Source organism: Symphodus melops (assembly GCF_947650265.1).
Source record: "Symphodus melops genome assembly, chromosome: 17".
Lineage (NCBI taxonomy): Eukaryota > Metazoa > Chordata > Actinopteri > Labriformes > Labridae > Symphodus > Symphodus melops.
This window is the reverse complement of record NC_136707.1, coordinates 8,120,641-8,259,022: the sequence shown is the minus strand read 5'-3', so window position 1 is coordinate 8,259,022 and position 138,382 is coordinate 8,120,641. Positions and strand designations below refer to the sequence as shown.

General features: G+C 41.2%; 14 protein-coding genes across 20 annotated transcripts in view; 9 read left to right on the top strand and 5 right to left on the bottom strand.

The window, feature by feature from the left end:
- Positions 1 to 15,541, top strand: part of znf385c (zinc finger protein 385C) — a 108,285-nt gene extending 92,744 nt beyond the window's left edge. For 2 of the 5 annotated variants that reach the window (XM_079365493.1, XM_079365492.1), the window contains 6 exons: positions 1,821 to 2,052; positions 6,602 to 6,997; positions 7,094 to 7,281; positions 8,538 to 8,636; positions 9,164 to 9,253; positions 10,926 to 12,589. In XM_079365493.1, coding sequence (XP_079221619.1) covers positions 1,821 to 2,052; positions 6,602 to 6,997; positions 7,094 to 7,281; positions 8,538 to 8,636; positions 9,164 to 9,253; positions 10,926 to 11,156 — 1,236 coding nt within the window. In that variant the 3' untranslated portion in view covers positions 11,157 to 12,589. Of the gene's footprint in view, positions 1 to 1,820; positions 2,053 to 6,601; positions 6,998 to 7,093; positions 7,282 to 8,537; positions 8,637 to 9,163; positions 9,367 to 10,925; positions 12,590 to 15,164 lie in introns of those variants that run through there. The other 3 variants (XM_079365495.1, XM_079365494.1, XM_079365496.1) reach the window with 3 other exon arrangements.
- A 3,655-nt stretch (positions 15,542 to 19,196) lies between these two features.
- On the bottom strand, positions 19,197 to 21,945 carry nkiras2 (NFKB inhibitor interacting Ras-like 2). Its single transcript, XM_079365782.1, has 4 exons — positions 21,886 to 21,945; positions 21,405 to 21,520; positions 20,870 to 21,111; positions 19,197 to 20,617 (listed from the first exon to the last, which is right to left on the bottom strand). Exons 2-4 carry the CDS (start codon positions 21,496 to 21,498, stop codon positions 20,375 to 20,377), a joined length of 579 nt encoding a protein of 192 aa, XP_079221908.1. The 5' UTR covers positions 21,499 to 21,520; positions 21,886 to 21,945; the 3' UTR covers positions 19,197 to 20,374.
- dnajc7 (DnaJ (Hsp40) homolog, subfamily C, member 7) lies at positions 21,926 to 28,476 on the top strand. Its single transcript, XM_079365780.1, has 14 exons — positions 21,926 to 22,035; positions 22,770 to 22,858; positions 22,964 to 23,088; positions 23,515 to 23,628; positions 23,907 to 23,981; positions 24,085 to 24,203; positions 24,950 to 25,103; positions 25,292 to 25,456; positions 25,817 to 25,908; positions 26,221 to 26,294; positions 26,396 to 26,542; positions 26,656 to 26,808; positions 26,982 to 27,044; positions 27,141 to 28,476. Exons 1-14 carry the CDS (start codon positions 21,962 to 21,964, stop codon positions 27,176 to 27,178), a joined length of 1,482 nt encoding a protein of 493 aa, XP_079221906.1. The 5' UTR covers positions 21,926 to 21,961; the 3' UTR covers positions 27,179 to 28,476.
- A 127-nt stretch (positions 28,477 to 28,603) lies between these two features.
- On the top strand, positions 28,604 to 31,320 carry odad4 (outer dynein arm docking complex subunit 4). Its single transcript, XM_079365779.1, has 11 exons — positions 28,604 to 28,825; positions 28,921 to 29,052; positions 29,167 to 29,320; positions 29,413 to 29,474; positions 29,622 to 29,769; positions 29,946 to 30,161; positions 30,240 to 30,447; positions 30,533 to 30,619; positions 30,726 to 30,922; positions 31,069 to 31,169; positions 31,264 to 31,320. Exons 1-11 carry the CDS (start codon positions 28,700 to 28,702, stop codon positions 31,297 to 31,299), a joined length of 1,467 nt encoding a protein of 488 aa, XP_079221905.1. The 5' UTR covers positions 28,604 to 28,699; the 3' UTR covers positions 31,300 to 31,320.
- Positions 31,321 to 33,215: 1,895 nt separating this feature from the next.
- cnp (2'',3''-cyclic nucleotide 3'' phosphodiesterase) lies at positions 33,216 to 39,104 on the top strand. The gene is made up of 4 exons (XM_079365489.1): positions 33,216 to 33,324; positions 35,403 to 37,526; positions 37,606 to 37,733; positions 37,825 to 39,104. Exons 2-4 carry the CDS (start codon positions 35,441 to 35,443, stop codon positions 38,281 to 38,283), a joined length of 2,673 nt encoding a protein of 890 aa, XP_079221615.1. The 5' UTR covers positions 33,216 to 33,324; positions 35,403 to 35,440; the 3' UTR covers positions 38,284 to 39,104.
- A 1,664-nt stretch (positions 39,105 to 40,768) lies between these two features.
- On the top strand, positions 40,769 to 57,312 carry aclya (ATP citrate lyase a). The gene is made up of 28 exons (XM_079366789.1): positions 40,769 to 40,945; positions 43,036 to 43,205; positions 44,236 to 44,358; positions 46,390 to 46,452; positions 46,585 to 46,775; positions 47,916 to 47,995; positions 48,585 to 48,715; positions 49,786 to 49,904; positions 50,356 to 50,492; positions 50,582 to 50,643; positions 50,734 to 50,851; positions 50,965 to 51,119; positions 51,853 to 51,946; positions 52,456 to 52,597; positions 52,725 to 52,893; positions 52,975 to 53,079; positions 53,185 to 53,381; positions 53,469 to 53,550; positions 53,639 to 53,749; positions 53,839 to 53,966; positions 54,062 to 54,155; positions 54,253 to 54,407; positions 54,495 to 54,645; positions 54,742 to 54,885; positions 55,090 to 55,203; positions 55,322 to 55,404; positions 55,767 to 55,843; positions 55,959 to 57,312. The coding sequence occupies exons 2-28, from the start codon at positions 43,047 to 43,049 to the stop codon at positions 56,051 to 56,053; spliced, it is 3,279 nt and encodes a 1,092-aa protein (XP_079222915.1). The 5' UTR covers positions 40,769 to 40,945; positions 43,036 to 43,046; the 3' UTR covers positions 56,054 to 57,312.
- Positions 57,313 to 58,319: 1,007 nt separating this feature from the next.
- On the top strand, positions 58,320 to 62,286 carry LOC306837912 (kelch-like protein 11). Its single transcript, XM_079365778.1, has 2 exons — positions 58,320 to 58,910; positions 59,162 to 62,286. The coding sequence occupies exons 1-2, from the start codon at positions 58,456 to 58,458 to the stop codon at positions 60,744 to 60,746; spliced, it is 2,040 nt and encodes a 679-aa protein (XP_079221904.1). The 5' UTR covers positions 58,320 to 58,455; the 3' UTR covers positions 60,747 to 62,286.
- A 635-nt stretch (positions 62,287 to 62,921) lies between these two features.
- Positions 62,922 to 67,268, top strand: nt5c3a (5'-nucleotidase, cytosolic IIIA). Its single transcript, XM_079365658.1, has 9 exons — positions 62,922 to 63,090; positions 63,476 to 63,574; positions 63,690 to 63,759; positions 63,845 to 63,891; positions 64,308 to 64,393; positions 64,488 to 64,577; positions 64,669 to 64,831; positions 64,919 to 65,119; positions 66,157 to 67,268. Exons 1-9 carry the CDS (start codon positions 63,013 to 63,015, stop codon positions 66,265 to 66,267), a joined length of 945 nt encoding a protein of 314 aa, XP_079221784.1. The 5' UTR covers positions 62,922 to 63,012; the 3' UTR covers positions 66,268 to 67,268.
- On the bottom strand, positions 67,267 to 71,506 carry LOC306837836 (peptidyl-prolyl cis-trans isomerase FKBP10-like). The gene is made up of 10 exons (XM_079365657.1): positions 71,115 to 71,506; positions 70,424 to 70,569; positions 70,128 to 70,317; positions 69,901 to 70,046; positions 69,280 to 69,469; positions 69,047 to 69,192; positions 68,765 to 68,954; positions 68,399 to 68,535; positions 68,139 to 68,302; positions 67,267 to 68,009 (listed from the first exon to the last, which is right to left on the bottom strand). Exons 1-10 carry the CDS (start codon positions 71,309 to 71,311, stop codon positions 67,824 to 67,826), a joined length of 1,692 nt encoding a protein of 563 aa, XP_079221783.1. The 5' UTR covers positions 71,312 to 71,506; the 3' UTR covers positions 67,267 to 67,823.
- A 1,912-nt stretch (positions 71,507 to 73,418) lies between these two features.
- Positions 73,419 to 78,989, top strand: p3h4 (prolyl 3-hydroxylase family member 4 (inactive)). Its single transcript, XM_079365497.1, has 7 exons — positions 73,419 to 73,999; positions 74,979 to 75,128; positions 75,216 to 75,387; positions 75,478 to 75,606; positions 75,704 to 75,849; positions 76,284 to 76,367; positions 77,745 to 78,989. The coding sequence occupies exons 1-7, from the start codon at positions 73,550 to 73,552 to the stop codon at positions 77,892 to 77,894; spliced, it is 1,281 nt and encodes a 426-aa protein (XP_079221623.1). The 5' UTR covers positions 73,419 to 73,549; the 3' UTR covers positions 77,895 to 78,989.
- A 1,604-nt stretch (positions 78,990 to 80,593) lies between these two features.
- LOC306837744 (disintegrin and metalloproteinase domain-containing protein 11-like) lies at positions 80,594 to 96,397 on the bottom strand. 2 transcript variants are annotated; one of them, XM_079365490.1, is made up of 26 exons: positions 96,239 to 96,397; positions 95,344 to 95,534; positions 92,829 to 92,905; positions 92,375 to 92,441; positions 90,595 to 90,677; positions 90,441 to 90,504; positions 90,273 to 90,333; positions 89,658 to 89,839; positions 88,642 to 88,713; positions 88,249 to 88,415; positions 88,058 to 88,142; positions 87,810 to 87,900; positions 87,302 to 87,353; positions 86,595 to 86,694; positions 86,255 to 86,326; positions 86,021 to 86,113; positions 85,544 to 85,624; positions 85,409 to 85,459; positions 85,255 to 85,318; positions 85,064 to 85,169; positions 84,548 to 84,667; positions 84,258 to 84,426; positions 83,369 to 83,480; positions 82,321 to 82,411; positions 81,077 to 81,094; positions 80,594 to 80,741 (listed from the first exon to the last, which is right to left on the bottom strand). In XM_079365490.1, the coding sequence occupies exons 1-26, from the start codon at positions 96,297 to 96,299 to the stop codon at positions 80,726 to 80,728; spliced, it is 2,346 nt and encodes a 781-aa protein (XP_079221616.1). In that variant the 5' UTR covers positions 96,300 to 96,397; the 3' UTR covers positions 80,594 to 80,725. The 2 variants fall into 2 exon arrangements, with proteins under 2 accessions (XP_079221616.1, XP_079221617.1); XM_079365491.1 differs by lacking the exons at positions 80,594 to 80,741; positions 81,077 to 81,094 and having other exon boundaries at positions 82,324 to 82,836.
- A 2,185-nt stretch (positions 96,398 to 98,582) lies between these two features.
- 42sp43 (P43 5S RNA-binding protein) lies at positions 98,583 to 101,449 on the top strand. The gene is made up of 9 exons (XM_079366561.1): positions 98,583 to 98,874; positions 99,064 to 99,164; positions 99,231 to 99,321; positions 99,461 to 99,549; positions 99,785 to 99,858; positions 100,051 to 100,131; positions 100,213 to 100,442; positions 100,644 to 100,697; positions 100,919 to 101,449. Exons 1-9 carry the CDS (start codon positions 98,740 to 98,742, stop codon positions 101,198 to 101,200), a joined length of 1,137 nt encoding a protein of 378 aa, XP_079222687.1. The 5' UTR covers positions 98,583 to 98,739; the 3' UTR covers positions 101,201 to 101,449.
- A 12,307-nt stretch (positions 101,450 to 113,756) lies between these two features.
- LOC306838182 (SH3 and cysteine-rich domain-containing protein 2-like) lies at positions 113,757 to 135,260 on the bottom strand. Of its 2 annotated transcripts, XM_079366205.1 has the most exons (11): positions 134,680 to 135,260; positions 127,080 to 127,428; positions 125,369 to 125,463; positions 123,188 to 123,272; positions 120,905 to 121,020; positions 120,304 to 120,373; positions 120,015 to 120,103; positions 119,816 to 119,904; positions 117,407 to 117,458; positions 115,755 to 115,892; positions 113,757 to 114,943 (listed from the first exon to the last, which is right to left on the bottom strand). In XM_079366205.1, the coding sequence occupies exons 1-11, from the start codon at positions 134,764 to 134,766 to the stop codon at positions 114,845 to 114,847; spliced, it is 1,269 nt and encodes a 422-aa protein (XP_079222331.1). In that variant the 5' UTR covers positions 134,767 to 135,260; the 3' UTR covers positions 113,757 to 114,844. The 2 variants fall into 2 exon arrangements, with proteins under 2 accessions (XP_079222331.1, XP_079222332.1); XM_079366206.1 differs by lacking the exons at positions 120,304 to 120,373; positions 120,905 to 121,020.
- A 2,254-nt stretch (positions 135,261 to 137,514) lies between these two features.
- fbxl20 (F-box and leucine-rich repeat protein 20) overlaps positions 137,515 to 138,382 on the bottom strand; it is an 11,856-nt gene continuing 10,988 nt past the window's right edge. Inside the window, exon 15 of the mRNA XM_079366204.1 lies at positions 137,515 to 138,382. This exon is cut by the window's right edge and continues 2,476 nt beyond it. The gene's annotated coding sequence lies outside the window, so the exon portion shown is untranslated.

Genomic DNA, 138,382 nt, shown 5'->3' with positions numbered 1-138,382 from the left:
ATATTTTTCTTCCACCAACCTACATTTTTAGTGACTTGAGGGCAAATTTTTCATTTCCATGCACCTCCATTTTCACTACGCACGGCTCAGCAAATGTTAAATTAAGCAGACCCACTGGCAGACCCTTTTTTTTTTTCTTTTTTTTTGATGTCTTTGTTATTTTTGGCTACCAGCAAGTTATTATAGGGACGCGAGGATTCGGCGAGTTGTTCCACACCCACCTTACATATGCACACCATGCACCAGATATAGTCCAGTGTTTTCTTTTAGACATAGGATTGCTTAATCACCGGACAACCAAGTACGCCAAGTTAGAAGTGTGCTGTATCCTGCTGGCCGTGCTGCTGATGTGAAAACCAAAGCTCATTTCACACCTTGTCTCTCTGCCTCCTCTGAGACTCAGCTGGACGGAGAGACGGCTGGTAAAGAAGGCGCTGGCTGAATTTGTCACATCACGCTAATCTCTGAAGACTTTTCACAGCAGATCAGTCACACGATGCGCTCAAGTACTCGACTTGTTTTAGCAGGTGCTTTGACAGGCGCATTATTTATAGGCCCCCTCTACATCACACCATTAGGCTCGATAATGTGAAGTGTTCATGTTTAGCTTTGTTCCCAGTGTGCTGGTGTTTACATAGAGTTTACACATGACACTATTAGTGTGTGTCTGTTCCCTTGTTGCCGTGTACACGAAACACACATTCATCTCGTTTATTATGCCTAAATGTATCGCTGATGCTCAGTTAATCAAAACGCTCCACATATTCCTCGTAATGAAAAAGACTTTAGTATTGCAAGTCACTGCATGTATTTATTATTTCTCACTTAGGACCGGCCTCTCTACTTAACTTGTTTGCTTTTTTTAGGATTTGCATCACTCTCCTCCTCAGGAAGTCAGACTGGATGAGAGCCTTGACAGTACCTGTCATCTATATGTCAAAACAATCATGGTTGTGAGGGGAAAAAAAGGCCTTTTATGCCTAATCCTCTTCCTTAATCCATCCACCCTTAATCCATTTCGCTCAAATATTGAGGACATAGAAAGTCTACGTTGCTAAGCATTTTCTTTGGGACGTTTAAGTCTTTTGTTTTGATTACATTTGCATATCTCCACATTAATGGTTATTGTAATTGTTTGTCTTATCATTTTCCATGAGGTGTCTGGTTTCTAGTTCTTCTCCTTTCTTCTATAAATATGTCCTTTCCCGAGCTAGCGCTGATGAGTGTTGATCCCTGGAGGCTGTCCTAACTTTTAATGAGTGATCTCTGTATTGATTTCTCTGCGTTTCTGATGTATCCACTCTTGCTCTGACAATAGGGGGTTTGTTCTGGGATTGAATGGGGCTGCGAGAATGATGAGAATGTAAAGGTAAATTGTGATCCACCACCCAGAGAGTAATCCGTGTGAACGTGTTTATTGCTTTTTCAGTCAGTAAGAATGTGTTTTTCATCTGATTTGTGTTTGCAAGTGCTCACACATCGGTGTGGGTGTGACATTAGTACGATTGTCACGTGTCTTGGACTTGCAGAGGCCGACTCTCGCAGTGCACATTAATAGGGTAGTTGTGGAGATGGGATCCTCTCTCTTGTTGCATATAACACATGCAATTATACCTCTGGCCTCCAAATGTGCCATCGCTGTTATCAGGTGGAAACAGACTCTTCTCCTTTCAGGCTATGTATGCCTGCAAGAGAATATTCAGGCATGAATTTAACATTTAAATCGTGTGGGCTCCAGTCTCTACAAGCAGATAATGCATAAAATCCCACACTTGTGTCTGCTTTCCCTTCCAAACTGGTTTCCTTTCATTTTCCTGCAGAACCAAGCAGAGGCCCACTACAAGGGCCACAAGCACGCCCGCAAACTCAAAGCCATGGAGGCCCAGAAGAACAGGCAGCGACGAGCAGGGGAGGCGTCAACCACGGGAAGGGAGAGAGAGCGGGACAGAGACCGGGAACGGGAACGGGATCGAGACCGAGACCGGAGCAAGACATCCACATCTGAGACAACACTTCCTGCGCTAATGGATACAAGCTCCGTGGAAGGGACAGGTACATAAACATATCTACCTCTCCATTTACACCATCTATCATTTGCACTCCTATCCTATGTTTCATTCAAACCTCATTAACCCCCAACACCTTCCCGACCAAGCCCTCTGCTGAGCTTTGAAGCTGTGGGATTGTGAACAAGGTTGGAGCAAGAAATGTTGTTAAAGTGAAGAACAAGCTTCGCTCAATTCCCAGCCTCACTGGGGTCATTTTACCTTCTCTGCCTCTTAATTTGATGTATACGGGAGTTGAAGAAGCAGAATTGGTGTATTTGTGCAGCATGAAAAGAATTTCACATCATGCTGGCTGAGTTGAGAGGGAGCAAAATAGTGGTGAGAGTTTTCATATGAGGTGCTGTCAAATAGAAAATAAAGCTTTAAGAAATCAAAGCCACTCATCTTCTTTCACAAAGTTCAAATGTTTTCACATGGATGGTTTAAATATAGATGTTCTTTTTTTTTTTTTTTTGAAGACGAAAAGAGGAGTGCATTGGTTTTCCCTCAGCAGAGAATGATTGTTGACTCTTCCACACAGCAGCTTCAGCTCAAAGAGCGTGAATCGCTCTGAAGGCATTCTCACTGTAGAGCCAGCCCATTACCTTCTCATGTTGCACTCGTCTGGGTCCACACTTTTCATTTATCCATCTGAGGTGATGGGAGTGGAAAGACGGTAGAGCACTTTCCTCTCCCCCCCCTCTCTATTCTGCTTCATCCTCCCTTCCACCTTCCCCGCTTTGGAAGGAAGATCTATATCTGAGCAGAATTTTTTTTTAAAGTATTTTGATGCTGGATGGAATATCAGAGAAGAGATATGAAGCTGCTAAGAGGAGAGGGAAACAGCTTGTACTTTTACCCTTCCATTTAAACGTGGATTCATGCACACTTTTTTTGCCTGGAGCACTAACAGAGTCTCCTTCAGAAAGGAGAAAGTGGACAAAAGCCTGAGAGTCTGATAACACTCTCATCAAATCTCATTTTAATATTCTGCCGTTGCAAAAAGGAGCGTCAAAAGAGGGAAGCAACGTTGGAGACGGAATGAGATGATGAGTGAAAAAAGCAAGATAAGATGAAATGAATGAAGGGAACAGAATGAGCGAAGGAGGAATAAAAAGGGGTGGGGGGGTAGATAAGTTATAGCTGGTTTTTATTTTGTGAATAATTTTACAGTTCTAAAGCAATTTTGTGAGAAGGAACACTCTTTAATAAGCCCAATTGTGTGATTGGCCTAATGTGAAATTGAAATGCAGCAGTGCGAGCCAGTGCTGGCATGCACCACAATGCCAACCTGTAATGGAATAGCACTCAAAATGAGCACTCTGATGTGAGTAACTCAATGAGTTATGTGTGTCACGCTGAGGGCTGCTGGGGAGCTGCCTGCGGGTAATGTCCACATTGTCTGCCATCAGTAACCATTCACACATCTGTTGGCTCGTCCTCTAAGCACCCCTGTCTGTCTCTGAATAAACAGCATTTAAACCAACAAGGTCAGCCTCTTTAGCTGCTAACGCACATGTAGACACAGGAGGTCGCTGACATTCATAGAAACAATTTCACTGTGAAGAACTGGAGGTGAAATTGTTTTTTTTGTTGTTTTTTTTTAAGTGCAAAGATCAAATGGTCAGTCACAAGTTCCAAGAAGTAAAGTAACAGTGCAAACTGTCCACATGACTCCAATTATTCGGTTGTTATGCTTCATGAAAGCTGATCTGAAAATGTGAACATTGTTTTTCAAAATAAGTCAGGTATGAAAACTTCTTATTTACGGATCACATCCTTTTATTCTCTAATAATGAAGCTGAATGCAAAAATTGTAGTCTTAAGTGCACAAATTAGCATTAAAATAGAGTATGTTTTTTTTTTGTTTTTTAAGGTACCGAAACCTTTCATAGAGAAAGGAATCATCTTACAAAGAGACTAAACAATGCTTATAAACCCTGTCACAGACCAAAAGAGGAGGGAGTGAGAATCCTGTGAGGAAGTCCGCTTAAGAGCTGCTGCCCAGTGCTTAGAGACAGAGGTCCTGCATCAGTTGTGACAAGCATCAATCCCTCTCAGCTTTGATTGACTCTGTTGTTGAAACCCTCAACATGGGGAAACCGCCTGTCACACTGTAATGATGATTTAAAGCAAGGGCTTTTCCCCCCGGGTGACGTTTTTATGTTCTGAAGCTGCCTTTGTGTCAGCACTCACTCACTCGCTTGCTTGCTCGCTTGTCTGTGTGTGTGTGTGTGTGTGTGTGTGTGTGCGCGCGTAATGAGCCTCGTATTCAGTTCACAGCGGATCAATCTGCTGAATTGAGATTTGTACTCTCAAAGTCTGTCAGATTTAATTGGGCTAATAAAGTGAGAATTAAATTATTTTCATGTATAAGAAAACTGATGATTGCCAGCATCACATTGATCCAAATATCTATAACTTGCTGATGTGTAGTTCTTTTCTAGTAAGGCGCTGCTGGCACTGCTCTGCCAATAACACTGGCCCCTGGTCTGACAGTTTGCCAATGCTGGTGCCAGTTTCTGTCCTCATGTAGATTTTCGGAGAGCAATTGAGACAACAGATAACAGATGGAGAGGCTTTCTTTAAGAGAGGAGGGCACGAGAGACTTGACGTTTTGCTTATTTTTTGTAGCTTTTACATGATTTTTAACCATAGAGTAGATTTCTGTTGTGCAAAATGCCTGAGATTCTTCTCTTTACAAGAGTTAATAATGATTACATTAAAAAGAGAATGCAGAAAGTGTTTAACATTTGAAGAAGTCTGCACTGATAAAAGGTCCTTTCTGGCAAGGTTAAAATACACTAATAACAATCCAAATGGTTACATACTGGGCACAATTATAAGTCTTTTCTTTTGCCTCTCATCTTTAGTAGAATGTAGATCATTTAAAACGTTTTAACTTTTCATTATAAAAAGTATCCTTTTAATGACCAGGTCATTTGGATTAAAGAGTATAAAAGTAACTTGTTTTATGGCTGCTTAACTCTTTATTTTTTGAAAAATAAAGAAAGCTTTAACTTCGTAGGGAGAGCTGTAAATGATTCTTTGTTGAATGAGTTCCTTCTTGATTTTATTCTTTGGATTTTTGAGGGCTTTGATTCCTCCCAGCAATCCATGTCTTCCTCTCTAAGGTTTCCGCTTAATCCAGTGATCAGTATCCGTCCCCTCCAGAGGCATCTCAGGTGGCTCTGTCTTTCACATCAGTTTAGGATCATATACACCACCAGTGCCTCTACAGGGGAGCTCAACTCCCTCAGGGGTCACTCTCATTACAGCAAGGGGGACTTTCTCATCTTGCGGCTAAACAGGTTCTTTTTCTTTTGCGGGGAATGACAGAGGAAGACCCTTATCTCCAATGATGAATCTACTCTGAGACGTTGAAGGGAAAAATCAATGGAGCGCAGTTGCATTGTGTGTGTGTGTGTGTGTGTGTGTGTGTGTGTGTGTGTGTGTGTGTGTGTGTGTGTGTGTGTGTGTGTGTGTGTGTGTGTGTGTGTGTGTGTGTGTGTGTGTGTGTGTGTGTGTGTGTGTGTGTGTGTGTGTGTGTGTGTGTGTGTGTGTGTGTGTGTGTGTGTGTGTAAATAAAATGGGGATATTCAGCGAACGTAGTGCATAGTGCTTTGGGGTGAAGTGTGTGACTCCCTCGGGAAGCAGCAAGGTTAAGGGCAGATGTGTAATGGAACTGTGTTGACTTATCGGCCGAGCCTAGGAGTCGATTGGTTTGTTTATATTGACTCCAGGTTCACTTGATATGTGAATAGTACAGGACAGGGAGGGAGAGAGAGAGAAGGGAAGAAGAAGGGAGAGGGTTAGGAGGCTGATGACGTTTACTTGCCAGCACCAGTTCTCATTTCATAATTTCACAAGGTTTAAACTAAAAAATATATAAATTAATATTTTAATGCCACAAAGCTGGCACTAGTAAAGCACTGTTAAAGTGGACTTTTGTCGGAGGTTATTTTACAGGGATTAATTCACTTGAATTTATATTTACTTTCAGGAAGTTAAGCCAGTATAAAATGTGGTTTTATGGTAAAAACTAAAGTATTAATCTTAAATATAATTTTGAAAGATTTGCCTTTGTTGGGTCTGAACAACTGAAAATAGGAAATGTGGAGAGAGAGCATGGTGGATGACATGCACAGCGTCAGGATCAGGAGTTGAACCTGCAAACAGGTTAATAAGGACTATACAGCCTCTGTTCACACCAGATTTAATCCATAAGTTTGCAGAGACTGAAAGCTGAGCTAAAAAAAGAGTGAATAAGAGTTAAGAGTTTAACATATGGTCAGATGCACAGCTCCAAACAAAAGGCCCTTTTTGCTACTAATTGTTTTTTTGCCACAAAATGTTTTACCAAGCATGTGATGCACTTTGTGACGTCTGCTCTTAAAAGGTGCTAAATTAATACACTTTTCTGACTTTATATATTAAATAACGATAAAATAGTATGGCAATGACATGCTAACAACTGGCTTCGGTGACCCACATGATCTGGTTATACATTTGACTGATCTGATGTGCTGATTGTATCCTTCATCTCATTCATTCAGGACTTCTCTATGAGCTGGACTTGGCCAACCAGGAGGTGAAGCCTGAGAAGAGTCCGAGGAGCTCAGTAATGTTGACACTGGTATCCGAGGTCTCCTCTGTGGATTTGATCACCATGTCCCCCCCTCAGATATCACCTTCCTCCCAGCTCTCAGAGACGGCCTCAGACACCAGCTCACCTGAAGCCCCAGAGGCAGCGGAGGCTTCAGAGGCCTCAGAGGCTGCCGAGGCTGCAGTCCAGACCAATGAGTCAGGCAGCCATGCAGACTCATCTAGCACGAATGAGGAGTCACGATTAGATGAGGAGAAGGACCCCAAGAAGAGTAAGGCTCACCTCCATTGTCCTGTCTGCAAAGTCACAGTGAACTCTGTCTCCCAACTTGAAGCACACAACAGCGGTAAAAGTCTTTTGAAAATAATTAACTGATTTGACCATTTTGGGGAGTAAATTAAATAAATGTCATTGTTGGAAATTCTCTTTTTGCATCTATTAGGTACAAAGCACAAACTGATGCTGGAGGGTCACAGTGTCCAGCCTCGGCGCAGAGGGAAAGTGGTGGCAGCTCGTGCCGGCTGCAAGAGTAAGCGGCTGGGCAGCAAAGGCAGCGTCGGGGTGCCCAGCAAGAACTTTCAGTGTGAAGTGTGTGAGATTTTTGTCAACTCAGAGACACAGCTGAGTCAGGTAAGGGTGAGAAGATTTATCGCACAGTTTGTCCAGCTGACCATTTCATGTAATATTGTGGATTCTGTCATTTGCATCCATAAATAGAAGCAACAAATTCCTAAATATGGAGTAAATGTTAACATAAAATCTGATCAATAAATGGACATAAATCCATAAGAATAGAATGCAGCATGTTGATCCTGTGGACCACTATGAACTTAATGAACTTTTAACACTACTGAACAAAAGTCAACCTGTGTTGTATGAAATGAAAGAATAGGAGGCAAGAGAGAGCTCGGAGGAGTCCTTGCAGATTTGTCAGGGCACTAAATCGATTGTGGAGACAACCCAGATTTTGTTCTATTGGGCATGACGGAAGTACTGGTGACCCTACAGGAAAACATACTGATATTCAGCAAAATCAAGCAGAGGAGAAAATGTTTCTTTACATTTACGTCACCTCCAAAAACAACAAAAAGTGCCTGCACATATTAACAGTTTAACCGTCAAACTGATTGTACAAATTGAACTTGGAGCACACTGAGCTCTAATGTCATGGGTTTTAAAAAAGCTCACACAAAATGAAGTATAATAATGCGATGGATAAAAATGATTTGATTCTCAACCCCGCTTGATCCAAAATACCATTTAATATAACCGTTGTTGTGGATGGTGTAAATTAAAGAAGGGGTTTATTTTAGTGCAACATGAAAGCAGATGATTTAACCGGCAGCTATTTTCCACATTAGACTGATATCATTTGTGCTGTAACCAACTGCAAAGCTCTACAGTGAGCAAGCGTGTATATGCTGCTCATTATCACGAGCTACTAATACCTCCCAAATTTAATTTAGCGGATACACTGACATCAAACCAAGTCGGGGAAGTAATTTCTACCCCCTTCTGATGTTCATTAAATGCTACATCTGAGTGAAGGGATTGTCTTGGAGGCTATGCATGTCTATGGAGTGGATTGTGGAAAGGATGCAGATATGCTGGGATGTGTGAGCATCCAGTCTGCTTGAGCTTTAGATGCATTCCACCCGTCTTATACAAACATCCCGTCTCCCAGGAGGACGTAAGCCTGTTAGGGTTGCAGCCAGAGGAGCAGATAATGCAGCAGGGAGAGAAACTAATGTGATGTAATTTCTATGCGCCTCAGTCATTCTCGATGTGTAGCTGTATTTATTTAGCAAATAACATTTGAAGTTGTTCCACTATGGTATAACGGATGCTTGTTAGCCCTCTGATGGTGTGTCTATTGGTCTCGGCAGCACATGAATAGCAGAAGGCACAAGGACAGGCTCGCCGGAAAACCACCTAAACCCAAATTTACCCCCCACAGCAAGAGCCAGCCGAGCTCCAGCTTAGCGGTAAGTTTCAGCATGAAGACACAGAAAACACTGCAATATGGACACGTGCGCACACACTCCGGGAGGACATTCAAGTCATGATTGCCTCTCTCTTACAGCAAATATGCTTGAATGTGTTTATACATGTTGGAACAAATCCGGTCTAGCTTGTAAACTAATGCATATTTAAGCACTTTTAATTTAGCTCCATTAAAGTTAAAGCGATTTGACCCCTGTCCCAGCAGACAAACGGTTACAAAACTGACACACAGATCTTGTTACATGGCTCTCAGGGGCCTCTATGTCTTGTTCTTGTGTGCCTGCACTGTCATAGAGGTTAAGCACATTGTTGTTCTCAGTGAATCCCCTACCCCTGAGACAGGTCTAAAATCGTCCTACCACCCTCACCAGCTCTGACAACAGCAGCCTGAATCAGCACTCCAGATTAATCACTTCTCTGCTCCTGTCATATACACACCTCCCCATCTCTCCCTCTCCCCACACTCCTCCTCCTCTCCTCCTCCTCCTCCTCCTCCTCCATCCTACAGAACGTGAGATGGAGTGGCTATGCAGGCGTGGCTGTGTCTGCAATGAAGAAAGCATTCAGCCAGTACAATCTCACCTCCCTCTCCTTGCAGGTCAGTGGAAGGAGAGGCCGAGTCTGGGGTTGGATTTTTTTGAGAAGGCTAAACTTTAGGCCTGGCCACGGGCAGGGGACTGAGCACAGATAATAAACAAAAAACTGTTTTAAGTCTTTATTTGTTTTTTTATTTAAAGAGGTGCTACTCAATTTACTGACCTGTGGTGATCTCGATAGAGTTGTCAATTGGGAGGAGCTGTATTGGTGCCCCTGGTTTCTGTCAAAAGATTCCTTTTTCATTTTTTTCCATTCACCATATTCACACTGCGGCCATTTGTCTCGGACATCTCATCCATTGTTGGAGGCTTAAATGTTGTTTCAGTGTTGTAGTTTGTGACTTTTATGTTGTAAGCTTTATAAACGAAGGGAATCAAACAGTGACAATGTTCACCATCACCTGATTCAAGCTATCTGTCAGACTTCTGCTATTTCCTAGCTATTATGACTTATAGCTGGGTTTGAATGATAAAGTACCCTTCATCATTCTATAGCAAAAATGTGATGCGCTTACCATAATGTTAGCAAGAAATAGATTTAATGCTAATAAAGTCATTTAAATGTGCTTTTTCAACTCTATATGGCACAATGTCCCTCTGAAAATTCAATGTCTTTTTAAGAGCGGATCAATTTTAGCAGCATTAAAGAGTTCCAGATTTCCTTTAATTATATGACCTTACTTGACTCTTAAGGTACATCCAACTGGGGAAGAAAGCACCACTCCCACTTTGCAGCTCTGTGGACAGAGATCAGCCCAGTAGAGCAACACTTTGAGCTTTTTGTAGAGGTATCTTGAGAATTCAAACAAATATGTTAAAAGATGTGTCAACATCCTAAAAATATTTCTTCCTGATTGTTTGATTCTTCTCTCAGACCTTTTTCCAGCTTGAAATAATTTACTTTTGTTATTAGTTTCATGCTATCAAGGTCTTCGTCTTTGTGAATCAAGTTCTCCACACCTGTAGGGTCGGAAAGGTTTGTGGTTTGTTCATTTGCAGAAGAAAGCAGCTGCAGTCAGTTTAATTTCACAACAGTAACATTGGATTAAACTGGCAGCTCTGACACACAGGAAGATTAGAATTAAAATGTTTTGCTGCACAGCTCATTTTCATCTGTATACGTTTTTTTTTTTTTTTCCAGTTCATCAATCTGCAACAGAGAAGCAATGGGGTTATGCTTAACTAGCTTAATGTGTGCTTGCACTACATACAGTACGTTCATGTCAACTACAGCTGCTGTTCCTTGGAAATGAACAAACTCAAGACTTTTTTTTATCTGAACTGCTTTACAAAGTGGAAAGTCAACAGAGCTGCAACTCGTTTACAATTTGGTCTGGTGAAAAATGGCGGCAGCATCCTGGAGTGCTTCCATTTTCAAATCTCATCTTATTTAGTTTCCTTGCATTTTTCTCATGACCAGAGAGTAAAGCATTACTTAGGTTTAAAAAGGATAGTTTGTCCTGTCTGTATACCTTTCATTAACCTGTATATATCGGTCTGATGAGTGTTCATGTGACATTACATCAGGAAAACAGTTGTGGAAGGTATTTAGTACAGAGTAATGTATAAACATGCATTTCTCTGTATGTTTGCAAACAAGGCCCCTGATTTTGGGAGACATGTTTGCTGTGTTCTTCTCTCACTTCTCACCGATCCCCCTCCTGTCCTCTCCAGACCAAGCTGGCCTTGCAGAAGCAGCTGACCAAGAGCTTGACAACTGGCTTCCTGCCCAGCCCCCTCACCCAACCAACTCTGTGCACAATGGCAACTAACCCACTGGCTCTGCGCCACCCAGTGGGCACCACCACCTTCATCCAGACCCCCTTTCTGGGGCCCACATTGTTCCGGCCCGCCCCTGGGCCGCTGCGAGCCACACATGCACCCATCATCTTCTCCCCTTACTAAAGACTTGGACCCCTTTCCAACTTGAGCTCCACCCTTGTTTCATTACCAAACCCCAGGCCCTCCTCAAGTGTGACCCACATGACAAAGGCCACAAGCAAACTATGCAGCCCGTCTGACTTACCGGAACAAGTGCACAAGTCCCAATGCTCCATAGAGAAATGTTCTTATCCTAAAGGCCAAGATCCCCCATCATGCCTTCTTTCTGCTCCGCCTATCATGACCTAAGGAGCAGGACCGGCCGCCAGACAGTGACTGGTGCACAGAGGCCGCTTTTATAGCCATTTTATGGGTCAATGTGGTTCAGATTATGGATATTATTGTGTAATTTATTAGAGAACAAATGTAGACAAGTCTAGATGTATGTTTAGTGTGGTTGCCACAGAATAAGGTCCCTTTACTTGATGCTCTTATAAAATGTTTTTTAACTTATTGGTGCGGGGGTTCGATCGACAGTGGGAGGATCATAGATCATTAAAGCAGCTGAACCTGCAACATACACCTGTATGTGGACGGGTTGTCTCACTCATCACGGGTTTCAACAAGCTTAATGGATCATCTAAAGTCGTATCCTGTCACATATCATCTTCATAAGGCAAATATAAGCTCTCCAAACAACTTTAACTTTATTACACACTATTATATACAATAACTACATACACACTACTCTATATTTTAATCCCCATTTGTATTGTTTTACATTATGGACTGTTTATAAAGATACATGTACATGACCCTGCATCCCCTTTCTTCCACTGTACAAAAGTGAAGCCAATATAGCCCTTGTGACAGGTGCAGACATATTGTGCCAGTCTGTTCAATGGTTATCTGCTTAATTGCATCAATGACATGCTGCAGATTTCTCTAACCCCACATTTACCTTCGCAATAAATGTAAAAGATCCCTCAGTACAGACCTTAGTAGAACATTATTCTTGTGTAGCTTTTTCAGTGTTTGTCGCTTTTCCTTTCACAGTCACTCTTCTACTCTGCTGATTTGGTGCACGTAGCGCCACAGGAGCCGCAGTTGTCAAAAAAAAAAGTGATCAATCATGGCGTTAAACTCCATGTTGAGGCATCATACAGCTTTAGAAACAATTAGAATTGGAACCAAACTTGTCAGAAAAATGCATGAAAATTAATGAGCATAAGATCTAACTAAAATACAGAAAGCAAGTTTTAAGAAAAAAATATATTTGATGTGTATTTTGATTATTTAATTTGACTCGTGTCTCATCTGGTTACTTGGAGGAGGCAGGGTTTATTACTTGTGAAGCAGCAAGTTAATAGGATGAGCTCTATATGTTTTTGGCTTCACTTTCGGGGAGCTGTCATGTCATCCATTCTCTTATACAGTCATTGTTACACCCCCTGTCCTTCCAAACACTGTTTCCTGGGGCCCTTGACTTATATAATTAAAACATTTCTTGCTCTCTTTATTTTCTGAGTCACTGCATCAGTCATATTATTTTCGCGCTCCTCTATCCTCAGGATTAAGCACTCATTTAGGTCCAGAAAAGGTCAGCTTGTCAACTCGACTTTGTTTCAATTCGCAGATCTGTCTTTCCTTTGGAATTACTTTTTTTCGTTCTTTTGCTTCAGTGCATCATCTGTGCAATGCAGCTTGAAAGTTCTGTCCCCTCCAAGCTGGCGGCATGAAAACATGTCTGCAGCTTTGGATGTCTTACATTGCAAAAATGTCTTTAATTCTTATGTCGTGTCGACAGCTCTTTTTCCTTTTTCTCCCACCTAAAGATCACTTTTAGACAAGTCTCCCTATGTTCTCACCTCATTGTTCGTCTTGATTTTTCTGTGGCATTAACTCAACGTGAGACAATGTTGAGGAGCAGGGACTATCCTTCCAAGACACAATCACACACACACAAAATCACAATGGATGACTTGAGACAAGATGGGATTTTAGAGCTCAGTTTAAGTTTGGTAGACATTGGATGAGGCCGCTGGCCAGCTGGTGCATGATTGACATCCTGTTGCAGAGTCTGTGCACAGCGTGGGAGGGTACAAAGCACAGTGCCATGGCAACCACATTAAAAGCACCTTAAAACTCATTTACTTACAAAAGCAATGAAAAATTGTGTTGATGTTCACCTTTTTTTGCCGTTGGAGTGTTTTTTTTTTTTGTTTTTTTAAATCCCATGTCAATGTTAGTGAGAAATCTGCTTTGAGAACCCAAAAAAAAACAATCAGGTGAAAAAGATCACTTTAAGACAAGTCTCACATTTAAAGCAATACATTCAATATGTTTTATTTATAATGTGTTTTCAGTGTGTCAATGGCTTTAACTATTCTATACTCAGTACACACCTGTAACAATGTATCATGTTCTTCAAAACAGCCAAGGGCCATACTGAACAGTCAGCGGGGAATCATTTGAAATGTGACGATGAGGGTGCTTCTCCTGATTGATGCGCACTGTCAGTCTCCGCATGTTGGGATTCAAAGCAGACAAGGTTTCATTCACAGCTGCTCTGGCTCTGCAGTATGACACTGCTTTTTCATGTGAAGCAGGGAAAAAACTTTTGTATGACTTCCACTGAGCAAAACATTTACGTCAGAGACAAGTGTTTGGGATGAGTGTCACAAGTGCAACATCGTCTGTCATATCGCTGTTCGTGCCGTACGCTGTCTCCCCCTGCCCACACAGGAATTCGACTGACAAGCAGCGCTCCTCCTGCCAAAACGGATTGTTGGCAAGGTCTTATAAGGACATGAAGCGTTACACATCATTCTCCCTTCATACCAAATCATGTTCTCTTAAATTACAGCAATCCTATGCATTTCTCATTGTGCAATATGTATAGTTGTTTGTGATGCAGCAGTGCCATCTGTCGTGCAAACCCTGTAATTGCCATTCAGTGCTTGTGCTTCTACAAAACATCTCAACATACCTATATTTCTGTTTAAGGACCCTCAAGTGAGTTTGGGTAATTGAAGCCACCGGGTTCCCTGCCATATCAATGTGACACCCCCCCCCCCCCCCCCCCCCAGTTGCATTACTCAGTGAACCAGCCAGCCTTTAATCTTCACTGTTTGTTTCTGTCGCTCAGTGGGAACTCTGACCTGAAGAAGTGAAACGTTCTTAAAATAAAGAATCTAGAGAAGGCAAAATTATATGTAGAACCAATAGAGTAACTATAGAGATTTTATCAGAGTTGCTATTGTTATCTGTATCATAAAGAACTGCTATCATAGAAGAGGGTAGATTATGTTATTGTAGGCTCTGTGCAGCATACAAGAAAATAAATCTTTGTTTATTTACGTGGTTTTACAAACATGTTTTTTTTAAGTACAAAACAGACATTTAAAAGCTTTGTTTCCTCTCCTTGTTGGTTAATAATATAATTCAAGGCCTTTTCTCAGACGATATCCTAAAGACACATTAGCGAGGCCTTCTCAGGGGTGACAGGTTGAGCAAATGCTTACATGACCATCCATTCAGGGTATCCCTCCACAGCTCAAGAGAGCAGGAAACACTGTACTCATGGATGGAGTGACTAAAAATCAAACATACAGTGCTGTACCATAGAGAGCAAAAGTGATGGATTTTGGAAAATAAAGCTTTTAGAACTTGTAAAAAATGGTTTCATGATTTGTGTGTGTGCGTGCGTGCGTGAGTGAGTGTGTGTGTGTGTGTGTGTGTGTGTGTGTGTGTGTGTGTGTGTTTCTCCTTCTTGAGTAAAAATGAAAAACAGCAACATCCCAGAAGGCATTGCTTTGATTCAGATTGACATTTTTTGCAGTAACAATACGTGTGTGGGTGTGTGGGAAAAAAAAAACCTCAGGCAGATGATTGGTTATGAATAAACAGTGACAACATGAATGCTCATGTGTACTTAGATGCTCCAAATTGTGCTCACACTTAGTATTTGATCAATGTTTAGTACAAAAAAATCACATGAAGAAAAGAGAGAAGAAAATTCCTTTTTGAAATGTTTCTCAAACCATCCTGGTGGAATGAAAAGCTCTAATGTAAATGCTTTTTGGTTTGCAGGTGCAGAAGTTACTGGCTCCCACACAGCTGTTTATGTGCGGCCACACACCTGCTCATTTTCAGTCATTTCAGAAAACAACATGTGACAGCAGGACTGGAGCTAAGCCAGGATGCAACAGTGAAAGCAACAGAAGTAAGATGAAACCACTGCGTCCAAGTGCTGTTTCATTTGTGGTACACTGATACAATAATACATCTGAGTGGCTGATGGGGTTTAGAGCCAGGCTAATCTCCAGTATCTGGATATGCATTGTACTCCAGATTGGATCTCTTTTTCACAGGAATATTTAGTAATTAAGAATGCATCATCCTGGATTGTCTTAAACAAGTTTGAACACTGTAATCAGCAACTGCTTATAAACTTGGCGTGCGATAAACTGTGCCTCCGAGCTTTCCTCTACCGCTTTAGATAATCATGTATTTATCTTTGTTCGCTCTGTTGTAATTTCTCTGTTTTCCTGGATTATTTATTGTCCTGTGCACTTCAGGCTATCACGCCAGCCCATCCTTTGTGGAAACGGCAGATAAGCACAGCGTCAAGCATTGAAACTTCTGTTGTGCCAATCAAAGAAAAGCAATTGGTTCCCGCAGCACTCAGGGAGTGGGCGACGTGGCAGAAGGACACGATGACCTTGCTAAACTGTGACACCAGCGTGTCAGCTGTATTGATCCATCATTTTATCTGGCTGAGAGACACCCTTATCTCTTGCTGTGATGGTCACCACCACTCCATTACTCAAGGTTGACCCCCCCAGAAATGTTGCTTCTATGTGGGTGTGCAAGAGAGAGAGAGAGAGAGAGAGTGGAGGCCTCTTATTAAAGGTAGAGCAAAACAATGGTTCACATTTGTTTTTGTTATTAAGGTCCTAATGAGGCCAAGGTGAGCCTGAACTATATATATTTGCCTATTATGTGTTATACTGTTTCAGTGCTAATACTAGCACGTTTATAGTTAGATTATATGAAATAATAGGGGCTTGATTAGGCTTAATGAGGTTTGTTTTTACACTTTAAACATTTGTAATTTATTGTAAAAGTTAGTTTTAATCTGAACAAAGCAACAGAACATTCAGCAACATTATTGACGATAGTTATTCATAAAAATGATTACTTTAAAAACACCAGGCAGTAACAGTCTATGGAACGGAGTGCCGTCAATATCTCTGCACTGATGCAACAAACTGAGGCTTGAAGCAAAAAGCCAAACAAGGATGAGAAAATAAACAGGATTAAGTTAGTTGAGCAGTAAAAACAAATCAATTTGTTTTTCAGCTTCCACAGTGTCTTTATTTAGTCCATTCACAGAGCTTAAATTGTCTTTTATTGACTTGTGGGAGACAACGCGTCACCCTGGATATCAGCATGGGTGTCAAACGCCGTTCAGCACGCTTCCTGGATACACAAAAGATCCAATTTGTGCACCTTTCAGGATGTCTTCGGCATCATTTGTAGCAACATAAATCATCCTGGGTTTTGTCATCCTGGGACAAATAATCTGAAGTCACCGGCTCTTGTGATGCAACATGATAGCTGATGTCTGACATCATTATTGGTTTGAGGGCAGCTGACATTTCACGCCTAGAGAAAACAGATGGAACCCCTTTTTTAAGACTGGATGCGTTCACTCTTGTGTTGTTAATTTGATGCTTTGTTCCAGTAAAAAGAGGGTCAGTTCAGTCAGCTTCTAGTCTACTGTAGTTTATCTTTGCTGGAAAACAACAAAGGGTGAAAAACGGTTATCTGTTTTATGGGTCTTCTGGGAGAGGTGGATGCTTGGCTGCAGTCAGGGGAACACATTGTCATGCGATCAGTAATAAAAAGCATTACAGGTTGTAACACATGGGCTTCCCCTTGTTGGCCCATGACTGTGACTTGTAATTGAGAATTCTTCTTCTGTGGTCTGTGTTGTTTGAAGGTGGAAGACAGTTCATAAATCACAGAGACAAAGTGATAAATTGCTTTCTCTCCAGAATGCTCACACTGGATTTCATATTATGTGTTGCAAATGTTCTTGTGTGGATCAATACAGAAACAGAGTATTGACAACTAGTTTCTTTTACACTGTTAGATAACTGGGACCAATGTATGCTGTCGTTGTCAAAATATATGATACAATAACTGAGTGAGGTAACATCCAGCCCTGGCTCAATTCTAGTCATTAAAAAGAACATGATTGAAATGAGATAGAACATAGCTATCTCTGGGGAAACAAAGGTTAGTATAATATCATTTCATTTATGTTCCACTTGAGGTTTTTCTCATTATCTTACATTAACCTCTCAAGTTAACGTCCCCACATGGAGCTAGAAAATCATTTCCTCTGACTAAATATCTGTGACCTTGTCTTCTCCATTAAACTGATGCCAGTCAACAACAACTGGTTAATGACCTCTCTAATGGCAGTAGAAGACTGCGTTAAAAATAACAGACTGTGTTCAACATGAGGATTCAGCACAAAAAGCATTTTAAATTAAGGTCACAATATTGACCATTAGCCTAGTTAGTCGCTTATTAGCATGGTAATTTGTAGCATTCTGGCTACCTAGTCATATTTGTGCTTATAAGTACCTTATTCTTTATGACAGTATAGTCTAAGAGTTTGCCCATTATACCCTCCTTATTTCTGCTCATTGATAGTAAGTTAGGGTGTTGTTGTTGAACATAAATTCTGTTCTTAATATGGTTTTTCTCACCACTATCATATGAGGGCCATAGGCCTACTAAGCAAATCAAATTAGGATCATAATTCATGTTAAAAAATGTCATGACCCATTAGAGAGACAGTCGTCATGTAGATTAGGTACAAATAAACAATATTGAGTAATGGGCAACCAGTATGCTACTAATAAACATAATAGGCAACTAGTTAATGGTAAATATGGTGACCTTCATCTGAAAGTGGCACTACCTTTTTTTAATCAGTAAAGGTTTCCATAAGGCTGATTTTAGGGTTACCACTATTTCAGATATTCCAGATATTTATCTTTTATTAATGAAAATTCAAGGATAGCCTATTGTTGTGGTTGGTTTTTTTCGTGGGGTATAGGGACCACTTGTTATCACATCATATAACATTTTGAATTTTAAAAAGTGTAAGTTTTTTTTAATATATTGTCATTTTGAAGTGATTTGATTGTCTTTATTTATACATTTGCAAATTGAGGTGGGCTAAGTCAGGACTCGCCGCGTTATATGATAGTTTTATTCTGATGGGTCTTGATTTAGTTGTTGTTTAGTCTGGTCGAGTGCTCTTGCGCTTCCTCGTGATGGCCACTGGATGGCAGTAAACCCAGATTTTGCAATACACTCTAGATGATGAATACGGAAACGGCTAGCATGATCAATGAGAAGAAATTGATGTTTCCTGCTGCTCATACTTTATGTACCTTTAATGACCTCATGTAGTCTTTATCAGAGTTGTTTTCTCTCCTGAATAACACTAATTACATTCGTTTTGGATTTAGTCATAAGACATGCAGGGACTTCTCTACAACTGACTTTCATCCCAGATATGACAACAAATACTTTCTCACTGAATACATATGGTACCGGTACATTAAACAAATATTTAACAATATTGAAATGTTGGAGACTATACAGTCTTTAAAGAAAGTGAACACATTTGTATCTGACATAAGACACACGTGCTCCTCCCTCAATGGTTAAATCTAATGCAGAGACACCAAGTTGTTATTTAGAAGTGGATATTTCCCTCTAAATAAACATGATAACTTCCACTGTTATTAGGGGATCAGTAACATCTTTTGGCCAGGAAACACACAACTGGGTTATATTTTTTATGTGTTTTTAACTCGGCTGGAAACCTGCTTTAAACTCTGTTTCTTGCCCTTGAAATTTAAGGGTTTAGTAGTCACAAAGACAGACCCCATGATGTTGTGCAGATCAATCAATGTTTGTGGTTTGTGCTTTTGTGATGCTTGACATTTTAAAATGTCCAACAAAACTTCCTTCTGAAACAAACATTGTTCAATATTTAATTACGTCACTAGTTTTAGTAAGAACCACTTTAGGAAGAGGAACAACACTTTTATTTGTTCACATGACACAAACGGAGTGAACACAGTGTGCTGATATCAAACAAAAAAGCTTTGTTTTCACACACAAAAAAAATGCTGCATGTATGGTACATAATTCTGATCATTCCTTGCACAAACTCATGATATTTACAATAATATCAATACATTTCCCTTTTCATAAAATACACATTGGAAGCTGCTCGAAATTTCACTCGGGCTGCATCCTGTTCAGTGACTAGATTAATAGTACATAGGTTTAATTTTACTTTTGTAAAAAAAAATCTCAGCCTTTACTTCATCTGTAACTGTGTCTAACTATATGATGAGTTTTTTTCTTCATGCCAGAACATTTAACTCAATTTGAATGCTGTGTCTTTCATGTGTCTCATGAAAAAGTAGCATCTGATCCTGCAGAAACATTGGTTCATATGAACATTTTACATAACACATGTACTTTTTTAAGCTTGTACAGAAGGCAATCTGTGTTGAAGGAATATAAGTCATTCACTCCCAATGAGGAATGTATACAGTGTAACAAATCTCTGGATCAGCAAACAGGAGAGTTATTGTACATCATCAATAATGTGTCAAAAAAAAGTCCCTTCGCATACTTGGGTCTTTTACAATTTAAAAAATTCAGCATTTGCGTGACGCAATCATCAAGTAACAGAGTGAGTTCAGCTTGTATTTAAACATAGTGCTAATGTAAATACATCTGTAGCCAGTGTACATGTGAGATAGTTTCTAATTTATCAACACAGTGAGAGCCAGGAGTCTGACAACTTTATATTCTGACCCTGAAAGTATCAACTGAGATTGAAATGGGAATTGTCAGTAGCTCAAGAACTTCAGTATCACAAAAACCTTACCTTACAGATGATGACTAGTTTGACAATAACACAATTTGTTAAAATGAAAACACCTGTATTCTTCCATTTCTCAGCTGACGTGCCAAACGTAGACATAATAGTCTTTTTTTTCCCACACACATCAAATTTAGATAGCACTCACTGTCAAAAAAAATCCCTACAATCAACCTCTCCACATTCCCCCAAAGAGCGTCTGCTCCCTCAGTACTTCAGTGTTTCTGAATAGATACTAAGGCTTGGTTCCCTTCTGCACCCCTCCTCTGTCTCCATCCTCACTCTTAACATTGCACCAGTGCCTTCTCATTTAGCTATCTGTTGAACCACTTCCCTTGTTCTTATTGCGACTGAGAGGGAAGGTGGACTTGCTCTGTGGCTGGGTCATTTTGCTGGCTAGGTAGACAAAAGGTTCAATCAGCGTGCGCCGATCCACCACCGACACCTCCCACAGACGCACCTTCTCATTCTTCGCCCAATTCTGGGCCATGTTAGCATCGACTCGCCTCTCGTCCTGCCTGTCCAACTTGTTCCCCAACACAACAATGGTCACCTGTGGAGCGTGGATTAAGATCATCAAGTAAGTGTTATTTCAGTTCTGTCCAATTCGGAGCACTACAGTTAACTGAGAGTTAAAGACAGTCAGAAGGAAATAAGGAGTAGTAATTTTAGAATCTCATCTAAAACAAAGAACTGAGGAAGAAGAGACATTTGTTTTTGGTTTATAAGGACTGATCCCCTCTAAATTACCCCAGCTACATTGAACGAAAAACCTCCCCAATATATGAACAGTTTCAGCCCTCACCTCCTTCTTGTCTCTGTGCCGGTCAATTTCCTTTTTTAGGGCCTCCATCCTCTTAAAAGACTCTTTACTTTCAACGCTGTAGACAAGCACGAAGCCATCAGCAAAAGTGAAGTAATGTCGAGGAAACTCCATCCCATCCCGGAGCCCTCGGGTGTCATAGAAGCGCACCTGCTCTCGTGTGCCGCGGTCAGTTTCTATGGAGCCGATGTAGATATCTTCCAGGGTCTCCATGGGCTCTGAACCTAACCGTGGGCATAAAAATACATTCAAGTGTGTGCAATCTATTAGCTCAAATCTACACAAGAGTCTTGTTTGAAAACTTGACGTATTTAAAATCAAACAAAAAGACAGATATAGGATGTAATAAGGTGCATATATATAGTTAATATTCAATGGTAATAAACTGTATGAATTATTATTGTATGTATGTTTGACACTCATGTTTATTGACAATTAATTACTTATATTCTGAATCCTATTGTTTTGAGAATCGTGAGACAAACATTTCCAGATTATGACACAAGATGAGGTTTACCTGCAACATGGTTAGCATACAGTAGTTGTTCCAGTACAGCTGTTTTACCAACTGCAGCTTGGCCACATACAACCACCTTACAGCTCTTGCCCATGACTCACTCTGTCCTCTGAAACCTGTAATCCAGATGCACAGGTGGGAAAGAGTCAAACAGCAAGCATAGCATGTTACCACAGTGACATGTGATGGTCAGCAACCTTGAATAACTGATTAATTTATTTACTCGTCTTTAAAAAAAAATAAGTTTGCTAAGCTGGCAGTAAACATATGTAGCTTAATGGGTATCCACTGTCATCGATCATAGCGTTAGCTTTCCGTGAGAAACAGATGTCGTTATCACAAACTAAGAAGCAGCATTGAAACGAAAGTAATGGTGTCATGTGAATCAGTGTCTTAAAAACTAAACACACTGATGTCAGCTACATGTGGATAAAGGTTTATTTTCTCTTTTTTGGCATGTTAGCGAACAAGCTTCACTTACCTTGCGGACTACTTCCTGTTTACAGTGTGCGTCACTACTGCAGTATGAGGCTCCGCCCCTCCCCGTTCAGGGCAAAATGGCGACGGGGAACAGTGATGCTGTGAACATGGACCCTGATATGGACCTGCTGAGTGACGAAGAATTAGAGAGGTACGACACATTCAGGCTCTGTTGTCAGCGACTTGAATGAACCTTTAACAGTGTCATGTACTTACATGTTTGCCCAGAGGTGCTTGTTATGTCAACATTTTCGTCGCACTCTGAAAGCTAGCGTTTGGCATGGTTGTTTTCCATCTAGCTAGCTCATGTGCTGTGTTTATCCATTGATGTCAGCTGTAATGTATAAATGAATGTGTCATTCGGTGTGAAATAATCATCTTGCTAAGAGTAGTGCTTTCACGTTTTATGAAATTCCAATTATGGTATCTTAGTGTCTGACAGCACTCACCCACTGAGTGGTCGTGATGTATGAAAGGCTTCCAAAAAAAGTCATGGCAGTAGCCCCACAGCATGGTGTCATATGTTCCAGGGTCTGCCCCCCCCCCCCGCTTCACAAAATAGCTTCGTGTCTGTGTAGACACTTCTGCCCTGCTGGTTTGACTCTTTCTATGTTTAGCAAACTCAGGCCAGCAAAGCTCTCTGTCATTTGAAGTCCTGAACATGGCTTCTTTACGCATCATTACGCATCATGTGAAGCTCAGATTTATCTGTCGAACACAGAATTGCATTTGTTCTTTTAATGTCAAACAACATCAGCAAGTTGAGCCTGATCATAATCCAAGTAAAAATCATATATAGTGCCTTTATGTGTACACTCATCTAATTCTTGTTTTCTAAGTTGCATTTAACTTTTGCTCCCCCCCCCCCCCCCCCATGTTACACAGGGAAGCGGAGGGCTTCAAAGAGCAAGGCAATGCCTTTTACATCAAGAAGGATTATGCAGAAGCATTTAATTATTACACCAAGGCCATAGGTATTTATCCCTCAAGAATTTGAGTCATTCTTGTTCGTTGATGGGATGCTGATAGCAGGTGAAAGTTGGAATGATGCCTTTTCCCTAAACTTGTGTTTTCTACAGACATGTGTCCGAAGAACGCAAGTTACTATGGAAACCGGGCAGCCACACTTATGATGTTGTGTCGGCACAGAGAGGCTCTGGAAGATTCCCAACAAGCAGTCCGGCTAGATAACTCCTTCACGAAGGCAGGTCATGGGATCAAAACAGTATTTTAGAGGGGGAAAGTCCGGCATTGGTTTCAGTCATTTTTACACCTTCAGCTGTAAAACTTTATTTATGGATTAATTTAACGGATAATCTAAAGTTCTGTTTCTATGCATATCTCATATTAGTCTCGGATGTTTGTTGTTTTGGATAAAAGCATCTACTAAATCAGTTGTAACCCGCTTTGTAAAAGTTAAATGTAGTGCTACAGTTGTTCAGAAAGAATCATTTACATTGGGATCATAAACCCTGAGTATTTGTCTTTACATAGTTAAGATAAGTGTACCTGTCCTGCACATGCCTATACTTCTTTGTGATTTAGCTGACCTTAGTGTTGTGATTTTACAGAGGAGTATATTAATGCACATTATCACTTCAGGAAGTGAACTTCAGTCTTTCATACACAGGGCCATCTGCGGGAGGGCAAGTGCCACCTGTCTCTTGGTAATGCTATGGCTGCCAGCCGCTGTTTCCAGAGGGTTCTCGAGCTGGAGCCCGACAGCAGCCAAGCCCAGCAGGAGGTGAGAGGTCCTGACAACCTGGCAAGATTATCTGCTATCAGATTAGATTTGGTTCAAATAAAGTGAAAAGATCTGCCATTGAGCTGTTTAAGAGGGAATGAACTGAAGTCACTGTTTATTCTTAATGGGCTTACTCAGAGGTTGACTGTTGTCTGCAGTTTGAAAGTTATTTAAGCGGTACACATGGCACAGATGAGGGACCAGTGGTCGCAGCAAAGGAGTTAAAAGACCACTTCATGTGTTTCACTGACACTGAGCACCTCCAATGTCTTTATCAGCTGAAGACTGCAGACTCAATCCTTGAATACGAGAGAATGGCAGAGATTGGATTTGAGAAGAGAGACTTCAGGATGGTAAGCTACTCCGTGGTTATGATGTTAGTTTGTCTTGTCACTCGTGTGTTATTTACGTCACGTCAGTCAGCACAGACTGAAAGTGTGCTGTGTTTGTCTCCAGGTTGTTTTCTGCATGGATCGTGCCTTGGAGTCAGCCGTAGCCTGTCACAGGTTCAAGATACTGAAGGCAGAGTGTTTAGCCCTGCTGGGACGCTACCCTGAGGCTCAGTCTGTAGCCAGGTAAGCAGGCAAATAAAAAAAAAATAAAAAAAAGATTACATTAGTGAAGTGTGTCAAAATAGGTGCAAGTTAAAGCAAAATGAAACATTTTACTACACTGGATAGTCTCTCTCTTTTATTTTATCCTAGTTTATTTTTCTCGACTATCTTTGAATGTTTTATCACCTTAATGTTTTCATTCACCTTCATCCTCATTACAAAAGTCTCGTAGTGTTTCCTTAGTTTGCCACTTCCTGTTTTATTGAGTCTTTTATTTATGACATATTTGTTTTAACCTTGGGCTCTGTATGTAAAGCTTTCTGTGCAACGTTTTCTTTTCTAGTACGAAAAGTGCTATGTAAATAAAGTGGGATTGATTGACGTGCCATAATAAACAGTACTGACTCAACAGCTCCTGTCACGATCGATCAGGAATACCATGATCTGTTATTTGAAAAAACTGAGTGTACTGGGTGGTTTTGTTTGTAAGTTTAGGTCTGGACCTGACTAAAGTGTAGGCTTTGAACACTCATAGTTGTTATCAGCATCTTGTTAACCTGTGTGTGTGTGCAGGAGAGAGAGGGTGCTGAAGTCTTTGATGGCCGCAACTATCGTCACATCTTTTTTTTTTTTTTTTGTCTGATTCTTTTGAGGATCTAATTGTTCTGTGCACATTCTTATAAGTTGTTTGTTTGTTTTTGTCTTTAATTAGTTTGCTTTCCTGAAGTTAATTCTTTGGCTTTAACACAAAACGTGCTCCTGTTTAGTGATATTCTGCGAATGGACTCCACTAATGCAGACGCACTGTATGTGCGTGGTCTCTGCCTGTATTATGAGGACTGCATTGACAAGGCTGTCCAGTTCTTCGTCCAGGCCTTGCGTATGGCTCCTGACCACGACAAGGCTCGGCTCGCATGCAGAGTGAGTAACTCCGATCACATTTGTGTCTGAATGGATGCTTCCCCTCTAAAAGTGGCTGTCTCCCCCGATGGTAGAAGAAGAAAAAACACAACATTGAGGTGTTCTGTCATCCATGTGAAGCCTCGCTGAGCTTGCTGTGAAGGCAGGGAAGAGTAACTCTGGTGTGCTTTTATGCCTTGTCTTTTCAGAATGCTAAAGCACTAAAAGCAAAGAAGGAGGAGGGGAACAAGGCGTTCAAGGAAGGTAGCTTTGATGCCGCCTATGAACTCTACTCGGAGGCACTGACAATAGACCCCAACAACATCAAGACCAATGCCAAGCTGTACTGTAACAGGGCTACTGTTGGGTCGAAGGTGAGCAACATCAGTTGAAAAAACGAACATGCTCTGGTACTGCTTGCTAAATCTGCTGCATCATGAGTTACCATGCTGATACGCATATGCATCATTTGCACATTTTGACAGAAGAGATGTTAACACTCCGACAAATGACAGACGAAACTGGCTTTACACAACACGTCTCTCCCCACCATTCCGCATCTTGTGCATCACATTTTGCATGCGAGAAGTAGCATGCAACTTTGCAGGGGATGTAAGTGCACGGTCACTCTGGTAATCAGTACCGTGCTGTACTCAAGTATGATTGCTAAGCATTTTCTTGCTAAGTAAACCTTAAACCTTCTTTTTTTTCTCCTTTTTTTTCTTCTTATAAAGCTGAAGAAACTAGAACAGGCCATTGAAGACTGCACCAAGGCCATTAAACTGGATGAGACCTACATCAAGGCCTATTTACGAAGAGCACAGTGGTATGTTAATGCTAATATGAATTGGTTGTTAAAATAGAGCGTTGGTTACTTTGTTTTTTAATTGACTGATAAAAGATGTTACCAGGAGCATCATTGGCCTACTGGTTAACACGTGTGCTCCATGTACGGAGTCTTTAAAGCATGCAGCCTGGGGTCAATCTGACCCGTGACTCCTGTGACTCCACTCTCTTTCTCCCTGATGCATAAGAAGCCCCAAAATAAATCTCAAAATATGTTAATATTATCTGCTCTCATGTAAACTGGTAAAAGAGACTATCATAGACTTATACTGTGTGTGTGTATTCCATACAGCTACATGGACACAGAGCTGTATGAAGAGGCAGTGCGAGACTATGAGAAGGTTTACCAGACAGAGAAGACAAAAGGTGAAAATGAGATTTTTCTGCAGTGGCTGAGCAAACTCGGCCTTTAGCAAATATATTCTGTTTTGGGTTGTGGTTTAATTTATGTCTTTGTCTTGTTGTAGAGCACAAGCACCTTCTAAAGAATGCTCAGCTCGAGCTGAAGAAAAGCAAGCGGAAAGATTACTACAAAGTGCTCGGTGTGGATAAAAATGCCACAGAAGAGGAGATTAAGAAAGCCTATCGCAAACGTGCACTTTTACATCATCCAGGTGATCAATTAGTTATTGTGCGATTGGACATAGTTACATAATCTAAAGGTTTCACTCAGTCAAAAAGACTCTGGTGGTTTTCTGTGTTTTTATTTTGCTCTTCCTCCCTTCAGACCGTCACAGCGGAGCTAGTCCCGAGATGCAGAAAGAGGAGGAGAAGAAGTTCAAGGAGGTGGGCGAGGCTTTCAGCGTGCTCTCAGACCCAAAGAAGAAGTCTCGCTATGATAGCGGTCAGGATCTGGAGGATGATGGCATGAACGTGGGAGGTCAGCACAAGGGCAATCTGTGGGGTGGGAGGTCTCAAGGGTGAAATTACGCATCATGTCTGAACTGAACTCATTATGCTACAGAACAGTTTTGGGTTTTTTTTGTTTTTTTGTGGCAAGGATCTGGCTGTGAACTTCTCTGTTTGTTCTTCTTTGTTTTGGTTTCTCACCAGATTTTGATGCCAACAACATTTTCAAGGCCTTCTTTGGAGGCCCAGGAGGTTTCAGTTTTGAAGGTAAACCATAGCTGTACACTTTTCAAGTGTCAACTAGGGGGAGTGACATCTTCATCCATCAGTGATTGATTGTTATTGTTTGTTTGTTTGTTTCAGCGTCTGGACCAGGAAATTTCTTCTTCCAGTTTGGTTAATACGAAGATTCTTCCACCTAAAAGTTACTACATCAGGACTTTTCAACAATGTCAACCCCCTGACCCACCATCCATATTTAATGACTGACTTATCGCAAGTCAGGTTTTTGTCTATGCCATTGACTTAATGAATGCAACCAAATGACCACACGCAGCAAGTCCCGTATAGCAATGATACCAAGACAGCTCTGGCTGAGTTGATAGTGTTACTGGTTTTGGATTTGGTTTTCTTCTTTGCAGGATAAAACAAACTTGAAAGTCAGTAATGGCTAGTGACTGGTCCAAATGGTCTCTTCTGTTTGACAAAGGAGAGATTGTGCAGCTATTGTATCAGAGCTTATAGGGATCCATGCAGGAAGTGACACCCTGGGGAAACTCTTGAGATGCAACTTAGCAAGCTATTACCCAGCTCGTCTCAACTTACTGCTGAAGAAGTTTTCCCTGCATGAAAGTTTGTCACTTGCTTCATGATTTCTGAAGGAAATCACTGAGCAAGCAGCATCTCCCTCTTGTTGAAGAATTGTTCAGACAAAAAAAGTTGGCTGCTATGACTCCACACTGACAGCTGCATCTTTGTCATAAGCAAATAGGAGTCGTTTTGTTATTTTACAGCTGGAGCCCACAGCTGAAGCACAGCAGAAAGACGGCAGTGGAGACCACTGCTGGCTTCATAACCTGAAAAGTCCACGTCACAACTTTATGTTTGATGTTGCCATTCACAGATTGCTGCATTGTACATTTTACTGGAATGTAAAGTGTTGATTTGTGATGATAGTTAAATATGTTTTCCATTTTTTTATTTTGATATGTATATTTATTGTAAGTTTGCTGTCTTATAGAACCATTGGTTTAAGATGAGGGCACTTTTCTTCTATACAAAAAAAAAAAGTTTCAAAGGAGGCAACAAGGATGACCATCCTTTGACACAAATTAAGGAAGAATATTGTTTTTCTTGGTCTGCATATACTTTTGCACAGGAAAAGATCTGCTTTATGTATGTGATTGTAACACATGCTGGCTTATTTTACTCACTGCAGCAGGGGAACATGTGAATAGAAGAAGTAGGACATTTAATATGTGTTTGCTGTTATCTGAGGGGGAGGCACTGTGGGATGATGGACAAGTGAAATGTTAAGTTAACTCCTCATGAGTGTGTTGTTCTTCTGGTGCACTTTATGAAGTGAAGTGTCCTCATCTTTGCTCATCGTTTTTGCCCTTCTGGTGAAACCATCCTCTCTTTACCCTTGAAAAGTACCAGCCATGTCAATAAAGTTGGCCTCCTTTTGGTTTCCCCTTAATGGTATGTTTTCTTTGTTTTTAGTATTCTAAAATGAGCACGAAAACAATGAGCATGGGGGCGTCATGCTATGTTTAATCAATCAAATTGTGTTACGAACAGAAGATGGCGCTGTTGCACCCCAAGGTTTGTTATTGTGGTTGCTATGATACCAGTTGACTGAACGCTAATCCATAAAGTGTCTGTCGGGAGGGAGCCTATTGTAGCATAAAGTTTGCTTAAACATGTCGGACACAGACGCAGATCATGAAGGTCAAAAGCAAAAGGATGTGTTCTCCACTCTGCTTGCTGTTGGAGATTGTTTGTTCCTTAAAGGAGTGTATAACAAAGCCATAGACAGCTACACAACGGTAGGTTGATTGCTAATGAGCTTGCTGACAATGAAACTTTGGAATAACCGCTTTTAAAAGTTTGTTGAAATGGGCTCTTTTCTGGTCTTTTTTAGGCACTGTCCATAAGGCCTGATGATAAGACGTGCTTTGTCGGCCGGTCCAAATGTTTCATGAAGATGGGGCAGTTTGAAAACGCATTGAAAGATGCCGAGGCTTCACTCAAAGAAGACAAGACGTATTTCAAGGTAGGACAGCAGCTTACAAAAACGTCTGCTCGTCTTTGTTTTTTAACAATTACACACTTTCACGTCAGTTCTCAGTGAGAAGCCCACAATCGTTATTCAATTGTGATTCTTCAGGGGTTGTACCAGAAAGCAGAGGCATTGTACTACATGGGGAAATTTGAATTTGCTCTGGTGTTTTACCACAGAGGACAAAAGCTTCGTCCTCTAATGCAGGAGTTCAAACTGGGTATTCAAAAGGCAGAAGGGGCCATAGAGAATTCTGTTGGCAGTAAGTAATTCAGGTCTATTTTTTGTTGGACCCTTTACTGTTTTCACAGTAAGTACAAATCAAACAATGTGTTGCTCTTTGGTCTCCTCTAGGCCCTTCTTCTGTAAAACTTGAGATTAAGGGAGGCCTAACATTGCTCCGTGAGGAAGAGAAGGTGAGTCTTTTGTCGTTTTTGACTTAAAAAATACATTTTTTTTTCTTGTAACAGTACCTAAAGAGACATTAATCATCCCTGGTATTACAAACTCCTGTATTGCTATTACTTCCCACTTCATATTGTGTTTCTGACTGGCTGGCAAAGAGGGAACAGCCCATCCACGTCACTCAGCATCCAACCACAAAACAGCAGAACCAGAAGAACCCAAAGTGTGAGAAGACAACAAAACAACTGCTTGGAGAGTTTTACAGTGATAAGAAATTTCTCGAAAACCTGCTTAATCATGAATGTGGTATGCTATAATTCACTATGTTTCTCTGCATCTTTTATTTATTGTCTGGTTGAGTACACGTGTGAACTGTAAGCTTTATCAAGATCTTTCTTTCTGTTCATTATATACATTTCAACCAATCAAAACTGATCTGTCTCCTTTTATAAAAAGCATTCATGTTTTTCCATGATCCCCAGACTTGGCAAAAGGTAAGACAAAGGGTGGGGAACGATTGCAGGATGTTATTCAAAGCTGCCTCTCATCCCTTGACACTTGCACAAAGTTTTTGAGTCAGAAGAAACCAATCAGTGCCCCCGAAGGGCAGCATAAACAAAAATGTTGCAAGCCCCACCGTAGACCACCCAGTGAGCCTGCTCTGTTTCTGTTGAAGAGCCTGGAAGAGATTGATAAAGGTAAGCTTTAGTGCTTCTGGCAGAACTTGTAAGTTTGTGTTTGCATATAAGATGCCCACTTTGTGTTTGCTGTCACAGAGTTGACATCTGGAAATGCAGAGGGTAGCCTCAAGAAGGCGGAAGAAGTGATGAAGACCTTGCAGGGATGGTCAGAGACAGATTTGCCAAATAAGAAAGAGGTTTTGGGCAGTCTGCACAGTTGTGTTGGCAAAGCCTTGATGGACTTGGGAGATTGGGACAAGGCATTAGAGCATCATAAAAAAGACTTGGAGTTGGCTTCACATTGGTGAGAATTTAAAGAGACACAACAGGAGTTAGTGTACCTTACAGTTATAGATTTAAATGTTCAGTGATCTTTTTTTTGTCATCAGCAAACTGACACAGGCAATGTCGAGGGCACTGGACAACATTGGGCAGATTTATGCCCAGACTGGACAGTACACACAGGCCATTGATGTGTACGTATCGCCACACTTCTCATTGTTTCATATTAAGGTGTGACGGATGAAGATTCGCTTAATTTTTGTGTTTTCCTTTCTCTGTTGTTTTTCATTTAAACTTCAGATGGGAGAAGAAGGTTCCTTTAGTATTTGATGTTCTGGAGAAGACCTGGTTGTTCCATAACATTGGTTGGTGTTATCTGGAGCTGAAAAGGCACCACGAGGCCAGAGACTACGGCATCCGTTCATTCGCTGCAGCTGAGGAAATTGCTGATGTCAAATGGCAAATAAATGCTAATGTGTTGGTGGCACAAGCAGAATGTAATTATATATCTTACTTTACTTAGATTTATGGGAAAGGGTCAATTTTTTCTTACCTATGTGACGTTTAGGTGAATTATTTATTGCTGCACTACTGTTGTTGTAGTTAAAATTTTAGAAGATACTTCCCTTCTTTTTTTTCTCAGTGAAACTGAAAAACTTTGAATCCTGTATCTCGTACTTTGAGAGAGCCTTGTCCAAGGCCAGACTGCAAGATGACCACTGTGCAGTGAATGCCATTCAGAAGGTTATATCGTTTTGCCTATGTTTTTTCATCTCTTATCCGTTTGGTACTATATACGCACATTTTTCGTTGTTGACATTTTTCATTTTGCTTTCAGGCTCTTGATGAAGCGAAGCAACACCTCCACCACTGAGAGTGGTTCACACAAAACAATCCACCATTGAAATTTGAGATTTCAATGGTTGCATGATGTAGGATGGACTGTGGTTCACTGGAAGCAAATCACTACCACTTCTTTTTAAGTATACACTTCTTTGTGTGCGATCACAAAGAATTAACAAATCTTTGGGACAAATGATACTTTCAAATGGGTCACTGGAATCTTACAATCACTACAAATGTCTAAACTGCACACTTATTTTGACTAAAGAGCATAGCTGTCAGCAATTACAGGAAGCTGGTAGGCCTATGATATACAGGGAACTCATAAAATCTTTACATTGGAATGCTCTTTGAGGCTTTAGAAAACCAATAGAGAGGTTCTAGAAAAAAATCTGTATTTCCCAGATACAAGATTCTTTAGTTCCCATCATGTCATGTTCATTATAAACTCATGCACGTACATGTGTAGCTCCTTTTGCTTTCCTTTTTGAATGGAATACACCCTGTTTTCTTTGTTTTCTATATTGTAATCAAAAAAAGGTAGGATAATCGATCTGAGAGTTGTCTTAGCAATGATGGTTGTATTATTATTATGTGTAATTCAGTGTGATTTTAAATAAAGAGGAACAGAGTCATAGTATGTATGATGTATATAAGGGCTTTATGAACAAGTATAAAACTGTATTTCCTTTTGTGAGTTGGTGTAAAACACCATTATAGTTGTGTTAGTGTACAGATCTTGGTACGTGTTTCTAGTAGTCATTTCCAGTTATGAGCCACGAACAAGATCTTCAAGTGAGCCATTATGAGATCATGCCATGACTTTCACATCAGTGGCATTAGTCTCACAGTGTTGCAGACAAAGGTGAATTGTTCCAAAAAGTCATCTTTTCCCTGAACAGTGAAAGATATGTATGAAGGGATGCATTTAAGAGCCCCAAATGCAGCTTACATCATTTACAGAACAACCTTTGAACAACAGATGATACTATTTTGATTCTAATATTATTAGTTGCACTCTTGGGTTTCATTGCAGAATTCTCTGAAAAGGCAAGAAAATGAGTCACTAAGCATACAAAATACCGAGGAATGTTATCTATCATTAATTACAAACTGCATCCTGCCAACAAAAAACTCATTTTGCCTTTTGATAACAAAATACCCTCAAAAGACCTTCTTGATGCAGGGAATTTCTCCTTTTTCATCTTTAAACTTGTGATCAGTATGCACTCATTAACTCACTCACGAATGACATTAACATGCTGGGTATCATCAGTTTTTTATGTATTGTTTACGTTGTCTCCATAAATACAAACAAAATACACCTGATCTATTTCCATGTATACATGTCAACACTTGTAGTTTGCATGTGACATATTTTGAATCAGTGGCAATGATAAAGCTTAAAGGGTTTTTTTTTTTGGTTTTGTTTTGTTGTTGTTGTTGTTGTTTTGGTTTTTTTTGGGGGGGGGGCAGCAAAGGAGACCTAATGCTACGATGGTTGACAAAATACAACAAGTGTTAGATGAAGCTTTATTGGCCAGGTATGATGACACAAACAAATATTTTGACCTTGGTGAACTGTGCTCTCTATGTACAAAAGAATAACATTAGATAGCAACAATAAAGACAAAATAGGCAAAGGCTGCAGTGGTGGGTAGTGCAAAAAGGTTGAAAAAAACCCCATCAAAGTGTACTATACAATGACACAATGGTGAGGAGCAGTGATGAGGACTCATATAGGGTGCGTCAAGTTGAGAAAAAAAAGTGCAGTGCTGGAATGGTTGCCCTAAAATGGATCAAATTGGTCTCCTTTTTAAATTCATCGAGCTTTTTTTTTTTTAAGGATCAAAAGTCGCAAGGCCAATGTCTCATCGTCTCATCCGAAACCCGGGACAGCAGGTGGCAGTAATGCACCACTAAGATAGATGCCACCTACTTTAGAAAGAAAAAGAAGAAGATGGCGCTTTTGAAGCGGGTGTGTATCTGTGGAGAGGATTGCCTTGTCACTGTATTCAGAGAGAAACGCGTGGTCAGCTCCTCTGCAGCCTCACTGGTAAGATGGCATTTTTTGCTTGACAAAAGCCATGAAATATGCTTCATCTCGGACTTGTTTGATTTGTCACAAACTGCCTTTTTTTTAATTGCTTTAATACATTTTGAGAGTTAAGAAAAAATACCCTAAACTCATAGACGTTTCACATATTCTCATATTTTAGGGACCGCTTTCTTAATTGTTTTTTTTTTTTTGTCTGGCGTGCTAGCGTGAGGTGCACGCGCCACTCCCCGCCGTGCCACATTGTGTTGTTAAACTCAAATAGTACAAGCTATGACTTTCTTGTGTTTAAAACCCGTATCAGACTAAATGTATGGCAGCTTTGGAGTCTTTTAAAATTAATAATACTCCTTGTTAAGTTCATACTTCATATTGAAAGTATTATACTAGCACTAAACAAAGATTTAAAAAAAAAAAAAAAAAAAAAAACCTGCCTATCAACGCGTCACTTATGCTACTTTCCTTGTTCCTGAAAAGGGGACGTGTTTAAAATATCTGAGAAGTTTTTACATTTTAAAAATTATTATTATTCTTGCAGTGGTAGCCTACTATTATTGCTGTAAAAAATAACCCAGTGTGATTTTACTGTACACCCGTGTCTTTGTTGCCCCAGTCGGTCGGGTTGTTAGAGCTTCTTCACTTTAACACATCTGTATTATCATAGATTTACTTTAAATCTCTCGCTGGCATTTAAACATTTAAAACTTGACACGCGTTTATAGTTATATGAAGTAAGACTCCGAGACGCCTCCTTTTTTAACAACCCTTTGTCTGTGTTTACTGGCGAGGTTTGACGCAGTTACTTTTGCTGGTGGGGAGACTGTAGCCTGACTATTTGTGGGTCCTGTTTTGTGTCTTTGTTGTTTCAACGAATGGAAACTGAAATACTGCTCATCAGTAGTGTCATTTAGTGCCACCAGTCCTGCTACCTGAGCTGAATGGACACTACAGCTCCAGATTGTCGCTTGCTATCATGATTGTATTGCTTCTAAAATTATATCGTATCCACTTCCCTAAAATCAGTTTTGTGTTGATGAATCGAAACAGATCTGCCCCCCCCTTTAAAATCTCCCTTTAAACTCTCCCTTTAAAATCTCTCTTTCATGCATATTGAGTAACTTCCTGTTAGAGCCATCACGACAACAATCCTCGTAAAACAGTTTGATTTTTGCCCTGCAGCAAAGTGTGGAATGAAAAAGGAAAATAAAAAACTTCATTCAAGGCTCTTAAAATGCAAACTATTTTTTTTCACACAAAAAATAATAAAACATTCAGTGAACTATTAGCACGTTGATCTGTGCAGTCTAATGTGATCCTATGTAACAACTGCTCCATAATGTCCTTCCTTACTATATGACTATACTTTGTATTGGTATTACAAGAGAAGTGTTAAGTTAATGAAACATGTAGACTGCTATTGAAGCAAATGTTAAATGTATTGGATAGCCGCTTCTGTACACTGGTTGCAGAACTAACTGATATTACTGTTGCTGGCTCTTTTATGGCTTGCTACAGCAAACAAAACCATCAGTGACTAGATGACGTGTCTTTATTGTTGTAGAATGCCTCAACCATCTGCCACAGGGTAGGTGGCAGATAAGGAGATGCATGGTATGCTGCAGAAACCGCTTTTTTCTTCAACACAGATCCAAGTTGGTCTTACGTTATTCTTAAAATTAATGCTTAGACATGTTCAGGACAAAATCAGGGTAGAGATGAGATGTATTGCTTTGTCCACACGGGGGCGCTAAAATTGACTCGAAATGAAAGTTCCTCACAGGAGCTTTAATACAGATTGGTGGTCCTACTGAGTATTTCTAAAATAAACTTCTTTTTTCAAACAATATACACATACTAGAGGGCAGATTGTTAATATCACATTACAATTCCATGCACCCCAGTTAAACCCCCCCACACTAAGCATAAACAAACAAAGTCATTCTTTATACCTATGAGAGATCTGGTTTAGACAGCAGCACACTATTTTATTAAATGGTTGTGAATACCTTTGCTTGTGTTCAGAGGTTTTAGCACATAAGGTCCTCGTTGGTCTAAATAAATCCTTTTCTTCTATTTAGGTACTTGATGGTGTGTAAAGTCAGACTTTGAACCAGACATGGCTTTAGAAAACAGTGGCGTTGTTTTAGATGTGTCAGAGCCTCCACAGCAAGAGAAAAGTGTCATGGAAATAGAGGTCGAGTCAAAATCTGAGATACCAGAGGAATCCACAGAGCCTGAGACGCCACCAGCTGCTGATGGAGAAACTGAGCAGCTGCCAGTGAACGGCCATGATACTGAAGTTGATAACTCGGACGAAACAGAGGAGTTGATTGTTACAGAAACGGTTACTCTGTCCGAGGAAAACACTGAAATGGAAATCGAGAATATGCTCATAGAAAAACCTGTGGAATCATTGCCCCTTGCGGTTGCTCCACCAGAACCAGATGAGTCATCTGAAAAGATCTCTGACCCATTGGCAGTTTTGGACACAGAACCAGAAAACACCATGCCTCAACAGCAGCAAGTGTCAGAGAATGACCCCGAACCTTTGCTTGTGCAAACGCCTCTGGCAGACATGAGCACTGAATCTGAGCCAGAGAAATTGTCAGAATCCATCTCTGAAAAAGAATTGCAAAAGCAAACCTCTCCTGAAACAGCAGACCTACAGCAGCTGATGGACCCAGAACCACCCAGTCAGGAACAGACGGAGTCGGAACAAGAGGAAACTGAAACAAAGCTGCAGACTTTAATGGATACTCGGGCGGAAGATGTTGCCAAAGAGAGTGTGGAAGAAGATGACGTGGCAGCCGAAAATGACATGGCAGCCGAACCTACAGAGGAGGCAGAAAAAGAAAAACCTGCAGAAACTGAGACATTAGCGGAGACTGTGATGGTGACAGAATCTTTCTCTGAGAATACAGCAGAATCTGAAAAATTGGTTCAGACTGTCTTGGTGACGGAAGTTCCGGCAGAAACAATGAAAACCATGGCAACTGAATTGGTGGCTGACGCCACACTGGAAAAACCAGCAGAAATAGAGAAAGTAATGGAAACTGAATTGGTGGCTGACACCACGCCAGAAAAGCCAGCAGAAATGGAGAAAGTAATGGAGACTGAATTGGTGGCTGACACCACACCAGAAAAGCCAGCAGAAATAGAGACAGTAATGGAGACTGAATTGGAAAAGTCAGCAGAAAAAGAGACAGTAATGGAGACTGAATTGGAAAAGCCAGCAGAAATAGAGAAAGTAATGGAGACTGAATTGGTGGCAGACTCCACACCAGAAAAGCCAGCAGAAAAAGAGCCAATTGTGCCGACTGAATTAGTGGCCGACGTTATGCCAGAAAAGCCAGCAGACGCGGAGAAAATAGTGGAGACTGTGCTGGTATCTGAAAATCCAGCCGAAGTTGCGACTCTAAAAGAAGAGACACCGGCCGAAATTGAAAATGTCAAACCTGCAGAGGAGAACAAGGAAGTCGAAGCAGAAAAATCCATTGAACCTGATGCTCTGAAGGGAGTGGAGGCGGCAACAACAGAGGGCGAAAGTGTTGCACCTGAGGCGAAACATGACGAACTTGAAAACGAAGAGGTAACTGTCCCTGCATCTGGCTCTTTACTGTTTGCACTCCTGCAACAAGAGCAGACGAAAGACGCACTGCGAGCCTCTCGTACCCTGGTCGTCCTTAGAGGCCTTCCGGGAAGTGGTAAAAGCTTCTTGGCGCGTGCCATAGCTGACGCATACAAAGACCACTGCTCTATTTTCAGTGCCGACGATCACGGTGTGAAGCCAGAGAGTCCCGAAACATCGGCTGATGGATACAAGGCTCTGGACGAGGCTGTGGTGGGATGCTGCAGCGCGGCAGCAGCCTCTTCTGTGCTGGTGGTGGTGGATGACACCAACCACACCCAGGAACGGCTGGCCCACCTCGGGGAGATTGCTGACCAGCACCATCTTGTTGCACTCTTCTTGGAGCCACGTACTGAATGGAGCAGAGATCCAGCACAGTTGACCAAGAAGACCAGGCGTGGACTGGATGAGGTCCAGCTGGAGGCCATGAAGGGTCAACTGGCTGACGTGTCCCTTCCTCTTTACTTCGGCTGGTTCCTTCTCTCCTCCGTCCAGGACAAGATCAGGTGCACATCCATGGACTTCCTGAAGACACTGGACACCTTAGATGCCTTCAAGAAACACTTAATTGACTGTGAGTACTTTTATGCAGCTTTTAACTAAAATTCTTCGCAAGAATGCAATGTAACACTGATCTCATCTTGTATCTACAGTCACTGGGAAAGCTGAAAAAGAGGTGGATTTGGAGCAATACTTTCAAGCCAAAGGAACCCTCCATTGCACTACAAAATTCTGTGACTATGGGAAAGCACCGTATGCCAAAGAGTATGCAGAGAATCAAGTAGGAAAACCTTTTATTTAATGTTAAATAAACATGTAAATGCTTAAAATGTAAGCACTGATTTAATGATGTATTTTTTTGTTTTCTGCAGGCAGTTCAGGATCTCTATGGGTCTGTGTCCGAGCTCTCACTGAGTGCTCTTTTTGTCACTCCGCGTACTGTTGGTGCCAGAGTGTCCCTCACCGAGGAGCAGCTTGTGCTGTGGCCAGCTGATGCTGAGAAGGAGGCAGATGCCCCTGCAGCTGCCTCCCTCCCTCGGGGCAGCCGCGCCCACATCACCCTGGGCTGCTCGGAGGGTGTGGAACCGGTTCAAACGGGTCTGGATCTGCTGGAAATCCTGGCCCTGCAACAGGAAGGCCAGCAGGGGGAGCTGGTGGAGGAGATGGAGCTCGGCACGCTGACCTACTACGGCAGTGGTAGGTGGCTGCTCAGTCTAAGAGAGCCCATCTGTGCCCCTGCCTGTTTCTCCAGCTACTACGCGCACAAAGAGCCTGAACCAACCAAAAAGGAACCAGAGAGGAGGAGGAAGCCGAAGTGCACCATACTGTAGATGGCAAACATGGGGGTGTGTGGTTGGGATAACTAGTTGGTTAAAACTTCGGATTACTCTGTGAATGGTTTGTGCAGCATTAAGGGTCCAAATGTAGCCACCCTAAATCCACATGCTGTGTGCCTTTTTTTAGTATTGATTTGCACCACAACCCAAGATGCCTTCAATCCAGTTAGGCTTGCTGTTCAGTGTCATGTTTCACATATCGGCGCCAGAGTTTCAAGACCTGGCTATTTGCTTCGGTGTTATTAGCTTCAGTCTTAGACAATGGTAGTGTATCCTCCCACAGCAGTTACAGTCAACTCACATTTACTCTTCTATACAATTCAGTGTTTCTAAGTATACAGGTAAAATACTAGGTACTTTCATTGCATGCATTATAGGAAAGTTTCAACAGTCACATTGTTGACCTGATAAAAGTTCCTCTGATACTTCTACACTCTTCGTCTGGTGTCTCCTCTGTCATTTTTCATTTAAGTATGTTTGTGCAGCCTAGAAAATGAGGTCATAGAGGTCTTTCCATTTTAAAATCTTTGCACTCTGTATCGTTTGTAGCAAGAATTCTGATGCATGTTTCAGCGCTTGCACATACAAATTTATCAAAGGCTGTGAATCCATGTTTTGCAGTCTTTTCTGCTGCGCTAGACTGCACCACTTATCCCTTTTATTCTCTTTGAGCAGCACTTCATGTTATTGCATTTCTCTTTGTATCCTCTGTAATCTTTGAAGGAAAACCCTGACTTTGTGTAGCTCTTATGAACTCCTATTTTTGCACTTGTTTTGTACACTTAATAAAAAAGAACATGCTTTGCTCCAGGAAAGCATCTTACTGCCTATTTTCTTCTATGATTGCAGTTTGGTGTCACTGTCTACGTCTAGTATGCAAAAAGTCAAATGGATACACATGGTAGAATGCATTTGTAGTGTGTGGTGTTAACCAGGAGAGGGCACTGTGCCCTCTGCTCTGCTGGTAGGCCCGTCAGAATTGGACTACGGGAAAATCCACTGTCCACACTGTTTATTTTAAATAAAGTAAAAATTGCATCTTATTGATTGGCTATGAAATGGTACAGTGGTAACAAAGTATCCAGGTTATAGCCTGTGACAAAGCCTTAAATAAAGCCTGAAATACCTTCACTCTACTGACACCACAGCCCTCTACAATCTTTCTCTTATCCTGTATTACATGAAAGTTATCAAACCCGAATTGCATTTTAACACTTTATATCATTCACTACTTAAATTAAATATTGCTCTCGTATGGCAATACAAGTGCCACAATATCTAACAAAAACTGTGTCTAGAATGACTTAGGCTATATATTATACTTGACCGTCTATATACAGATACATTTCAAATTCAAACTAAGATTTATTTAAATAAATGAACTTATTGACCAGGTTTAAAACTGACATTGTTCTCAAGTACACCACATGTCTATATCAGTTATGTGACATGTGACATAGTGTTATGAATTACAAATTTGCGTTTCACTTGATAGTTCTCCACATCATCGTTCAAACTACAAATATGAATCCTCTGTGTAGGCCAAGGACAAGTTAAAGACCATGACCTGTTGACACACGTGAACAATGCTGAACCTTATTACAGTGCTCACCTATATGAGTAGGATGTCCGCTGTGAGTTATATGCAAACCAACTCCTTTTCTTATTGGCTGTTGTGTAAAAAAAAAAAAAAGAACAATGTCAACCAATCACCACCCCAGGTTCATAATTGACCTGCTTTCCCATGAGTGGTGTGTGTGAGGGGACTGGGAAAAAACTGACTCCTTCAAGTAATAGCATGACTGGAGTATACGAGGCCAACTCCAATAATATCAGCCTACCAAAGTTTGATGTGGGTCCTATTTTAAAGCGTTACTCATTTAAAGTAGCTTTTACAAAGAGCCGTGGTGGAAGATCATACAGGCTGCTTTAGGCAACGTCTTAATAACACACAACCTGCAAGTTAAAATTCGCAAAGTTAAAGTAGGCTGTAAATGTGTGCAATGTTCGATGTTTTTGTTATTATACAGACAATCATCCTTTCTATGTTTTATTTGTGCTTTTTTATATGCTATCTTGATGTAATTATGTAAGCATTACAGTAATTACATTATTATACTTATTTAAACTTTTATTACAACTTAACACATAAGCTACTTACTTTTTAATTACAGAAATGCATTAATCACTAGCTGTTCCGTACATTAAGAAAAATAAGTTTGCTTAATTGTAACTGTTGCAATGAACTGCTTGTAGATGACGCTGCTAATTACATGTTAAATACAGCATCCAAAATAATTGAACAATATAGTATCCCAATGTCTTATTTTACCATTTTAAAATAAACTGTTCTACTCTCTTCTTTTGCGTTGCATCTTTTGGTGCCGATATTTCCTAAATGTACCTGAAGGCAGCAATAGAGCATGGTGTAGAGTGAACCAATCAGATGCTTTGAAACATCAGCCAAGCCTATCGGCAGATGGACGATGGAGACAAAACTCCCAGGAAGCGCTTTGCTCCACTCCGGTGCCTCGATTCATTCAACACGGACGGCGAAATAGAAGCTGCACTGCCGAGGAAAAAAACCCCACAAACATCCAACATCTCATATCTTATATTTCTTGAATCGACAAAGGAAGAAAATAATCTAAAAAAGGTAAATAACTCATTTGAAATATGTGTATCGTCTCTTGACAAGTCCTCTTGTCTCTGTGTCTTTATTCCTGAAAAAAATTAAAAAATAATAAAAAAAAGTTAAACTGCTTAGGATAGTCCACAAATGTCAATTATGATCACACTTATTATTGCATCATAATTACTGTCTAGTTTAAAGTAATTTCTGTATTTCCTCTTTGAATGGATGTTTATATTTGGCAAGAATGACGTTGCTGTCTGACCGGTTTGTAATGAATGAGACATTTGGTTATATCCTTATGTGGAACTAACCCATTCAGTTAGGCAGGTTTGGTTGTTTGAAGTAGGTCAAACTTTTCCTTGTTAACAATATGATATACAAAAAAAAAAAAAAAGAAAAAAAGAAATTAGGGAAGCCTAATAATTTGGAAAACTTTAATAAATTGATGAGGTCTGGGCTGTTTAGTTTCTATGCTAGTCATCCATCATCCCCCGTGTTCAAATGTTACTGTGCATCAACTGAACCAGTGCTATTGTGAATCAATAATATTTAATGCTTCTGACAGGAAGGTGGATGATATGGTACGGAGATAGCTCCTGATATTCTCCTGGCCTGGAACCAGCACTGTGGTGACTCAGTGACTTGGACAATCAATAGTTAGAAAGGTCTGCGACAGTCCCATTAATCCAGTAAAGAAATGGCTGGCTGGTCTGCAGTTCAGAGCGAGGAGCCCTGTCCGAGTCCACATCAGGGCTTTTAGCTTAATGAAGCACATAGAAGAAACACACAGAGCAGGTACACAATCACTGCAGGGTTACAAGAAGAGACTGAGTGGGCTTAGACTCTGGAGAGAACAGACTTTATGAGCCACAATTCATAATATTGATCAGAGATAGATGCTGAGGGATCTTTTGGATTAACCTTTTAAAAAAATAAAATTAAAATAAAAGAGGAAGCCATTTAAAAAGGGACTTTGGCAGGAGAAACAATTCTGGGATATGATGACATTTGTATTTTTTGTCCTGATCTTGAGGATGTCTTCTGTGTCACATCGACAATAAGAGACCTCAGCGCAGTAAATAAGTGGGTTTTATGTTTTTTTGGGGGGGGTTTTGTACAAGAGTTGTCATGATTTATACCTGTACAAAGCGTTGGTCTGATAGTGGTATTTTCGAAATGATTGAATGTCAGTGTTTTTAAATACCGTAATGTTGAGTCTGTTTCTCCTGTTGTAGTTGACCTCATTTAGTAATGCTTCCTGCCAAAGTGTAAAGGTCACACCTCGTCCATTTAGCTATAAAATTTATTGATGCGAGTTTCTTACTTTATTTCCTTAACAATGTTCTTCTTACGGAGAGGAATTAAAGCCACTTAAAAATATCAATATATCCCTTTACATGTCTGAGCTACTTTAAAATTGTGAGAATGTGATCACATTAATTCAGTCTCATGTAGATTGTGTTTTTCTGTGGCTGAAGGCTCGTTGTGACAGTCCCATTAGTCCACTTTACTCTCACTGTGCTGTAGCTACCGTAAGAATCTGATTATTGGAGTGGGAAATAAGTGCCAATTACCCCATTAGTGTACTGGTCAGACAAACAGAGATGAATCATTTTATATTGCAAAGCTCCATGAGGCAAACAAACACATTTGCCTTGGAGAAAAGAAAAGGTCTGAATCTGATACAAAAATCAAATTCCCCATGTGAGTTGCACATTGTAAGAAAATAAATCACGATGATCTTTTGGACAAATAAATTAACTGATATGATTCATGTTCAGTGGAAATGACCATTTCATCACAAAAAAAGAAAACATGACGATGTTACTTTTGTTGAAGTCCGAACAAGTCAAAAAGGTGTCTTTTAATTCGCTGGATTACTAGACTATATCTTGACTCTGACAGCAGAACAAGGTGATTTTTTTTGTTGTTGTTTCATAAATTCAGGTTTCTTTCAAACAATCTGTCTGCTTTTCTGTATTCATCCATCTCTCCTTATCCGGATATATCTGCTCTTCATTCATCGGTTTCTCTCTCGTTTGTCTATCTCTACATCCATCCATCTCCATCTCCATCTCTCTCTCCATCTCTCTCTCTCTCTCTCTCTCCAGCCGAAGCAGTCATGTCGGCAAAAGCCATCTCCGAGCAGACGGGAAAGGATTTCCTCTACAAGTACATCTGCACATCTGCGGCTGTGCAGAACAGATTCCGCTACGCCAACGTGACGCCTGAGACCGATTTTGATCGCCTGGCAAAAGAGCATCCATGGCTGCTCACAGAGGTGAGGCAGAAGAACCAAAATTATATTTGGATATTTCTCAAACACAGTTTGACCACATAACAAAGTTTAGCCTATAAATGCCTGAGACACATTTCCCTTTAGATTCTGTATTATATTGTATAATATTAATATCTTTAATGACAAAACTTTGGTGTCCGCCTGACTTAGGCAGGCTGCACAATGGGTGACACAGATGGTAAAATGATCCTGCAGATTGGGGATACTCCTTGTGGAAATTTGATAGAAATGCAAAAGACCATATGAGAAGGAAGTGTTTTCCTCTTTGATTCTTCACTAGTAACAGGTAGATTAAAGTTCAGCTATTGGAGGACAATTTAAACAAATAGTTCCCCAGGTAAATGGCAGGCTTCCAGCTCTGACTCAACAAAACGCTAAGATTATAGATTGGCTGTTTAAAGTGCAGCAGAAGCAGATACTCAGACTTATATAGCAGTTAATTAAGTTAGTCTGTGAGTCATCTTGTGGGATAAAATGTCATTCCTCTCTGTGTCTCCCTCTCATCTGAAGCTTTTAATCTGGAAGGTACGAGGAGGATGTAGAGGGCGGATCACAGAGATATGTGCTCCAGTAGAATTGATTAAGAAATTGCATTAACTTTCACCCTTTCCCCTCTCTTTCTTTGCTCACTGGCGAGAACCCAGATTCTAATGGCTTCACTGTCATAAGTCATTCTCTTTTATCGGATGTGTAAGAGAGAGGGAGCGGGCTGTCTCAGGGAGGCTGAAGCAATATGCTTATGCATCAGAATGTGTTTTGAAGAGCAGTTTGGGTAAATCGTGTCTAGACAGATTATGTTGAGTAAGCTTTAAAATTATTTAGCTGTTAAACCTTTAAAATATGTATTTCAGGGAAAATGTAAGTGATCTGCTGTGCTTGGATTAAATCAGATCCTCCTACTCTGCCCTGCTCTTTAAAAGGAATATGATCAATTTTATTAATTATCTTGAAAGCTTGTTGTGGATGAATTTCTTTTGTACTTAAAAGGCCATATTGCATCTTCCTCCTCCAGAGGCTGGTGGTGAAACCAGACCAGCTGATCAAGAGGCGAGGAAAGCTGGGCCTGGTGGGCGTCAACCTGGACCTGAATGGCGTCAGAGAGTGGCTTAAGTCTCGCCTCATGAGAGAGACGACAGTACGTCATTCACCCTTGCTTTCTCTGCTGTGTTTCTTGCTTTTGCCTCAACCCACTCCTCTGTTTGAGCATGTGCACATTTCTCCATAACCCTTCAATCAATATCCCAGAGTTTAATTTGGTCACTCCTCCTGCCCGGTTGTGCACTCATGCATTTGGTTTGTGTGTTGATGTATGTATGTTTGCCTAAACAGTCTGCTGAGGCGTAGTATGCTAGATAGTCGACTGGTTGTTAATCAGTCTATTCAGCTATAGCGCTCGATGCTGGAGAATAAACTGTAAGTCTATCAATTGAGTCAGCATAAGCAGAGCACAAGATCTATCACTGCACAGCTGAGAGACTGCTCTGCCTCATAAACCAAAAGCAAGTTATGGAGAGAGTAGGAATGGGTCATAAAGCACTGAAGAAGTGTCAGTGTGTGCGTGTTGCAGCACTTAGACTGCGTAGATGTATCTCTATATAAATAAGATGAAACTGTCTGCAGCTGCCAGTGGCAAGATATAAGAATATAACACAGCTGTGTTATTGTGCAACTGTTCAGGGTTTTAGCTTGGTCATTACAAAAACAGTATGACAAACATTGTTTAAATATTACTTAAAAAGTTATGGATATTATAGCTATAGCTCTGATTCCTAACTAACTCTGTGTTACACTCGTGGAATAACGTTAGTTAATTATAAAATACGTTTTTAACGTTTCATTTTTATAAATGTTTGCCATGCTAGTAGATCTGAGTCTGCTTACTGTAGGCCTACACTGTTTTAGGTGTGCTAATGGCTAACTGGTGTAGAAGCCTCAGATACACTCTTTGGTTGGTACTAATAAGAAATTGTAAACACATTGCTTACACCCTAAACTAACATTATATGGAAAAAAGTATACCTGCTTACCAGAAAATGTTGCTAATGTGAGCTTGTCAGTATGCTAACACCCTCAATGCAAATGTGCGCAAATACAGCCTCATGTAGCTGCTTCAGTTAAAAATCTTTAACTTAATTTTCAGTTTGGTCTCATTACAGGTCAGAAAACTGTGTCGTCATATAAAAGTGCTTAAAAAGTGACTTTATTGGGAGTCATCCCAAAGGATCAATAAAGTTTAGTCTTATTGCTGCAGTCCTTGTTTTGGCGAGTTAACCTTTGAGCAGATCTTAGAGAAACAGTAGAATAACTGTTTAGAGGAACAAGTGATATTATAAACCTATGGCTCTGAATAGCTATTACACTGGACATATCTAGTAACTTCCTTCCTTTTTTATGTCACTCACACATTTCTCTGTGTTTTTCTATGCTGCCGTGAACCACTGTCTCACTTAGTTAAATTAGTTATTCATAGTGTGCGTTCCTCTGTTTCTTTAAGTGGTTGAAATGAATCCTTCCCGTACAAATTGAATTCACTATGTTATACTCTATGATACCGTGACAGAGGAGTCGGTTACTTTATCTGGAGCCCCTTGTGGTTTTGTGATAGAGATTCTGTTTTTATTTTTATTTCTCTTCAACCTCCTTTTCACTCTTCAAAATGGCACCTCCCTCGCTCCCTCTTTTTGTTCTGTTCTCTCTCCGCCTGGCTGCGCTCAGCCAGTCTCCTGTTACTTTGTGCCTGTTGGCCTTTAACAGAGGAATGATGACAGCTCCTCTAAATGAGCTGTGGCTGTGCAGGGCTTCACATGGAGTTATACATGATGACATTTTCTTTTGCCCTTCTCTCAACCCTTTTCCTGGCTTTTGTTCTGAAACGTCAGCTCAATTGTGGCAAGTTGTCTTCCTTTTGTTATTTTATTTAGCCTTTTTGTAATTAATATACTTCTGGTCCCCTCCCCCCAAGTAGGCATGTCTTTTAAAATGAAGTGTGACGAATGTTCCATTTCTATAGAAACACTTGCACTATAACGACATCTTGTACCTGTGTGTTTTTACTTACCCTGGTACTTACTCATGAGAAGCTTTTACATTCATGCTAATGTATTTTTGGGCTTTTAACTGTTTAGGCTAACATTTCATCATCTGTTATTTTCTTGATGATCCTTAGGTGGGGAAAGCCAAGGGTATCCTCAAGAACTTCCTCATCGAGCCATTTGTACCTCATAAGCAGGTAAAGCACTCCAGACTCATTGATATCTTTTCTGTTCTACTACTACTGGACACATGTAGTGACCATACTTCATATCTGTTTAATAAACTCGTATCATTGATCTCTGTGACATTTTATCCGTCCAATGTTCAGGAGGAGGAGTTCTATGTGTGTATCTACGCCACCCGGGAGGGCGACTATGTGCTGTTTCACCATGAAGGCGGTGTGGATGTGGGAGATGTGGATGCCAAGGCAAAGAAGCTGCTAATTGGGGTGGATGAGAAGATCAGCGAAGACTCAGTGAAGAAAATGCTGCTGACTCATGTCCCCAACGACCAGAAATTGTGAGTTGGATGGAAAAACTGTTCTACAGACAGCAGCTTAACTTCAGGGATTAAATCAAACGCATATATATATATTTTAATACAATTTTTGTTTTGTATTTAAACACTAAAATCTTCCAAAACACAGAAATTGGGGTATTTTTTTTATTTTATTTTTTATTTTTTTATTCCTATAACTACAGTCTTGGCTAACAAAGGAAAGGAAAGTGTCCCACTAATGATGGAAGAGATGCACTTTGATATTGGCAGTAAATGTGGGGGGAGCAGTAGAAGGTGGGCGGAGGGTTTCCATTACACAAATGACAAACTCCTTCCTCTGCCTTTCTTCAATCATCCTCCCCCAGCCTTGTTACAGTCCAGCCACATTCACAGCACGTCCATTTATTTTGATGGGTATGATGCAGCGGCTCACCCTCTCCACCCTCCCATCCATCTCTCGAAGCTCTGGCCTGACTCACTGTCTTGGCTGACATTGAGGACGCTTTACTTCTCAACCCTTTCACTCGTTTCTCCACCTCTCTTATGATTTGGATTCAAAACGAAAACCACACTTGGCCAGTTTTTTCTGCCCTCCCGTCAGAATCAGACACGGGAAGCTGAGTCACTCGAGGGTTTCGCTCACAGATTCTTTTCCCAAAGGGTGTGCTGGAGTCTTGACGTGGGTACAAAGGGCCCGAGCTGCCTGCTCAACTGACAGGCAGGAGAGAAAACAATACAGCCCCCCCACCCCTCCCCTTAAACCCTCCCCCCATGTTTTGACATGTGAAGGAGGACATTAATTAGATGTTTCCTTCTCACAGCCAATTTACAGGTGGGCTGTTTCCTGTCCAGCTCATCCTTAACAATCAATTTAAACAGAACCCTGTTCTTTGTCATGATTTCAATTATCATTGAACCATTGAATTGAAGAAATCATAAAAGCCATGCCTTTTTGTTTGGTGTTTTATTTTCATTAACAGACAAGACAAAATAAATTCAAAAGTAAATTAGACCTTTTTAGGGATTTATCATTGAAATGCTGTACATGATATAGTGTATAATGAAACTGCATTTGTGAAATGAGTATTTCTTTTAATCTTGTTTTCATATTCAACACGATGGGGAGAAAAAGGGATTGTGATGAAGTGTTTCTCTCTGCAGGGTGCTGGCCAGCTTCATAGTTGGACTCTTCAACCTGTATGAGGAGCTGTTCTTCACATACCTCGAGATCAACCCATTAGGTAGGTTTGCAGCTTTTTGCTTTTTTGCTTCTTTTTTTTTTCTCTCCCAAATCCCGGAAACTTTGGTCTGCTATGTCTGAGCAAGCATTCATGATAACATTTAAACTTTAATGGAACACAGATTCATAAATACGTTAGCAGATTAGGTCATTTGATGGGAGACATCAAAAGGAAAATATCAATGCGTAATGAAACATCCTCTTGCATCCTAGAAGTAGATTTATTTTTTTAACACTGAGAGGAAAAGGTTTAATAATTTATGCTCTGGCTGTTTGATGAAAGCAATGTGTGTTTATTATGAAGTCATTAGGCAGAACATGCCCTCTGGCAGCTGTTCCTGTGGATGTAACATGGCTGCTGAGAGGGCTTTGATGTCCCTCCTCCTCCACATCTTTACTTTCCTTCCACCTCCTGCAGCGATAGCAAGACAGCCGTGGTCACCTTTGCACAAATATTGTCTAACTATACTATTTTAAACCCAGGGTCTTTGCTCACATGTTGATTCTCAGTAGGAGGCTGTTTGTAAACCGTGTCGTAGTGTAGATCACAGTGCTTTTTTTCTCTCTCTCTCTCTCTCTCTCTCTCTCAGTGGTTACAAAGGATGGGGTTTACGTGCTGGACATGGCAGCCAAGATTGATGCCACGGCTGACTACATCTGTAAGGCCAAGTGGGGTGATGTGGAGTTCCCTCCGCCCTTCGGCAGAGAGGCCTATCCTGAGGTGAGGGAGGACTGGAGAGAAAGATCTAGCAGATCATCGGACATGAATTCATCAGCCAAAAATATGGGCTGTTTCTTTCTAGAAAGTAAAAAAAAAAAAACTAATGTCGGGAGTTGAGAAACAACTTTCTAATATTAGAGAGAATCAAAGACTGTTTACCACGTGTAGTGTAGAAAAGGTCTGTTTAAAAGCCTAAATGTATGTCTACCATAGATAAAAGAACTTGGATTTGATTAAAGAGTTAACTGTAACCTGGCCTATAAGCAGCTCCCTGCATTAGATAATAAAATCAATCTCAAGAAGACGGCTGCTTTTGATTGGTAGTAACCCGTACATGGAGTTAATATGTGAGCCTTTGTGGTTTGTAGATTTAGAGACAGAGAGGCATATTCAAGTGAAGGCTTTTTAGAAAATGGATGTAGTTGTTAGTGTCTGTACTTAAAGTAGCAAAAAACACATTGAACACAACCTTCCACGTCTATCTTAAAACATGAAATCAGTTGCAAGATGTAGCTAAATAATAATCATAATGAAGGTGCTAATAAAGAAGTATTTCCATGAAGTCTTTGTGTATTTAGGACTGTTAGAATCACCAGGTAGAGCATGTATCAGACAGATTTTCAGTGCACCAGCCGGGTTGCTCTAATTGGGCTGCTGCTAGTCTGGAGTGTGCTGAGGGACAGCAGGTGCCTTTGATTGGGAGTTTATTTTTTATTTATTTATTTTTTTACTCCCTGCCACCAGCTGTGGCCCTGACTGTCAAACACAACCGCCGATGCACATCACTTTCATAATCACTATTGACTATTGTACAATATCTTAAATTACTATCTTTAAAAAGAAAATCAACGCACGTACAAGGAATGAGATGTGGCCAAATGAAGAGGTGCTTGTGAAAGTCGTTTTCCTGATTAAGGAGACAATCACACACATACACCCCCCCCCCCCCCCCCCCTCCACACACACACACAGACACACACAGACACACACACACACACTACCACCACCTTTTTGTAGCAATCATCTAACCTCTCTCACCACTTCATTGACCTCTTGTTTGACTTTCGCAGGAGGCCTACATTGCAGACCTTGATGCCAAAAGTGGTGCCAGTCTAAAATTGACCCTGCTCAACCCAAGAGGCAGGATCTGGACCATGGTAGCAGGAGGAGGAGCCTCAGTGGTGTACAGGTACCTACGGTGGCGGCAGCAAAACCTAAATAAATAAGTCATCGGTAGACATCCATGTGATCCCTAAAACACCCCTCTCTTTTTCTGTGTTACATTGCTCGCACTTGACATTATCGAGTATAAAACTAGGAGAGTATACCAGTGATGCAGTTGTGAGACTGATGGTGAAGCACATCCGACTCTGTCTGTTTAGCTGCCTATTAAATAAGATTTTAAGATGCTGCCGTTCCAGAAGTGGAGTGGTGCCCATCTCCCACAAGCCTCAGTGTGTTGAGGTGTAAAGCATGACATAGAGACACATCAGCCGTGACTAATTATTCCCTCTGTGCTCTCTTAAGTAGTCTGTTTACGGTGCACTAAGATCAGAACAGATGGAACCGTACGTCATCCTTTCATTTTCTAAACCGTGAGTTGCTTTTCCAGTGTGGTGACTCTTGTTAAACTCTTCCAGTGATACAATCTGCGACCTGGGCGGCGTCAGTGAGTTGGCCAACTATGGGGAGTATTCAGGAGCACCGAGTGAGCAGCAGACCTATGACTACGCAAAGACCATCCTGTCTCTGATGACCAGAGAGAAGCACCCTGACGGTAGGATAACTCCCTCCTTATTTGATTTGTGTGTTAAGAGATGCATTGTTTCTCTTCTTACATGATTTTTACGATGTATTGTTTTGCAGGGAAAGTGTTGATCATTGGTGGAAGCATTGCAAACTTCACAAATGTTGCAGCAACATTTAAGGTATAGAATCATGTGCTTATTTGTGATTGTGGAGTCTCTAATATTACTTACTTTTTATTAATCGGCTGAAAATGTTCTTCTCTTTACAAGGGGATTGTGCGAGCTATCCGAGACTATCAGGGTCCAATTAAGGAACATGAGATCTCCATATTTGTCCGCCGTGGGGGGCCAAACTACCAAGAAGGTCTCAGAGTGATGGGAGAAGTTGGTATGTTCTCACTTTATACTGATTCCTACCTTAATCTGTTAAGTATGAAAGCATTTTTTTAGTCTGAAACACCTCACAGACTGTCGCACTTTGGTTCTGTCTGCTGTCCTCAGGAAAGACCACTGGGATCCCTATCCACGTCTTCGGCACAGAAACTCACATGACTGCCATTGTTGGCATGGCGCTGGGCCACCGGCCAATCCCCAACCAGCCTCCTGTTGCTGCTCACACTGCCAACTTCCTCCTCAACTCCAGCGGCAGCACATCGGTATGACACTTACTGACTCCACCGAGATAGATTTGCTACCATGATGTCGTGTTGGTTCTCTGTGCGATGACGTTACATCATCAGCTCCACCAGTGCGGCAGAAGACTTGCATGCCACAGCCTCTGTTTTAGTTTTCACTGTCTTGTCCTTTTGTTGAACCTTATATCAGAAGCCTGATGGCTCTTTTGTAAAAGAGCATTGAAAGGCTTTGTGGGCTGCTCTCACCCAAATAGTTGGGAAGCTTCAGTTGACAGTGCACTGCAACTGCCTGCAGGCGTCCATTAAGACTGCACTTTGAAAAAGTGAATGTGCGTGCCTGCACATGTGTGTCTGTACATGTGTGACTGCACATGTAAGCATGTATTTGCCTGTGTAGTGGTAGGTACATTGGTAGAGCTGGTACATTATGTATACCTTTTTGTGGTGGTTCACTGCATCACATTACAGATAAAGATATCGTATGAGCAACTCAGAGTTCAAAGATGAGAGGAACAATTTGTTTATGAAATTATTTGTCAGAGCTCTTTTTTAATAGTGAATCAAAAAATGTTCCTTAATTTTTAAGCACCAAAGACCTGTTCTGAAAATTTGAACACGGTTTATAACACAAGTAGAGCTTTGTGATGACCGAGGTTTATGATCTAAAGCAGTCCTCACTGTCACACACACACACACACACTTTTCAAATATACACGTCAGATTTATAAAATGGAAGACTCCTCTTTCTTTTCAGACCCCAGTGTCCAGCAGGACTGCTTCTTTTTCTGATAACAGGCCCAATGTTAAGAGCTCACCAGCCAAGAAGGCCAAAACAGGAGGTCCTATGGGTGAGAACACACACACACACACACACACACACACACACTTAAATACAAACCATTCCTTCCTATTTGACATTATAATTAGACGGCAGCGTCATATATTTGAATACAGTTTTGTACATATTTTTGTAGCAATTTGTGATTATCAATGGCTGAATTCAGGTGTTATAGCTCCCCCTTTGGGTAGCAGGAGGACACTACATTAGTAGGTAGTTGAGTGGGTTGTGAAGGGTTATTTAAAGGGTTATTTCATTTCCACTAAATTCCCTAATATCTGAAACAGAGCCCTGATCAGAAGCATTTTAAATCTAAAACATCTTTAAGATCAGCATTTCTTAGATAATGAAATCTAAAAATGTTGGCAACTGAACTGTTTGCTTACCCATGCCTCTGAAGCATCAAAGACCATTTATATAGTTATCCATTTATAGAAGTAAAGCATGTTTTTTGTATTAATAAAGCAAAAGTTGTATAACTTTGTTTAAATGACTATAACACATTTAATTTCCTTGTAGCCAAGGGAACTACCCTTTTCAGCAAACAAACCAAGTCCATAGTGTGGGGTATGCAGACTCGAGCAGTTCAGGGTATGATGGACTTTGACTATGTGTGCTCCAGAGATGAGCCATCTGTTGCAGCCATGGTCTACCCGTTCACGTAAGTGCAGTTTGTGTGAAATGTGTTCTGCTGCTGTGAGGTGTAGAGTCTGTCAAATGTACATTTTATATAATAAAAAATTTAGAAAAAATTTGAATTTTTCTTTTTTTCAATTGCTGCCTTTCAGTGGAGACCACAAACAGAAGTTTTATTGGGGCCATAAAGAGATCCTTGTCCCTGTGTATAAGAACATGGCTGATGCCATGAAGAAGCACCCAGATGTGGATGTGCTCATCAGCTTCGCCTCTTTGCGTTCAGCCTTTGATAGCACCATGGAGACCATGCAGTACCCACAGGTAAATGAACCATCTGTGAGGCTTTTAGCAGCAGGAAAAAAATGCATCTTAAGTTGAGCCTTTATTTGAAATTGGTTTCAGATTCATACCATTGCCATCATTGCTGAAGGAATCCCTGAAGCTCACACGAGGAAGATTATCAAGGCTGCAGATGAGAAGGGTGTTACAATCATTGGACCAGCGACCGTCAGTCTTTCTTCACTTCTTTATGGATTTATCATAGTGTCTATCTGTTTCTGAAAACGACAGAAAAGCTTGAAGTGTGTGCGTGTGTGTTTGTTTCATGCCCAGGTTGGAGGAATCAAACCCGGCTGTTTCAAGATCGGGAACACGGGAGGCATGCTGGATAACATCCTCGCCTCCAAGCTCTACCGTCCAGGAAGTGTTGCCTATGTGTCCCGCTCAGGAGGCATGTCCAACGAACTCAACAACATAATTTCACGCTCCACCGATGGTGTTTTTGAAGGTGTGGCCATTGGCGGAGACAGGTATGTAACTTTTTGTTTTCTGCTCCATGCACACTAAGGGGTTAGTGACTGAAATGACTGGTGTGTAACTTTGGATGTTTCCTGCAGATACCCTGGCTCTGTGTTCACTGACCATGTGCTGCGCTACCAAGACACTCCTGGAGTGAAGATGATTGTTGTGCTGGGAGAGGTGAGGGATAAATGCACAGACACTGATGCCTGCACTTTTGAAAAGCTATTGTTTTTCCTACACCCTGGATCTGTTTACGCTTTCACAGATAGGAGGCACGGAGGAGTACAAGATCTGCGAGGCTATCAAACAGGGCCGCATCACAAAGCCAGTGGTGTGCTGGTGCATCGGCACCTGTGCCACCATGTTCTCTTCAGAGGTGAGAGGCCAGAACCTGGTTTATCACTAGGCTGCTGCATAATCCAAGATTCTTTCACCCATGCTGCATCTTCTGTTCGACATCTTCAGGTTCAGTTCGGCCACGCGGGCGCTTGTGCCAACCAGGCTTCAGAGACGGCAGTAGCTAAGAACACAGCTCTGAAGGAGGCTGGTGCCTTTGTCCCGAGGAGCTTTGATGAGCTGGGAGACATCATCAAGTCTGTGCCTTACTATCATTAGTTTTAAGTATTCTTTTATGAAGATTGGTGAGCTCATCTTACAGTCTTGTCTTTTTTTTTTTTCATCCTTGCAGATCTGTTTATGATGACCTTGTTGCTAAAGGAGTTATTCAACCAGCTGCGGAGATGCCTCCTCCCACTGTGCCGATGGATTACTCTTGGGCAAGGGTGAGTATTCTTCTGGTCTGTAGCTTTATGATAAAAGCCAAATTAATAGATGGAAAATTCATGGATTGAAATCTTTTCTTCTGTCTTTGGCCTGCAGGAGCTGGGTCTGATCCGGAAGCCTGCTTCCTTCATGACCAGTATCTGTGACGAGAGAGGTCAAGAGCTCATCTACGCAGGCATGCCAATCACTGAGGTGTTCAAGTCAGAAATTGGCCTTGGAGGAACTCTGGGTCTGCTCTGGTTCCAGAGGAGGTCAGCACTTTGAACAATGTTTCTGTGGGGAACAAACTTCTTTGAGAAATCTTTGAGGAAAAACAAGTATTGTCATTTCCTTCTCAGGTTGCCAAGGTACGCCTGTCAGTTCATCGAGATGTGTCTGATGGTGACTGCTGATCACGGCCCGGCTGTTTCCGGTGCCCACAACACCATTGTCTGCGCACGAGCAGGCAAAGACCTCATCTCCAGCCTCACCTCTGGCCTTCTCACCATCGTAAGACATTTAAACCTGAGAGTCAAACGAATGAATTGGTTGCCAGCAAAAGTTCCCCGTAAGCATGTCTTAGTTGATTTGTTTTTCTTGCTTTAGGGTGACCGCTTTGGAGGCGCTCTTGATGCTGCAGCAAAGCAATTCAGCAAGGCCTTTGACAGCGGCATGTTGCCCATGGAGTTTGTCAACAAGATGAAGAAGGATGGCAAGCTGATCATGGGCATTGGACACAGAGTGAAGTCGGTGAGTGCAATAGCTTTCTATTGTAATCGAGAACGATCTTTAAATCAGAGTTGAGCTGTTTTGTAAAATCCTAAACAATGGGAACTACATCTGCACTGTACTGCCAATAAAGCTATTGTAAGGACAATTACTTGAATTACGGAAACAGAGATTGATCGGAGAAAGACAATTTTAATAAGAAGTTAAATTTCCGTGCTTCTCCAGATTAACAATCCAGACATGAGAGTCCAGATCTTGAAAGACTTTGTGAAGCAGCATTTCCCCTCCAGCCAGCTGCTGGACTATGCTCTGGATGTCGAGAAGATAACAACATCCAAGGTAAGCTATATCACTGCATCGTGTCAATCACAGCTTTTTAACTAATTTAACTAATCCCTCCTTTTATAAAAGAAATAAAATCAATATTATGCATGATCATCATCTCCTTCTGTGTCAGAAACCCAACCTGATCCTGAATGTGGATGGCTTCATCGGTGTGGCCTTTGTTGACTTGCTCAGGACTTGTGGGGGTTTTACACGGTAAGAGAATGAATCCCTATAAAATATTTTTACAGCTGAAAACAGGCCAGTGTTTCCCCTGATTTAGGATTGTAGAAATGTAGCCTAGTGGTTTGTGTGTGCGCCTCATGTGAGGAGGCTGCAGTACTCCAGGTGGGCGGACCGGGTTTGAATCCAACCTGTGGCTCCCTTCCTGCTTCACATTCCTCACTCTCTCTTTATCGCTCTCCTTGATTCCCCACTATATCCTATTTCTCCAATAAAGACACAAAAAGCCTAAAAAAATAAATAGTGAAAAAAGGGTTTTAATGCCTTCATTGTGTGCAGTCATTTATTCAATTTAATCAACTCTTTGTGCTTATTGTTCATCTTCTCCACAACAGGGATGAAGCTGATGAGTTTGTGGAAATTGGAGCACTGAATGGTATCTTTGTCCTGGGTCGAAGCATGGGATTTATTGGTGAGTAATCTCAGTGGGGAGACAAACACAGTGTGCCAAGTCAGGACTCGGTAAGCTCAATTTACAAATACTTCAACCTTTTTTCTAACTCCACTTCCTTTTGGTATCGCCACAGGACACTACCTGGACCAGAAGCGGCTGAAGCAGGGTCTGTATCGCCACCCCTGGGATGACATCTCCTATGTGCTCCCAGAACACATGTCCATGTAATCGAAGGGAAAAAAAAGAATGTCAACTCCTGTCCTCACATTCCTTTAACCCAGCCATTGTTTCTGCACCCCTACTGTGATCTGTCACCTCAAAGCTGTGGCATAATATAGAGAAGATGTTACTGGTAATATAGCTGCAAATTGCAAATATTGATGAGAAGAGTACGTTTGTTGTTTTGGAAAACCTGTAAGTGCTGCAGTTCAGTGTGAATTAGTAAAGCCTGCTAAACTGTGAAGCTCCTGTCGGAAGAATTCAGTGCGATTTGAAGATGAAACGGTTAAACAGTCAAAGGATTACAGCTTGGCTTTTCAGCTATTTGATCCCAAAGTTCACAGCTTGTTCAAGTTCTGTGGTTTCACCTAAAATAATACTTTGGTGTTGTATTAACCAAGCATGTGGGTCTTAATAACAGACTGTTGTGTCTTTGTGCAGCTCTCAACATTGTGCCAATAAGAAGTACGACTTTGCAGGGGGATGAACATGTAGTGCAATAATGCTAATAATATAAGAACATACTGTAGATCAGAGCTTTATTTAGGTATAGTTGTGTTAAAAGTAAAAGAAAAAAGGTACTAAATGTTTTATTTTTCAAAACATCAGTCTGCTCACTGTGGCAACCATTTTTATAAGTCATTCCCAGCAGGTGCTGCTGCCCTCGCAGTTTCCCGTTTCCTTACTATTTGAATGAATGAGGGGCTTTAGGCCATCTACACAAGGATGCAGTGACGGTTCTGTTTTCTGCTCCACTCTGTCCTGATTATGTAAACATACACAACAACTGCAACAAACAACATTATTATGAGAACATTTCTGCATCAATCCTCCCACAGATCACTCTGTTTACTGTTGAATCCATCATAAATTCAACATGTTCTCGTTTATTTTCACAACACTGACACGTTACATACTCATAATAAACAACACCAATTACATGACACCATGAAGGTCTCTACATGATATTTGCCACACGTTTGTGTGACATGGAGAGAGCCCTTTTGTAAAGTCAACAGAACAAAATTCCTTCCTCGCATCTCTCATTAAATGGAAATAAAAATCCCACAAGAAAACTGTAAAGAAGTTATCGTCAATGCAATCTTTTATTTGGATGTTGTATAGAAACGGGACCAGAAACCTCACCAGTATTGTCACCGTTTTATGTTTTTAACTGTTTCAATGTGAACTGAAGGTGCCTCTATATGGATTTGTTGTATGTTGACAACTGTGATCAAATAAAGTAAAATGTAATTCATGTTATAACATGTTAAGTGTAATCTTCTTCTTTAATTATTCTTTATTGACGATTGATGATTTAGGGTTACTCCCTACATTTATGGACTTTGACACACACACATTTATCCCCTAAGAGATTTACAACATAACACAGCTTATACCTCTACACTGACAGCTATTTAAAGTAAATGTAAACACACTTGCTTCACACACAGTTTAGACTTTTTTTTAATAGGTTAGATCTGCATTGATGCATAGATGTTAATGTCTTTTGATATTTTAACTTTGCATACACTTGTAACTAATGACAAAATGGTGTTTGAATGTCATTTAGTGTCTATGGCAGCTGACCTCAATTCCATATAACTGGAAAACCTGAAAACACAGTCGATGTTAGTAAATGTCTAAATACTGTCTGTACGAGTTGCAATTTTTTTGCTATGATTAAAATAAGCATTAGCAAATGTTTAGAGACTTTTATACCCACCGTTACAATACTCAGTCTCTAAGAAAGAGTGCATCTACTTCTGAATTGCATGCAGGGCAACAAGTGTACCTCACCGGTTCAGGATCTTCTACATGTGCAGAGATCATCAGTGGGAGCTGCAACCGAGTCGACGTCAACGACGCGGTTACGCCTTTAATCCACTGCGCAGGTCAGTCATTACGTCTGTTTACCAAACTGAAGTGAGTTTCTCATTCGTAGTTTATACCTTTTTCCTTTTTTTCTTCCCCTCAATTCGGCACACGAAATACACAAAACAATTACACGTTTTATTTGACCAAGAATGGTAGTCCATATACTATGATAATGCAGTTAATCAGCAAGAATATTACGTTTTCATCATGCACAAGTTGGTATCCATACGATAGGTATGATACTTCTCATTATCTAACACATGATATAAGCATTATGAAACATATTTGGAGTAAACAGCAACCATCAATTGGAATTCACTTATTAAATGTTGCGTTTAAAACATGTATGAGCTACGTCTTAAACTGACGTGTTGCCCCTTTAAGACCCGGGTATTACGTTACGATTACGAAACGCGCTTCATTGTACTGCTCTGTTTTGACTCCATGTATGTGTGCCTGCGTATGTCGCCTTCTCTCCTCTAGTTTACTTCATTTTATCCAGCACTGCGCACCTCTCTAGCGCTGGCAGCAGAATGGCAGCGGCGGCTCCTAACCCGGAGGACTCCGCCAGGAGCAGCGGCACCAGCACACCCAGCGCCCTTGCGGGAGACGGGGACGCCGAGGAGACCGAGGACTTCACCTCCTCCTCCCACTGCTCGGAGCTGTCTCGGCGGCAGAACGAGCAGAGGAAGCAGGGCTTGTTCTGCGACGTGACGCTGGCCTTCAGCAGCGGAGTGGCTGCCGGTAGCGTCCAGAGCTGTGAGTTTTCAGCCCACAGGTCTGTCCTAGCTGCGGCTACCGATTATTTTACCCCCTTGCTAGGAGGACAGTTTTCTGAATCCTTGTCCGGAAGGGTAGAAATGAAGGAATGGAGCTCAGAACTTGGACCAGACCCGGATACCGTGGAAAGCGTTATCCAGTACATGTACACTGGAGAAATACGTGTTAGCACCTGCAATGTACATGAAGTGCTGGAGCTTGCTGACAGGTAGGATCTGTTACTGATCACCTTTTTGTGTGTGTGTGTGTGTGTGTGTGTGTGTGTGTGTGTGTGTGATTTTGACAGTCAAAGCGTGAGGCCTTCAGTAGCTGCTTTGAGATTGTTTTTATGCTCTGCTTGCAGAAAACAAGCTGACTTTGCTTTACCAATCCAAAAAAACAATAGTAATATGTACTTAATATGAACTGGTCATTCATTCTGTTATTTACTTTATTTTCTCTGTTTGCTTTAAATCTTAGATTTCTCCTGGTGCAGCTTAAGGAGTTTTGTGGTGAGTTCCTAAAGAAGAAGCTGAGTCTGACTAACTGTGTGGCGGTGCACAGTCTTGCCCACATGTACACTTTGGATCAACTGGCTCTACGTGCTGCAGACATGATCCGCCGCAACTTCCACAAGGTTATCCAGGATGAGGAGTTCTACACCCTGCCCTTTCACCTGGTCCGTGACTGGCTGTCTGATGCCGAGATCACAGTGGATTCCGAGGAGGTGCTTTTTGAGGCCGTGGTGAAGTGGGTGCAGAAGAACCCAGAGGAGCGAGGCCGCTACTTTGAGGAGCTGTTCCGCCTCCTGAGGCTACCCCAAATCAAGCCCACCTACCTGACCAGGGTGGTGAAAAATGAGCGTCTGGTGGCCGCCAACGAGGCCTGTCTCCGGCTGGTGTCAGAGGCAGTGGAAGGTCACGCTATTCGCTTTGAGAACCTTAAATCAGCTGATATGGAGTTCTGGTCTTCCCACATGGCCTCCTTTCAGCCCCGCTTTGGCCAAAACATGGACGTCATCATGGTGGTTGGCGGTGTGTCAGAGGGAGGGGACTACCTGAGCGAGTGCGTTGGCTATTTTATATATGAAGACCGATGGGTCAACCTGCCTCACATCCATAACCACCTGGATGGCCACGCTATTGCTGCCACAGAGTCCCACGTCTACGTAGCTGGTTCAATGGAACCAGGCTTTGCTAAGACAGTTGAACGTTACAATCCTAACCGCAACACCTGGGAGCAGGTGAGCAACCTGACCACGCGCAAGCACTCCTTTGGCCTCACCTGCATTAAGGATATACTGTACAGTATTGGTGGCCATGGAAACTTCAGTCCAGGTTTCAAAGATGTCAGTGTATATGAGCCTGAGCAGGACAAGTGGCATAACCTGGAATCTGCCCCAAAGATTCTGCGGGACGTGAAGGCAGTGAGTGTGGAGGACCGTTATGTGTACGTCACAGCCCGCACACCTGTCGATACAGACAATGAGGATGGACTAAAGACAGTGACCACACGCTATGACACAGAGAGCCGTCAATGGCAAGATGTTGACTCCCTGCCTCTTATCGACAACTATTGCATCTTTCAGATGGCCGTGGCCTCCACTAACTTCTACCACACGGCCTCCTGCTGCCCAAAGAGCTACACAGTAAGGGATGAGGTGGCTAAACAGAAGATCAGTGTGCGCATCTCAGACGAGATCCTGGAGAGTCTGCCACCAGAGGTAACTAGCATTGAGGGCGCTGCCATCTGCCACTTTGATGAGGATGTCTTCATCATCGGCGGTTGGAAGAACAGTGATGACGTAGACAAGCAGTACCGTAAAGAGGCCTACCGCTACTGCGCTGAGAGGAAGCGCTGGATGCTGCTGCCGCCTATGCCTCAGCCTCGTTGCCGAGCCACGGCATGCCACGTCCGTATCCCTTACCGTTTCCTGTACGGCTGCCAACGCTATCCCATGCCCCAGAATCTGGCCCGCCAGCGAGACCGCATGCAGCAAATGCAGCAGCTTCACCGGCGCACACTCACCCTGCGCCGGCAGCTCCAGTCACAGATAGAGTGCTGAGCAAGTTCGGGTCTACTATATGAACAATGCTAATCAGTCTGAGGACATTCCATTGCTGCCATATTCATCAACCTCTCCACTCCTACGGCACATGCTGCAGCAGGTCTTGTGTTGCCCTCATTGTGGATTTCATCAAACTGAATTCTTTGCCGTTGGCTCTCGTGCATGTTAATGGACAATTTGTTGAAGCCCATGAAATGTGTTGGCAGGTCCAGTCTGGTTGGAGGAATATGGTGAATGTAAACATGGGAATAAAAAGGGTATAGAGCAGCCAACAACAAAATATCCTCCTGTCAGCCATGTTGTGTAGATACTGTTTATCTGCTTGTAAATAAATAGTTAAAGCTGTATATTTAAACATTTATATGGATATTTTACATTCCTTAGTTTTGCCTGTCCTGCAGAGGCAACATGACATTACTAATAGCTGCATTCCTAAATTCTTTCCAGCTCGCTTAATGAAGTCTTAATCCATTGTAACACTGTGACAATCTCTTCATCCAAGTCAATTATCTGTACAAAATAACACACTCACACAGAACTAAACATTACACATGATATATTAAAATTGCTGTGTTTGTGCAGCCTCAACAAGTAAATAGTTCATTCAGTAAAGCTGTTGATCTTAAAACCCTGTAGGCACGTTTGCTTTTAGATTGTAGTTTTCCTTTCAACGGTTGTGCTTAACATTTTACAAAAACTAGTGTCATTTCTGGAGGATTTGAAGATGTGAAACAATGAGATAACTGTGATGTAGAAAAGATGTGATAAGATGTCATAAAATCATTCCTTTGTTTTATCTTAAGAAACATTCTATTTAACCAGTGCATTAAGCCCCAATCACAAGCAAAGACTCAATCATTCCTTTCTTTTGCACTTTAGCTGTCTATTGCTTCGTGTATTGCTGTTCAAGCAAGAAAAGTGAATAGAACCGTGAGTGCAGGGGTGTGTATGATTGGTGTTTAGCAGACCTTCTCCCTATCTGCACTTTTTGACACCCAATTGTTTGTAAAACATAGGGATTTAATTTGCCACTGCACTTTGTTTTTGTTTTTGTTTAATATCGGACAAGGTGATTGTATTTTGGAATTTGTTTGTGTTAGCCAACTGACAGCGAGATATAAGATGTTTTCATGATTGATTTATTTCCTTAACTAAATGTCTTGTAAAATCTTGGGCTACTATTGCACTTCCCTTCAGTCTGGGAGTATATTACAAATTGTCTTTGTTGTTCTGTTCCCTCCTTTTACCATTCTGCAAGACCTGGACTTAAAATGCAAAGGATTGTCATATGAATGTGTTGTGACTGAATACAGATATTCCCACTGTCCTTGCAGTGTCTTTCACAGAGTAAGATTACAGAGCGCCCTGAAATGATATTCATTTCCACTTTGTGACCAATATCATAAACAGTGCAAATATTATGTGGAATAAGCTATGTAAATTGCTTCGCATGTGATAGTCTTACATTGTGTCCAATATTGGATGTAAGAAATACTAATGTCATCATCACTTGCAATTAAAGTTGTTTTGTAAGACAGCTGGTTGTGTGCAGTGTATTTTTGATTTGTGGACTGTTGTGAAGTACTGATGTAATATGCATTTAATACAAAAAAACCCAATGGTTATATACCTCAGTGGTTGTAATAAAGCTTTAAAGTTAAAGATAATGCTCCATTGGTTACTTGTACCAAAAGTAGGTGACTTTAATGATTGCGGTTGTATCAATTAAAAAAAAGAGAGAGAAAAAAAAAGGTTTGAAATCATTATCTTGTTGAGTTTTTGGTTAAGTAATAAAACGTGTTCTACATTTATTTTTATTTTTTTCTGATCTCTTAAGATGAGTAATTTTAAGGAGGAGAGGCAGACACGGTGGGAACCTTTTACCTGTGCCTTTTCCCGGGGAAGAGTACATACTGTTGTACAGTCCCACACTGGTCCCAGGTGAATGTGTTGCCTTCAAGTATTTCTGAAAGGTTCGCAGGTCTGACCAAAAACATTTGTTTAGTTGCTGGCTGTAAACCATGTAACACTTAATACCGTCACTTATTTTTATCATGTCTAGGCCTCGTTTTATGTGGCATGTTCACTCCAGTCATTTGAAAATCTTCAAAATTAAATCATTTCCACTTTGTCATCAGTTCACTTTCGCTGCAGTGCAGTTTAGAAAAAACGACACTTTTGACAGTACCCGGAAGGCAGCGGAAACACTCGAGCTAACACATACTGTATGACTCGGTCGCTAACCTAGCTACAGTAACGCTACATGTCAACGGAGACAACTGTTAATACAGCTTTAGTTCAAAATAAACCCATCTGTCCAGCAGCGACATTCAGGAAAATGGTAATCTTTTTCTTCACGTTTTTATACGAGAGAGTGAGCAAAACTCCACACCAGCTACCCAAACACAGCATAGCGTAGTTATATATGTAACCACTGTAGTGTGGCTAACGTTTGCTAACGTGATCTTACGTGATTACATATAAACTGTCTATGTCTCTGAAATAATTGTTATAATGACTATTGGTTATTTTTCTTTTGGGAAATAATACGCCGAGAACATCAGCTAGCTGCAGTGTAGCATTCAACCAAGTGCTAACAGCAAAATAACATCCACTATTTAATGCCTTTGTATTGGATGGATTTTGCAAAGTCAACTCGACATATGTTGTTCAATACTGTTGTTACACCGCCATGTTTGCATATTCATATTTATTAAAATGTTAAGATTCCAGAGTTATCCAACCCGTCCGTATGTATGAAGGACCCCCAGAGGGTCCAGGAGATCCTTGAGTCCATGGAGAAAGCTGGCTCCAACACCGTGCAGGTTTAATAGATTATCTCAATATCTTCAGCAAATAGAGATTTCAATGTCCGTATCTTAAACAGAAACCCTGCATAAACAACATAAAGAAGATGCTTTTTTTTCTTCTTTCAACCAGGTAATCTCGGATTTCGACATGACCCTGACACGATTTGCATTCAACGGAAAGAGGTGTCCTACCTGTCACAGTGAGTTTACTGACACATGAGTTGAGGTTGCATGAAGCTGGCTTCAGGTGGATCTGTCATTGTGTCCCGTGTGTTGCGTTTGCAGATATTCTTGACAACAGCAAACTTATCTCCAACGAGTGCAGGGAGAAGGTAAGGATTCAAAATCAGATTTTCTATTTGAAGGACTAGAGCCATCAAGCACATTTCAAAAGGAACAGTATTCACATTAAGTCCTTAAACTGTCTGTGTATTATTTGCCAGCCCTCCAGTTGGAGAAATATTATTAAGGATATAATCAGACAGATGTGGAGCCTACTTGAAACGGTTCTTCTGCTGTTAAATTATGCAGCTGTTTAATTTATATGTGATTGTCTGTTTGATTTGTAGCTCTCTGACCTTAGAATGAAATCTTTTAACTCAGATGTGTGCCCTTGTTGATCTTCTCTGAATCCCTGTATCCTGACAAAACAGTGTAACACTGAATGAAGTCTTAATAGTGTAACATGCTGCACGTTTTCTACATGCTTACGTTATCGGTTATTTATCTGTCGTTCTGTGTCTGTCAGCTGAAGGAGCTGCTCAACACATACTACCCAATAGAAATTGACTCTTCACGTTCAATAGACGAAAAGCTGCCCCTTATGGTGGAGTGGTGAGTATGTAACACAGCTTTGATTTTTTTTTTCTGTACACACATGACATTCTGCACTCTGTTTTCATAACATTGCCGTACATTCACCTTACAGGTGGACTAAAGCCCATGAACTTCTGGTTCAGCAGGAGATTAGGAAGGACCTGCTGGCCGTGGTAGTGCGCGAGTCTGATGCCATGCTGAGGTCCGAAAACCTGCTCCAGAGGAATACCTGATAATGTTTCTGATAGTTTGTAAGAGTTCTTTCACTTTAATACTGATGTGATTTTTGACAGGGAGGGATACCAACTCTTCTTTAACCACCTGCATGAGCACAGCATCCCTCTGCTCATCTTCTCTGCGGGAATAGGCGACATTTTAGAAGAGGTTATTCGCCAGGCCGACGTCTTCCACTCCAATGTCAAAGTGTTCTCCAACTACATGGACTTTGATGACACTGTGAGTAGCTGCGCCACAAACTTGAATTTGATTCCCAAACCAGGGACTGGAATAATGTTGTTTTTTTTACTCTATGTGTTGTTATAGGGAGTATTGAAGGCTTTTAAGGGAGAGCTGATTCACATCTACAACAAAAGGGAAGGAGCACTGCTCAACACGGGTCACTTCCAGGAGCTGCGGACGCGGCCTAACGTACTGCTATTAGGAGACTCTCTGGGAGATCTGACCATGGCTGATGGTGTGCAGGACATGGAAAACATCCTAAAGATTGGCTTCCTCAATGACAAGGTAAATAACACACTTTTATGTTCATCATGATGTTCACAAGCAGGGTCTGAAATTCACTTTTTGACTCACCGGCCAAACATGTTTTATACTGGCCGAAATAACAAACTGTGTTTATGTGTCACATACACAAATGTTGCAGTACATAGAATTATTTCATTGAGAAAGCAATATGTTATGTTGAATCAATCACAGACTAAAGTCACAGATTCAGTAATTTTATCAGATCAGGAAATTGAGGAATAAAGAAATACATTCGCTGGTCTTTATTTATTAAATAAAGACCAGCATGTATTTGCAATGTATTCACAACATTGTAGATTAAAAACAAAAATCCATTAGAGAATAATACTTTATTATTCCACTAAAGTTCTCTCTTGATTTATCTTTGACAACATTAGACCCCTAATATAATCAGCCTGCTCATTATTAAACATTCAGCATGCACTATACCTGCAGTGTTTATAACTCAGCGCTGTTTCAGTCTGAGTGGAAACGTTCAGAGACTACAGAGTGAGAGGAGGTTGCTATCGTTACGTTAGCTGCAGACACGGTGAGAGTGAACGGAGGGAAGTTGAACCGACCGTTCTGTACGGATCACAGATCGACTGTGTGCTGATGCGCTGAACGTTCAAAGGTGCCGCTCCAGTGTGTCTTTGCACGAGCTTGTGTTTTGCGCTTAAATATATATGTTGGTGATTCAGCGTCCTCCACGACGCTTACCGTCATGACAGCAGAGAGAGGAGCAGGAAAAAGTAGATGCAGGCAGCTCACATAAAACGTGCTTAATACTCATAGCGTAGTTGTGATGACTTTTGGGTAAAAAACGTAACCGCCATGTTTCGCATAGCCCTTTGAACTCTACTCGCCAAACAGAAAATCCACCACCATTTGGTGCTTTGCAGGTGTTAATTTTGGACCCTGTTTACACATCAATATTTAGGACCTGCTACCCTTATATACATCTCACCATTCTAATCTATTGACAGCTTTAAAACACTTCTCAATCTTTCTTCCCCTCCCTTTTTTTTCTCTGTCAGGTGGAGGAGAGGAAGCAGTCTTACCTGGACTCGTACGATATTGTGTTAGTTAAAGATGAGACTTTAGAAGTCCCTAATGCCGTACTGCACTACCTCACTGGGAATAAGTGAACTGGGAACATCACTGGCCAGTTGGTTTTTGACGCTCCAGCGCTGTCAGCTGGAGAGGCCCTCACACAGAAATAACAGTCAAAGGCTAATCTTTATTGTCACATCTATTTTTACAAAACTAAACACAAGTCCAGATGAAAGTGACCTCCCACGTTCACCACGTCACCCTTTAACCCTCTGGTTACCTTTTGGACAGTGGGTCGTCAGTGCTTCATTTCTTTTTGGGGTATGTGAGGGTTAAAATCTTTGTCCATTGGCCTTCCTCGTGGTTGTATGGTGAAACTGATTTAGTACCATACTGTGTGTGTGACAGAGGCCAGATTTAGTGTGCAGCATGTAAGGTTTTTTTTCTTTTTTTTTTTTGTCAGGTCGTGGTTGTTTTTATTGAGTTTTGGGGAGAAAGCTGCTGTTATTTCATAAAAGTTTCGGTCTTCATAGAAGAAGTCAAGATAAAGGGAACAAAAAAACGCACAACATGAACGGCAGCACTTTGCTCCACTTTTAGGATAAAACAGATTTCCAGCCTCGAAAGGATACAAATTATTTTACGGTTCATTTTCATCCAGTGTTTGAAATAAGTGTTTTACTGCGTCAAGTCTTCCTGTTATTGGCCACATTTTCTAACATGCTGTACTGGCTGTGTTTTTAAGGAAACAAAGTAACTTGATGAGAAAACTTCATAATACAAAGTTGTTTTTTTTAAGGGTTGCAGAATTCAGATGACTTGTATCAACGGAAATCTACCTCAGAAGTGTCACCGTATTACTATTTTAAATGAGATCATCTTTCTGCATGTTGCTTGGGAGAAGGATCGGGTCTTTAAATATAGTTTCTTTCTGCACGTCATCACACAAAGTCTCCAGAAGCACGTTCAATCCCAGAACGTTGTCCGTCGTGTCTCAGCATTGTGCCATGTAGGAATTCAATTTCTTTTTGTCATCCTTCAAACTCATCGCCTCTTCATATGTTCCAACTTTTCTGAAATAAAATGTAGCTCCAGATGTCTCGATGTTTTAATGGATAAAAAGTCATTCAAGTTAAGACCACGGGATAAGTCAGTGAAGCTAATTTACAGCTACATGTTTCACAGAGTACACAGTGTTTGCGTTGATGTTAAAAAACATCTTCAATTAAGTTGTTTAATTTGATTTTCTGATGTTTTAAAAACGTGTAATTCCCCAAAACACTAAACAAATCAGTGTTTTTTCTGGATTTCTCCAGGCACTTGGTTGAATACCGTTTTTTTTTTAAGTTACATTTTGAAAGCAGGGCCCAGACCAGATGCTTTCTGAATGTAGTTTAATGTCCATGTTGGAGTCAAATGTGCTTTTTTTCGACAGAGCACATTTCACTATGAACCTCCTGTCGCGTTTTGTGTTCCCCTGTTCTCAACACACTGATCGCCCAAACAGGTTCTCTCTGTGCTGTCTGTGTTTCTCAGCTCCTTTCACAGTCTTTATTTTAACAGACAACAAACGTTTATATCAGGAACCACAGTAAAACCACAGTCACACGTTCCTCGTCCCCACCGTCACTGACTTGGTGAGTTTGTCCCTTTACAGCTCATCTCGTCTCACTTGTTCAGGTTCCTTATCTGAAAGTTCCAGCTCTTCTTTCACAATCTTCCCATCTTTGTTTGAGTCCATGTTATTGAACATGTCCTCAATGATGCTGTCGTTGTTGAACCCCGGCCGAAGACGACCTTTGCCTTCCTTAACTTGGAGCATGATGAAGGCTGAAAACTAGAGGAAGAAACAGGATTGGGTATGGTTGCACTTTTAAAACCCATTTTCATTAACAACATGGGGACGGTTTGTCTCGCTTTTTCAGAAACTTTAAGCATTTCCGCAGGACTTAGTTTGTCTGCTTACCTCCTCTAAAGGGACCTCTTTATCACCGTTGAGGTCCATGGCTGGAAAGATGGGATCAGGGCCGTCGCCCAGCCACACAAACATGAAGCCCTCAGGCACCCCCTTCTGCAGCTCCACCAGCTCCAACTCAAAGAAAAGCACGGCACTCCCGGGAACTCCTCCAGCTGGAGACACGAAGACGGAGGAGAGACATGAGCCGTAATAATAAAGGTCGAAGTAATATTGCACTGAGGGTGATCACATCAGAATCAAACACTCACCTCCACTTTCCCCATGTCCCCAGTGCGGTGGAACTATTACTTCCCTCCTCTCGCCTACGCACATACCACTCAAACCTTCCTCCAGACCTGAGATCACCATATTTGCTCCCAAAGTCGTGGTGGAGGGGGAGTTGTTCCTGGAAAAATACAAACAACCTGTCACCCATCCAAAAATAAACGAGGGCAAAAAGCACCGTTTCTGTATCACAACCCTCAAGCCATGCTGACGTGTGCTGTTGTCGTACATAAACGGTACGGCACGTGCGGTTTTATAGCTTCAGAGAAGGAGCCAGCCATGATTACATGCATGAACCAGGAGCGGGAGGAGGATGCAGTGTGGCAGAGTGGACAGCAGAGGGCGCTCACGAGGAGTACAGCAGGGTGCCGTCCATCAGGGAGCAATTATAGTGATACTGGATCAAATCGTCAGCTTCGCTGGTGGCACTGCATTCCTGAGGCTTGTGGCTAACTGTGATCTTGACAGGGTCTTTGGGGTTGTGGAAATCAATGACGTGGATGTCAAAGACCAGCACAGCAGAGCCAGGAATGAGGTCTCCTACAGCAGGACAGAAGAAGGTACAATGCATCGTGACATCCAGGAATCTACTGGTCAGCTGATCCATTTTCAAGTTGTCTTATTATTCGTACCAACTCCTTCTTCCCCGTAGGCCAGGTGAGGCGGTACGGTAATCCTCCTCTTCTCGCCTATACACAGCCCCTGCAGAGCTCTGTCCATCCCCTTGATCACATATCCCATCCCAATGTACGTGTTATAGGTGCTGTTCCGCTGGTAGCTGCAAGGAGAGGTGGCGTAGCTCAGAGTTCTGCAAACATCTGACTGTTTTCTGGGAACGTGGAGGTATAAGAGGATCTATGTTTACCTCGAGTCGAAGGCTGTGCCGTCCTGGAAGGTGCCATTGTAGTGGTAGCGGATATAATCTCCAGTCACCGTCCTGCGAGTGCAGCCTTTAGGCACCTTCTTCTTCTCCACGATCAGATCATCGTTAGGGTTGAACATATCGATCATCAGCACCTCAAACACCAGCGTGGCCTGAGGAGGGACCTGAGTTCCTGAGAAGAGAGTTGCAGTGTGTCTGTATAAGTTTTAGATCCAGAGGGCATGCTGTTGGTCATTCCTCCGCACTGAAGCAACGATAAAGTAACTGTATGAAAAAAATCCCACTGCAATAAATGACCTCACTCATGCCCCCTTTGAGACTTCACAAAGTTTTCTTGCAGTTTGTCGCCAACACATCCACCAAGTGTGAAATACTGCCTGACTTCTATCAACAGATTTTTTTTTTTTTTAACTTTTTTTTTATACACAGTCTTCATCCTGTACTGTTCTCCAATGATTCAAGTCTAACACTGCACAGGATGAATTCAAGTCCATGCTGGTCCATCAGAATGTAAATGATTCCAAACAGTATTAAGTGCATGTGTTGTTGACTCGTGTAACGCATTTAAATAATCCTAGTTATTCTACTAGTCCCCATTATTACCATAGCCGGTCTCTCCATAAGCCAGGAAGGGTGGGATGATGATGACCCGCCTCTCCCCGACACACATTCCTACCAGACCCTCGTCCATGCCTTTGATGAGGTCCCCGTGTCCCAGGTAAGTGTCATAGGTCGCATTCCTCGAGTAACTAAATCAACCAAAATTCAAAGATCGTTAGAAAGAACCACTGTTAAATTGTGACCTCTCACCCTTAGAGCAGCAGCCTCACCTGGAGTCAAAGGCTTCACCCGACAGCAAGGTGCCGTTATAATGGTAACGCACAAAATCTGATGCCACAGAGGTGCGGTTGCAGCTTGCAGGTTTGTTGAGCATGCGAATCTGGACCTTGTCCTCTTCATTCCAAATGTCCAGCAACAGAACATCAAACACTAAGACAGCATCAGGAGGGATTACTCCACCTGTCACAGAAAGGAAGGAAACAGAGAGAGGAATGAAATGAATGAATGAATTCAACACAATGCCTGCGATATTATGTTCCACATAGTGTGATGTGACACGTGTAACCTGTTCCGATGCTTCCATAGGCCAGGTGTGGGGGGATTATGATCCGCCGATGTTCATTGACGCACATGCTCTGCAGACCGCGGTCCATCCCTGTGATGAGTCTGCCCAGACCCACCTGACTGATGAAGGCCTTTCCTCGGTCATGACTTCAGACAGTGAGGGACAGGTTTACAAGAGGTTGTCTTTAGTTTAATAGTATTTAGAAAACAAAGGACTTTTCAATACATGAAAATGAACATTCACCACTCTTACAATACAGAAAAACATGTTTCTAAATAGAAATAACTTTTTAATACTAAATCACTTCACTCCATGAAGCCTGAACATTATAAATTAAATCAGACGGAGTGCATGAGATGGACACGTCAGTAGTTATTAACTGTGAGAGAGAATCCATCAGGACAGTGTTTGCAGGATTCCATTCTTTCTGTGGCTGTAACCACCATAGGACTACATCATGCAACTTTAAGGAGACGTGCTACTCAGGACATTTTGCACCATTTCAACCAGCATCAGTAGGCGTACATGTTGATCCTCTGAGAGACATTATGACCTCTGTGCAGCAGTTAAAGTTATTTTACGGAGTTATACTGTTATAAGCAAATTCTTAAAAGCTAAATATCCTGTAGATGTACTTTTCATAACAAGTACAACTTCATTGTCATTCAATTGTGTATTTTGCTTTTTTTACCTTGAGTCAAACTTTTTCCCGTCAGCTTGGAAGGTGCCGTTAAAGTGATATCGGATGAAATCTCCTGTTTGCACTTCTCGAGGACAAACTCTCGGTATGTCGTAGCGGTCGACAACAACATCCAGCAAAGGTCCGGGGCTGCAACCCACACTGACTGCACAAAGAATAAATAAGAGCGAGGACACGGACAGATCCATTTGGGAAAGAGGACTACTATAGCGGAAGCTCGCTGCGCAGAGAGCTGAATGATGAGGCTGAAGTTTGAGGAGAGTGAAACCACAAGACGCCTGGGACAGACATCTGTGCGAAATGTGCAAAAGTAAGACAATGTACTTCCGCTTTCGAATACAAAATAAATGTCATATTATAGAACAACAATTCAGTTTGATTATGCTACTAAGTTTTACTTACTGAAGCTTGAAAGACCAACTTAGCTTACGGGAATGTTGAATTAGCATGCATTTCATAAAATAAGAAAAACAAGCTTTTAAAACTGATCTCCGTTTTACTTTTTCACATTAGGTTTGTTAAAATGAAAAAAAAAATACAGGTGTAAATGTTGCATACGTGATGGAGGTTTGCTACCTGTGGAAAATAGGCTACAGCAGGATTTGTATTCCAAAATGAGTGTCAGGGTCATGAATGGTTTAACAGCCTTTTTAATAATACATACAATATATTAAATAATAGAATTGTGTACGCCAACAATTAATAAATTCCAAAGGGGGAAGTGCTTTAGAAAACCTGACCCTGAAAGAAACTCTAAATTGTCCATCAATAAATCAATAAATTGTAATCAAATTACGGATTAAGAATAGTCCAAATTAAGAACTAAGAAATCAATCTTTATTTGTATAGTGTCAATTCATTGATTCAATTAATTCTCAATCAGAATTCTCGTCTTGATGCATGAAATGCCTATCTTTATTTTGCAACATACCTGATCTTTTATTCTTTTATCCGTTTTTATTTTATTTTATTTTGTAGCCTATATAAAACTGACCACACTTCCGGTCTTTGCCGTCTCCGTGTGTCCCGCTTGATGCATGTTTTGGGTCATGCAATGAGCACAGCTGGAGGAGTGGCCCCTAGGCCCCCTCCTACTTTTAAATGGATTTGGATTTCTGCAAACGTGTAATTCCTGGCCCAGAGGCAGGCCCTCAGATTTCACTCACGTATGAGATGAGCCGAAATTAACACAGTCTGCCCCAAGTCTGCAATTAAGATTTATCATTCCTATCATGGAGAAATATGGAGCTTTTTGCTCCATGCGTTAAATGGACAGCATTTTACATTTTCGAAAGTTACACACATACACATCTGTTTATTTCATTATGGGGCTCAGGGTACTAAAACCATCCGAATCAGATATCCAAGAGCTTTGAGTGATTATTGGTGAATGGTTACAGTCAGATATATCTCAGGCTGAAATGTTAGATTTAGAATTTGGAGCTTACCATTCATGCCTCAGCTTGTCACTTTTCTTGGAATGTGCATATTGATAACACGTTTAGAAAAATACTGCACAGCTGTGCAGACAAAACAGTTATTGATATCTGTCTAATTAAGAGCATGAGAGAAAATGTGATTAAATGTTGTCATAGTGAAAACAAGATCCATTTTAACATTATAACATTATACGTTATAACTGTCTTATCATATGTCGGGTTTCGTGATCCTGGAAAATACAGAAGAAAGTTGGACCCTTTCGCCTGTCTTCAGGTCCAGAAGGTGTGACGTCTGTGTTAAGTGACAAGGAGTTACCAACATTCATACCGGAAGTTAAAAAAATACTTTATTCAAGGCAATTGCCAAGAATGCAATTTGCAAAGGATGAATTATTCTTATCTTGGGCTATATTGAAATAATAAAACATGGTTTGCCTTCAGAACAACTTAGCATCTCTGAAATATCAAACAGTCTACTCCATTAACTCTTTAAATACACAATTAATGCTGAATTTGGCATGATTTGCACTTTAGTGTATTACATGCATATACACGTGATAGCAATGTTTTCTAGCTTGGAAGAAAATCTGATCAGGCTCAGCACAAATAAACGTTTTTGTCACATTAAAATGTCTGCACGAGAAGAAACAGTATGCCTACGGGAAGGAAGCATACAGTGGCATGGTTATAACGCAAAAAGACTAACATACTCTATATTTCTTACATTACATCACACGGCTTTGAATTATGGCTGGGCATAGGCTACATTGAAAAAAATAATATTTAATTTGGGGGGGGAGCATTTTGAAAATCAGTGATACTTTTAACTTGAAAGTTCTTACCGGATGTTCTTGAGTCTTGCTTGTGGTAGGACGAAACTTTGTTCGCCTACGTGCAGATAAACATGAGCGATCCCCTGGTAAAGTAGAGGAAATTTCCAAATTCATTCAAAATAAGAACAGTGTTCATCTGGAGGCGGTGGAAGTGATGGCGCTCCTGAAAAGCTTGGTCCTGATCTGTCTGCTCCCGGTCCTGGTCCAGGTGGAGGCTCAGTATGAGAAGTACAGTTTTAAAAGTTTCCCACAGAAGGACATCATGCCGCTGGACTCTGCGTACAACTACGCGCTGGAGCAGTACGGGACGCAGAACTGGGGAGAGAGCATCAAGTTCCTGGAGCTCAGCCTGCGGCTCCACCGGCTGCTGCGGGACAGCGAGGCTTTCTGCACCCGCAACTGCAGCTCCGTGAGCCGGGACAACGACAGTCTGTTCCCAGACAGCACACTCCGAGTCGTGCGCCATATCCTGCTGAGGGCTGCGTGTCTCAAAAAGTGCAAGGCGGATTTTCCAGTCTTTCAAATCTCATACCCACGCAGGGATTTACTGGAAACGTTTGAGAAAAGGACTCCGTATCGGTACATACAGTATGCGCACTACCAGGTGAGGCCATGGGCTTGATGCGCTTCAGTGTTTCACCTGAGACACCGGTGCAACATACAAGTAGGCCTTTACCAATAAATTATGACATCACCAAATCAAAACAACACAGTAAACTGAACAAGTGTGACTGTAAGCTGAAGTGAGTTTCAGCGTAAAAAAAAGATAAAGTCATGGAATTGTGATATGAAGTTACTACAGGGCATTTAGGAGAGGATGATTTACAATGTAGATTTATCACTATAAATCACATCATATCATATAAATACGCGTAGCGGATGCAGTAACTGAACAAACGTGTCTGAAGTTGGTTCCTTGTTGTCTCTACTCTGCTCCGACATCTTTACGCATTAAACGTGCAGGATAATATCTGAGCTACTTTGTTGCGCCCTCCCGCCGACAGAGCAGGAGTTGAGTATGTGCCACGTCTCTTCAGTGTTCCCCTCAAACAATCCCACTATTCTTCTCTGAATGAGGGACCACGTTTGTTCCTCTCGAGGCAGAATTGACGAGGGTAAAACGACCTCCAGGTAGTCTCCACGTTATGGTGTAAACTCCTCCTGTAGATGAACAGAAATGCATTCAGCAGCTACATTATTGACCCTCACCTCACATCACAAGACTTTGTCTGAAACCCTTCCTGTGGACTCGTTGAATCAAAGGTCATCTACATCTCTCAATCTCTTAATCAAACAATCCCCATGTCCACAAATGTGCTTTGATTTTTACCTACAGTATTTGTTTTATGATACTGGACCATGAATGTATGCACTCGTCATCATCATAAAGTGGCTCTGTGAGAAGTGTTTTTTTTCATATTATACACAACTCTATTTATGTAGAGCAAAGTTTTCCATTCAGTAACGCATTACAAATTTAACAGGGCTAATGACACTTCCAAGAGTAGGCCTAACCTGTAATGAGTTCTTTGAAATCAAACTCTGGTATCATATTCCTTTATACTGTATTGTATCTTCTACAGCTGAACAACGTGGAGAAGGCTATTGCAGCGGCCCACACCTTCCTCAAGAAGAATCCCACTGACCCCTATCTGTCCAAGAATATGGACTACTACAAGACGCTTTTCGACGTGGACGAATATCTCATCGACCACGAGGAGCAGCCGTATGAAGTTTGTAGATCAACAGTCGTCTAAAGCAAAACGTTCACTGAGCTGTTCAGACTTCTCAAAAACCTCTTCCCCCCTTTATTGTTGCAGAGTTTATTCCTGAAGAGTGTGACGCTTTACAACAGCGGAGACTTCAGCAGCAGCGCCCGAAATATGGAGCAGGCCGTCACACAGTACTTTGAAATCTACAGTATGTGCTTGGCAGGCTGCGAGGGCTCGTATGAGATCGTGGAGTTCAAAGACTTCTATCCCACGCTGGCAGGTGAGACGAGAGCCGCGTAACGACGCGACACGACAAGAGTTCTTCGAAGAGATAACAATAATGTGTTGTCCTTTCTTCCCCCCCCCTCAGATCTCTACACTGATGCGCTGAACTGCAAAGTGAAATGTGAAGAGAACCTGACTCCAAGTGTGGGAGGCTTCTTTGTGGAGAAGTTTGTAGCCACCATGTATCACTACCTCCAGTTTTCCTACTATAAATGTAAGCACTATGACACGGATTAATGCTCTGAATTCAGGCTTTTCATAGAAATCTGCGTAACGCTGTCTAAAGTGTATTTTCGTGTGATCCTTCGCAGTAAACGACGTGAAGAACGCTGCTCCGTGTGCAGCCAGTTACATGCTGTTTGACAGTAAAGACCAGGTGATGCAGCAGAACATAGTTTACTACCGCTTCTACAGGGAGCAGTGGGGACTCGAGGAAAAAGACTTCCAGCCTCGGCCTGTGAGTGCACCAGAGACTTCGCAGCGTGTACTTTGGGTTGTTCAGAGGCAGCCGAGATTTCTGCAAAGTTCACACTGGCCATATCAACCGAAGCAGGAAAAACTGTAGGATGAAGCGGTTTTGGCGTGAACATTAACACAATCTAAGGGTGGTAATTAGAGACCCGGATAGTCTTGTAAAGACAGAGCAGCAGCTGCAGTTGTACCAGCTCTGTTGGTTTCTGGCCTGGCTCATAAACCTCTCTGCCATCTGAAGTTGCCCGGGTTTTTAAAATAAATGTTGGTGCTGCTTTACTTTGAGGCGTTCAAACTAAGATGCACACACACAAAAAAAAAGCAACAAAAGAACAACAGGCTGAAAGCTATAAAAGTCACACGTTGTTTGCTTGAGTTTCTCGAGTCAACAGAACAGCTGATGTCTTTTTTGTTTTGCAGGAGGCGCTGAAGTATTTTAACGAGACAACCAAGCAGAAAGAGATGCTGGAGTTTGCACTGAACTACCTACAAACAGACGACGAGGTATGTTGCTACTGCAGATTATGGTAGGAGGCTTTGTTTTAGGGCAGCAGAGGGACAGAGTCCAGTTAAAATCCCAGTCAGTTATTTATCCCTGCTGCACATTAAGATGAACACGTTGTTAGTGGAATGTATTTTCTGAGATTAAAAAGATAAAGAAATGAGATGCTCGAGGGAGTACGAATGCTTCTTTATATTTGAGCTGTTTCAGGGTAAAGTTTGTGTTTCACAGACAGCAGCTGGAATTTGATTTGCTGTGTGTCAGTATTTTGGCAAATTGATGCAAAAAGGCACAAAGTACTTCAACTCAACCATCTGTTTCTAAGAGATAAACAGAGGAGACTTAGCTGCAGCAGAAATGAAACTTGATGCCATTTCTGTTGGACTTGAAAGCAAACCAAAGAATTTTGCTTTTTGATCAGTACAGGTGGAAAAAAACAATCTCCTATCATGCAAAAACTGCACCGCTGCTGTTAGAGCAGCTAACGTGCTTTAACTGAGCAACAGGTGTTATTTTGAGCTTGATAGTTTGGTATTATTAAAGATATTTTCAAGAGAGATTTAAGGACCAGTTCATCCACATTATAGACATGTTGTTGTTTTTTTACCTAGTTGTGTTATCTCGATTTGCTGTTTTGATCTTACAGTGTTTTTTTTAAAGATATTCATCGTTGGGATGTTTTCATGAAAGTGCACGCAAAATTCCACCTTTGTGCTGGGGAGGAGGCCGAGGTTTCAGAGACAAACATCTCAAAACCTCAGCAGATAAAACCCAAACCGCCGGCATTACCATGACAACCCTGGGGATATGAAAGAAGGGAAACATGTCGGTACTGAACTGACACTTAAACTCGCTTCAACAACAATTAACCCAGCCAAATGTTTTTTACTTCTTTCTTTTTTTACAAAGTGTTCTGAAGCACATTTGGGTGTATAGACTTTACATTTTGAGGAGTAAACCAGCAGACTGAGAGCAAGCTGTTGGAGGTGACAGAAAAGGGAGAAGAAGGGTGAAAACAGTCTGAGGATGAAAGGGCAGAGAAAGTGAGAGCTGATGAAGGCCGCGGAAGAGAGAGGGGGGGGGGCTGTGTTTTCCGCCAGCAGCGTGTGGTATGTGGCTGGGAGGTGTTGGCCACTGAGATTGTGCCACATCCATTTAACTCAGGTCAGCCCCTCCCACCTCCACACGCTGCCTGAACCTGAGCGGAGGGGGGAAGGAGGACTAAGACATTCTAGGCTGAATTACAGGGAGCACCAGTGACAGATTTATAGACAAGAGAAGGAAAAAGGGTCACATTTGCCAAATTGCATGGAAGTAAGATAGTAAAAAAGTGAAAAACCTACTTTCTATTGACTGTGAGTGTTTCGTGTTCACTTTAGGATGTGGTGAGTCCAGAAGAAATGGCCACCTCTCACTTAGAGCATCCTGACACAGAGTTTGAGGGGATGGGAGACTACGAGGAGTCCTTCCTGGCTGAGTGGTGGCAAGAACCCAAAACTAAGTGGGACACTGGAGAGGTGGCAGACTGATGCCGTCCTTGTCTCCAGTGCAGAACATATCCTTGCAACAAATCAGCAGAAAGGAGAAAAAGAAAGCACAACCTATGCACATAATGTGTTCTTTTCCCCAACTGGACAATCAAAGGGCCAACTCATTCATAATGTTGATCAAGAGCAGAGATTGACATATTCTGTCTTGGCTGTCATCAGCCGTTTAAAACTCTCAGTCGTATTTTTATTGGAAGACGTTGGACTGTATGCCAATGCTTGTTACTGACTTTTTTTTATTTTTTACATGTTTTATTTAATTAAAGCTGAATGCCTGTGTGTCAGGGCGAGAGTAAGGTGACGTCGAGTTTTCTTCCACTGAGAATGTCAGCCACTAACCAGGCTGTTGTTGTTTTAATGAATGTCTTATAATTACACTTTACAAACGTTATACACGTTTTTAAGTTACGTAATTTTTTTCCCCACCAAAATGCAGGAGGGTGGTATTCAGTCCTGAGATTTGATAATGATTTAAGTCAAATAAAAAAGGTCAAAGGCCAAAAGGCTTCCAAACCCTCAAGCTCTCAGGCTGAAGAGGTCGATCCTTTTCTGCTCATGTCATCCGTTGAATAACAGATTTGACACCTTTTTGTTGTGCTTGTTATTAAGACAAAGCAAGAAATATTGAAAACAAACATACTGGCTGAGATAAACTGGAGGAAGACCTTTGCTGCAATTGGAATTAATAGACTTTTCAATTTAAAGTAACAAATGCCTTTATTAGAAATAAATGTTTCCTTGCGTAATTTTAGGGAATATTGAAGTGTAGTCTTAAATATTTAAACCCTAATCTTTCTCTTTCCATACTCAATCTATGTTACATTGAAGATGATAGATATTATTCAGCAGCCTAAAACTCCCAGGTCTATCAGTCTATAAAAGCAAACAAAAACAAGAATACCCCAAACAGGAAAGGGAGCACCATGTGACAGTGTGAGCTGTGGTTTCATTTTTTGATATTTTATTTTCGATTGAATTACAAGCTTCTGTTCTTCTCATCTCATTTCAAAAGCGAGTGTCTAAAAATATGGGATAGGGATGTATCTTCATTCATCTTTTTAAAACTTAAAAATCAAACTTTGTATTTGATACCAACTCTGTACATGTTGTTAATAATAACAATAGTGCATCTGCTGTCGTTCAAAGCTCAAATGAACCAAACGGACCTCATACACACATCAGACAAGCTGCCTCCTGTACCCAAGACCAGATCTCTTTAATCTCACTTACAGAGTGGGGATCATCACAAAGCCTCCAGGCTGAGGCGTTCACCCGGGGCTCAGGGCTATCAAGAAATGTACAAAAGATTCCGAACATTTCATTGATAGCTGGGATGATGAAAGAGATGCAATGTGGCCGGCGTAGCTGCTGAGCCACATTTAAAGATGCATGAGGAGTGTTGAGTACAGGAGAGATATGCAGATGTAGGCTGTCAAGAGACTGCCAGCTGAACGTTTGCTGAAAGACATAGAACTCATTATTTTAACATAGCTTTTAAATAAATCTTCATACAGTGTATTTAACATTCAGTGTAACTTGCACATATTTACAAATACTGTAGGTGTGCATACAGTTGGCTAGTGCTCATTTTCATGACATAAAAACTGTTGAATTCTTTATTAATGTGCCGCCTAAACAGTGCCATGGCTGCAGCACACAACAGTTTATAGAAAGAGACAACAATCTAGAGGTAAAAACTGCCCTCTCTACCTGTGATAGGAGTGTCAAGGTGTACACAAACCTAACTGCCCCTAACACTTATGTAAACACGCATACATTCTCTTTTTAAAAATCTGTTTCACTTGTACATTCATTCATGGCAGACACGGATTTGAACTCCTATGTGTACAAGCTTTTGGCCTGAAAAAAGTGATCACGCACACAGACACTGATTGTGGAATGTAATGTAGTTGAAAACACTAAGTTACGGTCTCTGCTGCTTCAAAGTTCAGTGGTTCAAAAATGATCCCGAAACCATTTTCCTTTTTTTGTACCTGAAAACGTGTGTGGGAGGAGGAAAGGGTGGGCAGGGAAGGTGGGACACCTCCGGTTTAAAGTACGAATAACGTTGAACATAAAGTCAGTTACCAGTCTGGGCTCTGGCCAACGGGAGAACAGATTTGAGTCATTTCGTTTTAATAATCTCTCTTTACGCTCTCTTTGAAAAACATGCTAACCATCCCTTGTATCATCTCGTTCGGTTGTATTTTCATGTTGCCAAACTTGATTTTAAAACAGATAGTTGTCCTCTCTAACCAAGGCTTGGCCTTGGAGCAGCTGTTCCTTAGCTTCTCTAAAAAAAAAGAGCTCCTTTTTGATTCAGTCTTAAATCAGACGGCCGGTCTGTGCTAGTCCAACATGTAGCAGTTTTTTAGGCCGGTAGAGATTGGAAAGACAAGCCTCATATTAAATTGGTCCATTGTTGATATGTTCTTTATCAGACTGTCCAAGTTGTGAGAAAAGCACATTTACAGACACCAAAGCACATTCTCGAAGCCACCGTAATGGTGGAATATCCTGGTGCCTCCGTCAGGAAGAGCCACCCGCTCGCTCTACTTGTGGCCAGGACACAATCCTCAGCGGCCCCCTGGCAGCAGCCACACAGGAACGATTGGTATGGTTAGAGGAGCTCCACAAGGGAGGGTGGGGGGGCTGACAAGAGGAGCAGAGCGGAAGAAACAACAAACGGAGGAGATTTGGAGAGATTGTGGGACAGGAGTGGAAGACTTTTTGTTCCTGTCTTCTCCAATGTGGAAACAACACAGTGCATGGAGGAAGACAGGAGTAGACAGGACACATAAAAGACAGACATCTTATCCTCCGCCAGATCTGAAAGAGAAGTGAACACAAATATGGTCATTAGACAGAAAACCAAAGGAGCGTCTGATGACGAGATATGAATGCTGATGAATTGGAAGAAGCTATTCTGCTTTACAGCCATTCATTTAATGGGACGGGGAAGGATATGAGGTTTTCATTGAGAATTGAAACAGGATCAAGCATTCGAGCGAAGGTGGCGCTGGTCTGTGGGGATGACTTGGATGAATTTTGGATGGTGGAGTTAGCAAGCATGCTGAGGGAAATTGGGGAGAGATGGGATGATTTGAGTTGAGCTGAACCAACATCGGCATATCGCATGGACAAAAGTCCTGCATGGTTTTTACCTTCCTCTTCGAATGTTCCTGCATCCCATGAGCACACATTGAGAAAAAAAAGAAAAACTGTTAACACGTGTAAGGAGAAACACTGACGACTAACGAGCTAACATTGGTTAAAAACACCATGCAAAGCAGATCATCCTGCATGACAATAAGCATGAGACTGTAAGGATGAATATGCAATAACAGCATTATAAATAAGTTACAGTTAGAACTCTTAAAAGCTATCTTGAACAGGCCTGAGTGCTACATTAGGACAAAATATCGGAATCAATACTTGAATCAATTATTTCATGCTGGACTGACGACACTGTTAGATTTTAGACCAACAATATGAATCAAATAAATACTCAGTCATTGAATCAGTTATTCAGCCAACAGTCCTCCGAAACCCCTCTTGCCATTTTATTTTGATGACATAACATGCAGCATGTCTACAGTAGCCATGGCAATGACCCTCAGCCCCACTGATCTAAACGAGGTGTGACACCAGAAACTGTTGCACCCGACCTCTGAGTCAGAGGCCTGAGTGGGAACAGAAAACTCCCTGCTTGCTGCTCATGCACACATCCACAGACATTGACCTCTGGCCCTAAAAAGACTGACTGCATGCTAACTGCTACAAGGTGTCCCCAATGTCTTTGCCAACCCTGTTTATTCTTTGAATTGAACTGTGAGCACAGTGGGATCAGTCCTTCCAGGCCAGAGTATGAGAAGTGAAAAAATAGCAAGCATGCACAGATGGGACGGTTCAGCGAGGGCATTTGGGGTTAGGATGTTGTCACGAGGAGACCAACAGAATATTGCAGGCTAAAAAGAGCACCAATGTTCAACGCATCAAAAACATGTTGATGTTTTTCATCGGCTGTTACCACGACACGTTTTAAAGGCTAATGCATCTAGTAGAAGTGCAGATTCCTGGCAAGTAAACGTTTCATTTCTGCCCTATCCTTTAAATAAAGGTGGGTTTTTTGAGGAGGGAGGGGGAGGAAAGGTGCAGAATAGAGCTTAAGGGTTGTTCATTGATTCAATGAAAGAAAAAAAAATGTGTGTGACGTTTGTCAGAGAGCGGAATGAGTGTACAAAAAAACCCCATTATCATGGTGGAGCTGTAAATTGGACTCCCCATTTCCCCTTGTTGTTCAATGAGTCGCTCCCACGTCACTATATCAGAGAGGTGAAAGAGGAAGGGGCGGGGTTTCCTTAAGGTAGAAGCAGACAGGTACACAAAGGCATGCCAGAACTCTTACTTAAATCCCCATCCTGTTCCCCCTAGGACTATAGCTGCCAGGAGAATAGCACCTGCGATGGACCCTATTATGATATTGGTGCCACTGGGACCTGCGCAGAGGAAGGGGGGGGGGGGGAAGAGGAGGAAGGGGAGGAAGGGAGGGGGCAGAAACAAAACAACACCACTAAAAAACACACGTCAGAGGACAGCATCAACACAGTACATGAACAACATCAACTACAGAGAGAGAGGCAGATGAAAAGATACCTGCAGACAGACAGAGAGAGAGAGAGAGAGAGGTGAGGAGACCAGCACGTGGGGGTGGAGGTGGGAGTACAGGCGGGTGAGCGAGGAAGGTCAGGAAGACAACGAGTACAAAAAAAACAAAACAAAGAAACATAGGAGAGAGAGATTTATTACTTTGTTGTCATCCCCCTCTCCTGCTCTTTCAGCTGGACACCCTCCTGCACGGGGTGGATTTGGCTTTTTTGGCCCTATGAGAGCAGCTGCTCAATTTCTCTGTGTCATTGGCAGACTGCAAGAAAGTAAGGAAGACACTTGAGTGTCTGCAACATATACAGTAAACGTAGCAGTCGCGCACATCCAGTGAGGTGCCTGTCTCAAAGGTCAGCATTCAAAGAATAAAGGAAGGAGACCGCACACTTGCTCCCTTTTTTTGTGCATTTAGTATGAGCACATGATGTGCTCATATTCTTTGAATGCAACATATACAGTACCACATACACACACACACACACACACACACTAAAAACATGAATACACTAACAATATGAAGACAAAAAATAATCCCATGGATGATGTTTCTAAACACACACCCACACTCATCAAGCATTGATACAAGACTCAGCAGGAAGGAAAATTCAATATTGATGTTGACTTCCTTAAAATAATAAGGTAAACTACTCTTTGTGTTTGACAACAAGATACGGTATTGCACTCCATGTCAGTACACAGAGAAGCTACAGTGATGACAGATGGAGACTATGAAGGGGATATGAGGGGCAGACAGAAAGAGAGACGTGGCTAGGCTGACAGATGCTATGGACCTTTCTTCTCCGGGCCAGTCGGCACTGTTGGCTCAGGGATGGGATCAAAGACACTGCAGTCCTTCCCCGTGTAGTCCCTGTCGCAGATACACTTCACCTCGTTACTGCAGGTCTACAAGAGAGACAGAGAAATGCAAATCAATCACTTTAGCTGTTCACAAAAAAAGAGAAACGCAGAAGATTCAGAAAGAAAATGGTTTAGTCATGAGCCACCTATGATTCCACATTAAACCTGTCCGAGTAAAAAAAGTTGTTTTTTGAGCATCTTAGAGACCATTTTCAAATGTCTTTAAATTCACAGTTTTTTAATTTGATTCTTGACTCGAGGTAAGAAGTTGATGTAGCCTCTTGTTCATGAAAGTTAAGCCAATGCAGAAGTGCATTCTTTCTAATGACCAGCAGGGGGGGTCTATTTGTGTTTCATACAGTATGTAAATGAGTTTGAGTCTGCAATGTTAGTTAGAAGTCACAGAGGAACAAAATATTAAAGACAGGGTAAGTCAAAGGGGGAAAAAATCATCTATATTTTGTTGTGAAAATTAAATGTGTCTAAAACAACATGGCGATGCTTTGCTACAAGTCTCTGCATGCACCAAAAGAAATTACATGTTTCTAAAACGCTCCAGAAACAAGGTTCATATACTCTATGCACTGGTACATCAGATGTAATATGTAATGCAACACTGATTTTATGATTTCTGAACGTCTACTGTCATTATCTGTAGCAATACTGCTAGTATTTCTACATTTCACATACATTATTACTACTTGGTATCAGTGTTGGTAACACTGTAACACCTTGTCTTTGAATCTTATGACGTTTCACTCTCTATATGTATTTGATAAGCAAAACAACAATCCAAAGCTTGCTAAGACGTGAGTTTTTTACCCCGTGGTCAGAACAGACGTGCCCTAAGTTGGATCCTGAACAGGAGCTGAGGTTGAATGCGGCCACAGGGAGGCAGCGTCGTTCCAAACACATCATGTTGGGGCCACAGGGAGTGCCATCCTCCACATAGCCCAGGTCTGAGCCGTCCTCAAGCAGAGCATGGCCCCCTCTGAGTGAAGCAACCGAGTAAATCAGACAGGCAGGATAAGATAGGATAGGAGGGGTCAAACTAGAAACTTAAGCAGATTTTATTGTTCATACATTGTTATAGATTGACCTGTTTCTCTTACCTGCAGTCCAGGTATTTGTTCTGGTGGTAGATGGTGAAGCTGATCACTTCACCATGCAGGTCTCCAAACTTGGGCTTCATCGTCACATTTGCACAGAAGAGGAAGCCGCATAATACGTCCCTAAAGAGGAACAACTTTTTAAGTAAGGCACACAATTTTGGACCAGTTTTGGGTGATTCAGTTCTGACAAAGGATTTCAGGATTTTAATTATATTTTAACAAAATATCTTCACAGCAACGTGACCTCAGTCGTCGTGTTTTCTGTCAGAAGATTAGCAATACGCCAACTTCCCTCTTCTCACACAAATATCATGGAAAGGAAAATGAACTGCAATGCAACTGGATATCAACATTTGCCGTTTTTGCTTAACACTACAAGTTAGCTGAATTTAGTTTTTTTATTTTTACTTTTGTTATTATATATTTTTGAAGAATAACAGAAAAGAAAAAAAAAACAACATTGTATTTTTTCAGCGCACAGAAGAATGATGACGATGGTGTGACTATGAGACTCACGGCTTGTTGCACTGTAGCCAGCCTTGTCCGTCAGGACCCGGACCACAGTTGCCTTTCTCTGTCCCCTCAGCGTTCAGCTTCTCATAACAAAACCTGTCTGCAGAATCTGAAAGGGCAAAAAAAAAAAATGTGTGTGTCCAAGCACAGATACCCAGTATTCAAGCTTGGAGGTGCATGTGTTCTGTACTCACTGTAGCCCCAGAGTCCAGTACACTGTCCATCACGAGTCCTGCATCGCCCACCGTAACAGCGCCCCTGAAGGAATAAGACACAGAGCTTTAATGTACTAAAAGACACAAAAATAATTGCAGACAAAAATTACACTTGCCATAAACCAGCCCCTACCTGACTGTTGTCACACATGTAGCCATCCAGCTTGTGGACTTTATGAGGACACTGAAAAGAGGAAAAGTACATCACTTTCTGGAGGCTCTTACTGATCTCACAGTTTTGTTCGTCATTTTTTCAAGTCATCCCCACCTGGCTGGAGTCCCCAGTGCAGGTTTCTGGGATATCACAGTCGTTCACTGCGTCTCGACAAACCACTCCTCTTTGTTCATACTGGGGCACAGCAAAAACAAGCTCTAGGTACATGGTACAGAGGTCATAGCAGCAATCATAGTGGACTATTTTAATGCACTTCAATGAACAACACAACCTGTGTGACACATCTGGAATTGTAGAAATAAACAGCGTGAAATGGAACTATTTCTGCATTTTATTGCATTTAGTATAGGCCTCTTAGAAAACGTTCTACAAGATATCATTTTGGGGAGAATGTTGTAGAGATTTTGAAAAGTCTTTTAAGAATTTTTTGAATTCTGAATCATTTACAGGAAATCGAAACAAATCATTTTGAACAGCATTTTCTTTCATCTCACTTCTTTGTTGCATAAAAAAACAATTATGCAGGAATCGGTTTAACTTGTTGTCATATTGTCATGTCAGTGGTCTCACCTTGCAGGCACTGCAGCAGAGACCATCACTGCACATGGCATCATGGGTAAGGGTGCATTTTTTACAACAGGCGCCTCCACTGCGGGCGCACTCCTGCAGCCACAGACATGAAAACAAACCTTCAGCCCTGTTCCAACAAACGGCACATGCTCCTGTACTCATAAGGAGACAGACGGTGACACACGTCTTATATAGTGCTTTATAGTGCTGCATAATGTCCAACTGGATTCTCACCACATGGGAGCCACAGTCGCACTCTTCTCCTTGCTCCACAAATCCATTCCCACACTCTGGAGGGTCTAACAGCTGAGGGAGGCAGAGAGGGACATACATGAACATACACGTGTGGAAGACAGATGGAAGAAGGCTCACACAAGTCTGTCTTACAGTAAATTGTTGGCTGGAAGAAGAGATACAAAGCCTCACTTAAAGGAAGAAATGTGAGAGAACTGTGAGTATATATGCTCTACAATGGAAATTGCGACTATATAAAGTATTAATCAAGCAATAAATAATGATGCTGTTCATATATGCTGCTCCTTTTGCAACATTCCTATGTCTACGTGTCCCTCACCTTGTTGGGCTTATTGAAGAGGCAGCTTCCTCCCCCCTGACGCAAGAACTGGACGTACTCATCAACACTGCAGCGAGAAAACTTTCTAGGCAGGTAGTAACTGTTTACACACACACGCACACACACGCACACGCACACACACACACAGACCAAACCATGATCAAAAAAATTAAATACAATCAACAGTACAATTTATTGTGCCAGTAAGAAATGCCAGATCCACTGTGGGTGTCTGTGCCACCAATTTGCAATCTGACAGAAATGTTACCATCTGTAGATATGAGTCAAATGAATAATGAAAGGCTGTACTGTTCCATCTGGTGAGGAAAAACAAATCTAAATCACTCATACTGTAAACTAAATACCCATAATTGAATTTTTCATTTCAACAATATGATTATGCGCACACTGACAACTGATTATTGGACTTTTTAAAAAAACCCATTTAAAGCATCAAATAGAAGCTAGGATTGTCAACAGCTCACAGAAAACTTAGTAAAAGTCAAAGCCTCCAGGTGTTTAATTGTTTAATCGAGTGAAATGAAAGTGACAAATTGCAGCTTGGAGGGAGTGCAACATGAAAACAGTCCAGCTGTTTTCTGTTGAATTTTGTCAACAAACAGCAAGTTTTGTTTTACAGTTGTGTTGTGGTAAATGGTTGTTGTTCACTGTGGTGTGCTGTGGTGTGCTGTGGTGTAGACATTTACCCAGTGTCTTCCATAATGCAGCCCAGCCAGGCATCTGGGCACCTGCAGTCTCCTGTGAAAAAAGACAAGAGAGGTAGAATAACTCAGATTAGATAAGTCAAGTAAATTGAATAAAAGTATTGAGTGAACAGCATTCACAACCAAAGTTTGATGATTCAGACGCTGCTAAAAGTGTGGAGAGAAAGATTTGTGATCGACAAGCAAGAAAAGACTTTAAAGCCAACTGATAGAGACAAAAGTAAGGAGCCTATAGTGACGCACTGAGCCCCTGTCCTGACATTGAATAATAGACCTGATGGCTTTTCAACATTAATCACTGAGTCCTTTGTTCAGTGGCAGCAATGCTCTACCCACCACCCCCTCCTTCTCAGTCACCTAATGGAGAAGTCTAATTAAAGAGAAGAACTGCTGGACAGGGATAACCATCAACCAGCACTCTCCCTAACACCCCAACACATACACACCACACACTCTCCATACTTTATCAGGCCTTTTCTTTATCTTTTACCTGCAGCGTTACGTGCATTGTTCCACCTCATGCCGATGTTCTGGCCAAGACTCTGGCACAAAGTGATGGCCATTGCACCCACGTTCCCATACTAAAAAGGAAACGCACACAAACCACAGAGGAAAGCTTTGTTGTAAACTGGGGACATCGCTGGTGTAAAGCCCTAAAGGTAGTGGCCCCAAATGTGCTTAAAACAAGAGATGAGTATCAGTTTGATATAATCAACAGAAAATCTGAGATTTGCTCACCTCATTGATACCTCCTCCCCTTGTCAGAGTGCATACCCCTCCTGTGTAAGCCGTCCCACTTCGGCTACTGTGAAATGTGCGGCCTCTGAGGCAACGAGAGAAGAAAAGCCCAGTTTAGAATGACATCTTCACTGGGATTCAAACATAAAATCAGATGTTGTTCTCAGAGTTTGACGATGCAGTCCTCTTACGAGAAAAGATGGACGACATCACTCTGCTCTCTGATGTTGTCCTTTCTGTATTTCATGAAGTTCTGCAGTGTTATCAATGGATCTTCCACTACTGGCATCATATTTTTAGAGGTCCAGGTCTCCATGGCAACCAGAACAATCCTTGTGTTCAGCTGTTCCTTATAGATCTGGGGACCAAAAACGCCCATCAATCTACTGCCTTGTTGTCATGACACATGTGCTGTGACTCCTCTGCGGATAGAGAACTGTGGGCTAAAATATTTCCTCATTCTGAAATAGCCACACACACACACACACACACACACACACACACACACACACAACCAAACTACTTGGCAAGTGGTGGTGTGTGTAAGAAGAGTAGGAGTAGGAGTAGGAGGACGAAGCTCTTACCGCATCTGCCATGTTGACCACTGCTTTGGCAAAGTTCTTGGTTTGGCTGCTTGAGCGACGCAGCTGTACAAACTGCGGAAACACAGAGGTACAACGATGGTGTAAAGGACGGGTCATATCTTACTCTGAGAGACAAAAATATACCCAAATACGTTTGAACTTCTATACTTGTAAAGCAAAAAAGGAATATTAAAAGGAATTTAAAAGGAATATTTAACTGACAGTGTTCCTAAAAAAACAGTTTCCTTTCGCGTCCCATAATCATGAAAATGATGGCTCCCAATGCAACTTTATTCTTCTGTCTGAAATAGAACCTTTTCAGTAAGAAGTGAATCACTTAAGCATTAAACAGTAACACACTTATTCAGTGTGATTACACAATTTGCAGAGTTAAAACCAGTTTTCGGGTTCAGAGGGGAGTGCATGTATATTTTGAGGACATTTTGCCTGTTTGATGATTTCCTCTGTATTCTAACATTTGCCTCTGTGAGCTATATTTGGTCTTTAGTTCTTTAAAGCAACAATATGTACCAATTTGCTTTTAGTGTGCTCCGGCGCCAACCAAAGGTTGTAAGACACACAAAGGGGCGCTAAACCTTTTATATACACTGTATTTGTTTATTTGTTTCAGTAGATGTTGTGAAGCCGGGAAAGATGTAGGGAGAAACTGAACAACCATAACAACTTACAAGACAGTAATATTAGCAGATTGTAGCTTTAAGAAATCTTTGAATCAACACACTTTGATTCATACCTCTGAGGGTATTTATAACAGGCTGATGTCAGTGGACGCAAAGGGATATTTTCAGTCTGTCTTTGTCGCCTCTGTCTGCTTTGAAGCCAGATAAAAACAGAGGCTTTGTAGCTTTTTCATGTTGACATTTGTGCATCACTCACGCATGCAAAAACAACCTCCTGGCTTTTGGACTGTATGGTTCTCGCAAACCACAGAGGTAGATATTTTCTTTCTAAATGAAAGATCATTGCAGAAGCAGCAAATTGTAATTGTGACTCACCATTTCATTGTCGTTAACCACCATCAACTCAATATATTTGGTCTCAGTCTGCACAGAGGGCTTGCGAACGAATCTCTTAGACCTTCTCAGCCCCCCAGACTCCTGCTGCTCCCTCATTAGGTCCGGTCCGTCGTCATCACCATCACCTCCTCTGCTCTCCCACTCACTGTCCTCTGTACAGTCTGGACACACAGAAGAGCTCAAATGCAAGCAGTCAGAGCTGTATGACTTGTTTTGGTTCTGTGATGCACAGCGCAAATACTTTCCTAATACTAACCTGTGACTGTGATAATTACTCTTTCTGAAATAACTTATAATATAGCCTATTAAATCATCAGATTTGTTTTGAACCTTCCCCTCATAAGTGTACAAACTGGGGGAGTATTGGACAGTGACATAGCAGTAGTCTTGGAATAATAAGCAACATTTATTTTGATACCATTTGAATACTGGATAAGAGATTGAATTGTGTTATTTTTCTTACTTTTTCAGAAAAGAAAGTGTGATTATATCAATATGTGTTCATAATTAAGAAAGTAATGAAATGCTTAAATGCAATATTGTTAGAATGTAAAATGAGTGTCGATAGTTTTTGCTTTCAGTGCACTTATGTACCTGGGCAATGGGGGGAAAGCCTCAAATCAGGCATCCTGCGAATCAAGTGAGCACCATCGACCTTGAACAGAATACAATCAGGAGGTATTAGACACGACAGAAACCTAAAAACACAAATGCAAATGTCACTCAATCATAATCACTTGTGCCAAATCCCAGACAATGTACCCGGTTGCTAAGATTGTAAACAGGCTCAAGTCCGTAGGAGAAGAAGCCGTCAGAAAACATGCCGCTAAAAAAAGACAGATGGAAAAAATGAGTACAACCTAACCAGTAATCACAGGTCATTCGTGTGTGAGTAAAGGTTTGACGTCTTGCTCACCACAGGCCATGGCAGGTAGATAGAGCTGCCCAGGACTCTGGTAAACCTCGTAACCTTCCCTGGTAGTAGCAGTGCTCCCCTCCCTGTGGGCACAGTGTTTTCATGAAATAACCTCTACTGACACACTTGAGGCTTAACAGGCACACAGCTCTGAGGAAAACCCTCTCACAACCTCTGCAAATGCACCCCACCCTCCCCCCCCCCCCACACTTCCCCATGACAGCATTTATGGCACACTTTGTGACCTACTTGTGTCCTAGGTTTCCTCCACACTATTCTTCTTCTCCGACAATAGCAGTGCAGGTAAACCTTCAACAATCTCTTTAATTAATAAACACTCACGTTGCCTACATGTGCAACAGAATGCACAATAGGAAGGCTGCAAATACAGATAAGAGCCTTTTGTCCTTTTTTTGCCCTTAAACCAACCTTGACTACTACAACATAGCGCTAACCTTCTTCTCTAGCTAAAATTGGTTTCAATGCTTTACAAGGCCACATACGATAGATAGCCTGGGGAATTTGGGAAAAAAAAAAACAGAAAAAAACTGAGAAGCTGGATTCAGTTGGATCGGATTGAGTTCAGCAGGGTGTCTTGGTCTTACTGCTTATAAAATAAAACCATGTTGATGACACAGCTCCCTTTGGTGACGTGCTGCCTTGATGCCTCACACCTGTCATGTCCAAAAGCAGCATCACAGGCTTCATGTGGGGCCTCCATCCAGCTAAGCAGCAATCTGCTCCGACTACAGGTCGTCATCCCTGACCCTGCATGCATCCTCTCCCTCCCACCCCTTTAGGAACACTTGTCTATGAACGCACACACTTCCTGCCAAAATGATTCCTCCCACAACATGCCTTTAAATTTACAGGCAGTTTACTCTTCTAACCCTAATTCCTCCTCCTCCTTCTCTTTCGCCTGCTCTTCTCTTCCCTCCCTCTTGCTCTTTTTTTTTCCCATTCTCGTTGCTGCCAAGAACTTAATGACAATGCTGAGCTAACTTGTTGCTATGGAAACAGCCTCGTGATTGGCCAGGGGGACCAAGGGAGAGTTTGAAGCAGTTGTGGGCGGGGACATTGAGCGCTGGATGGGTGGGTGGGTGTTGGTGATGGTCGGGGAGCTTGTAGTGAGTGCCACAACAGTACAGAAAAAAAAAAACCCACTAGTCATCCCTCGTGGTGAGCAGAACAACATTGCTCTGGTCTGACCTAAAAAAGCAAACACTAGAGTAGATGTCAAGGCCTCCCTTTACGATCTCCTGGTCCTTTTTCTGAGTTTGTTCTACACCAAAAAACAGGAATGCATTTTTGCAGAGCACGGTAACATACAAATATCAGCAGTTACTTGGCAGCCTGCTATTGAAGCAGTGAGCAAACAAAGCACTTTTTATAAACAGATTAAAATAGGTTCTGTTCAAAGTGTAAAAACTTGAAAGCGAAAAACATCAAAAAGAAGAAGAAAGTCAATGATATCTTTAATTTGACTACAACCAAGAAGATCTTGCTTCAAACATTTGACATAAATGATGTTACATGATGAACTCTAGACCATGTAAGGCAATACACCTGACAAACAAACTTAATAAATGTTCTGAAATTCACTGGCAATAGCACCAGTGTAAAATGTGATTACGTCTCAATTTCTGTGGCCAGAACACTGAATGCTGCACAGATGTACTGGTTATCGCATTAACAGGCTGCCTTCGGTGTTGCCAAAACCCCAAGTTTACTCAGTCGAATCCTGTCAGTACATATCTTCACCCCACGCAAACAGTCTTACCACTGACTGAGAGGGTCTGCCGTCTTTCTTAAAGTGCCGTTCCACATATTCTGAAGACAGGAGGTGACTGCAAGTAGAGGAGAGAGATCATGACTATCTCATTAGATATAATTAATACAATTCATAACATAGCTATAATTAAGTCTATCTCTATGTCATCAAAACTGGTTTCACCCATCTCATGCTTCTGCCTCAAATGTACTCCGCAAAGAATAAGTGAACATTTAATGTGGTTTATTTAATACAATCAGTGGAGTCTCATAAAAAGCTGTGGTGTGTGTGTTTCACTTTGGTATTCCCCATCTTGTCAAGTAACACAATAGAGGTGCTAAGTGCATTAGCTTAAGTGCGGGGGAAATGCTAATGAGAACAGCTGCAATAAATTAAGAGAACCTACTGATAGCAGCAAGTACAGAGAGGCAGAGTGTTCATGGTGCTGGATTGTAATACTAACTGATTCAGCTCCAGATCCAGAGTGAAGGTTTGTCCAAAGGCTTCCACCTGGAAACAGATCTGTGCCAAGTGGACAGGCTGTAAAATAAAATCAGTGACAGAGACAGAGACAGAGACAGATTAGATGGTCATAAATTAAAGTGTAACAAAACGTTTGTGGTTCAGTTTCCCGCTCTGTAAAAGCCACAAGAGTGATTTTGAAAAAAGTGCCATGAATAATTCATCTCAATCGATAGTCTGCACGCTCTCAAAGAAAACCAGCAGCTGAATATTGTGATTGATAAAGTCTCCATTGATCGACATTGGCAGCCAGCAGTCAGGTATGAGGTGACAGCAGAGAGTTATAGCTGTTTAAGAGCTAAGCTGCAATTCGGTGATGGAGATTGAGAGTAGCGGAGGAGAAAAAAAACTTGACTGATGTCTTCTATATCCATCCACAGGGCCAATGTCCTCTCAATGGACAGCTGCCAGAGGAGGTGAGGTGACAGCAGGACGAGGAGAGGAAGATGGAGAGAGAGAGGAGGAAAGAGAGAGAGCGATTTACAGCAGACTAAACGGTGCGTCTCCTCAGCAGCTCGGCTTTTGTGGCTCTGATCTCAGTCCGGAGGAACCAGGTTTGAGTGATTCACTGTGCTTTTACAATAAATACATCAGCAGCCAGAAATCATTCCCTCACATGACTAGGAGACAACACATGTTTTACTACTGTGTTGGAGAGGCTGAGGTTTGCTCCATCCACCAGGGCTCTGACTGTGTGAAGTAACGCTGCTCCACAGCGTAATCTGTGGTTTGCTCATTGCTCAGTAACTGCTCTGTTTCTTTTACGTGTTTCATGATATGATATTTTTTTGCAAAAGGGAATTCAAAATGTTAATGTATAAAAACTTTAAGGAGACCTAGTCACAAATGTTTCAATAGCATTCAGTTTTAACGAGAGTTGTCTTAGCTACATAATCAGGACTGCTTTCCATGACAAAATCTCCAAAGCTTTGAGAATGCAAGACAAAAGTTTAAACTCAAATCAGGAAATCCAAACTCAGTGTCAACCTCGGTCTGAAATCCTTAAATAGCTGCAACCTATCTGTGTTCAAAACAATTGTCTTTATGTAAAAAGTTACAAAACGTTCATCTTGTGTTTTGTGTGTCAGCACAACAACATTGAGGACAGCAGATGAAACACAGTGACAGACTCGAAGCAGCACGATGTGACAGAAGAGAAAGGAAAAGTTTAGCTCATTCCATGCTGCTTCAGAATTGAGGATGTCCATCAGTCCTCGCATCTGCAGTCGCTTAAATCACAAAACACAGCTGGTCTAGAGAAGTACAGAGCAGGAGGAGGGGGGGTTTGAAACATCGTCGGTAACTCTTGTGTTTGTTATTCATAAAGTATGAGTGTGGTTAATACAGCCTCCCCAACAACATTTACATCAACTGTAGTCTCCAAACATGTGACTGTGTGTGTGTGTAGGTGGATTAATGTACTCTCTGTTATATGAAACACATCATATCTACATGACTGAAAAAAAAGGGTGGGGGGCAGGGATTATAGGAGTCTCTTGGACCACGCTGCACTTCTCACACAGGCCTGTTCAAAAATTGATGGGGACACACTCCAACACACCACTGAATAATGAAGAAGTCGGGGGCTCATTTTGACAACCGGATGACGATGACTGAATATTTCAGGAGGGGCTTAGCTTTAAATGTGAATAAGAGGGCCACCACGAACACGCACACAAACACTTTTACTGCTCTTTGACAAACGATGCGTTTACTACGATGCTTACACAGCACAAGAAGCAGGTCACAAAGTTTGAGTCCCTGAACTTGTTGATAGGAGATACACAACTTGAATTTAGGCAGGAGTAAAAGGCTGGGAGACAAAAATGTGCCCGTGTTGGAGACATTGTGCTGAAATTACTCTCTACGGACATTGGAAGGGATTTTCAGAGACTAACTGGGTCAGAATCACAAGAAGAGGAGAGTCTGCTGCAAAGTGCACAGACCAGGTACTGTCATGTAGCAGGAGCAGCGTGACAGGAGAAAGCTAAGTTCTGCAGCTACTAACGCTGGAACAATCAGCAGAATAGAAGTCTTTCTTGTTACAGTCATGCCGCTATATATTTCTACCCAGACCTCATACAATGACACCAATGTTCCTTTGTCAGAATCATGATTAGATCTAGACTTAAAATTCCAAAGGATCCTCCAAATGATAACCACCATTTCATATATTTGGACCAGAAAACTGTAGTATTTGAGATAATAATTACATTATTTGAATAATGCATTCTGATATATTTTTTCAACTGGGATACTTTCTTTTTAATCAAATGCTAGAAAGATTCCTTATAATGCTGGGAAAATCCATAAACATTTAAAAGCACTTATGTGCGTCTCTACCCAAACTCGGTTGGCAATCATAAATAAGAAATGAATGAATGAGAATTAATCACGAGTGAAAGCGTGTTAAATAAATTGTTGTACATTGGACTTAAAATGTTTGTACAACTTACCAAGTTGTCCCCAGTGCTGTTCTTCACCCTGGTATCCAAGTGCTCATGAGCCATTTCCTCCTCTGACTCGATCTGCTGCACCATTCGCTTCGGATAGATGATTTCAGATGCAGTCTCCCTGCTGTTTGACCACCCTGCCGGGGTAAACCAGTCCCACACACCTGCATCGTGCACCGGACTGTTGTCCAAACCTAAACACAGAACAAGAGCAACACTCTATAAAAGCACATAACGTATGCAGAGGAAATGTGCAAGTAGGGACACACCTAAACCTGAGTAAGGCTTCTGTTTGTTGGTAAAGTAAATAGCAGAAGTTGTTTTTAAGTCCAGCATTTACATCTCTTTGTTTCTGTAAACAATTTGTGAACATATTCATAAAACTAACAATACAATTGTATCAGTGTCTTATCATTTAAAAAAAGAGAAAATAATTGTAATTTATTTTGATGGAAAATAATGATCATGTCAGGGCTTATAGACTGTATAGGACACTGACACCCATGGAAACAGGGCCTTTGTTAAAATATATATCAGCAATCACCAATAAGGCTGTAAAACAAACAGGTCGCTTTAGTGATTGACAGGTTAGATCAGTGCTTTTGGTGTCCACTGGATAAAACGCTACTGCAAGTGGTTATGGAAACCTTGGATATAGGCAGTTGGGTTGCGATGGAAATGTGTTGATGCAGCAAATCTCTACCGCAGCAGAGAGTGCTGTCAGGCCAGTGGGCTGTTGGCACTGAGATACCGCTACAATAAAATCACAGCCTTCACCGGGTATACAAAAGTGCTGGTGCAAGGGGAAAAAATGTGAATGCACAGAAAACAGAAAGGGTGCTCCCCACTCTATCCAAAAAAAACCCCACTCTCCTCTCTCTCTCTCTCTCCCTCTTACCTGAGACTGCAAGCCTCTCGCCCACTGCAGCAAAGACCATGAAGCACCACACCGCCAGCATGATCTTCACATATTCCCCCGGATTACAGCATCGAGAGCCGCAAATGTCACGGGCCCGGCCGACGGAGGGAGAGGGAAATGAGCAAAAAGCGAGCAGCAGTAACGATGGCGAGGATGGAGAATCTGCTAAACATCTGACGCTGTGCGTCCTCTCATTTCTCCTCCTCTCTGTCTCTCTCTCTCTCTCACTATACCGCCCTCCTCTCAGCTCTGGACAACACCGCCGCTGCAAATCATCATTTGCTTATTTGAAGAAAAAAAATAATCATAACCTGCGCATATGATAATTATCAATGCAGGCCGGGTGAATCGTGAGCGTAGAAATGGGATAGAGCACGGCGGACGCGAAGCTCCGTATAGGGCTGCGCTAGTGTGTATGGATCAGCGCGCGCGCGCGCGTGTGTGTGTGTGTGCGTGTTTGCGAATCTGCGGTATGCGGAAACGGAGGGATGGGAAAGCGAAGAGAAATGCGTTGGGTCTGCGGTGAGGAGGACACGTGGGGCCGTGGTACCCTCCCTCATCACGGGCAGCCTTCTTCTCTGGTTGCCATGCAGCTCTGCTCAAGGAGAGGCTGCGACAGACCCACTGCTGCTAAACTGCAGGACCAGAACAAAAGTCAAGAAAAAGGGGGTTGTATCAGTGTCGTTGTTTTGTCAATGTAGCCCAAGTTGTGAATGGGAGTAACTCGGATCTCCGCGACATGACGTGGGCAGGTAGAGGATTAAGGTGTATCATCATTCCGAGGGGGGCTGCTGAAGTATAGGCCCATACTGCATTGTGCTCTTAACTGAATTAAAAATACAAGAAGGGAAGTGCTGTAACGAAGCACTTGAGAAGCTGATGAAGGCATAGCAATGTATTCATTCACTGTTAAAATAGATCAAACGCTTCGCGAGGTCAAATTTAACTTTGCAGATCTACACTGGCAACACATTTACAAGACAGGTTAATCTGTCATCTGAAAGGTTTCTGAACAGTCTGAACAGTTCTCCAGCACGCAAACCTTTGGTTTCTTTCATGAAACATAAATAGAGAGCAATCAAACAATTAGACAATGCAGATCAGCAGCACTCCACCTGTCCCTCTCTGCCCTGTGACCTGCAGTCAAGTCCTCCAGCTGCAGTCCTACAGCAAAAAAAAACAACCCAAAAAAACCTGATGGTCGTACATCATGCATCCTCTCAATATTTCATCTGACCACCAGGAAAAAAGAAGGAAGTTGGAGAGCGACAGCGACAGCATTAAATATGTGTCCCTTTCCGCTTAAAACACAAACAGGACAGAAATATGTCATCTCTTAAACTCGGGAAAACAAGCCTTTCCAATGATAATCTGTTCAAAACAGAATGTGCGTCAACAACCCCTTTCACTGATTTTCATCAGAATGGCTGCTGATCAGCGTAGATGATTTCTATTACCCTAAATATTGAGCAGCTGAGTAACAAAAACAGCAAAGACAACATTGTATGAGCAGGGCTACATAAAGACTTTGATTATCTTAGGACAAATCCAGAGGGTTTAAAATGAATATCTTAAATAAACCAATAGATTTCTCCAGTTACAACAGTGATTGGAATAAAATAGTCCCCATAAAACTTTCGGTTAAACATCTGCATCATCTTAGAAAAGTTCGAGAAACAATGAGAGAAGTGTCTCTTCTTATAAGCTAAAACTTGCATTTCAAATCAGAAAGAGTGCAGAAAGAGTGGGTAAGATGTGGGATATGATCCGTTGACATGTCGATTATTAAAACATGTATACAGTCCCTCCTAAAAGCAACAGCCTCGTTAGTCAGAGACACACTGCCCTCTGCTGTACCAAAAGCTGTATCACACCTCAGTTTACTTGGCGGTAATACACGTCTTAAATCAAAGTTTCTCTTTAATACGTATTTTAATGGTTTAGATGAGCGTCCTTTACAGACTCCAGAGCAGACAATCCCGTAATCTGCATCATTATATTATAGAATGGTGGTCGACTTCATTATTATTATTATTATTATTATGAATAATAATATTATATTATAATATTTACGTTTTTGAAAAGTCAATCTACACAACACAGCGGTGACAGAAAAACAACTTCATTTCCTCTGCACACCTCTGTTTTCTTTATTCTCTTGTATGTTTTAACATTTTGACAAACACCACCTGTATGCTTCTGGGCTGTGGGTGGTACATGTACGGACATGCCCGTGTTTCATGCTTTTTTAGTACACACAGCTGGACTCTGCAGGGTAATTAGGGTAGGCTAATTAGTTTCAGCTTTCCACTTTACAGATTGCAGAGCGTTGTATCGTGGAACATGAGTCACAGCCCGTTGACACCACGCTGCCAATTAACGAATTAAGTTCTCCCGAGAGGGTTTAAGTGAGACTGACAAAAGCGGCGGCCTCTTCATAATATGTTTTATGTTTGAGAGGTGTTCACACATCAGATGAAATGAACGGGGTATGCAGTAAGAAACCTGCCGGCAGTCCGCCGCTGCAGTTGTTTAATTGCACCCACGCAAACTGTGGAGCGACTTTCACCAGACAGTGGAGGCTGAAGGAGCACGAGACCGTGCACACCGGGGCGGTAAGGGAACGAATTAGGCCTAAACATACCAACGAAATACCAATGTTTTTGAGAGACTTCAGCATTGATGTGTTTGGGTTTCTTATGGACACCATTAGGGAATGTTAAAAAAATATATTTAGGCCCATGTATAGAACATTCAAAGTAAGATTACTTAAGTTTAACAGCCTATTACTGTAATGTCCACAGCGCCCATGTCAGTGCACAATAGCTGGCTGTGGTCGTCGTTTCACAAGAAAATCCCACCTGAGCCGCCACATGCTTCAGCACAGAGGGTTAAAGCAATTCCAGTAAGTCACAAGTCACACATTGTCTATTGATTCTGAGAGCCAATAATTCATTTTAACTTTCCGCAGATGCACGAGCTGCACGCGGAGTTTCCTCAACAACGGCCAGCTCAAGAGGCACGTGCGCTACGTCCACGGGGACAAAGACAAGTATTTCAAGGTTTGTCTTAATAGCTCACAACATCCACGAGGTGGCGCCACATTGTCAATTAGTGACAAAGATCCTTGCTCATGATGGCGTAATAGTACATTTCTATCTTTTTGTGTTTTTAAACAATTGAATTTTTTTTCTCTTTCAGTGTAACCAGCTAAACTGCTCCTTAACCTTCAAAAAACGCAGAATGTTGAAACTGCACTTGAAGCATCATGAAGTGCCAACTAAATTCAAGTATGTCTATAGTAATTAAACATTGTGGTCTGACAAACTAAACAGTGGCATACATTTGGTTGTAGTGTAATGAGACTCATTACCTTTTGTATTGTGAGTTACCAAAATTCCAGATAAGCCTGTCAAAGAATATTGCCTTTCCAGTGAAGAGCTTTTTGAAGATCTTGATGGGGATGGGTGGGGCCCCAGTGACGAAGTTAAACCTCTGTTCCGCTTGTTCCTGATGGATACCTAGGTGTTCGAAGGCCGCGTGTGCTGCCACTTTCGATTCACATGTTGCCCGCAAAGCTCACGAGAAGAAGCATGCAGGTTGGTTTTGAGGATTGCTTGGGGGGTCCTTTCATCCTCCATCCCTTCAAAATCCCTTAGAAGTCTTGGCTACAATTCTGTCCATCTCTAATGAACATCCATGGTTTATAAGGAACCTCAAAGGTCTCCAGAAGGGAGAAAACTCTTTGAGTTGCTGATAAACTTAACACTCTTATTGTCTGGTCGCTGCAGGTTACAGTTGCCCTCATGTAAACTGCCAGGTGATTGAACATACCTGGGGAAAACTCCAGAAACACATGGCCAAACATCCAGGTAAATCCGTTGTGTACCACTTCAGACCCCCCCCCCCCCCCCCCTTTTTTTTTTTTGGTTAACATTTCTAATGTTTTTCAGCTGCATTTGCATGCCAAGCATGTAAGAAGGTGTTTAAGAAAGTGGATGCTCTGCGGAAACATAAACGGATCCATGCTTCCCATAAGCCTGTGTTGGTTTGTCCCAGAGACGACTGTCAGGCCTACTTCTCTACAACCTTTAACCTGCAGCACCACATCCGCAAGGTGCACTTGGAGCTCCTCAAATATAAATGCTCCTTCCCTGACTGTCCACGCATGTTTGCAATGCGGGTAAGAAACACCTTTTATTACTAGTCCCTGTGGGGAAAGAATGTTACTTGAAAAATGATACAAGTAGGACACCAAACCAATCTGCAAATTTCTTAAACCCCGAGACTTCAGACAACAAAACACATTTTACAGCCATGTTCTGAAGTAACACGTTTAAAATTGTAATTATAAATCTAATTATGGGTATGTGCTATTCCATAGGAGAGTATGACAAGACACCTGCTTCGCCATGACGTGTGTGCCACTGCTTTAAAGGTAAGGGACATCGGTATGCCACTCTGAACTAAAGCATCAATCAGCAGAGATGTAAAGCTTTCTGGCGTGGGGACTATTGATTGATTTTGGATTTCCATATAGATCTGTTGAAAGCTGAAACGGTTGGTGTGAGAGTTTGAAGTCGTATGTTGGCAAACGGGGCTATGCAAAAAATGTGACATTAAACTGCTACAGCTAAATGTTTCTAAATATTTCAACAGAAACGCCAACGTCCTAAAAAGTCCTGGCAGAAGCGTTTGGATGGACACCATCTGCCCCTTGTGGAGGAAAACTTGCGCCGCCTCTTCGCTCTGCGCATGCGGATCTCCCGACGTACCAAAGTGGAAACCAACCTCTCTGGCCTCTTCAATGAACGCAAGATCCCTCATTATGTTGACCCGGAAGTCAATCTGCGCAACCTGTTTGGCATCAAAAAGCCTCGTTCGTTTGAGAAGCCTGAGATTGCACAACTGAAAAGTTGTCAAGAAATCCAGTCAGAGTAATTGTTTTATTTCCTAAGTTAAACTATTTTTCTGTCATTTTGAGGAATATGGAATTGGGTCCCCTTGGTTTAGTTTTTTTTATTAAATGTAGCTGGCATACATTAAAATATTTGAATTAAATATTTCAGTCATTGTTTGAAAAATTACGATAAGTGTTTGAGAATTTCAAAGTTTTTGAAGATATCAGGTTTGCTCATTTTGTAACATTGCACTTGTCGACCCAATAAAATTATTTGTATTTTGATCAAATTGTCAGTTCAATAATTTGTTAGTTTGGTTCTTCAGTTAAAAGGTTTCCTGTTGGTTGCGGATGCTGAGGAAAAATTGTGAATTTTGTAATATAATTTTGTCGAAGGCTCTCATACTTGGAACGCTGAATGCAGTAATCTTTCACATTTGCTTTGGCCTCACATTGCTTGACATTGAACTTGTTGGAGATGATTGAACATGAACAAAGGATTGCACATGATTCAGAGCTGAGTCATTCAAAACATGACACTCTGGGGGTGGATGACACTTTAACAACAAAGATGACTATCGGCTGTCACAACTACTCAGCTGAGGTTAAATTGTTGCATTTTTTCCTCGTCAAAATCTACAGACTCAACTATTGTTGCTTGGTGCTTATACATTTGAGGGATTTCCAGCCTCTACAGTTGTGGTTTGGCTGTTAATTGATTATCCATACTTTTTACATTGACCTTTCATACACCCTACATGGTTTCTGCGTTTTGTTGATTAGAAGTAACATGACAGGATATCAAGCTGTTTGGCTGCAACACACTGCCAACAGCTAAATCACTTTTCAGGATTGATAACTTGCAAGAAGTTTGAGGTAGAATATCCTGAGAACATTGATGCTACTAGCTAACATAATTAACCAGAAGCGAAAATGAACATTTTGTGGGTTCATAAATGTCATCAGCATTTAGCTGGAAGTTTAAAGATATATTGACAATAATGCTGGATATTTAATAAAATCGCAAAAAAGAAACCATTTTTCGAGCAAATTAGAGAGGCTAATGCTTCCAGTTAGATAAATCAATCATTTAAAACAAATGTATTTCAGAATGTAAAAGGTTCATTCACCCAGAGTAGGTCACTCTTAAAAGCCTAATTTTTGAGTTCACGATTCAGTTTCCCCCTGCAGCGACGCAGAGTCCATTTCAAAGCTTCACTTAAACCCCGTCATAGATTGTCAGTTTGTGTTCAGGCAGTGTTTTCGACATTCTTTTTCTTTGCTGTGCCCAAGGTCATTCTCTTAAAAGCCTCAGGCTGTATTCCTGCTTTTTTTCATGTGCTGCTGCTCTTCCTCCTTCGGTCCCATACATTAACCTATTCTCCCAGCAGCCGACCTTAGAGCTCTGCAGGAGAATAGTATATCGCTTGTCAAACAGAAACACATTCATGCCTCAAAACCTTGACTGACTTGTTCAATCCATAATTATCTTGCCTTTTGCATGTCTGGATCCTTTTATAAACAGTCATCAAGCACAGATAAAAGCATAAAGCAAGGCACTGAGTGCATCTTAAGACTGTGATATTGCCTTGGAGGTTCAGCAACACTTTTAAAGTCAGCATGTCTCTGCCTAGCGGGAATGTGAAAGGATAATTGTGTTTCTATGGGGATGCAATGTAGTAAACAATGTTCCTTCCAGTCTTTTTTCTGTTTCTTGTTTTGGCAGTGACGTTTAAGGACAAATTGGACTGTGTTTGCAGGTGTTAAGCAGGTGTGGAAAGTACTCAAGTTATTAGATGTTCCTTGTTGACTGCAGAGTTGAGAATGATTTTCCAGATGGTGTCCCGGCCAAAGAGAAATGACGCTGCCTGTTGTCAGGACTCACTATTCAGGTCTGTACATACCAACAACACTATAAAAGTGAATCACTTTCAGTTAAATACAATCTCAACCTTTCTGGAAAGGCCAGGCCAGTTATCCTCAGCGCTACAATGACCTTTGGTGTAACATGTCAAGTAACTTGGACATATCAGAGCAGCATAATGGAAAAAATTTGAATTATGCACATCTTATTTATTGTTCATCACTGACACATTTGATAGAAAATTCCCATCTGTCAGAAATAACATGACAAGATATCATGTTATCTTGTCATGTGGTGACAAGATAACATGATCAAGGCAACAATCAATTGCCTTGATTTCAATTTATGTAAAAAAAACTAACAACTAATGTAAGGTTCAATAAGAAGATCTGTATTGGAATCAGCTGCTGCTGATGGCTTTTTAAAATGTATTTCTTGGGCTTCTTTGCCTTTAAATTTGTGGGATAGATTTAGAGACTTACAAATGGGGCACGCACGCTGCACGCTTGGAGGACTGTAACCTTTGTACATGGGGCGCGACCTAACTGCTAGCCCCTGATGATGACATTTTATCTGCAGAAATGGATAGTCTGCTTCCTAGATAAAGTTGTTCACACATTTTATGACTCGGGTTTGAAACACATATTTCAGGTTTTTTACATAAATCTTACCTTTGAAGCTTAATTTTTGGGTGTGACAAGTTTCCTGGTTGTTTTACCCACCCAAGGACAAGACTTCGGCTAGTAATAAACCATTTGAAACACAATGATTGTGAGTCATCGGTATCAAAATGACAGAGCTTCTTGCTGAAATTGCTTCGACCCACAGGAGCATGTACTTACCGAGCAGCTCTAAAGGCAACAAAATGATTCAACAAACTTCAGCAAATAACATCATTTATAGTATTTAACGCCGAAATAACAAACAGTAACACAGAAACTCTTTCTCTGTGATGTATTTTTTACAGGGCTGCCAGGAAACAATGATGTTTTGTGCCTTGTAGTATTAAATAACACATCAGCTTTAGTGAAAATGAGTTTAAATAACTGCATCAACCACCATAGGAGCAGGTTATCATTGTATGTTGTTATAACTGGTCGGAGTTATCTTTATAGAGCTTTTAAAAACTACAACATAATTTAACAAAACTTTAGAAGCTCTGAGTAGAAATAAAACTAGTCTCATCTTGTATTCCTCGTATTTTTGGAGAATTTACCCATATTTCTCTATCCCTCATTCAGAGATCATAAAAAGGCAGTCAGAGAAGGGGAGAAAATCTTGCCTTAGAAAATCCTGAAACAAGGAGATAAAGTGAAGTAGGTTAACCATACAGTCGTCATGCCCTGATTTAGCCTGCTTCCTCCAGAATAGATGACCCAAAACCTCTTCTCCCCTCCCTTTACTCTTCTTTTCCCATGGCCCTATTTGAAGACAGCTTCTTGTAGCTGTGCCACCACTGCATGCTTGATGAACTGACAGGATTAACAACATAAGCACAAAATCAGAAGGCTTGCAGGTGTAAATGTGCTTCGGCTCCTTTGCCTGCATCGTAAAAGAGTGTGACACTGCAGCTGCATTCGTCCTGATGTAAGACTATGATACCTTGCTACATGTTCTTTGTTTTTTTTTAATCTCACAAAACACATTAGCATGAACACAGTTTAATAAGTCACGACACCCCAAACCAAGTAGCTGTAATTAATTTAAATTTAGCAAACAGGTCTCTAAATAAACGTTTGGACTACCTTTAAACAGTAATCCCTCTCATACTCTTTGAAATATTGCAGCATAGTGAACCCAAATACATAAAATACATATTGTGACTTAAGAGATATCAATGTAGTTTTTAAGCTCTACCAATTGCAGCTGAGGCACACAAGGTCAAAGAGTTGTTTTTGTAAAGAAAGAGTAAGGTGGGGTTTTTTCAACACAACACAGTAACTGTTGCATTATTCTGAAAGAAAATCAGAAAGACCAACATGACCTTATAGTCCTTCAGATTGACCCTTTCATTTCTACAGTTCTGAACTCACATAAGAGTGTGCTAAATCAAACAAATCACAGCCCCTTACCTCACGATATGTTTTTTTTTAAATCCTGATACTCTTCATGAAGGGAACGTTTCGCAACCTGCTATGTTGTGTCTCTGTCCACAGTCAAAACTAATTATGTTCAAAGTCTATGACACACATAAATTAGCTATTGAACAAAAATCAGATAGATACAAATAGCATCGTAGTGTATCTTTTCCCGTTGAACATCATCTTTTAGTCCTTAATATTGACTATCCAAGCAGGAGGTTCAGGTTCCTAAGCAACAGGATCAGGCTCAGCAGTTAGTCTGGACTCTCAAAGTCATTCAAAAAGTGGCAGATTGATTGTGTTTGTTTAAAGATGACTTTGACGTTGTGTTTGGAGCAATTAATTGGGAGAAAAAGCTTTCTATTCAGTTAGACCGCCGCTTAATTGACCATTTTGGTGGGAACATTTGGTCTATTGGCATCATCCTCTGATTGTAAAAGACCCCCTGTGACCACCATCAGCAGTGGGCTGTTTATTATCTTTTCTTCATCATTTAATCACATTACATCATACATCAAAGCTCTCCTTTCCTTCTCTGCTGTATGTCTTCAGGACTCGTATTTGTCTTCACAAGGTCTAATTTTCTTTGCAGAATATTACTTGTATATGTTCCCTTTGCTTCCTCTTTTGTCTGTTATTTGTGATCCTTGCAGTTTCCCTACCTTTCCCTGTGGAAAACTGTCAACACATGAAACCATGAAGAGGTGAGATAACAGTGGGTATTTGTCTTTTAACTAATCCTTTGTGCCTTGTAGGGTGAAGATAATTTAGTACTGCGGAAAGTGAACAATTCATTTACGTCTTCACAGGTTGAGGGAGGGCTGACGCATGTTAAAACAAACGCCATATTGGTTCTTCTCTGTAACAAAGATTTGCACCACAGAGCCTAAAAAAACCCTGACATGATGTATCTAATCTTATTAGATTAGATGATATTTTCTAAGTCAATGATCTATGTTGCCTGGGACCAGACTTGATCAAAAGAAACAACCGTTAGGCTTGATTACACTTCCTTTTATTGACACCCAAAGTTGTCCTTATTTCCTCGTTTGCTCTTTCATCAATCAAAGCTTCGAGCTAGCACTAATTAAAAGTGCTGCAAGCGAGCAATAAACTAATTTGACAGACGCCTTGTTTCACAACAGCTTAAAAGAAAAGAGCTAAGATTTCTGTCCATTACGATCATTTATCAAAGCTGCCAAAAAGTGAGAACCTGATTAAATCAGGTTCGCACACCAGACCCCCCACCCTGGTTTTACTCGTCCTTCATTAGCTGGAGTTTGTGTCTTACATGTACCAGTTGAGCAAAGAGTTACTGATTGATTTTACCCTGCTGTTTAATCATTGTAAAGGAGAAAACACACAGATCAGCAGGGGGGCCAGACTTCAATTAACAGCCATGTAATCCTCAATGATTAGTTTTCATGAGCTCGAAAGCATGAGGGGAGAAAAAGGTTACAATGACACGGAGAAAAAGTTGTTTGCAGTTTTGTTCAAAAGTAACTTTATAGATAGCTTCAGGGAAAACAAGCTTTAATAGTGGCACAAAGTAATTCAACTAGGAACAAATGTAGAGGAATAGAAGATAGCAAATGTTGACTATTAAATGAAATACAAAGACACACCTGTGTCAGTGTGCTGCTAAATTTCTGCCATTCTCAAAAGTAAAGTTACATTAAGTTCCAGCTAGATTAAAACCTTAATTCCAATTTGTATTTAACTTCTTTGATCAGAATTTCGAAGACAACTTGACATTGAGATAACATTTAAATTCTCAAGACTGAGCTCCAGGCTCTGAAGAACAGACAAGGGCTTCTTCTTGTCCGTCCTCGTCCTTTTACGTATCTGTTGACTTGTGTAAAGGTCAGCTTTGTAGAGAGAAGGATGACGTGAGTTGTTCACCATAACAGCTTGTGTGTGTGTGTGTGTGTGTGTGTGTTTGTGTGTGTGTGTGTGTGTGTGTGTGTGTGTGTGTCCAGATCATAGACCAGTGCTTACTGATGCCTTTTGCTGTGAAATCTTGGGAGACAGAAGAGCAACTGGAAAGAAAAATAGAGAGAGAAAGCAATCCCAGTGGGACTGGTGAAGCTCATGTTTCATTTATGGAGCATATCATGCAGTTTGTGTGTGTGTGTGTGTGTGTGTGTGTGTGTGTGTGTGTGTGTGTGTGTGTGTGTGCATGGGGCGATCCAGGGTCACAGTTTACTCTAATTAGCGGCAGAATGTTTTAAACAAATGTAGGCCAATCACTGAGTCACAGGAGCGCGGCCTCCACGTTAGTCTACATTTAATCAGCGGTGATCAGCAGGGGAGCACAACCGGGCAAACCGAGCGATGCTAATGGCAGGAGGCGCTGAAGAAGAGTGATGATTCAGGAGCCGGTTTGTAACATCAATCATCATTAATGACTGGATCCTGAATCATATTCAAACCAACATCTCCTGCTATTTTTTCCTGCTAAGGGACGGTGAGCCGCTCTGCTCACCTCCTTCTTCAATTGTACTCCATACTTAAATTGCACAAGCACAAACAACCTTTTTTCTATTCCTGCAGAATGTCTCAAGGGATCCGTCCATCAGTCGGCCCACCACTCTAGTTTGGACAGTATGATCATGTCATCTGTCAAATCCATTGATCAGATTTTTGCAAGAAAAAAAAAAGCCATGTTTTTTTCTGCAGGATAAATTTGACTGACATACTGATTTGCTTGTGATACTTTTTCTCTGGCATTGCCATGAGGTTAACATGTGTGGTCCAAAGTAACATGACTTGATAAGTATTAGCTGTAGACATTCAAGCCTTGAAGGACACATTCATGTGACTTGTTGATCTTCTTGATTTTCCTGTTGGAAATACAGTACCTCATACAGAGCTATTGAGCCATCATGAATCACCGCGTTTGGAATTCCTTCATTCAACAGCCCCAGTTAAACGTATGAAGTATGTCCGTTAACAATCACTGGTAATAAATTTAGTGACTGATCACAAACATGCTCCAGTAGACATGAGGCTTTGATCTCGGTGCTGATGCTCGGGTGTAAGTTCCTGAAATGTTAAGACACATACTGTAACACTCCACTGCAAGAAGATTGTGAAGAGCAAGGAATGTGGTAGACATGTCAGTGCAATTGGAATAAAATCTTAACATTTTGATAGAAACTGCTGTCCCTTAACATGACAAATGTTTGCAAAGATAGAGAGCGACAAAGCAAACAGTCAGCCGATCGGTGCTCAAATCTCCGAAAACACTTTGTTTACCTTCCTCAGGTCTCTATGCTGTTTTGTCATACAGCTCTCCTTGATCCCTGATTTAGGCTCCATGTTGCTGGAAAGACTGAGGCGTCATGTTCACTAAGCTCTTTGAAAAGACGATCACTGCAAAGGTAGTCTGGAATATGTCTTCCTTCAGTTTTGTTCTTTTACTGTCTGCACCTGATGCTGCTCCTCAGTCTTGTCATGTTGTGAGCCTTTGAGGTTTTATATTATACAACATTTTGAATTTGAATGTGAAACGTGTACGTGAGTATAGATAGGAAAGCAAGCTATTACATTTGGGATGAATTGACGGACCTAAATAAATGCACCTGTGAGATCTATAAAGTGTAACCTTTTTTTATTGCAGTTTGTCTCCCTTTCTGTGTGAATGTACTTCTGTTAGAACAAAAGCTTGAAGTCAAAAAGAGATGGTTGCACTGTATTTATTTTTGTGTGGGTGAAGAAGAAAGGGTAATAGTATGTTGCACTCACAGCTGAGATAGTGCTTTATGCTTGTGTCAGATTGTATCAGTGAAAGGTGTGTGTGTGTGTGGGTGTGTGTGTTTTAGTAACCAGCAATTACCTTCTATTTCTAGAATGACTTTCACTTAATCATCTCTATTTTTGCAGCTCGATTTCCCCGACAGGTTGTTTTGTCATTTTTTGATTTTTTTCAACAATTGCTTGCATTCTCTCACTGGAAACGGAGAAGGTGAGCATTATATCAGTGTGTGTGTGTGTGTGTGTGTGTGTGTGTGTGTAAACAGTATGTGTTCTTCCACATAAGAGGCTATACACACTTCCCTCATGATGTGTTCTCCGGGTTCTTACAATGCTGCCATTTTTGCGAGAGACGGACAAAGTTTGTGTAACACAAATGTGTTTTTTTTTCAGTTTTTATATTTATTTTATTATTCAGGTTCGGAATTATGCAATATTCACAATGTCAATAAAGACTTCTAAGGACCCAAAGAAATCAGCTTAATAAAGTAAGTACAAAAAGGACAATAAATCTGATGAGAGCTGCCAGTAATATTTGCTTGATGTAGATTGAAAGATGTTTTTTTTAGAGAGGTAAAGGGGAACAAACATGTTAGCGTGCCTTCATAAGAATATTTGAATACGTGTTGATTGTCTTTCACTGCCTTTTGTGTAGCATAGCCACGCTTTTCAGAACTATAGTTGTTGCTTTCCATTGTGTGAACCATTGCGCTCATGTGCTTACAGAGCTGCTGAGAGAGACATGAAAGAGATGTAGGTCGAACATTGGGAAAAGAAACATTTACATAGAGATACACCTGAATAAAATGTGGGCCTTTTTGAAAAACACAATGCGAAGTCTGGCTTCTTTGAGAATAGGAACTTCAATTCAAGAAACACTGTCTGAAAGAGACTCTGAATGATCTTTTTTCTGCGACTGACTTTTTTTTTTTCTAATCAGCCATACAAGTTAAAATGGTGAGCTTCAGATGTTTGTCAGAGGGATTTTTGTTTCAATCAATGTGATTACTGACTGGCTGCTCATTTACATTTTCAATCAATATTAGTACAAAAGATGCTTGTGTCTAACTCGTTTTTTCCATAACTGTGACTGTAACTGTGGTTGGATGGTGCATGGTGTGTGTTTTGCTTTCAGTAACTTTTCCCGTTTGTTTGTTTGTGGTGTCAACAAATCTGTTTTATGTTTACTTCCAGTTGTGACTCTTTACTAGTGTAGGCTTCTAAATTAACAAACTGATCAGATCTCAAAGTATGCATATGATCATCGTACTGAGCTTGTGGCTTTAAGCTGTCAAATTAAACTAAGTTAAGCTTATTCTTGCCTTTTGATATTGTTATTCTGGTCTACGCCCAAACCACACTGTAACCTCCAAAAACCCTGCAATAACAGTTCTATTTTAATTAAAAAGAACTGCAAGGATGACGGGAAACAGAAGAGGAACAAAATGTTCTGAGGTGGAATCGTTGCTCTCTGTCTGTGTCTCTGTATCATGTTTCTCTGTCTCTCTCTCTCTCTTTCTGTCTGTCTCTATTGATGTTACATCTGCCCGTTCACCTGATCCAGGACAGAAGGAGTAGAGGCTGTTAGTCCTGACACTCGCTCGAAGGCACCTCGAAAAGGTCATGAGATGTAATAATACCACCAGGGGACATTCTGAATAATGATAGTGGACATTTATTATACAGGAGCACAAGCAAACCCCTGCAGGCTCTGTGCAGGGCCGGCCAGATGTAGCATGGGCCACATTTCAGAAATAAGCACATTTACGCCCGTCCTTAACTGTCGCCTTCCTGTCGCTTTGCCGATGTTATGGCTGACATTATGGTGAGCAGACAGCAGAAATTAGGCCTTATTAAAAGGCAATTTTGCTTTAAGCAGCTCCCTTGCCACCTTCGCTGTGTGTCTCCAAAATCAAATATGGAGAGTGGAGTGTAGACTGTCAAAACAAGAGTAAAGCAAAGACTAATGTCCTTGTTTGCTTCTTTCAAGTAAGCTCTGAGCCAGACTGATGCAACAAAGAGAGACATCGACATAAAGGCAGTGACAGAATCAGAGAGGGAGACACAGTAAGACAGAGCCAAGACAGAGCCAGAAGATTAAGTGAGACAGTCAAAGGAAAGGGAGAGGTTGAGGGTCTGTGTAAACGTCCGTAAAGTGCGAGTAAGAAAAAAGGCAGGGAGAGAATGAGAGCAGAAAATCGATCCAAAAAAACGAAACGAGAGGATTGAGGATGGAGGGGTAAATTTGACTGTTGAACAACGCTTTCTCACACTGGCAAAGTTTCATCAACTTAAGAGGGCTCTCCATCCTCTGAGTCACAGCAGATGGGCAGCACTGTCAAGTGTTTATAGACGTCGAGCAGACACTATCGATGGTGAAACTCTGCCAATTTATCATCCACCAGAGATCCCTTCTGTCAAATCACAGGCTATTGTTTACCTGGTGTGAGCTGTGACAAACAAAAACAAGCTTCAATTCCTGAATCAATAACTTGGACATGTTAAGTTTGCCTTCAATATGAAGAAAGTCTGCCAAAAAGGAAAATTGTGCCAAAAATAACGAAAGTCTCAAAGCAATGTTACAACTAAACCTTAAGGTTGACTATTGATGCAATATTTGACTGTTTACTATCGTTCACGCTCAAGCAGATTTAAACGATGCTAAACAGCAACAGAGCTGCTTTAACTGTTTTGTATTGCAATACACGTTAACTATCACTACACTCTCTTTCAAAGACAGTAGAAATATTAACAATAATCTTACAATACGTCTGTCAATTGGCTGTATCAGGCTGTCTTTTCCATATCTGGTCCTATACCTTTCAAAAACGCAGTCAGCCAGAATATATTGACCAATCACATACCAGCAGGCTTTATAAACAGAAAAACAGTCGGAGACAAGAGCAGGAGGGGCAGACTGCATTAGAACTAATGTAATGCATGGACCCGTCTGCAGTCTCTTCATGATGATTTAGCATTTTATTTGTCTCACTAAACAGAAATTTGAACGTAAGTTCAGCCAAAAAATGCTTTTAGATGGTCAGGGTACTTCTCAGTGCGCTGGCTTGTCCTTGTGCATACCTGGTTTCGTCTCCTAGTAAAGTCTTTCTTACTTAGGTATTTAGTGAAAGTACTTTTAACTGCTCACTTTTCTACAGCAATATTTTTTGTGTGCATGCTTAAGGCAATATATTGATTCAAACATCTTCACACGTGTGTATTTCCTTGTGAAAATTGTAATCCATTGATTCTACTTATCACATACTTTCTAGAGGTATCGTAAGTGCATATTCAGATACAATACAAGGTGAACTTAAGACACAGTACGATTGCCTGAAAAGAAAAGATTCCTCTGCACAGAAAATTGAACTGGAAAATAAAACATTTCATTTTCATTAGCCTAAAAAACAGATTATCTTAGTATGGTTAGCCCTTGCTCCATCAAGCACACAATGCCAAATCAAGTTGACAACTCAATTTCTAAAAAGAACATAGACCTTTTACTTTTAAAAAAAAGAGTGATGTTTGATTTTGTTAGGTAAAAAAGTAATCATGTTTTCTCCCGTTTTTAGAGGTGTGTGTTTTAAGAAAAGGTCCCATTTCTCTCCCTCAGTTTTCTTTGTGTTGTGTTTTTATGGCCGATGGGAATTTAGCAACCTTTTGGTATTCCTCTGTGCACACAAGGGTCTGTCTGCTGATGGATGATGGTGTATTATACATGGACCTCATTGAAGCTGGACATTAAAAGGGCTTTATTAAGCGGCTCTATGCCTTTTTCCTGAGGGGGAAAAAAGGCCATGAATATGATTACAGACACAAAACGTCAACATTACATGCCTACAGGTGGAGAGACATGTAATTAAAGGCGTTCATACATGCAAGAGTAGCAGACTGTGGACATGAAAAGGGCACTCAGTGTTTGTAAAGATCTTTTTATTGAGGTACCTGGCCAATCAAAGACTCTGGACTCAGAATACATCCAAACAACTACTTTACGTTTTTCATTTCTCAAAGGTGTGGACATGTAATGCTACATAAAACTACACTTGTTGACGCAATGTGAGATTTACGTGTTAAATAAATCCATTTCTGCTTTGACACATTTTTCTCCATTGCTGCTGCTATGTCGTTCATTTATTTCCATGTTTGATATTTACCAATTTCAGAAACATCTGACACACAAAGGCAACAATCAGCCTGAAGAGGGAAGTGAAGTTTCAAATAAAGAATGGTTCAGTACAACAGCAATCACTTTGAAGGACATACTTCAACATAAAGGACAACTTATTCCAACAACGTAAATTAAAGTGCTATTCTCGCTATTCGAAGATAAGTTTATTTCTCACAGTCTCTAAAGACTTCCACATACACTGAAATGTGAACTTAAGAAGGATGTTGGCTAGATGATCTTGATGAGCTGGGAAAAAAAACAAGACACATTATTTTACTATTTCAGTGTCATTATTTTTGCTGTTTTACTCTGCGCTCTGAACCTTTAGTTGTCTTCGATTTCTTTCCCTGGTGAAATTCTTCTGACAGTGTTCTCTCCTCGGAGCACAATATTCCCTTTAAAGAAATGCATCAGATTTATTTGATAAGCAATGGACAAACAATGCACTGGAAGTCCTAACCATGAAAAGCTGACTTACATGCCATCACTTCATCATGTCAGATCTGACGAGGCTCATCAATAAAGAGAGGACAAGACAGGCCAAACGGGAGGGAGAAGATGGAGACGACAGTTTGACAGTTGATCGATGATGACTTGTGCATCCATGGTTACATCACTACCTGAATGCCGTCCACTGACTCATAAAGGCTCAGCACTGATCAACGTTCCTCGTCTTCCTCCTTTCAAGCGTCCATCGCCAGACAGTAAGAATAAGTTGCCCCTCGTTTTGTTTTTTTCTGGCAGACTGGCAACCCTCTTTCAACATTCTTGCACTTCCAGACGTGCAAGTTCCACCCTGCTTTCAAAAAATCCTCCTGAATCTCTGCCTTTAAAAAAATAACATAGACCCCATAGAGAATCACTGCTGTTTCTGTGTTATCATCAACAGCACGTCTTGATGTATGCCTAAATGGAAAAGCCACAAACAAAAAAGCAAGGAAGGATTTATACTAATACTTCCTGGAAGTTTTAGTTCCTGACTTGTTTAATAAAAGGTCAAATTTAAAACATGATTGTTGTTCCTCTGACTAAAAAGTAAAATATCCTGGTGATTTGTTGTACCATCTCATATTGTTATTTCTTTTTAGCCTTCTTATTCCTGCCATTTGCTCTTTGACAATCCCCTCAGTTCTGCACTCTCTCTCTCTGCGAAGTAATATGTCAGTCTGACACTTTTTAAGCTGTTTGGATCATGTGTGCTCCTTTCATCTGATTCTGCCATTTTTTTTCTGAGAGGCAGTGGCCTCTCAGGCAGCCAGAAATTGTCCTTGGTCCTTGGTGAGTGTCTCCAGTTGTGAATCATGAAGCTTGTATCCATATCAAAGCCAGAGACCCTGACTTGTGCTGAAAAAAAATCTGTTATTTGAGAGACGAAAAAAACCGTGACAGGACTACCACATTGGTAGATAACTCTCTGATGAGGAAATCAAAATGAGAATCGGAGAATCGGAGCCTTTGCGCTGGTGTAGCCTTTTTCTAACTGAACATTGATGTTTGTGTCGGAAAGGAAACTTTACTAGACTTTAGAGAAAAAGTTCCATTCTTGCAGGACTGCAGTTTAAACTGTTAAAGACCAGTTCACCTGTAATCTATTTGTTCTTCTGCAGTTTCAGTTCTATGCAGAGTGTGTGTTTTTTTTTCCGTCCGCTTCATCTGCGTTTGGTTTGAAGTCAGTCAGGACTGGCTGGGGAGACTGCGGCAGTCTTTTAGCCAAGGCAAGGGTAGGGGAGGGCGGCTGGTAATAGTTTGAAGAAGGGTGCATCCCAGGGGGGGGGAAATAGAAGAGGAAGGATGGTGAAGTTCACACAGAGGCTCAGATCTCCTCTATGGAGTCAGCTGGGACCAGCCCTCTCTTCTTGCCACTGCTCAGCTTCAGAAACACCTCACCATCCTCTAGCTTCCCCACACAGATCTAAAGGGAGGAGACAGACATTGAGTTGCTCTATTTTCTGTGGCAGATATAGGAATATAAGACCAAACTGAACTGTCAGAAAATATTCGGAAAAAATTGGAAAAAAAAAAGACACATTTGAAGACCTTAAAATGGTGGAGGGTAGACTATTGAAGGAATTTCCAGCAGGCATATTAATATAGGCAGAACAAAACCTGACTATATGTAGATCTTTTCCTATCATGTGAAAGAGCATGCAATTAAAGAGAATTGACTACAGTCGTTCAACATCATTTATACCTTACAAAAATGAAAGCTCATGTGAGGAACTTTTGATTTGCATCGATTTTGGTGGCCTTTTTTTTTTTTTTTAAAGTTGTATATCTTGTGCATCTCGTCTTGTTTTGTGGTAAAAAAAATAAAACCCCAACTCATTCTGCTTCCCTTTCACACTCAAATGTATTACACTCAGTGTGAATCTTTGCTGTTCCACAACCAGCTAAAAAACCTCACAGGTGTTTCGATGTGACAACGTAATTTAGATAGTGAGGGGAAAAAAACGTAGGTAAACGATTATAAAAAACATGGATCATTCAAACTACAACGTTGGAATGAGCGCCAGTGCACCGCATGACTCAACAAGGTTTGAATTGCCTTTAAAATGTGACCATGAACGTAGCGAACCATGCACTGATGTGTTGACAGTCACACAGATCATGTCACTCTTTGATCCCCTCCTGACCAGGATGTTTTCTGTCACTCACCCACGGTGTTCTGGGTCGAACACACCCATGTAACTTTTCACACATGAACTGCTCTCCTTATGGTTTACCTGGGATTCCTTCACGGCCATGTGACCTCTCTCTCGGTTGCCTGGGAGACCCTGGATGACCCGCCACACTCTCTCTCCTGGCCGCACCCTCTGCACAAAGTTGGCAGGGAAGAAACCGACTCTGTCGCCACTCTTACCCTGAAAACCACAGGAACAGTTTTCAACATCTGATATTCATCTGAGTGTCACTAGATTATATACAGTCATTTCATCACATACTCAGTGTTTAAAACATTACAAAGAGTTACAGCTAAATGGTGGTTTAGTTTGTAATTCATTCTGTCTTCTGTCATGCTGTTCATTTGTATACAGAACGGATGAATGTTTAGTTTGACTGACGTGAGTCGTGATCGGCTGAACTTACTGATAAATGCCAGTGTTGTCATTGTAAATCAGTAAAAACAAAGAGCCGTTTTGAAATTTAATGGACAATTAGGACCAAAGTGTGACAGATGGCAACACATTAAATCACATTCTGTGCAGTGACAGAGTGTGAAAACAGCTTATAAATTACACAGATTAATGTGAAAATTGTCTAAAAATGTTCCTTTCTTTTTGAAGGTAGACAGGAAATACGGGCAGACAGTTGGGTGGGTGGGGTGACTTACAGCATGGGGACAAGGAATCAGACAGGCCACCAGTGTGACAAGGACTGTAGCCTCTGTACATGAGGTGTCAACTCTCCCTACCAACTCAGTAAACCAGTGCTCTGAAGGTTTATTTTATGTATTTATTTTGAAATGCAAGCATCTTTCTACCAGATTTGTGTCTGTATGTTTACAGAAAATGGCTACATCAGAGTATGGCCCTTCATTTAAACAGATGATGTCTGATTAAACCACATTATGCAGCACTCTTTCACAGTTTATCACCCTCTGCTTCAGGTGTTTGCATGATTCACAAGCTATACATAAGTAATGACTGAATGACTAACAAATTATACATAATTCAAAGTTTGCAGCAGCGTAGCTTCAAGATGTCTACGGTTTCGCCTCCGATGACCGAAGTGCGATTAAACACTGGTCCAGAGAGAGATTTACAGACTCTAAACTTCAGTCAAGTTACGTGCATCATTCTTTTTCTGTGACTGCCTCAGTGTGTATGTGTTCGTCTTACACACACACACACACACACACACACACACACACACACACACACACACACACACACACACACACACACACACACACACACACACACACACACACACACACACACACACACACACACACACACACACACACACACACACACACACACACACACACACACACACACACACACACACACACACACACACACACACACACACACACACACACACTTCCATTGGGAGCGGGTGAAGCTCATTACAGACTCAATAAAGAACTCTTTGAGGTTTCAACACTCGTCAAGTTCATTATGTTAAACTCTCGGTAATTTTCTGAGAAAATTGTGTTCTATTTCTGTCTGAGCCTGCCTTCATGTTTATCACAGGGAAAACGGAGCAGGTGTTCTACATTAAAGACTTGATTTACAGCCTTGAACAAACACAGGCGCACAATAGATGCATGCATGCATATTTCCATACACTGACATCTACATTCAAATTCGCATATCAACAAAGACACAAGAAAACTTGCACAGATGTTGGCAATTGATTTATTACCCACCTTCCACCACTCTTCATTAGAGTCATCAGTGACCTGCACCCGATCACCAGGACTAGAAGAGATAAGAGAAGAGAGCAGATGAAAAAGGGGAGGGGATTAACTGAAAAGGGGATGTCGAGGAAAAGGGGATGAGGAGATGAGCACAGGATACATGATGGATAGATGAATGGGGTGAGAGAGGCACAGCGAGAAAAGAACAAAAAGTGAGCAGTATGAGCCAAAAAAAAAAAACCATTATCAAACAGCCGCAGCGCGCTGTTGTATCCACGGTAACAAAGCTGTTGAGGTTAAAATGATGATTAGTCTGTGTGTCTGTCTGCAGAGGTGACAGAGCAGCTGACACCAAAGTCATGAGGTTCACATAAAATATGACTCTGAAGTGCCACTGCAGCAGTGAAAGCTGAACCTGAGCTGTAGCCAACCTGCATGCTAATGATGCTACCAGTTGTTCATGAGACTTTTCTTAACACACACACACACACACACACACACACACACACACACACAAACACACTCTCACGCACGCAGTGTACCCAATGTCCTAGATATTCAGGGAGAAACTGCTGTCCCAAATGCACCCCTGTAGGCTACATTACATCTCCTGGGTGTCTGCTCTCACTACTGCCCTATATGATCATTGTTACAAATACACACACAAAGTTTGTTACACTTACATAACTTAGTAACTAGGGTGAGACCCATATACTGTATGTCCACTGTTTCTGGACACTTTTTAAAAATATGACTGTTAGACCAAACTTTAATCATCTTTATCTGAGGTTAGTTGAAACAACATCTTAGAGCTCTGTGTCAGAAACAACTTTTATGATCTTCTAGTAGTAAGAAAGTTTGAAGAAATTAAAATTAATTCCAGTAACAACTACTATTAAGAGTAGGCATACTTACTGTAGGATTGTATAGTGTTTTTAAAAACATTATTTTGCAACACAGCCCAACTCTTATGACTGCCCCGACTCTTTCCCTCATTTAAACCATAACCTTCACAATGTTCAGAGCCCCCATCTAAACACAGAGACCCCTTTCAAACAGTTGTGACTTGTCATGTGAGGGAGAGCACAAGTGAAACAACAGCTTGTTTCACTTGTGCTCTCCCTTACATGACAAGTAGGGATGGCTCTGTTCAGTCAAGCATCGTAATTGACCATGACAGTGAACATTTACAGTATTGGGACTCTGACTGGAACTGGTGGAAAGTCCATTTTTAGCCCTCGTGTATACCAACATGTGTGCCTGACCATAATCTAGTATTAAAACATGTGCTCTATCAGACATCAATTCCTGTATGACTCTTTGATTCATTGTCATGAATATTCATCACCATGTACAGATGCTCTACAGAAGTCAGAGTAATACATCGTGGGTTTGTGAATAGATAGAGGCTCACCTACAGTACTTGGGACACGTCTTTTTTTTCCTTTCCATTGTGGGACTTTTTCAAGGCACCATACAGTAAGACTTCCACTATCAATCGCTTCGTTATCATGATAGGGCAACAAACATTCAATTCAGCACATCACAAAAAAGCCTGAAAAAACCAAGATTAAGAGAAACGATGTGATAAAACTGTTCCATGCATTCACAGGCAGCATGTGGACAACCAACATTTGGTGTTCTTCATACCAGTCTGGCACCAAAGATCCTACTGTACCAGTGTGTATAACTGGAAACACGTGAAAATCTGCAAGGCTTTTAAATTCAAACCGATTTAATGCTCATATTTCCAAATTCCTAATTGTTCATTTCTAGAATTAATGTATGCAGATTTTTCTGAGCACAGAGACCTATGACGTCATTAGCTCACATGTATTCTGTAGTCACACATGCAGAGCCACCGCACAGATGGCTGTTAAAAGTCCCATGGATCTCCTACCTTTGTAAAATCTGTCCCCCACACACACGCCAACACTCACTCTGCCCTCATTTTACTGCTCTGTCCTTCCTGTCTCCTCTTCTGTCTTTTAGTGTGGATATAGGATTTATTCTTCTCTATACACACTTGGTGTTCTCCACCTGTTTCCCCAATCCAGTCTCTCCCTGCTTCATTATCTCCAGCTCTATGCCATCATCCCTCATGCCCATCCTTTCATCTCTCAGTTGTGCACTGTCTTCATCCTCTCCCCTGCAGGGCTCACAGCTCAGTCTCTTGCTCTACAAGGGGACAGTGACGAGCTTTGAGTTTATAATTAGTCTTCCTTAAGGGTGTCAGGAACCATCCTCTGTGATTGGTGTGGACATTTTTTTCCCTGCAGGAATGACAGCCAGGGCAAAACACAGACAAAGCACATGCAATCACACTCACGCGCACAAAAAAAACAAACAAACAATACAAAACAAGCATTCCTGTGTAGCACTCACATGCTTCCACACAATGCAACCGCGAATACTCACTGAAGTTCCAGGTCGTTCTGTTCCTGAGGCAGGAACTTGTAGAGGGCAACATAGGTGTGGATTGCGTGAACTTCAATGCGCTTTGGCATCTGGTCGGAGGAAGAGACAGGGCAAGGGTGTTGTGAGTAAGACTTACACACCTGAGGAATGAAACAACAGAGGGTGACAGTGTGCATATGGCGATTAGAAAACGTGCTACCTTCACACTGCTGTCATCTGCAGGAGTCTGAGCTTGGCTGCTGCTTTCATCTTCCTCATTTTCCATCTCAGGCTCAGGGACTGGGATGTCTGGAGGGGGTGAGAGGTTGTTCTTAGAAAGTGCCAACCACGCACACAACAAGTATTATACAGTCTGGCCTGTAATATTCTCAAGCACACACTGCAAATCTCTCACACAGACACACACACACACGTAGACACAGGTATGCATGGACACACAGCACATGTGAATATCCAGACGTGGAAAACAGACACGTAGCAGTTGTTACCCCCTGTCTCCTGAGTTATCTCTTCTTCCATGCTGCACTGTCTCTGCTGCCTCTCCTCATCTCCCTCCCCCTTATTAAAGAAGGAAATGGAAAGGAAAGAATAAAATGTTAGCGCCAGGAGATGAAAGCGGATGGGTTGATAGTGGGGAAAGAAACTTTTTTGTGTCCTGAATTATTCAGAAAGCAGTTCAGTTCATCTCCAAACGTCTGCACAGTTCCTCAACAACATGTCAAATGGGAAGCACACAGACACCAGTGTCATCCATTATGTTGCGAACGGATAATCCCCTGTTGCCCAATTACAAAACTTCTCCATATTCCTAAATCAGATTTAAGTAGGATACAAGCCTGACCTTAAATGAGAGGAAACTTTTAATTCACTTTAAATGACTATTTAGGGTAAAGTTTTACATTCAGGGAAATGTCAGTGCTTCCTTTCTGGCTTGTTAGGTTAGACTTACCCTGTACATCATCTTAGGCTAACAGTTAGTTAGCAACTTTTGTTCCACTACAAAAATACATCTCCACTAGATTGATCAAAGGAAGCACGTCGTAAAAACTTTTTTATATCTCTTAATCACACTGATCGATGACGTCATACCAGGCTGCGTGTTGGTGATTCTGACAAACTGCCAAAACTGGAGCGGCTCATCTGTGCCAAGGACGTCCCATAGCGCAGGGCAGCATACACAGGGTCTACCCGCATCCGCACAGCCTCTGAAACCCACACACACGCACACACGTTCATCAAAACAAACGCACACAACCGCTTATGTTCAATGAATTCACAAGCATTCACTTAAACTCAATCTACACTTTTGACGTCACGCAGAGATCATACTGAACATCATTGTTAATGTGCCTGTGCCACTCAGGAGGAAGTAGAGGGTCTAAATATAACTGTGGTAACACAGTAATCCTGGACAGAAGTGACCCACTTAAGATCTGACGAAGGACAGCAGCCACATGTTTAAGAGACATCAAAATGTTCTAATTTACCGACAGCATATGCTTTGATGTGTATTATTACATATCATAGCTGTGTTTCTATCTGTAATTCACAGGTGTTGTTGAAAAGGAAGAAAATGAGATTTCAAATATGGATATGCTAAAAAAAAGTCTCCACTGCTGCTTGTCATGTCGATGGCAGTGCTTGCTCCTTTCAAAGTACTTCTGAAGTTAGGAATTACATTTCTGGTCTTTTCTCCACCTAACTGAACACTAGTTTAATGGAGGGAAGATTTTTTTTTTTCTGCAGGGCCAGATATCGTGTGTGTGTGTGTGTGTTTCTAGCTGCAGGATGAAGTCGTAACAGTTTCAATTTAAAGTCAGTCCTCTCATCAGTGCTCTCGTTAGATAGATGAATAATTTAACAGGGACACAGAAATGATGAGTGAAAATGTCTTTCATCTACAACATGAGTGAGGTTTTTTTTTTTAAGCGTGATAAGCCTATTTGTGCTTCTAATTGATTAGAAGTGAATGCGGGAGCCACCCCTGCAGAGAGTTATTCTATTACATGTGAAAAGAGTAAAAGTGAAAGAGAGAAAGCTATGCTGAAAGACTCTATAGTCCTGCTATCAATACAAATGATATTTGTATGAAATGCTACTTAATCAACCTTGAGCTCTTATGGTTTGAAAAAGGTTTGACAAAAAGCCTGAATAAAAGCCTGTATTAAATCCTTTTAACCTCATCTTTAACTAAATACAGCTGTCCCATTGTACAGTATAGAGAAACAAGTGGCTGTACACAAAACTTTTTTGAACATAATCTGCTGTTATTTGTCATTTCTAGATAGCAACAACTGTTACAGAATTCACTTTTGCAGCTCTATAAATGAGCTTTGATTTTAGATAATTACAGGGCCTGTGAGTAAATCCATCATAAAATGTTACACCTCAAAAATCAATGTGCGTAAACATGAGCCCAGTATTTTGCCAAGCCTTTTGTTAGCAATAATTATGAGGACACTTTGCAAAGTAAAACTGTGAGTTTGACAGGTTGCAGTGTCAGCTGGCCCTGGCAGAGTCCCAGTCCTCATGGTGCTGACAGAGCTCTAGGTTAAACGTACCCTGATTCATGGATTGTACCACAAAGTGACAGGATGAGGAGCTTACACTGATTTAACAAGGCATACAGTACAAGAGATGAAGTACTGAATTGACTGTGATTCTTTGTGATATGGTCAAGAAAAAGAAGCTATTATTCAGACATGACGACGAAAGGAAGAACAAATTCAGGTGCTTTTATAGAGAAGGGAGTCTAAAAATAGGTGTTGCTTGTTTGACTGGGTTTTATTTCTAAGCAGGTTTACAAGGGTGACAAAAATGGGTCAAATTTGTTCCCATCAATTATTCTATTGCAAAATAGAATGTGTTTTTTAAGTCAAATTTTGGGACTTGTCTTTTTAAAATACAGGTGGATGTTTGGATATGTAGAGTTGAATAAGGACATATCTAAAACTAGGAGGCATTAGTATGTTAAACATGCAGACTGCAGCCAGACAATGATTCAAATATTCCATTAGTCCAAAGACATACAGTACAAATCATGAACAGTAATGTAAAAATAAAACACAAAAGGAACTTATAAATATTTATTCACATACTTTTAGGGTGCAGACCGTCCATCAGCCTCCAAGAGAATCTGAATTTGTTCTTCCTCTTTCTATTTTTCCACTTCAAGCTCCCAGGTTGTCAGGTGAGATGGAGTCAGTTCTGGTTTTATTACAGTTGCATGCACAAGCACACAGAAAATGTAAAAATAAAACCAAAAGACTAGACAAGAGCACAAAACAAAAGTACACGGGACAGATACGTGCATACCCTGCAATCACTCACAAACACACGCACGCACATAACGAGGCCCTCAGGTATGCTCACCTTGGCTTGGTTGAACTTCCTTCACGACGGACAATTGGTCATTGACGAGCATCGGCGAGCTGAAGTTTCGCTTGAAAGCTCCAGACTAATGGAGAAAAAAAAAGGAGAATTTTCTTTAAAATTCAAACCTCGTGTTTGTTGGCTGAGCTGAAAAGAAGAGTGATTCAAGTAGTGATTGAAGGGCAATTTGAAAATCTGAATATCAAACACATCAGGATACTCTGACAGATATGCGAGGGCACACAAAGTGATGCACATATTCTGCAGTGAAATAGCTCATTTCTTGCATTGAGTGAAACAAAGTGTTGGCAATTTTTTTTCCTGCCATTTATGAGCAATGAATTCACTCACGCCTTACATGTGTGCACATGGCTTACACACAGACACGGACATGTGATTCTACACGTGCGAGTACACACGACTGCAATTTTACACTGAATTAAGCACAGTAAGTGTTACAGCTGAGAGATCCAATAGTCTTTGACTTGCAAATGAGCCTCTCACTTTGTCATATTATGCAGGGGAGAGAAAACTAACTGTGATTCAGAGGTAATAAGTCCTACAATTGTTACTATACGATGTCCAAGTTGTTGTCTGATTGTATTGTACCTTTGCTGCCCTTGTGAATCTCCTAACTCTCCCTCTCTCTGTCTGCTTTTGTGTTCCTCTAAACACAGTAGTATTTAAATGTTCTGAGTGGCCCTCAGTGGGTTCTGCCGCTGGCTGCATGCTAATGTCCTCTGTCTGCACTGAAGGATAAAAACAAAATCTCAGTCTGAAATCATTCTTAATTTACTGCTTAGTGCTCTCACCTTCTACCATTGTCCTTCACTCTTTGCCCCAATTCAAATCCACAAAATGGAATGAACAACACAGTGACCAGATAATGTGTATCACTGTTTGCTCTATTCTTCATTGAGTCCTTGCTTCAGGTGTTTTAAAGGTTGAATTCCTTCTAGCAATAATCTGAAATCTTATTTTTGAAGTTCAATCAATAAAATTGCTCCGATAAAGAGCAAATGGAGTTATACGTGATAATATTCTTGTCCCTTTGCCCAAAAAGTGACATGATTTAATACTTTGCTTCAGCCTCATCACCACTTCACATCTAAAAAAGCACAAATATAACACAAGAAGTATCCTGCATTTGTTATATCTATTAAACTGCACATATGGCTGGTTTTAACGCTGCCTTTAGATCAGTAAGTGTGCGTGTGTGTGTGTGTGTGTGTGTGTGTGTGTGCGCGCGCTTCAGTGTGTTCATGCAACAGTGCGTTTAAGTGAGAAAATAAAAATATAGCAACATGTTCATACATCTGCAAGCTGACTTTGATTTTTTTTTTTCCCTGCTTATAAAGTGTTTTTATTCTGATTTTTTAAAAACTGTACTTGAAACTGTTCCACACAACACATCAGGTTAATGTCAAGTTATCCCACAGTATGACCACTCTAACCTTTATCCTAAAGTTACCATGGTAACAGTGTTTCTACTAAGGTTCTTTAGATCATGCTTGGAATCCAAACCTGTAGTGTTGCTTCTCTTTTCATTATGTGGCAAGACAGTCAATATGTATTTTTTAAATCTATCTCTGACTACTTGTACGAGCACATTTTCATTCCTTTTTATCAGTTAAGAAGAAAAAAAAAGTGACAAATAAGACCCATCATTTTAGTTTCAACATGTACTTTAAACAGTTTGTCGACAGTTTGTCAGTTTGTTAGCTTGCCTCAGCGCAAAGACTAAAAACAGATCTGTACAAAATCATAAGTAACTCCAAAGGTCACCTTTTAGGAGATTATGTTTTATCCTTATATGGGGCATCTGTGTCAGACAATTTGTTTGACAACGCCAGGCTAGCTTTCTTACAGAGTTCACAGAGTATATCCTGAACTAATATAAATGCTGACATTTCAATTATAATTTCAAATATAGACCGGGTTTTCCCAATGTCCCAAGAGAACCATCCCATACACACACTCCTTGAAGTGGATAGCTTAGCAAAAAAAAAAAACAATAAAAAAACATCAATTTTTTTATGAAACCTAAAAATAAACCAGTCTATTAAATATGACATTTTAAAAAAGCAGAACAAAAGAAACTAAGTCAGTAGCTATGTCAAAGAAAAAATACCAGCGTTAGAAAACACATTGGCTAAATAAATGCAGCGAGTGCATCAGTACCTTCCCATGACACAGCTGCTGTGATAGTTCTGAGGTGCACCACAGGTGAGCAGCCATCTTGCAGGTTTTACACCGCAGAGCCTGTTTAGAGTTTCCTGCAGAGAGAGACACAAATGTCAAAGTAAGAACAGGGGGACCCAGACATGCATGTAGCTTTAAATAGAAACTCACAGCAGGCTGCGCATCTGCAACAAGCAGTAAGTGCTAACAAACTAAAGTGGACTTAAGATAGTATAGAGCAGGCTGCTGTCTGTTCAGATAGAGAGTCAAATCAAGAGCTGTCCCAGTATTATCAAGCTGTCTCTGCCCCCAAAGCTAAACACATAATCAACAGCTCCTCTTCCACAACTACCTGCAGAGATTATAAACCAGCTGGAGATCTTTCAATTATAATCGATTTGGCATTGAGGCCTCTTGCTTTCATCTTTGTTTTCAAGTGCTTCAGTGCTCAGAGTATTAAAGTTGAGATTTTTCCTCATGCATTAAATCATGAGAAACCTTGATTTTTTTCAGTGTTTTAAAGATTAAGTGGTTGAGTCTATTTGTGTCCTACAAACAAACAAAAAGATTTCCGGAGTTGCTGTACACTGACAGGTCTTTTATGACAGAAACAACGATCTATGTGGAAGGCTCACTGAAAAAACTGCTTTTACTCTGATGAGAAAAAATTGATTCTTTGTCGTACGCCTAAAATGGAAACAGAGGCCAGACTGTGTTTTGGGACAGTTGGATGAGGAGTATAGCTGAAGAGACGTGATGCATTACATAAATAAAACCATAATGCATGCAGGGGGAAAAAAACCCCAGCTGCAAAAAGCAGAGAAGCAAGTTAGCAGCCTGTAATCAATCATATTGACAGAGGTAGTTTTAGCAGAAATACAAGCAGTCCCCTGTAGTTACTGCAAGTAGCAAATTAAGGAGAAATTCACTCACACAAGTACACCACAGAATCCCCTCTTAAAAATCAACAGCCATAAACAGCAGACAGCTTTGTCATTTTAAATGTCAGTGAGGTTATGACAATTCAAGAGGTTTTGGTTGTTTTTTATTTAAGTGTTGTTTTTTTCAAAAAATTGAAACCAATACGCTTCATACTTTCATAGGATTACTTTGACCGTCATGCATATTTTCTGCCAGGCAAAGAATTAGAAAATATTATTGATACTAGTCTTACATCTGTACCGTAAATCTAAGGCTACAGATCGCAGCAAGGTAGCTTAGCTTAGCAAAAAGACTGAAAACAAAGGGAAACAGAAAGTGAGGGGAATACACATGTCCCTCAGAGACAGCTTACTAATTGATATAGGTTGTTTACATATTGTTCAACAATTACTGTGTAAAGCTTTTTAGGAGCATTGTGTTATTTAAAACAGAGTCAGGCTAGCTGAAGCATAGTGTATTCAGTTTTTCAGTTCTGTCTTACAATCTGCTGCCTGGAGCCTTAAATATAGTTGACAAAATGTGAAAGAGGTATGCAAATGTTCACCTTTGACTCATAATAAATGGGACACATTTAGATCATATAGTGGCAATATTCTTTCTCAATAATTTAAAAGTCTAAAGCTGCTCTTTTCTTCTTCAAATTTTTTTAGTTTGCACTAGATGAGAATCCATGTAAACAAAAACAGGGAGGCCAGACATCCTTTGCAAACCACAGCTAAGTGTTGGCTTGAAAAAGTAAATAGTCACAATAGTCGGTTAACCATCTTACCCACTATCATGTGCTTGCAGTGCTGGCAGTTGGTGGGCTTGCGGAACACATGGTCCTGGAAACAGTGGGTGATCTGAGGCCGGGGAGGTTTGGTGGGCAATGATGGGGAGAGGCTGAGAGAAGGGGAGTGTGAGGAGATCGAGGGGTTGGGGCTGAGAGACGGTGAAATGGAGGGCGAGCGGTCACCGACGAGAGGGGAGCCAGGCAGCAGAGGGGGAGAAGGAGGCGGTGGGTCAGTGATGAAATCAGGGGGCAGGCGAGCGTCGCTGTAGGACCTTTGGAAGAAGTTCTCCACACTTTTGCTGCGCATCATGGTCTTAAAGGATAGTGAACGTTTCAGTCTCTCGAGCTGCAAACACACATTGACAGGGACAGAGAGAGAGAGGGACAGAGAGAGTGTATGCTAAGAATAAACACAAGATAAACAAACATACTGCGCCACATTTGGGAGCAATAACAAATGCCTAATAGACCCTCAGGACAGTACAAGCAATATCCTGACAAACCTAAACACAGCACTGCTCTGATCTGTCCTCCACGGGAAAGAGGGTGACTCATGAAATGCAATATCACTTCATAAGGACACATCCCATCAAAAGCAGAGCTAGCTGTACATTCCCTTTACAGAGACCAAGCACTAGCTTCTTGTGCATTGGCCCCTGGTTAAACGAGATAAGGCCTCTCTTTGAGAACACCCATGGCCATACGTTAAGTAATGCTGTGTTTGACCAGGATTGTACCGGGAGTGACGTCAGTGGAGCTACTGCAATGACAGGCATGGAGACAGTCTATACAGCCTTCTCATGTGTCAACAAAACGTATCCTCAGGGCTCTTAATCTGACAACGTCAGCTTCCTTGGATCGATTGATCCTGCTGAAGGTTTGCTCAAACCAGAGCTAATGGATTCCCTTTCAAAGGGATAAACTCACAGGCGTACAGTATGCAACATTATCCTATTTCACATATTTTCTCTTTTGGGTACTGATGTTACCAGCCATGTGTGTTCCCTTTCAGCTGTCTTGTCCAATAAGTATTGAAGAATTTATGATTGCTGCATTTCAAAAGTGAAACAGTCGGACAAAAACGTCACAGCAGTGAACACCACGTCTGTTCTCGGCAGCCATCTAGCACTGATTGGCCAGATAAATGCATGTTTCCTGACATCTTCCTCCGGCTCTGTCTGCAGATGATGATGCGAGTTTCCTCCAGGCTAGGTTACCCATTTGTTACCCTGACACCGATTGTTACTCTGACAAGCAGTGGCAGGGGGAAAGCAGTGTGAGGGCGTGGTCATGTCGCAGTGGAGGAACAGATCAACACAGACAGACAGACAGACAAGCAGACAGATCATCAGGCCAAAGACATTCTCTGTGCACTGCGTGCTGTGTCTGCCTGTCTGCACCCGCTCTGCTCAACGCCAAACATAATCACCTTACAGGGACATGCTGTTTACAGCTCTGCACGTCTGGGAGTAGGATATGAAAACAGTTTGTCTATTTGAGTTTGTGTGTGTGTGTGTGTGTGTGTGTGTGTGTGTGTGTGTGTGTGTGTGTGTGTGTGTGTGTGTGTGTGTGTGTGTGTGTGTGTGTGTGTGTGTGTGTGTGTGTGTGTGTGGGACCCATTAAGGTAGAGCAAGAGAAAGAGAAGTCTTTGCAAGTGCCCACTGCACTTTTAGATCTCCACTAAAAATGTAAAAGAATGTATTGTAAGTTTGACGAGGATTTCTAGGTTTCATTATTTATATACGATTTAGGATACTACAGTATGTGTAAACTATAGCTCGAGAATTTATCTACAGCAATTATCCTAAAAGTGTTTTTATCTGCAGGAGATAAGCAGTATATCTTCGATGGGCTTTGAGCGTGCAGATGGTTGGGATAATTAGATTCAAAAGATTTCTTACTTTGCTGTGTGGCTGGCTGTGTTTGCACTTGTTCAGAATTATTATTGCAGTGAATTTTTGTATTTATAAAAACATGTTACTAGTTAAAACTAAAATGAATTCTGGATCTCGTAAACAACAGCTCATACATCACTTTCACTACACGTTTTTTTTTAAGCTTTTTGATATGTAAAAAATGGCACGTTTCTTATTTCAGGTATGCAGAGACAACATTTTTTTGTTACATTTTCGACTGGGCCAAACTTGATCTGATGAAAGATGGAAGTGATGTGCATTGTTCGATTTATTTCACAATGATTTTTTACACTCTTCCTAATGTTTTCTGTGCATGATCACAAGTCAGCAGAGGTCTTTCTATCATAGCAGACAAGTGCTGGCACAACAGCTCGGTTGGAGCACATGTCTCAATTACAGCTAATCTAATAACATGTCAGTGTGTGAGCCTAAAAAGCATTTCAGTTTGCTCCCCTTTGAACATTAGCTGAGAGCGTCATACTTCCGAGTCAAAGCCGTGTGATAGCACGCTGTATGTGGGTCATCAGTAAACAGTCTTCATTCATCTGCATAATCTTACATTCATGTGACAGGTGAAATACTGATATTGATGGAGATGAATAGGAGCGAGCTGAGCTTCTCCTTACACGTTACCCTTTTTTGTTGTATGATGTGGACTCCCATGCCTTATTGATCGATTGAGCAATTTTATGACAATGCTCGTCAAGTACAGACGCTCTGACTCAGTCTTTCATTTCGCTCCTCAATGTGATTCTGACAAGTGAAATAAATAAAACCTGTCAGCTCCAAAAAAAAAATGCTTTTCAGAAACAAAAAATATGGGCTTGCATACATTATTTCTCGGTTAATACATGACTCCCAATTGACTCACCATGCTGTACAAAATCGTGACCTGGCTTGCAGTTACATGCATCTGCCCAGTCAACAGTCCTTAAGCATCAGCACATAAAATGTTGCAGACCGGTTACAAAACGCTGCCTCTGCGGACCTGTAAATCCCATTAATCTCACATTTTCAATCCATATACCAACCTCCAGTCATCCTCACGTGTAGCCATAAATGTCCAAAATCAATGAACCGTAGAGGGAAAGCAGGGTGTGAGTGGACATAATTCAATGATAAAGCTTTATTACATCCCAATATGTGGCGCTTTCTACCTCCAGCAGAATCTCATGGGGCCAGGGATGCTCCCACATGTCAAGAAGCCAAAACAGAACAACAAAGGCTTAGTACCAATGGAAATGTGACCATAAATACAGCCTGTGGCATAACATGTCTCAGAATGGACTGTTTTATTGAATTCAACCAGTACTGAACATTTGAAAGGAACACTCAAAATGTTAACGAGGAGGAAGTACTCGTCGTGACTTAATTTAAAGGCTGCAGAGGTCAAATTATGAACCCTGTAAAACTTAATTTTGGAATTCAGTGGAAAGGTCTGCATGCATCAACCAATTTTAGTTTCATTAAAACAACAATCAATTCAATTCACAAATATGTGGTCAGCAGCAGAATAAAGAAATGCAGCAGATATAGGTAAAAAAAAAAAAAGAAAGAAAAAGAAAACAGCCACTGAAACAGATATACAATTCCTCTCCGGGTTAAGTGCTATACTCAGTGACCTATAATTGCAATATTTTACTGTCTGTGTCCTGTTATTTCCGCTTACCAAATCCCCCCTGCATCACCTTAAAGGCTAGTCACGCTACTATAAATGTGTCTGCAAGTTTTTTTTCTCTTTATAGCAGATGTCACAGTGTCTGACCTTGTTCTTAGTCAAGATCATTTTGTCTCATGAAGGATAGAACCTGTGTGGTCCTGCTGTGAACGACACCGTTCACCATCTCTGTCCAATTCTAGGTCATCACTGGAATATGTGCTTCCAGAGGCAATAACTTCCCTGAGTTACTCGGCACATGGTTTACATGGGATGTAATTATGTATATCTTCACTGGCTTCAATTGTTTTGTGCAGAATATGTAAACCTGGAAGAAGGAGGCAACACAAATTTCAATTCTGGAAGAGTTCAAAAAAGAGAGACCATTTGTATTCTGGATTGAGAAAAATCACAGCCAGGGACCAGAAAAAAAAAAAGTTAAATAATAAAAGCAGCTTTATTCTTCAGGTTTTCATCATTCTGTATCCTGAAGTTTCCCCACTAAAATCAGTTTGACATTATGCACAGCAGCATGGCAGATTCCCACTCTGAATGCAGGTCGTGGACGCATAATCCTGGATGTTATATTGTGTTAGTACCTAACACAAATGCACTCACATAAAAAGCTACTTGCTCATACTGCTCCTCTGCCCCGTTCGGATTGTTATACAGCTGAAGGCACTATCAGAAATACTAGTGTGCATTACACCACCGCGCGATCTTCTCACACGCTAGGCTGACTCGCCCAGCTTTGCCCTGGCAACTCATCATCTGCCCATTTTCACTCACCCAATCACTATTCACACAAACACACACAAAACACTACAAACACAACACAGTGGCTGTGACTCTTGGGCTGAGGGCTATTTCTGAATGAGCATCAGCAATGACGAAGACAAATCCCCATAACAAAAAAAAATCCCTGTTACACCAGTTTTATTTTCAGCCCTTTTCAGCCTTTAAGTGTTCATTATTTTCAACAGCTCACACCTTTCCTGTTGTGCCTTTTTAATATACATCACAGCAGTGAAGGTGTTACATTCATTAATGAAGACTGTGGCCCCTTCCCTTTGGCCTCCCTCTGCAACTTACTCCCCAGCTCACATCACTCACATCTGTGTCACCACCCTTCATCTGGAGAGGAAGTGAAGAGATGGTTAATGAGATTAAAAGGGTGGGTGGTTTTAAAGAGATGTCGAGGAAGAAACTCAGACAAATGACAGCGGAGATGCATCAAATCACCTGTTTACTTCATTAGCGGCACTTAAACTGTGCGACTCAAGGACACTTCTATCACAGGAATCCCTATGATATACTGAATAAATATCAAGGTCCCCCTTCGGATGAAATGTAATCGACCTCCTCTCGCACCATTCACAGTTCCTTTTAAGTATCAGGTTAACAATCTTATTAAATCCAGTTTCACTACATGATGATACTTAATTATACCCAGCTTTTATTGCACATATAGTACATGCAACCTCGCTGGTCCATTTTACATGAAACGCTATCTCTCCTGTGTCCGCTTCCACTTGGATTATAATAGCAGTACAAGGAATAGTACAAAAGAACCACCTTTTTATAATCTTAAACCATTTTACAGATTAAGCAACCATCATGGACTTCTTTATCTGCACTCACACAACAACCTGTGTTACAGAGTAAGAAGCACCAATATTTAGATATAACAGCAAACTGTAAACTGCAGCCAGTCATCAGTCCCACACTGTAGGCAATACCAGTGACCTTTTATCGCTCATTGTGTTTTCAACAGCTCATATTGAATGAGGAGGACTAGTCCAATAATCCAAAGAGAACACTGGGATGAATTGTGATGTTCTCATCACACTTTGGGCAAGCTGACAAACAAACCAATCCTGGATGAACATGTTGCAGGGTATTATTTTCAGTCTTAACAGTGTTCTTAGAAATTGCGTCATGTACTCATCTTGGAAAAATACAGGTCTACTTGTGCACTTCCATCAAAGTCAAGGCTCTCAAAGCACCTCTAGTTCCGAATATCAAACAGGTGTCGAGGGACACTATTTCCTGATGATTGCTGCTCAGGTGTCTCACCTGCTCCACCACTCACGTTTCTCCCAGTTTTGGCACAGACCACAAGACATTTTTGGGGGAAAGTCCATGCTTTGTTTTTTTTTTGTTTTTTTTTAATCCTCTGGCACTGTTTCCCTATGTTCCTAATCTCTGATATCCATCTTTGTGGGACATTTTCTGCTGGTGGATTTCATAGAGCATCTGTTATCAGAGCGAGTCACTCCCTCCCTGTTTTTCTCCGCCTGTCATGCTTATCTAATTACAAACATCATGGACACATGGCTGTGTGTGATTATTCTCTCAAACATTACAGCCGTGGTATTGCTTGTTCTTTATTGTAGGAATAGTCCCAATCAAGTGTTTAAAATCGATACAAGTGGAATGTTGATGTGCATGTTCTTTGACTTTGTAAATGTCAAAGTTTATTTGACAGAGCCATACAATAGTTGACTACAGACAGATGACTGCTGGTTTGAGGCAGTTCTCTGATTGTTAGCTTATAACCCAATTCTTTCTGAATGTACAACTTTTAATAAGCTCCTATATGGTTTTAAATCCACATACCAATCCTGAACTTTTAAATTGGTTTCATGAGATTTTGAATCAACCGTTCAACTGTACATCCAACATCTTTGAGGTTAAAGTCAAATCTACCTCACACAGAGTGCTGGCATTCAACCTGTGCAGCCTCTATCGATTGTTGGAGCACACTGGGACGAGGCAGAGAGCTGGTGATTGAATGGCCAGACTGATTAGTTAGCAGAATAAATGAATAAATGCTTGTGATGTGGTGGAGCTGAAGCAGAAAAAGGAACAGTGTGAATACCAATCACCCTGCTTGGCACAGAGGACAAAGTAGTAGCAGGTGAGGAGTGGAGAGCAGGAGTGGACCCGACTACAGAGACTGCAATGGGGACTTTTATGCTTCCCCAGCTGCCTCACATATTTAGATTAAACAGAGACAATCAGCTGCTGATGAAACTGACTGAGCTTTGAACATGTCCACAGATTGTGTGTGTGTGTGTGTGTGTGTGTGTGTGTGTGTGTGTGTGTGTGTGTGTGTGTGTGTGTGTGTGTGTGTGTGTGTGTGTGTGTGTGTGTGTGCCCGCACACACAAACAAGGTTTGGAGTTAGAGGCTCGCCTGTTAGACTCTCCAGAGAGAAAGTTCTAAAAACTTGGGGCCTAATGAATGAAGCATCCTTAATCACTCAAATTAAAAAATAAAAATATAAAAAATAAAAACGTTCACAAATTCATTAAACTACTTGGATACAGTCAAGTCAACAAATGGCCCACTGTAAGGACTTAGTCCCCTTAAAATGATCTAATGCTGAATATAAGCCACAAACAAATAGAATATATGCGGGGTTTATTGTTTTTAAACTGTTCCCTGTGAGAAAAAAAGAGAGAGATAAGCTGAGATATAAGCTGATCACAAATCAAATACTTATTATAGTTATATTATAGCATCTAGTTATAATAATAACGTTTCAGTAAAAGTCGTTATAGGATACATTATGAGATGTGAGATGTATTTCTTAAAAGTTCATGTAACTGTGCACTACTGTGTAGTGTGTCTATTTGGGGGTCCTGGTTTGCTGTATGTGTGCAGAAATTAGTTTGGTCGGGGAGGGGGGGGGGGGGCAGGGTGACATCAGACCTTACGTGTGGTTACACCTAGTGACGCACTCATGATGATTACAACTGCAATTGTGAGGTACTGTCATCCATAATACATAAACTAATGGAAGAATACCAGATTAATTGAACTATAAATATATAAACTAGAAAATGACAGGTTGAAAAAGAATACAGGTCGTTTTTCTGTCTGCTGTCTCTATAAACTACTTTTAAACTCCATCGTGTGTCGTATTTCCCCCGTTTTGGAATTCCAGTTTTTTAAGACAAGAATTGCCTAGATCTAGTTACAACAGAGAGAAAAAAAACTTGGAAACAGTGGCCACTTACCTTGGATGTCATCGGTTGGATGGACATGGTGCTTGGAGAGCGCTGGAGCTGCGAGTCGCTCTCCATCTCATTGTTCTCAATCATCATTGAGAGTCGTGCAAGCAACAAACAATAAAAATTAAAATAAAAAAACCACTTTACTTCCTTAAATTTTGTCCATACGGTGAGGAATCTCCATTTATAGCCATAAAAAAGAACAACGTGAGACGGATCCACATCACAGAGATTTGCATGCGCTCCGAGGCGGACGCCCGATAGCCGTTCGTGTATGCGTTTTGCTCTTCACGCGCAAAATAAGATACTGGTTTTATTAAACGGGTTCCAAACACAAACACTCTCAACAGCTGTTTAAATATTGCCCCATTCAAGAACATACATTTAGGGAATGTAGAGCCTTGCGTTTTTGCAACAGTGTCGCCTTTGGATGCGCGTTAGAAAGCTCCAAAGTGAGACAATTCCGTCCTTCCGTTAAAAAAAGGGTCAAAACCAGCATAATAACAATGTAGAAATGTCAGCTTAACATTCGAGCCAACCAAAGTCTGTACAGTTGAAGCCACTGGTTTGGTGTACATCCAAAGCGAAATGATCCTCTCACGGCTGCACAGACTTAAATTTAAGCGCACTGCGAGGCACGCCTTCTCATGCGTCTGAGGCGCACGATTGGGGCAAATTTTACAACTCTGCCAGGATGCATTTCAACGTAATCAGAGTTGACGGTGGTGGGCGGGGGCTCATTTTACAAGCAAACATAGACCACTTTACTATCTGCAAACAGATACTGTAATTTCTCTGTGGGGATTATTTGATTTTATAACGACAGGATGTGTTGCGCCCATGTACCACCATTATCAGACCAAGTCTAACAGGGCGCATTATTAAATGTACAGTTTGTCAAAGTGTTACCAGGAAAAATGTTGTGAAGATTATATGTAACAGATCAATCAGTGGTACAATTGTGTATTATGATGACAAAATTACTTTTGCAACGATGTGAAAACATTAACTTAAAAGCAGACATACCAGAAAGTTGTATAAAGAACTTGCTGCACGTTATTTAATGAGGAAAATATTGTCTTTCAGCCAATGAAGTTCACACATCTAAGATAGTTTTCGCCCCACATTTTACACCATCATTTAGTCTCTGTCCACTGCCACATGTCAACTGAAGCTTTCGCTGCAATGCAGGTTCTGTTCTGCATTTCGAGATACATCAGACTATGATAGGCTTGTTATAAGCAGCAGCAATAAGACCAGAGGACTGGTACATCAGATTCAAATCTATCTATCATTCTAATTTCCGCTTTATCAGTCTCCTGGGGTGGTTTTGTTATGATCTTCCTTTTTTTAAAAGACATATAATACACATAATACAGTGATCAAAGAGAATGCATGGTGTGTTGGTCACAGCAGCTGATTTTTGTTGAAAGTGAATCGGGGATTGATTCTAGTATAGGCTAATAAATGCTATTCTAAATGTTCTGTTTTAATAAAACTATATGCATAGTTTTTATATCTGCACAGGGTTTCTTCACCCAAGCCTGACATCAAAGTCTGTTCAAGCTGTCACCCAAATCTTTGCATGAACAAAGACAAAGGCAGAAAGAGAAAGCCTCTGTTATGACATGAATTATTTCTTCACTCAGCCATGGCACAGAAGATAACAGAGTAACTGCTGAAAGAACACTGTGGGAAAAAAACAAAACAATGGCCAAGTCAAAAGTTTTCAAGTGTATAGCAGTGTGGCTCTGCTGGCAAAAATAAACTGAAACACAATGCAGTGATCTGTGATCTGATCTGTCTCTGTTAAACGCACAAAACACAGAACAGTTGGAAGGCATTCTGGAGGAGGGAGACCCACACACATACACTTAAGTTTCTCCCCCAGAGCCGCCCTTCTTTCATCCTCCATGTGAAACCCCAGGAGCCGGAACAACGCTGCTAAAAGTGAACATTTTAACAGACAAAAAAACAAGTTGATTTGGAGGCAGGGGAAACAAGAGGAGGATGAAAAGGAGTCCCAAGTGGTGGAAATCACATCCCAGTGGTGACAGCAGTCGTCATGGACAAGAGCTACTGCTGTTTCCACTGATATTTATAGATAGATACTGATAGATAGATACGGATGGTTTATACTTTCTCAAACATGTGTAAGCACTCACAACTACAGATACATGACCTATTCCATAATCTATACAGAAGTATATCATGTTTGATATCACCTTAAGTTTATGCAAGTGTGTCACAGTCATTGAAAAAGAATTCATGAAATAAAGACTGTATCTGTAACTACACATCAGACTCACATATTATCATCTTAAATATTGGATTTAATGGCCAATTTGAACAGGAGGAATAACTATTATGCAATACCTTAGACGTCATGATCATGTTTACTTCATGCCAGTCTTAATCTTTCAAGAGATCCAGAGACTCTACAAAACTTCCAAAGTGAGACATGTCCACTATGTTTTGAATCTGTTTTCTTGATCCTGCATCTGTAGAGAAATACAACCTCAAAGGTCCCAAAACGGAACGAAGGAAATTGGACAATGGCATGTAACAGAATTACATTTTCATTTATTTTTCTGATTTTTTTTCCAAAATCTATTAATGTATTTTACTTTGGGAACGGGTGGATTATCCCGTTTTGCTCCATATTTAAGCGAGTCTATTTGACTGATTGAAAAGCTTAGAGCTCAAATCAGAACAGCAGTGATTAAGGAATTCTCATAACCGGCTCACTGCTGGCATCTGCTGTTCCAGTAGCGCTACACCACCATTACCCAGAAAATCACAACAAGTTCAACACCAGAGAGAAAAGCAGACAAGTCTTAATAATATAGGTATATATTTATTCATACGTACATATTCATTTATATCGGTTAAGTGTAAAAAAAAAAAAGAAAAGAAAAAAAAAAGGAAAAAAATTACAGTTTTATATTAACTACAGTCATTGTCAAAATTGTTTTTGAAATTTTCTCAGGCGATGATTTACCATGGACTTTCACTGTTGGTTTAAACGAACATACGGGTTGAAGACGTATTACATGGACTCTGTAAACATGGGTAAGAGTGTGACAGAACGGTAAGGATGAATTTGATACTAGGATGACAAATCAACGTGTTGTTTGGCCTTGTCGGGCATGTAGTGTATATTGTACCATGAAAAGACTGATGACAGATTGTTTCGTTTTTTTCCTCACACATGAATCCATCAGGAGCGGGTTGAGTATTAGAACCTGTAACCAATTGAAAGAGTTTGCTGTAAAAATCCACAAGAATGACTCGGCCTGTACCATCTGAACGGTAAGAGGAAGGAAAATTGTTATAACCAGGATTTTCTAAATCTTTGGACTTTCCTTTTTCTTCCAATTCATTGTGTTAACCCCAAAGAACAGTGACGGAGCACATTAGATATCGCTGCCATTTTGACTCTTAGTTGTTCTCTAATCCCTGTGAAACCCCATTCAAAGAAATCAGATCAGACTGGATTACACTGGATTCATCTCGGCTTGTATTATCCATCCTGCTGTAGCTGTCGTATCACAAACTGAATAGAGTCTTCATCAAGTCTTTTGCCTTTTGGCGTGCATCTTCAACTAGAACCGGGACATTTGACATTGATCAACATCCTATAATGGGTTTTGGCCTTAAATTTGAGCAGGGTGCAGTATGGAAGGGGAGTATTTCAAAAAAGAGAGAC

What these genes read in the sequence shown, in the direction of transcription:
- nkiras2 (XM_079365782.1), bottom strand. Translation starts at nt 21,498, where the DNA reads ATGGGCAAGAGCTGTAAGGTGGTTGTATGTGGCCAAGCTGCAGTTGGT. An exon ending in GTATGCTAACCATGTTGCAG is followed by an intron (nt 21,112 to 21,404) that starts GTAAACCTCATC and finishes GCCCACGGTTAG; the next exon opens with GTTCAGAGCCCATGGAGACC. An exon ending in GGCACAGAGACAAGAAGGAG is followed by an intron (nt 20,618 to 20,869) that starts GTGAGGGCTGAA and finishes CACGCTCCACAG; the next exon opens with GTGACCATTGTTGTGTTGGG.
- dnajc7 (XM_079365780.1), top strand. Translation starts at nt 21,962, where the DNA reads ATGGCGACGGGGAACAGTGATGCTGTGAACATGGACCCTGATATGGAC. An exon ending in AGAAGAGAGACTTCAGGATG is followed by an intron (nt 23,982 to 24,084) that starts GTAAGCTACTCC and finishes GTTTGTCTCCAG; the next exon opens with GTTGTTTTCTGCATGGATCG. An exon ending in GAGGCTCAGTCTGTAGCCAG is followed by an intron (nt 24,204 to 24,949) that starts GTAAGCAGGCAA and finishes GCTCCTGTTTAG; the next exon opens with TGATATTCTGCGAATGGACT.
- odad4 (XM_079365779.1), top strand. Translation starts at nt 28,700, where the DNA reads ATGTCGGACACAGACGCAGATCATGAAGGTCAAAAGCAAAAGGATGTG. An exon ending in CCTGGAAGAGATTGATAAAG is followed by an intron (nt 30,162 to 30,239) that starts GTAAGCTTTAGT and finishes TTGCTGTCACAG; the next exon opens with AGTTGACATCTGGAAATGCA. An exon ending in CAGTGAATGCCATTCAGAAG is followed by an intron (nt 31,170 to 31,263) that starts GTTATATCGTTT and finishes TTTTGCTTTCAG; the next exon opens with GCTCTTGATGAAGCGAAGCA.
- cnp (XM_079365489.1), top strand. Translation starts at nt 35,441, where the DNA reads ATGGCTTTAGAAAACAGTGGCGTTGTTTTAGATGTGTCAGAGCCTCCA. An exon ending in CAAGAAACACTTAATTGACT is followed by an intron (nt 37,527 to 37,605) that starts GTGAGTACTTTT and finishes TTGTATCTACAG; the next exon opens with TCACTGGGAAAGCTGAAAAA. An exon ending in AAGAGTATGCAGAGAATCAA is followed by an intron (nt 37,734 to 37,824) that starts GTAGGAAAACCT and finishes TGTTTTCTGCAG; the next exon opens with GCAGTTCAGGATCTCTATGG.
- aclya (XM_079366789.1), top strand. Translation starts at nt 43,047, where the DNA reads ATGTCGGCAAAAGCCATCTCCGAGCAGACGGGAAAGGATTTCCTCTAC. An exon ending in GCCTCATGAGAGAGACGACA is followed by an intron (nt 44,359 to 46,389) that starts GTACGTCATTCA and finishes GATGATCCTTAG; the next exon opens with GTGGGGAAAGCCAAGGGTAT. An exon ending in GAGCTGGGAGACATCATCAA is followed by an intron (nt 53,967 to 54,061) that starts GTCTGTGCCTTA and finishes TCATCCTTGCAG; the next exon opens with ATCTGTTTATGATGACCTTG.
- LOC306837912 (XM_079365778.1), top strand. Translation starts at nt 58,456, where the DNA reads ATGGCAGCGGCGGCTCCTAACCCGGAGGACTCCGCCAGGAGCAGCGGC. An exon ending in GTGCTGGAGCTTGCTGACAG is followed by an intron (nt 58,911 to 59,161) that starts GTAGGATCTGTT and finishes TTTAAATCTTAG; the next exon opens with ATTTCTCCTGGTGCAGCTTA.
- nt5c3a (XM_079365658.1), top strand. Translation starts at nt 63,013, where the DNA reads ATGTCAACGGAGACAACTGTTAATACAGCTTTAGTTCAAAATAAACCC. An exon ending in GAGGTGTCCTACCTGTCACA is followed by an intron (nt 63,760 to 63,844) that starts GTGAGTTTACTG and finishes TTGCGTTTGCAG; the next exon opens with ATATTCTTGACAACAGCAAA. An exon ending in CCAACGAGTGCAGGGAGAAG is followed by an intron (nt 63,892 to 64,307) that starts GTAAGGATTCAA and finishes TGTGTCTGTCAG; the next exon opens with CTGAAGGAGCTGCTCAACAC.
- LOC306837836 (XM_079365657.1), bottom strand. Translation starts at nt 71,311, where the DNA reads ATGGATCTGTCCGTGTCCTCGCTCTTATTTATTCTTTGTGCAGTCAGT. An exon ending in TTATGGAGAGACCGGCTATG is followed by an intron (nt 69,470 to 69,900) that starts GTAATAATGGGG and finishes CTCTCTTCTCAG; the next exon opens with GAACTCAGGTCCCTCCTCAG. An exon ending in GGCACAGCCTTCGACTCGAG is followed by an intron (nt 69,193 to 69,279) that starts GTAAACATAGAT and finishes CTCTCCTTGCAG; the next exon opens with CTACCAGCGGAACAGCACCT.
- p3h4 (XM_079365497.1), top strand. Translation starts at nt 73,550, where the DNA reads ATGGCGCTCCTGAAAAGCTTGGTCCTGATCTGTCTGCTCCCGGTCCTG. An exon ending in ACGAGGAGCAGCCGTATGAA is followed by an intron (nt 75,129 to 75,215) that starts GTTTGTAGATCA and finishes TTATTGTTGCAG; the next exon opens with AGTTTATTCCTGAAGAGTGT. An exon ending in CCAGTTTTCCTACTATAAAT is followed by an intron (nt 75,607 to 75,703) that starts GTAAGCACTATG and finishes GATCCTTCGCAG; the next exon opens with TAAACGACGTGAAGAACGCT.
- LOC306837744 (XM_079365490.1), bottom strand. Translation starts at nt 96,299, where the DNA reads ATGCTGGCGGTGTGGTGCTTCATGGTCTTTGCTGCAGTGGGCGAGAGG. An exon ending in CTGGATCTGGAGCTGAATCA is followed by an intron (nt 92,442 to 92,828) that starts GTTAGTATTACA and finishes CTCTACTTGCAG; the next exon opens with TCACCTCCTGTCTTCAGAAT. An exon ending in TACTGGACTCTGGGGCTACA is followed by an intron (nt 85,170 to 85,254) that starts GTGAGTACAGAA and finishes TTGCCCTTTCAG; the next exon opens with ATTCTGCAGACAGGTTTTGT.
- 42sp43 (XM_079366561.1), top strand. Translation starts at nt 98,740, where the DNA reads ATGAACGGGGTATGCAGTAAGAAACCTGCCGGCAGTCCGCCGCTGCAG. An exon ending in AGACCGTGCACACCGGGGCG is followed by an intron (nt 98,875 to 99,063) that starts GTAAGGGAACGA and finishes TAATGTCCACAG; the next exon opens with CGCCCATGTCAGTGCACAAT. An exon ending in ACAAAGACAAGTATTTCAAG is followed by an intron (nt 99,322 to 99,460) that starts GTTTGTCTTAAT and finishes TTTCTCTTTCAG; the next exon opens with TGTAACCAGCTAAACTGCTC.
- LOC306838182 (XM_079366205.1), bottom strand. Translation starts at nt 134,766, where the DNA reads ATGATGATTGAGAACAATGAGATGGAGAGCGACTCGCAGCTCCAGCGC. An exon ending in GGAAGTTCAACCAAGCCAAG is followed by an intron (nt 121,021 to 123,187) that starts GTGAGCATACCT and finishes TGTGGGTTTCAG; the next exon opens with AGGCTGTGCGGATGCGGGTA. An exon ending in GATAACTCAGGAGACAGGGG is followed by an intron (nt 120,104 to 120,303) that starts GTAACAACTGCT and finishes CACCCCCTCCAG; the next exon opens with ACATCCCAGTCCCTGAGCCT.